At 39.1% G+C, this 144,179-nt stretch overlaps 9 protein-coding genes and 2 non-coding genes across 13 annotated transcripts in view; 6 read left to right on the top strand and 5 right to left on the bottom strand.

The window, feature by feature from the left end:
- The window catches only part of LOC108682840 (PAXIP1-associated glutamate-rich protein 1-like), an 8,523-nt gene extending 4,829 nt beyond the window's left edge, over positions 1 to 3,694 (bottom strand). Inside the window, exon 1 of the mRNA XM_018172081.2 lies at positions 3,376 to 3,694. The gene's annotated coding sequence lies outside the window, so the exon portion shown is untranslated. The remainder of the gene's footprint in view (positions 1 to 3,375) is intronic.
- On the top strand, positions 3,398 to 5,877 carry LOC108682839 (cytosolic Fe-S cluster assembly factor NUBP2 homolog). The gene is made up of 6 exons (XM_018172080.2): positions 3,398 to 3,561; positions 4,071 to 4,269; positions 4,510 to 4,622; positions 4,896 to 5,004; positions 5,133 to 5,286; positions 5,603 to 5,877. Exons 1-6 carry the CDS (start codon positions 3,546 to 3,548, stop codon positions 5,837 to 5,839), a joined length of 828 nt encoding a protein of 275 aa, XP_018027569.1. The 5' UTR covers positions 3,398 to 3,545; the 3' UTR covers positions 5,840 to 5,877.
- Positions 5,878 to 6,357: 480 nt separating this feature from the next.
- Positions 6,358 to 22,992, bottom strand: LOC108682838. The gene is made up of 15 exons (XM_018172078.2): positions 22,814 to 22,992; positions 22,074 to 22,302; positions 21,367 to 21,625; positions 20,379 to 20,561; positions 19,086 to 19,200; positions 18,326 to 18,450; positions 16,594 to 16,743; positions 16,046 to 16,147; positions 15,224 to 15,382; positions 14,546 to 14,728; positions 14,006 to 14,124; positions 13,496 to 13,681; positions 10,053 to 13,151; positions 8,931 to 9,054; positions 6,358 to 8,693 (listed from the first exon to the last, which is right to left on the bottom strand). Exons 1-15 carry the CDS (start codon positions 22,833 to 22,835, stop codon positions 8,448 to 8,450), a joined length of 5,301 nt encoding a protein of 1,766 aa, XP_018027567.1. The 5' UTR covers positions 22,836 to 22,992; the 3' UTR covers positions 6,358 to 8,447.
- A 30,113-nt stretch (positions 22,993 to 53,105) lies between these two features.
- LOC108682830 (exocyst complex component 2) lies at positions 53,106 to 70,957 on the top strand. Its single transcript, XM_047882330.1, has 19 exons — positions 53,106 to 53,334; positions 54,334 to 54,486; positions 55,035 to 55,185; positions 56,331 to 56,644; positions 56,976 to 57,069; positions 57,753 to 57,989; positions 58,805 to 58,956; positions 59,819 to 59,901; positions 61,518 to 61,673; positions 62,028 to 62,186; positions 62,369 to 62,466; positions 62,758 to 62,878; positions 63,783 to 63,938; positions 64,280 to 64,504; positions 66,746 to 66,842; positions 67,921 to 68,042; positions 69,023 to 69,207; positions 69,596 to 69,652; positions 70,147 to 70,957. The coding sequence occupies exons 1-19, from the start codon at positions 53,220 to 53,222 to the stop codon at positions 70,235 to 70,237; spliced, it is 2,766 nt and encodes a 921-aa protein (XP_047738286.1). The 5' UTR covers positions 53,106 to 53,219; the 3' UTR covers positions 70,238 to 70,957.
- A 4,246-nt stretch (positions 70,958 to 75,203) lies between these two features.
- Positions 75,204 to 89,453, bottom strand: LOC108682842 (telomere attrition and p53 response 1 protein). The gene is made up of 5 exons (XM_018172083.2): positions 88,925 to 89,453; positions 81,732 to 81,815; positions 80,300 to 80,474; positions 79,110 to 79,240; positions 75,204 to 78,846 (listed from the first exon to the last, which is right to left on the bottom strand). The coding sequence occupies exons 1-5, from the start codon at positions 89,106 to 89,108 to the stop codon at positions 78,677 to 78,679; spliced, it is 744 nt and encodes a 247-aa protein (XP_018027572.1). The 5' UTR covers positions 89,109 to 89,453; the 3' UTR covers positions 75,204 to 78,676.
- Positions 89,449 to 96,555, top strand: LOC108682841 (UPF0489 protein C5orf22 homolog). Its single transcript, XM_018172082.2, has 2 exons — positions 89,449 to 89,502; positions 95,348 to 96,555. The coding sequence occupies exon 2, from the start codon at positions 95,351 to 95,353 to the stop codon at positions 96,536 to 96,538; it is 1,188 nt and encodes a 395-aa protein (XP_018027571.1). The 5' UTR covers positions 89,449 to 89,502; positions 95,348 to 95,350; the 3' UTR covers positions 96,539 to 96,555.
- LOC125178472 (putative nuclease HARBI1) lies at positions 90,599 to 93,521 on the top strand. Its single transcript, XM_047882247.1, has 2 exons — positions 90,599 to 91,029; positions 92,697 to 93,521. The coding sequence occupies exons 1-2, from the start codon at positions 90,601 to 90,603 to the stop codon at positions 93,519 to 93,521; spliced, it is 1,254 nt and encodes a 417-aa protein (XP_047738203.1). The 5' UTR covers positions 90,599 to 90,600.
- Positions 96,556 to 97,612: 1,057 nt separating the features above from the next.
- LOC108682843 (UTP--glucose-1-phosphate uridylyltransferase) lies at positions 97,613 to 116,997 on the top strand. Of its 3 annotated transcripts, none has more exons than XM_018172084.2 (10): positions 97,613 to 97,712; positions 109,760 to 109,993; positions 110,639 to 110,821; positions 111,740 to 111,911; positions 112,653 to 112,762; positions 113,227 to 113,518; positions 114,062 to 114,199; positions 114,771 to 114,943; positions 116,051 to 116,149; positions 116,439 to 116,997. In XM_018172084.2, the coding sequence occupies exons 1-10, from the start codon at positions 97,695 to 97,697 to the stop codon at positions 116,544 to 116,546; spliced, it is 1,527 nt and encodes a 508-aa protein (XP_018027573.1). In that variant the 5' UTR covers positions 97,613 to 97,694; the 3' UTR covers positions 116,547 to 116,997. The 3 variants fall into 3 exon arrangements, with proteins under 3 accessions (XP_018027573.1, XP_018027575.1, XP_018027574.1); XM_018172086.2 differs by lacking the exon at positions 97,613 to 97,712 and adding an exon at positions 103,576 to 103,780; XM_018172085.2 differs by lacking the exon at positions 97,613 to 97,712 and adding an exon at positions 108,140 to 108,327.
- A 4,477-nt stretch (positions 116,998 to 121,474) lies between these two features.
- On the bottom strand, positions 121,475 to 121,558 carry Trnal-cag. The gene has a single exon. It is a non-coding gene; the product is annotated as a tRNA-Leu (tRNA).
- Positions 121,559 to 124,180: 2,622 nt separating this feature from the next.
- On the bottom strand, positions 124,181 to 124,264 carry Trnal-cag. The gene has a single exon. It is a non-coding gene; the product is annotated as a tRNA-Leu (tRNA).
- Positions 124,265 to 127,556: 3,292 nt separating this feature from the next.
- Positions 127,557 to 133,304, top strand: LOC108682856 (Krueppel-like factor 12). The gene is made up of 2 exons (XM_018172101.2): positions 127,557 to 127,927; positions 129,963 to 133,304. Exons 1-2 carry the CDS (start codon positions 127,859 to 127,861, stop codon positions 131,520 to 131,522), a joined length of 1,629 nt encoding a protein of 542 aa, XP_018027590.1. The 5' UTR covers positions 127,557 to 127,858; the 3' UTR covers positions 131,523 to 133,304.
- Positions 133,305 to 144,179: the final 10,875 nt, after the last annotated feature.

The following is a 144,179-nucleotide window of genomic DNA, read 5'->3' as shown; positions in this document are numbered from 1 at the left end:
TCTAGATGTGTATAAGAGACAGCAATAGATCCCGTTAGAATGCAATAGATCGCGTTAGAATGCAATAGATCGCGTTAGAATGCAATAGATGGCGTTAGAACGCAATAGATCGCGTTAGAACGCAATAGATCGCATTAGAATGCAATAGATCGCGTTAGAACGCAATAGATCGCGTTAGAACGCAATAGATCGCGTTAGAATGCAATAGATCGTGTTAGAATGCAATAGATCGCGTTAGAACGCAATAGATCGCGTTAGAACTCAATAGATCGCGTTTGAATGCAATAGATCGCGTTTGAATGCAATAGATCGCGTTAGAACGCAATAAATCCCATTAGAACACAATAGATTGTGTTAGAACACAATAGATTGCATTAGAACGCTATAGATTGCGTTAGAACGATATAGATTGCGTTAGAACGCTATAGATCGCGTTAGAACGCTATAGATCGCGTTAAAACGCAATAGATTGCGTTAGAACGCAATAGATCGCGTTAGAACGCTAGTATAGATCGTGGTAGAATGCAATAGATCACGTTAGAACACAATAGATCGAGTTAGAACACGATAGATCGAGTTAGAACACGATAGATCGAGTTAGAATACAATAGATTGAGTTAGAACACGATAGATCGCGTTAGAACACAATAGATCGAGTTAGAACACAATAGATTGACAAGTTTTTCCAGCAATAGCATTGGGCGCGCCAGACGTTTGCACATTGTGATCAGGTGACAGATACAAGCAATCAAACAAGCTGAAGATGCGCGTTGTTACGGCGGGGCTGATTGAGCAATCTATAGTTTATGATCGGTCATGGCTGCCCAAGCCATAGTTTATGATCGGCCATGGACGCCGATTTAAGGTCGAGGTAGCTGATGGAGAGCTTGATAAGACGCCGATATCTCGAGCTGAAAGGCCCTACTATACAGCCTGGAATTTGGTAGCAAAATTTAGGCCTTCTGAAGATCTTGCCAACTCATTTGGACTGAAATTATTGCATATGAGAAATAACTTCAAAATTACTGGAAATTCAAAATACCGCAAGCGCACACAGTAAGGTTTCTAGTGCGCCAGAAGGATCAGGATGCAGTGAAGCTTGTCTGGAAATCAGTTGCAATGTGACTTGTGTGCAAGTGTTGCAGTGCGTGGATAGTAAAGGATATACTATTAAAGTTGCTTGCAGAACTTTCTTATTAAAAATTACCTGGCAAAGGATCTTTAAAATGGCTGGCAATGCTTTGGGCTAAAAAAACCATATCTTGGCAACACTGCTTGCACCATCTGTCCTTGGAACCCAGCCCAGGCAATCCTTTGCTCATACTCATAGTGCTCCAATCTTTGACTCAGTCTCAGTGTGATTGGACAGATTGGTGATACCAGTACCAATGATGTTCCATGGTCCCTAACCAGGACCAGCTACTGCAAGCTTGCCACTAGTTTGTTAGTTGAGTTTACCAGCAAAATAGAAAACAATTCCTAAAGTCAGTCATAGCCTAATGGTATACTGGAAAATTGAGAAAAAGCCACCTGTAAAATGGTATGAATGGTAAATGAGACAAAGCTCCTATCAGTCCCATGCTTGTAGTAAATTGCCTAAATTTCACCTGTTTCTTTTGTTTATGACTGATTTGTAATTGCTAATTTGCTATGCTATGATGACTTAACGAGTAGTCATCATTGATGAGTGATGACTAATGACTAGTGGATTACAACATAGTAAAGTGTAAACACATTTACACACAGACACAATCTAATCCAGTATTAAAATTTTCCCATTTATTATTAATATATTGTGGCCCAAAATTTACAAATCTTCAATAAGGCTACATTAAAAATCTTGCAGCACGGTTGTGCACATTTGTTATTAATAAATTCTGAGGTAATTCATGTGGCAAAAATATTGCAGCCCCTAAAATGGCAGGAAAGCTCTGCCTCTAGTCATGTCTTGAAAGGTAGATATATTCTATGCCTGATCCAATCTGTATTATTGGGAAGAATTTTATCTAAATTACTGGTAAAAACTATCATTCTTTAGATGATTTTTTTTAATTAAAGTCATGGGTGGTCAAAAATGAGCCATTATTCCTAGATTTTGTTAAATAAACTAGGCTAGGGCTGAAAACATGAAGTTGACAAGTTGCAAGGGCATTTTTGTCACATTCATAGGTGGTTCCTGACAAAATTTCATGAACTGATCACAATAAAAGAATTTAAAACAAAGTCAAACTGAACATTCAACTCCAAGATCTAATAACCATGTTATTATTCAAATAATTCAAATGTGCAATTCTGTTCAATTTTTTTACTGTAAAAATTAGATCTGATCCACATGCATATATGGCTGAAAATAAAGCACAGGCAGTTTTGGCTCATTTAGAGCAGCTCCTGATTGAGATTAGAACATTTAAATGTTTTGAAGTTTACTAAATTATTATAAATTACATTTCAGTGAATTTTCAATCTCCAAACTAAAGATATAAAATAATCTATTTTGGTTTGATCAGAAATCTTACAGCTCAATTAGGCAGATTGGGCTAATGAAGAAGTTTTAGAATCATTGGCATACCAAGATTGGAAAACTCACCATAATACTGAAATCTTTGAAAGCCTTTGTGAAAATTGAAAAGAAAGAACTCCAGGGAGCTAAACAGTGTGTTTTTACAGAACAAGATGAGGTACTGCAAAGCACAGCATTAAAAAAGTTACAAATGAAGAAATCTATTACACATTTTTAGGAATCATAATGTTTTATACATGCAATTAATTTTGTTGGCAGGACTCATAAGCCATAACTATGTATATTAGTGCTCAGATTCTATGCATACAATCACATCAATAACATTATGATTTTTCTGAAAATTTTCTACCAAATCTCCCAATTAATAATGACAATTAACGGTACGTATGATGAAAAACAATAAAGAGATGATTTCCTGGGCCTATACTTTCAAAAAAAGTTAAGCGATCGTAAGTTCATCAGCCAATCATTGACGGCCTTTCAAGCAAAATGCACCAATCATAGACAAGAAAATAGAGCGTAAGTACTTACGTTCACTTAGCGAGTTTTGAAAGTATGGCCCCTGGCCAATAGAAATAAATTGGTATACATTATCTATAAATAGCCTGAATTAAGAAGTTTAGGGCATAAGGTTTAATCAAGATTGTTCCAACAAAAGTATTTCCTGATGCATGCAGGTGATGTGTCCACATATTAACACGATTCTCAAGCCTGTGTAGAAAGAGAAGAGAGTTTCTCTAGTCACTGTTCCAATGTCTGAGGTCCAATAGACATAATATGAGCTCCAATCATTATAAGCTGCCTAAAAATAAAGAAAACTTTGTTATGAAATTTCTTTATTGGTACTAACTTACCTGAACATGGTTTAGAAAAAACTAACTAACCAAATTCTCCTTACAGATTTTCAGAAATTTTTGTTGTAGTACTGCACCTCAAAATTGTTTATGTGGTGACTTGTGATAAATCTAAAATTGCATATATTCACCAAATTTTGGATTTACAACACACCAAAATCTGACTAAAAATGTCAACAGAAACAGGTGAGAAAAACTTTGAGATCATTCTAAATTGCATTATATATAAAAAAAGTAGTTGCAGCATGTAAAATGTTTTGAATAAGATAATCCAATTAGATTTTTATTATTATATCAGCATTACGTTAGAAGAAATTATCTGAAAGCGAGAAGGAATAGTATTATTGCTTTGGGGCAACGATAATACATAGGTTTTTTATGTTATGTTGTTTCTTGTGCTGACGGCTTATATGCAGAGGGGAGGCTGCTCAGGTGATGGGCGAGGGAGCGCCACCAGAAGAGGAGGCAGTTGGGTGGAAGCAGAAAAACCCGGTTACTATTACATCTAGTTTTCATAATTTAATTGGTTTTTGAAATTCTGAAAATGAAATTTTTACAGTTTTTATCTTTCATATTGGTAAGTGGGTGATGATTGTTATCAGATCTCTATTAACTGAACCAAAGGAATTGTTGTTATTTCTTGTTGTTGAAGGTTTGATGTAATACTGTACTGTAATATATCACAACTTGTGCAGTGCTGAATGGCGTTGGGGAGACCATAGTGGTATTGTCGGGCAAAGGAGGAGTGGGCAAGAGCACAACCACCGTACAACTCGCGTTCACTCTGAGGGCGCTTGGCTACAAAGTCGGCATCCTGGATGTGGATCTTTGTGGCCCGTCTATCCCTCGCATGCTCGGTGTCGAGGATCAGGATGTGCTTACAACTCCCAATGGGTCAGTTGAACAAAACCACCCCCACTAAACTTACAGGAATAGATTCAATCGTGCCTGCTGCATGTCTAGTAATATAATCGCAATAACTCATTTTAATTATACTTAAAAAATGTGTATCAAAACAAATAGTTGCCACAAATATATTTGGGCATCTTTGATGTACAAGTATGTAAATGAGTACCTATTTGCAAGGTTTGCCTGTTACAAAAATTAAAACTATCGTGTTTTGGTGGACGACAGTAAATGGATTCCTGTGATGGTGGATTCCGAAAAAAAACTGAGCGTTGTATCCATAGCATTCTTTCTCAACTCAAAAAAAGATGCAGTTATTTGGAGAGGACCAAAAAAGAATGGTAAGTGATTGCCAATTGACTTGAACAAATTGATGCAGCTGATGTTTGGATCCATTATGTTGGTTGAGTTTACTCGTATGTCACATTAATTTAATGTTATTATTCAGTGAAAATTTATGCAGAAATATTGTAGTATCAAAGGCATTGCTTGAGCCACTGCTCAATAATTTGCGAATTTCATTAATATTTTTTAGTTATAAAGACATTTTTTATCATTTTAAACAAAAGCTTTCTCATCTCATACATAAAGTAAGCATGTATTCTTTCTTCTAGCCATGATTAAACAGTTACTGACAACCGTGGCTTGGGATGTGGACTACCTATTGATCGACACACCACCGGGCACGTCTGATGAGCATCTCTCAGTTATGGAAAATATCAGGTAAGCGAAGACCAAAATGTCTCTCTTTTGAGCTGATGCAATTCTGAACATGTATGCATCCAGAATGAAATAAGAATATTAAAGTACTTCTTACTGTAACTAAGACACTGAAATTTCGTTGCGGCTAGAGGTGCGCGAGTGAGAGGAGCTGTGTTGGTGACGACCCCTCAGCTGCTGTCCGTGGATGACGTCACGCGGGAGCTCACTTTCTGTCAGAAGACGCAGCTCAACGTCCTGGGCGTCCTGGAGAACATGGCGGGCTACGTGTGTCCGCACTGTTCGGTCTGCGCAAAATGAGGCTCTGGCGTGCATTTACTGAACCACTTATACGTAGTTGCAAGAATTTAATTATATTTTAGATGGTGTGCGAAACTATGAGCTGCTCCCATGCTTTGATAACATTAGTTTGGTAAAATAGAAGATAATGAATGGTCTCTTGAATTATGTTATGAAAATGAAAAAATAATAGACTAGTCTGTCATTCACTTGTACAAGCATCGAAAGTGATTACGTGTGTACCTTCTTTCTCCGACAATGCCCTGCACCCGCTCACATGAAGTTTAGCTCCCAATTAACGCCTAGTTTCTCACGTGTGCAGGAGTGTAGCAATATCCTGGCGTGGGGAGGAGGTGAATCTTTTGCCGCCAAGTCGTCCTTGCCTTTCCTCGGCCGAGTTCCCATCGAGCCAAATCTGTGTCAGTGCGCCGAGACGGGCCAAAACTTCATGGAGAAATTTGCAAGTTCTCCAATTGCCGACATCTACAAGAGCATTGCCACCAAACTAATAGCAACTTCATCCGTTCCTGAAGCGATGGAGCCTCAGGAAGGACGTTAAAAGTGGCCTTTATTTGTAATAAATATTTCTTCTGGAAACGTGTTATGCCATTGCTTCACAGTGTGTCACTTGGAATTAAATGTGAATAGTTATTTATAACTTGAAAAATAGAAAAAATAGCTTCCGCTCAGGAATCCCAAGGAGCGCGGCAGTCCCTTGAGCGATGGATTCACTGAATCTATCGCCCCCTGAAGGTTTTCACTTTGCTTATTCCTGATTTAATTATTAGATCCCCTGAATGTGCATTTTTTGATCATACAGAAAGTATAACATTCTTTATGTTGGCCTTAGAAAATTCCGACGAGGAAACTGATTAAGTACTAACAACAAAATAGAAAATATTTATTTGGACATATATACCAGAATTACATTTAAAATACAGAATACACAGACATCCGTAGGTTCGAACAGACAGTAAACTAAGATTCATCCGAGTTTTACGTGAAGAGCAACGCTGCCAGCGAAAGTGCAGAACCGCGCGCGTATCTAGCTGGCATCTTCGCACAAATCTTGTTGAGAAAAAAAAAAGTACCACATGTTCTTTACCCAACATATTGAGGGACAATTCAAGTCCTGTAATCAAACGTGAAATATTAAAAGAAGGCCCTGACTCGCTAAGGCGGATGGAGAGAAAATTTCTATCAAAAAATATTCCTTACAAATTCCTTCAAAGATCGCAGAGCATTTTTATCACAAGCATGCTAAGAGTTCATGACACCCACTCGACACGACAAAAAAAAAATACCGAACGAAATAAAGCTAAATGTGTTCCGATTACAAGTAATTAATCCTAAGAAAAATATCACAATGACTCCACTATCCCGCTACGATTGTGAACACAAGCAGCGGTTCCAGGCAGACGAGACCTGACGACTGGGCGCCCCAGATATTAAGAAACAGACTTCCGCACTGCCGAACATTCCAAAATTCCTAACGTGCTAAGCCCGTAGTTTGTGAGACTTAAAATAGATTCATCGCGAAGGAAGACATTTATGCAAAGAAAAACAACCATATAAGAATATGAACCCAGAAAATGTCTAATTGTAATTAACAAAACGCATGGTCTAGCTAGCCCGCCCCTAGGTGAGCCCGTTGTCACATGGGCCTTGTCGTAAGTGGACTTCTTAAACACGGCGAAGAAGATGTGGCAACTCAAGCTCAGTTCTTATCAGTAACTCACATGAGCACCTCCTATGTTAAGGCAACATTAAATTAAACTCACGATCGGGCCACCAACGACAAGTTGGCTGCATTAAATGAAAATATTTTATACACGATCAATTTGTATGAGCTTGCTAACCGGAGTTAAGCTTCATTTACAACCAGGACTGACAAGATACTGCGACCAATAGGTGGACGGAGAACACTACAGAGCAACGGCGATGACTACAGGCATTAAAGTGTAGCTGAAAATATTCATAAGGTGGTCTAATAAACTATGTTATGGCTCACTAGAATCGAACGTGTCCGTCATTTAATTACGATTTTAAATTTTGTATTAGGTTAAGATGAATATTTCTGTCAGTGGCGCGTGATAGAACGTGTATTAAGCTCGGGCACAGTGAGAGGACGGAGAGTCAAGTCAAACCAGCAGACAAGAACTGAGGTCAAGCTGGCATGAAAGATGGTCGATCTTGGGTAGAATGTGCGATGGTTTTTCGCAACATTATCAAATAAGTACCAGAGAACAAATACAACTTCAGATTAAAGTTCGCAAGGAAATGGAAATTCAAATTAAAGTTCACTGCCGTATGAAACTTTCAATGAATATTCAAAAACCCATGAAACTTCGAATTGATAAGTGGCGCCTGAAACTTTCAATAATTATTAAACGAAGCGTGAAAATTTGAATAATTTTTCACTGATGCTTGGCAGCTAGAAGTAATTATCAGCAACGCAAGAACTTCCAATGACGTCGCAAATATTGATCTACTTGACGTTCACTGCCAGAGACTCGTTAATGTTGCTAGAGAACTGCAATACAGACCAGGACCTGGATTGGCCAATGACAAGTTTTCAGTCAGAACCGTCCGCAAATTACTATGTTTATTAAATTTATTACGTTTATTTCTCATTGGTTTATTCATAAAGTATATTCGAACGTGATATCAATGACCTTCCGGGAATCTTTATGAATAATAAGTAAATACATACAAATATTGGTCAAGAGTTCAAGCAGTCAAAAGACGCCCAGCAATGAGGTTGGTTCTACAACGAGTCAAAGCGCGAGATTAATAGAAATTAACTTTAACGGCTTTCAAGAAACACAAGCGACCAAGCGACAGCAAGAGCATGGACACCCTGTCTCAAAACCTTAGATACGACGGCTTTGAATGCCAGGTCCGAGTACATGCTACGGGCGCGCTTGTTGCTATATTAATTACCTGAATTCCCTGCTTCAGTAAGAAACTCAAACTTGCACCGAGTTTTGACCAGGAAATAAATGACTTAGTTTTTCTATGAACTAACAAATTAGAAAGAAGTAAAAAATCTAAGTTAGAAAATAGAAGATGAGCTCAATATACAAAGAAAATATCGAGTCTCTTATAACAAAAGGCACTTGAAACTCACTGACAGCAGCTTCATGTTCGTCCTAAAGCAGACCGCGTTAATAAATAAACCTAACGACATCCAAAGCCGAGCCTCCTCCACAGCCAGTGGTTTTACCACCACCTCTTGGGGAACCTCCTCCGGCGCTGCCGTCGGTGTTGTGGCTGCTGTTGAGGCGGCGTGTGTGACTGTCCTTCTGGCGGTGGCGGTGCACGTGGCGCCGCACCACCTCCTGAAGGTGCTGTGGAAGGCTCTTCAGGTCTTCCTCTACTCGAGTTGGTGCCGTAACCGCGCTGTCAGATACCTTTATACGAAAAAAAAAAACAATCATTCATATTGAAATTATCAATAGAAGTCAGTGCCAACAAGCTCAGCCACACAGAAAACGCGCGAACTAAACATGACACATAAATTAATAACATCAAAATATCACTGAACACATAAATGGATGTATATGAACGGTAAAATAGTTGGTCACTAAATTCTCATTGACATCGCCATGAGTTTAAGCAATACAGAGACGGACTCGGCCACTCCTCACCTTCTGATAGAACATAAGGTATGGGGCGCAGTCTCTAGCACTGCCAGTGAGGGAAGACTTGATCTCCCTGAAACTCGTCGAGTATGATTTGCTGTCGTTGAGCTCCGCCCAACCACAACCGCGTCTGCAAGTACATCATTGCAATGATCAGCGAATTGATGCTAAAGATCGAAGGCATATTCAACTCCAGGAAAACCCGCCGTAAAGGATTTATGCTAATTATTGCTGCAATTCAAAGTTGTATTATACATATCGATTAGAAAAACGCTACATATAGCTTCAACCATGGCCATACATTGTATCATTAAAGACATTGAGTCGCCGGCTCAATAGGACAAGTTGCTGGCTGGAATGGATATTGAACAATTATAAAACAAAATTTAATAAGTAAATCCTAATAATTCCTAGTAGAAACCAAACAGTGTAGAAATACCTTAAAAACAAATCAAAAGCATTTTCGACAGAAATACATCGTTCTACCGCAATTTAATAAGTTGATTGTAGTGCGGTAAAATGCGTCATTTACTGTAGTCTGCTTAGAAACTATGCTGTTACATGACACGTATTTGGTGCTTAATATAAGACAGAGATGACGGCTGGATAAGTGGGGAAGTGAGGGGAAGAGCACGCGAGAAGTGGTCTGTATAAGTGGGGAAGAGCACGCGAGAAGTGGTCTGTATAAGTGGGGAAGAGCACGCGAGAAATGGTCTGTATAAGTGGGGAAGAGCACGCGAGAAGTGGTCTATAAGTGGGGAAGAGCACACGAGAAGGTGGCGAACTGTGCAAACAGTTAACCCTTCGCTCGCCGGGAGGAGCGTCTATGATGGCAATAATGACATACGAGGTATCCAACCTGCCAGGAACACAGCGGCAGAGCAACACATGAATATGATGTTATCCCCGATTACAAGGTAATAATAGGAATTAAGCATCCCAGACTTCTGCAGCAATGCTGACTCGACTTATCCAGGGATATTAAAAATAAAAAAGGAAAAAAATTAACGTTAACATCTCCCGTACCGCGCAAAAGGATATTGAAGTAGTAATAATTTGTGAAAAGAACAGGGTCTCTGATTTAACAGGTGTATCAGCAGTGCACAAAAAGTGATAAGAGATTCTTACGTGAGAGATGCAGATTCAGTTCCAATACTTGAAGCCACGGCTGCAGATGAGCTTCTGACGTAGGAATAGTAATGACCAGCACGACTGATCTTGCCGGAGTGGACGACGATGGCGTAAAGAACGTAGCGCTCCTTGACAAATCCGGGGTGCTCGCAGCTGTTTGCCGGCTCTGCAGCTAAGGATTTGAACGCTTGAGATACAGAATCTTCCCTGGGGCTCGATTCTGGTCCCGGGGCGGTAGCTTGGTCTGGAGATTCTAACGAGTCCATTTCACTTTCATGACACGGCTTAAGAACAGAACCGTTCTCAACTGAACTATTTCTCTCATCCGGACTTACTGATGGCCTTTCGATGACTTGCGAGTCAAAGTCGCGGAACATATTATCGTAGTTATTTTTGCATGCTGCAGAACCATTACATTCACTGGATACATTCTTCACCTCACTAGAGGCTGCAACAACGTTTGAAATCTTGACATTCAAAGTTGCTTCTCTTTCAATGGAGTTCGTCGTGGTCTCGTGATTGTTTTCGGTAGTAAGGCGCTCGACAACGTCGGAGGACGTATTTTTTAACGGTAAATCATTATCATTCAAGCCATTGGGTTCGTGTAAGGTATCAAATTTACTATCGTAGTCAAGAACATTTTGATCACAAGAATGTTCCCCTGAATCGTTGTCGACTTCCATTGGCAACGAAGCGGGGTCGGGGAGAGAAACGTCCGATAAGTTAAGAGAAAGTTTCTCTGTTCGGTCATGCAGTGACGACGTAATAATTGTATCAGGATGAGACGAACTCACAAGACTGCTCTCGTCGTCAGACGTACTAGTTGTCGGTCCATCAATGGGCGGTAACAAAATCGAATGATTGTCGCCCAGAGATTGTTGAGGCGCGGACCTGATGCATTCTTTGAGACTCGCTACGTCCCAAACAGGCACTTCGAGGTGATCCTCAAAATCCACTCGCGTTAGAATTTTACTTTCTTCATTCGTCGAACTGTTGTAAATGAACCTATTTTGAGCTAAAATAAGAAACTCAGGGGCTTTAACTATGGCCGTGTGAATTTCGGCGTCTTGCTTACTATCACAGGTCTCGCAGAAATATTGTTCAGAACCTGATAGTTCTTGTTTCTTCAACGAATGACTGATTAATATATCAAGTGACACAATACTATTCCTTTTTTCGGGGCAATCTTCGAAAGACACTTTCAAATCTAATGAATCATCATAATTTTCTGAAATACAATGACATTTAAGACAGTGAGTTAGACGCACTGTCCGGCCTCCAAAAATGTTCTCGACCAAAGTTTGCAGGGCGTCCGAGGAATGCTCGTCGACTGAATCAACCTCCTCACAGAGAGGTCCAGGTGCAGCCTCGTCTTCGGCGGAGGGCAAAGTTTCCATCAACTCTTCATCAACGTCGACTTCTTCCTCAGTGACACCACCGACAGTGGACGCAGTATCCAGGCCGCTGTTGGCTAAATCATCCTGAATGCTGATGCCACTGTCGGAATTGTCATCTGAGGCTCCGTCACCAGTAACCGCATTAGAAGTTTCGTCTACTGGCGCTGAAACGTCGCTCATAAACACGTCGTTAATACTGTTGGATTCACTTGGCTCTCTGTGCTGGCTACGTATGAGGGCGGACTCTTCATTTCCCATGAGGAATAAGCTGGGGTCTTGATGACCATCAGCATCACATGTCGCTTCAGCAGCGCAGCGTCGTTCGGCGTCATCAGGAAGACTTATTGGATGGTCGTCACCTATTGAAATTCTTAACTTCCCAGTACTCCTGAGTGTACGACCATCTTCATTAACGAGGTTCAAGTTATCATTGGCGAGCTCAAGACTATCGTGGCAGTATTCCGGTACAAAATCAGGGAGCGAGGTGCAATTTTTCTCAACCTCTACACTCACACCGAGGCTGGAGCAAGTTTCGGCACTCGCATTGTAACCAGAAGAAGTCTCGTCGTGCCCTCCACTGCTGGAGGAAGAAAAAATAATACTGTTTTGGGAGTCTTTAGCTTCCGCTTCGTCAGAAGTATTCAAATGTACATGACCGGAGCTGCTTGAATCTTTACGCAACACAGAAACATCAAGCACACTTGAATGATCCATCCATAAACTTTCTCCACTCGAGGCTTCCATTGAACACGTAAGGTTCGCTTTAACTTTCTTCGCAGCTTGCACCTCCGGACTGCTGTACTTTTCCTCAATATCGGAGGAGTCGCAGCGTCTTTCACGCACCCCTCGTTTGGGACTTGAGTGGCGGCGACCGCCATGTCTACGAGAAGCCGCGCGTGAACTTGACGCACACTTCACTGCCGCCGTGCTCTTCTCGTCAGCTTGTTCTACGTCAGGAGTCAACAGCGCGGCAACACACGTCTCATTGAAGCTGCGGGCAAGTATGTTTTCGCCGGTTTCATTTATTTGCACATTCTTGATTTTACTGCCCCTACGAAAGCCGTTATTGGGGCTACTTTCAAGCCAAGTCTCTACTGAACCCATTTCAATTTCATGACCAATTTTTATACTTTCTGCGTGGCCTCCACTGTTGCTGCTAACTACATCATGAATATCATCACTGCCCTCTAAAAATTCGGTAAAACTCGAGCCGTCCTTCTGAGTATTTTGTTTCACGTCTGTAAATCGGAAAACCTCAGCACAATTTCGACTACTCTCGCTGTCACCTCGACTAGTTAGGTCGCAGTTTAGGTAACTATCAGTCTTGTAACCTTCCAATTTGCTGGAGGGCATGGAACTGTCCGGGGAGTTGGTCTCCATCGTCTCGTCGGGGTGGAATATAGCGCTGTCAATGGCGCTGTCTCGTCGCCCGTTACGAACAGAACTTGACACTGAGCTACAAAATTTGTTCTGATTCTCATCTGCATTGTCGGGATCACGATTGTCCACTTCAACAGAGTTGCTCTCCTCTCCAAAATGATCACCAGAGCGACTGATGCTGTTGTCATCTCTTGATGTGATAGAATTCGAGGCGTCCTTTGAAATGTTGTTTTGTTGACTGACATCCATCCGTAGATGTCGCTCATACGATTTTTTTAAACACTCTTTCTCGCTTTCTTTCAAAGAATCCAGCAAGTGCCTGAAAAAAGCAAAACAAATTGACAAAAAAATCTAATATATTTTACCTGCAGGAATGTTGTAAATCAGTATTCGTAGACAAGACCATCAAATAATTTAATCCAACAATGTCATAAACTTGCGATACATATTCAGGCAATGAATTATATAAGAGCTATTGTGGCAGGCGACATTCCTGATATATAAGCCGGGAGATGTGGCCGCTCACAAAGCTAAGTTCGAGATGAAGTCTCTAAAGATCCTCCTCAATATATTCGTTACAATGTAATATAACAGTGGCATGATTTGAGCACATAAACATACAGCCATTATTATCGTTCTAGATTGCAATAGACTGGAGCTGACCCAAGGAACTCTGAGGCGTCGTGCTGCTGGCCAGGCTCGAAGTACTCGGGCGCGACGGTGGTGACCATAGCTTTGCTGGGCTCAATGGAGGCTTGTTCTGTAAAGAGCAGCAGCGAGAACAGCTCCTGCAGCGTCTCGTGAGTGGCACACAAGGAGTCCTGCGACGTCACGACAGCGTGACGAAACCTGAATCAAACAAAGTTGAGTATAAAAATTGTAGAAATGTTTAATCCCAGTTCATTTCGAACCCTTTTTCAGGCTAATGTTTAAAAAGTATTGAACTAAAAGTAAATTGAATTCAATTTTGAAAGCATTTATAGAATTATTAGCATATTCCGAACTCATTCGGGGGAATTGCTAATTTGTTAACCCTTTGTGAACTAACGGGACCTTTTGGTCCAGGGCCTTTGCGTAAGATCAGCATTTACGTTATTTAATGTATCTGTAGACAAAGAGTTGAAGTGCAAGAGAACTCGTGGCTTGAACTGTCCTGAGACATACATCACTCACGGATCGGTGCCAAATAGCGCCTGAATGATGGCGTTGTAGTAACACGTCGAGCCTATGTTGTCAATGCCCGCCGGCAAGCGGTTCACGCGCGGCACGATGCTCTCATCGGGCAGCTCCGTCTGCAAAAATCAAACAACAAATGAGAAAAATGCAAATGGCAATAATAAAATGATTAAAGTATTTAGAGATTTCGACTCAGAGATAAATTTTACAGATGCATTCACGAGGTAATCTACTATGATTATTCAACGGAAGTTTATTGCAAGGACTGGGAAAACTAGAATTAGAATGCAATGAATAGGCGCGTAAACGGTATACTAACGATAGTCCAAACGAACTTGAGATACCCGACATCGAACCACATGATAATAATAATACTGAGAACGCCAAAAGGATAACTGCGGTAGGGCGTTACTATCAACAGGGACATCTCTGCTGAGTGAAGCTATGTGTGGCCATGACAGCAATACAGCAGCAATGAGACAGCAATGAGACAGCAATGAGACAGCAATGAGACAGCAATGCAGCAGGTGCAGCGACCTGCGAGGGCGAATAGGCGTGATGCTGGTCCTCCTGAGCGGCAGCGACGCTGAGGTCGGCCAGGCTGCTGGTGCGGGCGTCGAGTCCCTTGGTAGCGTTGACGCCAGCGGTGGGCGCGTGACGTGCCCAGTCGTGGTCCTCAATGAACTGCAGCACGGCGCTGTGGTCGTGCACTGGGAATTCCTGTAAAAAAGGAATATCTCAATGATAAACATTCAAGAATATATTGCAATCATACATATTGACAGTTTACATAGATATTGCAGTTTACATACTTACCCAACAATGTTCGCATGGAATAAAAAAATTTAGTGTTATGAGTAGAATATGAACAAGTAAGATTTAAGGAGAAGATCCATTCTTGCGCGACGGGAGCCGGAGAGCACTTGCATGGAATTTACAAGTTCAACTCTTCATCAACTGCTAGTAATTCACGTTACCAGGACTTTGGATACGAATAGCATTGTCATGGTTCATGAATCTCAGACAAGAGTTTCATATGAATCTCACCGCTATCAGGTCCAGCAGTTTGTCATTGAGGTAAGAGTTAAGTAGAGGCAACTCACCGCTATGAGGTCCAGCAGTTTGTGTAACTCCATTCTCAATTCATCTGGCAACTCACCGCTATGAGGTCCAGCAGCTTGTCATTGAGGTAAGAGTTAAGTAGAGGCAACTCACCGCTATCAGGTCCAGCAGCTTGTCATTGAGGTCGTGGCAGTCAGGAAACAGGTTGACCAGCGCCAGGCACATCATGGAAAACTTGACGTGCAATGGCTTAGGATGAGCCAGGTCCTCAGCCTTCAGCATGTCGCCCCACAGCAACAGCCACTTGAAACACTGCACAATCACATTAGATCTATAGGATTAGATTGGAAACAATAGTCAAATGGAAACAAATACTAAAAATTCAACTTTTATTTCTCTCTCACGCTGGTCATACGTCTTCAGCAAACGATCACAAGTAATCATGAAAACCACGCAACTGAACAAAAGTTTGGTAAATCAGTGAAACTTTAGCAGCAGCTCAATTACAACAGTGACCACGTATTTAACTGAGTCACATGAAGAACTCCGTAGTCTAGTGGAGAGCCTTGTAACAAAAATGCTGCATTGGACAGGTAACGAACGTGTTAACGCAACTAATACAACTCAAGGATAATGGATGAGGTAATAAACGAATATTCATAACGAACTTAGTAAGATGTAATTATCAGAAATAAATGACACATGAAATATTTGAATTGCACAATCAAAATGCTTGGAAAGATGACCGTAGCAAACCCAATTAGACCAACGAAGATGAAAAAAGGATCATAAATCCCCAACCACATTTCATAGGATTATATTGAATTTTCACAGTTCAGGCATGCTAAATAATCAGCGTACAAGAAAAAGCGTAGACCCAATATATTATAGGTCTATTGATGTCATTTAGTGTCAGATAATTTGTTTGAATATAAGCTTAGGTCTGAAGTGGGATATCAAAAGCAATGGACGAACCTTGCGGTAAGCATCGGAGTTACTCTGGCACGAGACGAGCAGCAACGCGATGGCGTCCAGCAGATTATCTCTGATCGCAGGCAACCGCATGAGGTTCATCAGCTGCACGATACAAAATAACATTACAGCCGCATCTTTTGCTCTGATACAACAACATGAGTTGAGGTAATGGCTAATATTCTAATATATTGTTCTCACTTCATTTCAGGTTTTTGAGGGAATCGCTGAGAATAATAGATATTGAGGAGTTCAGTCCCTTTTATATTCAGCCACACATTCACAAATAATCTATCGGTGATCTTTAATATCGATTACAATGGCACACATAACAACTGATTTAAGAATTTCAAACCTACAAATTGACCAAGTTTTATACTAGATCCAGACTAAGTACATGAATAAATGACCCAACCAAATAAACACAATCAAAACGTTAGGATTTCTAAAATTCAATATTTGGAGCTGAATAAATTTTGGAAATTCTAATACTTGGAACATGGATGAAAAGTGATAACTATTTAGAATAGGTTACGAATATGTCTGCTAACCTTAGGGACAACTTCGATGGCGACCTCCTGGACGATGTGCATCATGCCGTTCTGGGTCATGATTTGGACGATAGTGCGTTGCCACAAGACCAGCGTCTCGCGCGCCGCAGGCCAACCACCCATCCAGATACAGAGGCGGAACAGCGTGTTCTGCACCACACATAACAAGACTTAGCGTGTTCTGCAGCACACGGAACAAGACTTAGCGTGTTCTGCAGCACACGGAACAAGTGAATCACACAAGACGTCGTGTGCCTTCAAGACTTAGCGTGTTCTGCAGCACACGGAAGAAGACTTAGCATGTTCTGTGGCACACGGAACAAGACTTAGCATGTTCTGCAGCACACGTAACAAGACTTAGCGTGTTCTGTGGCACATGGAACAACACTTAGCGTGTTCTGCAGCACACGGAACAAGACTTAGCGTGTTCTGCAACACACGGAAGAAGACTTAGCGTGTTCTGCAGCACACGGAACAAGACTTAGCATGTTCTGCAGCACACGGAACAAGACTTAGCATGTTCTGTAGCACATAGAACAAGACTTAACGTGTTCTGCAGCACACGGAACAAGACTTAGCATGTTCTGCAGCACACAGAACAAGAGTTAGCGTGTTTTGCAGCACACGGAACAAGAGTTAGCGTGTTCTGCAGCACACGGAACAAGAGTTAGCATGTTCTGCGGCACACGGAACAAGACTTAGCATGTTCTGCAGCACACGTAACAAGACTTAGCGTGTTCTGTGACACATTGAATAAGACTTAGCGTGTTCTGCAGCACATGGAACAAGATTTAGCATGTTCTGCAGCACACGGAACAAGACTTAGCGTTTTCTGCAGCACACTGAACAATAGTTAGCGCGTTTTGCGGCACAGGGAACAAGACTTAGCATGTTCTGCAGCACACGAAACAAGAGTTAGCGTGTTCTGCAGCACACGAAACAAGAGTTAGCGTGTTCTGCAGCACGCGGAACGAGAGTTAGCATGTTCTGCAGCACAGGGAACAAGAGTTAGCGTGTTCTGCAGCACACGGAACAAGACTTAGCGTGTTCTGCAGCACAGGGAACAAGACTTAGCGTGTTCTGCAGCACACGGAACAAGACTTAGCGTGTTCTGCAGCACAGGGAACAAGAGTTAGCGTGTTCTGCAGCACATGGAACAAGACTTAGCGTGTTCTGCAGCACAGGGAACAAGACTTAGCGTATGGAACAAGACTTAGAGATAGAAATGAGAACTACAAGCCATTCCATCAGTCTGATAACCTGATTGCTTCATTTTTCATTCACAGGTCACCAAATTGGGCCTCGTTGAGAGATGAAAGCAAAGATTCATCGAGTTCCTAATGCCATGTCAGGAGGTATCATATTTGGTCCCACAAACAATAGGCCTTGAGACCTTAATATCCCTCCATGTAACATGTACCGAGGGCTCGTTTCTGGGCACCACCCAAGGCCATGCTGAAGCATCAGCCTAGAAGTTTATCAAGCATCATTCACCATCGACACTGAGAATTAAACTTAGATTCCCAAGGCTTGAACTCACGGTTAGCATCCCTCATCTTGGTACACCTACCACTGTGCTTCAGTGTAACAATAAATAAAAAAAGCGCATCACTTGAGCACCCACCCCGTCAATTGCTAGAAGATTCACGAGTCACTCTACGAGACTTGATGACGATGTCAATTACTAGAATATTCATGAGTCACTCTACGAGACTTGACGACAATGACTCACCTTGAAGTTTTGGTGTGAGTTACAGCTTGGCATGACCAGGATATGCGGCGCGAGGGTGCGCACAATCTTCTCCGGGACAAATGTTAGCACATGAGCCAGCGCGGGACTCAGGTGCGACGTGGGGCCTGAGCAAGATAACTCTTCAAATAACAAGTAGCGCAATTATCCACAATAATCACTTTAGTGGGTGCACCTGAGCTGGAGAACTCTAGAAAATAAAAGGTGGTGAAAGTATTAAATAAATTACTAAGATTGATGTGTGGACACTGGACATTATATATAAATACTTCAAGTTCAGCACGGCGACAGCAATACATGTTCTACTTGGTCTGAAGATCAGCCCGGTGGCAGAAATATATGTTCTACTTGGTCTGAAGATCAGCACGGCAACAGCAATACATGTTCTACTTGATCTGAAGTTCAGCACGGCAACAGCAATACATGTTCTATGGTCCAATACATGTTCTATATGGCAGCAATACATGTTCTATGGTCCAGCAATACAATTTACAGTCCATTGAAGCCAACAAATAAAATGGGAGTTAAGAATGTTTTTAAAATACATGCATGGCTCAAGGTAGACAATTGTGTGAAAATCTAACGAGTAAAATTCAAAAGTTGTTGAAATAATAACTAATCAAGATGAGTAATGATTGAACAAATATCGAGTAAATTATGAATCAAGTATGAATATGTAGTGACTATACAGTTTAGATCCAATAGTAAATAATTACAAAAAATATATACCGTGTATACTTACTGCGGTTGGCAATAATAGCATAAATTGATTTTAGTGACATGAATATGTGCTGGAGGGAGGAGTAGTTCCATATGTAGTAGATGAGGTTGCAGATGTTGGTCATGTGGTCGATGGTCTGTAGAGATAAGGACAATCAGTTAAGATATAAAACCTTTCATGCATGACAAACTTAAATTCATAAAATTACTAGATTGCTTAAATCGCAAGTTAATCAGGAATTTAAAAGCAAAGAAAACAGCCAGAATATTAACCATTTCTTAAGAATGAAAACGTTTCGGAGTCCAGCTCCATTGTCAGTTCAAACGTTCAAAACCTATAAGAAAAGCAGAATCAATTTGAAAACTAAATTCAAGTAATTTTAAGGCGCTTAAGAAACTCCATTGAGGGAGATTACCTTATGACCTCTCAGCAGTTATGTAGTCTTTGTAATCTGAATTGTTTGCTTTTGTTGATAACATTACGCAAAAAAAATTTTTAAAAGTCAAGAACAGCTGGTGAAGGCAAATTCTAATTGAGTGGCAACAAATTCTTTAACAACTCTTTAAAACAGCTTGATTACAGCAAATGCAAATGTATTCCGCGAATGGAGTGAGAAATCAATGTCAATGGTCATAAATTATGTAAGATTTCCGAGTTCATGAGACAATAAGACAGCTCTTCTAATTCATTAAAAATTCAATTTATGAAAATGAAAATTTAGACCCATGAAAGCATATCAGGTTTGTAGAATGCAAAAGAAAATTAGTGAGAAAATTAGCAATTCAAACAGTTTCAACACATCAGTATCAACATAGTAACACATCAGTATCAACATAACACATCAGAAATTGCAGACTACACATTTATTTTTGTACTATTCAAAGAAGATATTTACACCAGCCTGCATCAATAATTATACATATATACTACAATGAAGCACATTTTGAAGTATTTATGAAGTACTTGCATTATTAATAGATTTGTTATGAAGATAAGTGTTGAATCTTGAATTGCTATGCAGGATCTACCCGACCTCAGTTCGCAATTCCGGTGTTCACGAGTTAAAAACTCTTCTGCTGTGATCTGACTCCAAAAGATCTTGTTATAATAATTAGTCAGTCGTCAATGATACAAAACTGATTTACACTAATTATTTACTTTATTTCACTCTCTGTCTACGAAACGCGCTGCACTCGAAAAAACTAGAGCTTACAAATAAATATTGGGCTATCAAAATATTAAACATAAATTAGACACTACAAACTCTAACAACATCGAAATCAAATCTCACAATAAGTGTGAGGTTATATGAACCTTGACATGTATGCGGGTGAGGTTAGCAACGGCTTCAATAAGGAGGAGATCAAGCCTCTCCCCCTCGCCAGGGTCGGTGGGGATGAAGGCAGGGCACTGCAGCAGGAGGGCGCTGAGGCGCGACAAGATCAAGCTGGAGGAGCCGAACTGTAGGACGCACCGGCACACGGCTGCCTGTACACGCTGTCACCATATGGGGACAATGAAGATCTATGTTACTGTAGTGACATGTACACCATATTGCTGCACACAGTACAGTCGACTTCTGCTCCACTGATATCCTAGTCAATAATAGTAAGAGTATTACGGTATTCACGTTTAAGTATCCCAAGTAATTAAATCAAAAAATCAAAATAGATGAGGTAGAAAGGATTAGGATACTACAAGATGACCGAGGCAGACACAGAATTTGCTTCAATGTTTTGATCAGAGAACAACAATGTTATCAATGAGAGTGTGGTTTTAATTCATGCCTGAATAAGTGAGTAACCATGATACTTTCTCAGCCATTCCAACTGCCATCATCATTTCATTAAACCTTGCCACAAATAAATAAGAAAAATTGCTTGTTTCGGACAGTCATTCCTGACGTGTACAAACTTGCAGAGCTTGTAGAAATGGGGGCTCAGGTAGATGATCTATATTCTATTTTAGTTTGTATAGTTTGTTCAATTAAATGTTAACTTTAATAACAAATTTAATCTTAGTTGAATACATGAAGGTACTCACTCAACTAAATAGTAATTCCCATTTTGATTTTATTTCAAGGTAAAACAACTGTAAGTGACAACATATCAGATTATTTGGATATAAATCATCCCCAGTACTATTTTACAGCCATACAACATGCATAGACCAACAGGTAAAGTACTATTATCTAATTACACAATATTTAAACAACTTTCTGTTTGGTTCACATAATAATCTTTTCCATGCTCAGATTAATAAGAACACACAAATTAGTCCATCAACAAATCACTTCACTCACCGGGGCAAGCTCAGACACATTGGAGGCATTTTTCTCCTTAGAAAAGTTTAAAGTCACTTTAAAAGTGGCCAGCACAGCAGCCAAGGTCGACACTGCCTCAGATGAAGCTTTACTTTGAGCGGCACCACTTGACGCATCTTCATCCAGCAAAATTATGAATTTTGAATACAAACTTATGGCATATTCACTAGCAAAATTTCTGAGGTGGCTGATGCATGCTTCAAAGCCAAGCAGGTTGAAGCACCAGTGAGAGTCAGCCCTACAAAGATAACTTTATTTTAGTGGTTTTATCTTAGGCATCCAACAGTCTACCTTAATGAGATATGACAGCTGATAAATGACCAATTATTTTGCTCTTAAAATAGGGAAAATAATAATGTCATATAAAGTAAACCAATAATTATGAAATTATTGCCTGAAGTTATGTTCAAAGTTATCAGAATAATAATAGATAAAGGTCCAATTAGTGTATTGTCAACCAGTCAATGTCTATTATCAAAATTTATCATCAATGATCAATGGATGAATTGAAACAAAATATTCAAGACTGAGCATATTTCATGATATTATTTATAATAATCAGGCATTAATAATTTCTTCTCAATCAACATGCATTAGGCTGCACTGATATGAAATGCATGAAATTATATGAGCTCTCAACTAATCTGAGATGAACAACTGAGTAAAAATCTACTTAGACCACTCACTCATCTGCAACTTTCTTCAACCAGGCTTCTAACACAAGTCTCTTGTAAGCATCACTTATTTCATCCTCGGAAGGCAAGGTGGACGACACCAGCTTAATTGCAAGGCTCCGAGACTGGTCAATCTTAAGCTGAACCTCAGCATTGCTGCGACCACGGGGCAGCTGTTCCACCTCAGCCTTGCACGTCTCCACAACCTCAATCAGCTGCTTCATGAATGTCTGCAGCATCTCTGTCAATGTATTATTATTATTATTACCTATATGCATCTCTTGTGGAAACAAAACAAGAAAAACTTTTCAGGTTCTAAAATTGAACACTTCCCCCTATAAGTTTAATATCTCACAGTGCAAGTGTCATGAGAAATAAAATAATTTGCACTATTAGCTTGCTCTTGTACCAAGTTATTTTAGTGCTTCACTGGATGCAAGGTGTAATGAGAAAATCCAGATGAATTATAGTACAAGACTAGCCATAGCAGTTCTGTCACTCCAAAAGTCAGCAACATGGAAATGGTTCACTGTTACATGACACTGAACTTAAAATTTTGTTTCATGATTGAGAAATACCTATTTGATAGGTACCCAGAGAAAATTCCATAGGCATCTACTTATAATACAGTTTGAAATTTTAGCTAAAATGTAAGTTTCACTGAATATGCAATGGTTACACTAATGCAGCAAAAATTTTTTAAATTCTATTGGAATAACTTTGAAGGATGATAATTTATCAATTAAACTTACTTTCAATTTTTTCTGCATCCATTGAAGGAAATTCAAGTAACAGGAACTGTAGAACAAATCATCAGGCACAACACGATACAAGTTGAGTGCAACTGTTAAACTTGCAAATATCAGGCCATGGCACACTGTCAGGCATTTTTGAATTCTCAACTTGTAGCCATTTGCAAGGTACCTGTAACAGTCACTATTAAATTATTTTTCATTTCTAAAGATTTACCTTCTTAAAATACTGTCTTCTCCTAAAACTCCTTTGAAATGAGACCTTGCTATATAAATGGGACCTTGCTATATACAAAATAAGTTTTTGAACCATCAGGTAAGAGCTGAACTTACATCAGTGGTTGACAACCTGCACCTACAAGCCAAATCCCATAATTCTCAGTGGACATTTAATTGAACAGCTGAGCCTCAGCCACTCCCTCGCTCAACATACAAGTTCTGTTAAGCAAACTCTTGTTGAGGTCTTTGTTTTTAGAGCTATTTGGACATGTATGTTAAGTTGACCACAGCTCCTCAAATATTACAAGATTTGGAAAGGCAGTTTAAAAAGATTGAGCTATGTTGGAAGAACAAAATTAAACACTAAAAGACAATTAATACAAATTCGAGTTAAGCCCAATAGAAACTTTTATTTAACAGGGCACATGGCTTTATAGCCACTTGTGGAGCAAAAGAAAAAACCCTGCTAATTTTCCCTGTAACATAATGTGAAAGAGCTTCATGACACTTAACCCTTTCACAGTCTGTCATGAACACATTAAATCAAATTACAGAGATGATTTTGGTAGCGTTGGATAGGTCAGAATGTCAGCTTTGTGATGATCATAAAAACACAAAAAATCAAAATTTGCAATTTTTGACCCAGATGCTCCCCATAACTGGCAATAAGTCAGGCAGTAAAGAGTTAATACTTCACTTAAACTTAATCATTACATACAAAGAGACATGGAATATATCTACTTTGTGAGCTGCAACTGGATTCTTCAAGCCATGGTCTTAAGGATTTGCTAGCCATGATTCCATATCTCTACCATCATTGGCCATGATAAGCCATTTACAAGCCATGAACTTGTTTACAAATCTTGTGCACGTGTTATCCAAAATCTCAAATTTTACCCTTAAAACAGTCAACCAGCTACAATAACGTTTATCCTTACTTCAGTGGAACTTAACATGTGATAATGCAGTCTGACTGCTTTGACGTTGTTACCGGAGGTTGAATTAGGCTAATGTGTAGCCCAACCTTCATGTCTTTCTTTACTAATTATCATACTTATTCAGTGCTCAATCCAACTCAATTTAAATTATATTCAATATTTATATTTTTTACAGTGTAGATGACTAAAATACAATTTCCAGACTTGAAGTATTTCTACTCAGCCTAGGCAGTCAGTTGCACTGGTGAGTGGCATAGGAATTCATTTCATTAATTCATTGATAATTTAGGTTAAATTTTGTCCTTGTTATTTTTTCAATTTTATTGATGTTGATCAGCTAATTGCTTATGAGTTAAATTTCATTTGCTTATGTTCCCTTGTATTTTACTTTTATTCAAACCTTATCTAAAGATTTCCATATGTTAATAGTTACAGCATGGACAGAAGCTGCTATCCCTTAAGGGAGTTAATGGTTCTTGAATTTCTAATATTTTGCTCAGGTTATCAGTCATTTATGATTTGCATTTTTATTCTGTTGTCTGGTTGCAGTTAAATCTACTCATCTCCACCTGTCCATGCTCCTTATATGCAACTAATTAGCACATTTTCATTACACTTTACAAATTAAACAACCATTTCATTTGCAATTTTATCAAGTTATGTGTTTATTTACTGTCCCATATTTTAATTCATTTTTCATTAGAATCAGTCTTTCATTTTCCTTCATTCAGAGTAGGCTTGTTGCCATTTAGTCAAATAAGGTTTATCTCACCTAGAGCACGAGACACTCTAGACCCGGCAGCAACGTAACCACAACTATGTGATCTTCAAAAAAATGTTCTGAGTTGACTTCTGAGTTCTGCACTCTGCAGGATATTTTGGCAAGAGCGTTGAAGTACTGCAGATTGCAGACAGGATGGAATTCTTAGAATTACGGTTCATATATTATTTTCAATCCACCAGCATAACTTTTTTATATAAAAATTTCAGTTAAAATTGAGAAGATAAAAATAGGAGGAATTAAAGTTACCGTAAAATGGGATAACTTAGACCACTTTTTTTTATAAATGATGCAATTTTTTACTAGCTAAATTAAACTTGAATTGAAACATGCAAAATACAGGTCTATACTCTAGCTTCACTCACCATAAATTGCCGGCTCCTGCCTCACATAGTCTTTATGTAATTTCAAAAAAAGTGATGGTCTTTGTTACCCCAGCTCTTGGGGTATCTTAGACAGGGTGGTATAATCAATTATACTTTTTGGTAAAATAACTCCAAATTACTCCAGGTTTTGGTGCATTGTAGTAGAACTCTTCTAGTTACATATGCAAATGACAAACTTGAGAAAAGTGTCATAGTTTGCAAATGGGGGGCACTGCCCCATAATGGGGGAAATGTGACTACCTAATGGCAACCCTGATGGGTAAATATTGACTAGCTTGGAAATTAAGTTAAAATTACCATATATAAGACTCTGTAGAGTCTGAAACAGGAAGAAAAACATAAATAGGCTGTCAAACATAAAATATGTTATATATGGTAATTTTATATTAACTTCCAAGCCGGTCTCTGTTACCCCATCAGGGCTGACATTAGGTGGTCTAAGTTCCCCCATTTGGGGGCGGCGCCCCCCATTTGCAAACTATGACACTTTCCTAAAATTTGTCATTTGCATATGTAACTAGAAGAGTCTTACTACAATGCATCAAAACCTGGAGTTATTTAACCAAAAAATAAAAAAATTGGAGGGGGTACTCTGACAGGCTTTAAATAATAGGTTTTTTTGTGGGTCACATTTTTAATTTTTTAACCTATTAGATATGCAGACTTTTTAAATATTTCTATTGTGTTATGTAGCCTCAGTATTAGGCCTTTAATGCCCATTGACAAAATTTTTCTATGTCAAATAGTTTTTGAGTTTTGGGGGTATTTGTTAACCCTTTATGCCCTGGCTTGACGAATTCGTCACACCAGCGACTAGCTACCTTTTCCAACAATTTCACGTTTTCTGTCATTTTTTCGAAAAATTCACACGAATAAAAAAAGTCTTAGATTTATTTTTTACATATGTGTACCAAGTTTCAAAGTTATCTGTCAGTAAATAACCGGAATATAATTTCCAATTTCCAATGGCAATGTCCAATTTCTTATGGAAATTCTATTTTGGTTATTTACTAACAGATAACTTTGAAACTTGGTACACATATGTAAAAGATAAATCTAAGACTTTTTTGTTCATAGGGATTTTTCAAAAAAAGTGAATGAAAATGTGAAATTCTTAGAAAACCGCCAAAAAGGGGGTACTGTAGAAATCTATCTCCTCCTATGATTTTCAAGCTACAACATCGAGACGCATATCATTTGATGCGTAAGGACCATATCTATCGATTGGTCCTTGCTGTTTTTTGAAATTCTAATTTTTGTGGGTGGGGTGGGCATTTTTCAAAAAAAAAATTATTTCTCCCCCCACCCTATCAAATTTCCCCTTCCCTTCTTTCAAAATATTTTCAAAACTTCAACGAAATTGAAAAAAAAAGCTTTGACCAATCTCTAGATCTTTTATTTGCGAATTGAACAGTTAATTACTCATTGCTGTAGCTTGAAAACTCTGGGAGGAAATAGGTTTGCAGTGACAATAAGTGTGAATGTTCAGTAGAGCGCGACAAAGTCCCGAGCGCCTCGAAATAGGCATTCAAGGTGACATGGATGCAAGACTAGACATTACTGGAGCCGAAATTCAGTCGGATAGTGGGAACGACTGCATGAGCACCATCCCACACGACAGCATCCGGGTAACTAAAGATCAGCATCTTCAGGTTGCATATTTATGTGCCAAACCAGTAATTTTCACCTAAAATTAAATGTGAAAGAACTCCCCCACCCCTAACACTTTCACGAACTGTTGTCAAGGCATAAATCAACGTACAGAGATGATTTTGGTACCATTGGATAGGTCAGAATGTCAGCTTCGAAGTGAGACTTAAAACCGAAAAAGTGAATTTTACGATTTTTGTCCCAGAAATTCAGGGCGTAAAGGGTTAAAAAAACGAAAAGTGGTCTAAGTTACCCTGCCGGTCTAAGTTACCCCATTTTACGGTACACTTGAAAGAATCAAGAATGAAGATTGCAACACTAAGATTTATATTAAACTTTATATTAATTCATTAGCAATTTGTCTCTCAGTCAAACACAAATAGTTAACATTTATGAATTAATAACAAATCCTGCCACAAATGAGAGTTGAAACTGATGCACCATGAAATCTATTTCATGGGAGTGAAAGTGCTGGCAATACCAGTAGTCGCTAGTTGCTGGTCCCGCAGCAACTAGCGACTACTTGGTAATGCCAATGCTGCTTACAGAAGTACGGCATTGCCAAACATATATTAGTATTATGGTAGGCAAGTACTGTAGCACTACGGTACAGTTTTGGTCTTTTTGTGGTTTGTTGTGACCGTCATGCTCGCCGGGGGGGAGGCTCTGGTGGTGGCCGGGGGGAAGGCACCAGAAAAGGGGGGAGATGGGCAAAGGCAGGGAGGGTGGACAGGAATGCCGCAGCCTCGCAGCCTCCATGGGCCTGTCCCACAATGAGGAGATGCTGAGAGACGTGGGCAAGGCAGGGCAGGCAAAGAGGTGCTGGTTGGGCTGAAGGGGATGCCTGCACTCCGGACAGACGGAGCTAGGGGAGCGTCCGATCCTAGCGGAGTAGGACGCCAGGAAGCTGCAGTATACCAAGCAGAGCTGGGATAGCGCCAAGCAGTAGAGGCAAGGGAGTGAGGCCTCCATTGATACAATCGGTGGTGGCAGGGCTGCAAGGATGGCGTTTATGGCGTCAGTCACAGCAATGCGGGAGGCAATTTCCCAGCAGAAGGACAGCCTGGCCTATCCATAGGCACCAGCAGGCATTATACCATTAGCCAAGAATGGTGTGACCAGGTGGCTGAGCCTCAACTGGATGTAGGCTTTCATGGGGCAGTCCCCGAGGGGAGCAGAAGCGTTGCAGAATGAGATATGGGAGAGCTGGAGGGCGCTGGCGAGGAACTAGGCACAAGCAAGGTCCAGGTGCGTGGATAATGAGAGGACGCCAGTCTCATGGTGAAGATAGGCAATCGGGGCCATTTTGAGGCAGCCGGTGGCTAGTTTCAATGCAGTGTCTTGTATTGTTTGCAGGCTGGCAATTGCTGTGCACAAGGCAACAGGGTACCAGATAGGAGCTTCGTAGTTGAGGATTAGGTGCTTGATGGTTCAGTAGGTGGCAGTAATGTCCTCATTGGAGAGGCCCCAGTTGGTGCCGGCAAGGGCTTTTAGGATGCGAAGGGATCACGTTTCTCTTGTGGCTATGGCTCAAACATGAGGGGAGAATGTGAAATGCATATCCCAGGTAATGCAAAGGATTTTGGGGGTTTTATCCATGAGGATGATGCTGTTGCAGATTGTGGCAGCAGGTGGAATTGAAATTGATGGTCTGGGGTGAGGCGAGTGACCGAGGACTTGCCAGGAGCCACACCCAGTTTCTTGACAGCTGACCAATCCAAGGCATTCTGAAGGAGCACGGTGAGCTCAGCCTCAGCAGCATCGAGCCTCGTGGACGACACAAAGATGGTAAGGTCCGCATATGAGGCAATGTTGGGGGTTGGCACTGGGATGTCAGAGGTGAAGTGGTTAAAGAGGGCTGGCAAGATGACTGAGCCCTGGGGCACTCCCAAGTGAATAGCTCTGAAAGGTGATTGAGTTCTGAGGTGGAGGCAGGATGCCTGCCTGCCTCTAAGATAGCAGCACAGTTATCGGACCAGGTTATAATGTAAGTCTGAGGATGCGATCATGCTCAGAAGGAAAGGGTGGTCAACACTGACAAAGGCCTTTGAGAGGTTGACTGCAGCGGCGATTGTGCGGGCTGGAGTGTGCCAAAAGTTAAAACCCGTCGTGATCTGTTGCATGAGCGGGAGGAGGGCAGCGACTGTGGAGTGTCCCAGCTTGAAACCATGTTGCGAGGGGACGGTGGTGAGAGATCTGAAGTTGTAAGGGAGCACAAGACGCTCTAGGATCTTGGCTGCAGGGCAGAGGAGGGAGATAGGGTGGTCTGAGGAGCCCTGATTTTCAAGTTTGCCCAGTTTGAGGATTGGAATAATTATTGAATTTTTCCAAATGGATGGGATAGAGGCTGTGGAGACGGAGATGTTGAAAATACTGGTAAGGAACTGGAGGCCACACGGGCCAAGGTGCTTAAGATGAAGAACCGTGAGGCCGTCAGGACCCCCGAGCAGAAGAGTTGTTGGCGGCTGCAATGGCAAGCTTCACCATGTCAGGGGTGAAAGGGAAGAAGTCCCTGTTGAGGGACGTTTGGCTTGGATTCGACGTATGAGGTGGCGGGTGGAGGGGCTCTGAGAATGAGAAGCGCTTGAAGTGAAAAGCTTGCAGAAAGCGGAAGAGATCTTGCGCTGGTAGGAGAGGAAATTAAGACCAAATTGGATTGGCTGATTAGGGGGAGGGCAGTTACGCTTTCTGGCTAGGGAGTGGAGGAGATTCCACTGTTTGCATTGGTTGGTACGTCTGCTGCAAGACAAAAAATGCGTTTGCCAGGTGTTCCTGGCATGGGCCTGTATGGAGATGCCATTTCCAGGTTGAGTTCTGGGAGCCAGGGGTTGGTTGGATTGCGCGCCCTGATGTCATCCCATTGCTCAATGAGCAACCGGGTGCCAGGGTTGACTGATGGGGAGAAGTCCTTCCAGAATCTGGCAGGGATATGCTGTCTGGCAGTGGTCGTCAGGACTTCTCTCAAGGTCAACTCTCTGCCACACAAGGTGTGGGGAGGGACCATATTGAGAGTTGCTTTGATGGCTGCCATGTAGGCAGGCCAGTCAGCTTTTTTTAAAGTTGAGGTAAGAGTGGGCACCCTGGGGGGGTTTGGGAATCAACAGAAGTAGGGAGATGGATCAGGATGGGCAGGTGGTCCGAGTTGAGGGCAATGACCTGCCAGCGAGGAGTCCTGGAGGTGCTGAGGAGTAAATTTTGTCAAGGTGGATTGGTCAAGGGAGGGAGGCAGGTATGGGAGTCCTCATTGAGGTAGGTGAGGGAGGAACCAGCATCGGCATCAATAAAATGCTGGTTCCCGTATAAACGGGATTAATATTAATATATAATTAATAATATAATTAATGGTTCCCGTATAACAGGATTAAGTACTCCTGTATAAACAGGATTAACAAAATGCATACCTACCAGCTAGCAGCTGCTACTAGATAATACGGTTGCCAAAGGCTAATTCTAGCTGCAGAATTAAATTAAATTATATTAAAAAATATTAATTAAAAATGTAATTAAATTTTTAATTTAACATTTTTTAATATAACTTAATTCTACAGCATGTACCATGTGGTGTATTAAGTAATTAATTTAACTTTAATACAATATAATTATTATGTTTTTATATTTAATTCTAGATTGCATAAATAGATTTAAAATAATATTCAATTACAAAAAAAATCTAATATATATTTTTAAATTAAAAGTAAAATTTTATTGAATTAAATTGAAATATTTTATACACCTCATGGTCTATGCCTAAGCACTCAATGCTTTATATAATACAATAATTCTCACTTTTAAACAACAAAAATTTTCTAAAAGACAAGAGACGTTCAAAAACTTGCGATGGGAGACAAAATCATTCAGAATATGAAGTAAAGTTATTTAAACAATATTGACAAAATAGGGCAAAAACATGAATAAAATTCATATCTGGACACATATCAATAGACGTTTAAATTTTGAAACAACTTTCCATCATTTAAATCTCAGTGTGGAATGTGGATTAATTCTATTTATTGTGAAATCAAACTTGACAAGACCAAAACAAAGTGTGTGACACCGTCTTGTCAAATGTTTACATAGCAGCACCATGTTCCCATATGCTGTGAAAGATTAGTAGTTTATCCCATCATTTTCATTTTGTTTGGTTTCAAGAACTTTGTTGGTACCGGTGAAGTTGCAAAAACACTAATGAATGTATTCGAGGGAGGCGTCGCCGACACGGTATTGGATTTTGAACCATACGAGATATTGGAAGAGCAGCAGTGTGCAGTGTATCTGATGAGCTCAGTGAATCAATTGACACTGCGGTGGTAGGTGTTATGACTTACGTGGTAGGTTTTTTTCCAGGTTTCATAGTGTGGCATAAGAGTCAGTGTAATAGTATCTCAGGGGTCATCTGGTCGTTGAAAATCCACATGTCACTCGTTGGTCGGTATGTTTTCCAGTCGTTGGTCGGTAGGATTATAGTCGTTGGACGGTAGGTTTCTTAGTCGCTAGTTTGGTCACAGGTCATTTAACAACAAAAAAAATCATCGTTAATAAGATTAGTAGATAACCTCAAGTTTTTGTACATTGGATTCTTAATATGCAACAAACCACACATATAATGCATTAATGGTTTAATTTCTTCACACCAGGCACCGTGCCTTCTTTACTCCTGAACACTGACGTCTGACCGCTTCTGTGATACATAAATATTGCGCATAATCAAACGAAAGCTATCCCTAAAATACGGAGGGCACAGCTTTCTCGGAATGGCAAACTCATTTTTAAATACAAAAACTAAGATATTAATTTTGTTTCATTTTCAACTTTATCCTATGCAGATTGCATTGAATTTATTCATTAGAATTTATTCATTTTCAGCGTTGTCAGCTGCACCTGACAATAAAATAAAAGACATCAATGCAGCACATCCCAATATGTTAGAGTAATCGGCAATACTTGAAATTAAAAAGAAGCACAGATAAAATACTTTAAAAAAACTTTTTGAAAAATGTTTTTCTTGTGGACTAAAAAGTAGAAAATAAATTATGGCTCGCCCCAAAAAACGTGGGTCCGGCAGATTTATGATTAAAGCGAAAAGCACACAACACACGAATTTTGGGAATTTGATGGTGAACGTACAGCCTACATTTCATTGAATAAATACGCCTGGAAACGTGCAACAAATTATTGATTGTATTGTCATCGGGAGCTGAGCTTCCCTAAAAGTTTCAGAGCGCAAGCTAGCGGGAAAGTTGGTGAAATATCGATTGCAAGATTTGATCATCACAGACAGACAGACAGACACGAAAGCGAGCTAAGAAAAACGTGGTAAAAAGGCAAATGAAGCTTGTGCAATGTATAACAAGCCACGACACACTTCTTTGGCTATTAAAAGGGCTTTCTTTAGTCAAGAAGTTTAGTTAACTTTAGTTTAGGGTCCAGTAGGTCGTGGTCCAGACTGACCAGTTATCAACTTATCAGCAACAGTTACTATAACAAATTTAAGAATTTTTATTTTAATTTCATAACCAGTAGCACTTCTTGGGTTCTTGCACAATTAGAGTTACAATGAACATCCAATTCAAAATCACGTATCCAAAGCTAAGCATGTCGCATCGAATGGGTTTGCATCTTCCGATGATGACGATGAAATAAATTGCAAATGTTGCCTTGATCTACAGGTTGAAAATGCTTGGAAAACTAAATACATGAATTATTCGATTGTTGCGTTAGAAATATTTGAAAATGTTTTCCATGTAAACAGAACTTGATATATACAGTAAAATGAAATCTTTATTTTTAATAATGAATGAACGAATTAATTTATGACTTCCCTGGTCAATCGTATATCAAAACAATACATTTCTTTCCAATGCTGGTGCTGCTTTATTTGGTTTGGTCAACATGGTTTTGTGATCTCGATACTTATCTGGTTGAAAAAAATTGCACTTCGTAGCTTTTTACTGATCATTTAAAAGCATTTGCTAGTGCTTTCCTTCTAGCAAAATGACACTTCAAACATTTTTGCAGCAGGTAACATGGCATGGTTGTAGTGACCAGATCAATTTTATCCCCATCTACTGATCATATTTCAATGAAAATTTATGCATGAAATGAAATAATTATTCTGGTGTGTTTAGCTTGCGACAAATTTTATAATTTAGACTCCAATCACATGTCACACAGCAATACATGCAAGAATTTCCTGTGGCCAACAAATTCTTCCGAATTACTTAACAAATCTTAATAAACTCAAGAACACGGAGGTCTCGGACAAATTTACGGCCAGACCCACGGCTGGTCTTGCGGCCGGAAAGGTTTACTTAGCGTTTTTATGGGTTTTCTAGGTTTTTTTGCGCTTTTTAATGGAACCTGTTCCTAACTGGACCTAACCTGCAAGGTTTTTGTTGATTGGCTAGGTTTTTTCTATGTTTGGAGTCCAGCAGTCGCAAGACCGGCCACAGGTTTGGCCGTAAATTTGTCCGAGACGTAGAACACGGACTCACTACAGCTTTTTCGCATGTGTTAAGATCGCAATATTTTTTCCGATTACCGCTGCATTCTCAAGTTATATGGCTGATCTTTAGACATTCATACAAGAAGAGCTATAAACTATAGGGAAGGAATGAATTTTTAATAGAACATCGACTTAAAGCCTAAGTTTGAGGTCTAGAAATTTATTACCTGCTACATACAGTCAGCATGTTACGAATGTAATAGTTTAAATTTTTCTCTGAGTATTGTTGTGATCGGTTGATATTGGTTATAATTGTGCAATTAATTTTGCCCTTTGTGCAAAAACTATCACCATTTGTACAAATGGTATGGTGGTTACAGAAGAGGCACACAGAAAATTTTATTGTAGTCAAGTATCAACTTGAAAAGAAGTCAACAACCAGTGCCATCTGTCGGATTTTTCTTCCAAGCTTGAACACATACAACAGAAAGAATCAGAATTTTGTAAACTTGTGACTGATAATCGCGGATGCTGCCTTGTACATTTCTGTTTCCAGCAGTGGCATGACTGGCATCTGAAACCAAAAAAATGCATGAGTGATAGCAGTCGGTGTATTATTTTTTAAAAAATATTGTGTATTAGATTACAGCAATCCCTTGATTAACGCGGGTAATAAATCCCCGAGTTTTACCGTGTTAAGCAAAACTGCGCTAATCAACCTAAGAATATGTGGGAATAATTATAATGAATCCTCAAAAACTGGAAAAAGCTACATAATAATTTTTTTTTCCACTCATATTTTGCTTAGTTCAATTCATCATTCAAGCTTAGTCTCCAAAGTGATATTTTTACGTTTAAGCGTTCCCTTTTTGTCCATAATTATGACGGTAATTTATCAAGGAAAATTATGTAGTTTGATAAAAGTGAGCAGTAGATATGGCAGCGATCTTGACCAGTTGAAGGCTAACGAGTAACTAGAGCACCGGCATGGCGCACTTACTGGCGAACGTTGCCGAACTCGACCATTCGAGTTATGAACAAGACAAGGCGCGGTTAAACCGACTCTGTAGTCAGCACGAGTGCCTACGGAACGGGACCTTATTTAAAGAATTATTCGCTGAAATTCATAAAGTAACAACATTTGGCAAATTTTTCCAAAAGTCGTAACAAAAGTAACAACATAAGATCTAATAAGCAAAAAGTAACACTTTTGTTACGAACGTAACACCTCTGGCTAAAGGCGGGAAAATGATGCATTGTGAAAAAAAAAGTCGCGCTAATCAAAACTGGCACCGCATAGATTAAGGGTAGGTCGCAAATTTTTTTTCCGCATTAATCAAAACAGCGGTATTCAAAACCGTGCTAATCAAGGGATTGCTGTATTCATACTTCATAGTCGTTGAAATATAAAAAATAAATATTAATCCAGGTTTGGAGTCGTTTTAATGATCAAAACAATGGTCGTTAACTTTACAAAAAGTCGTTGAAATTCCAACGACTCTTGCCACTTTATGAAACCTGGGATTTTTTGATACGTACATTTTTTATGTTAGCATGAGAATATATTACCTTTACAGAATTCCAAACTGATTGTTTGCAGAAGTTGAAAATTTTGTAAATTAACATGTTTGTTAAGTGAAAACCACAATTTCTTCAATCAAACAAAAATGCATAACTTTAAAGCTGCAAGATTTCATACCTACCAAAATTATATGATTATTAGAGCTGCAATATTTCAGAAAAAAGTACTGTCAAGTGAGGTGACTTTGGCCACAGGGGTGACTTTGGCCATGGCCAATGTTTATTATTTTGTTTTGCTGCCATTTGTTGCTGTTGTAACTTGGTAGTGGTGGCCAACCACCAAAGTCACCCCCACCCCAGTGGCCAAAGTCACTCCATTTGATGCCGACAGTAGCAGGGCTGGAAAAGTTCAATTTTTTCTGAAATACTATCACTATGACTATCATATAATTTCATTAGGAATGAAATCTTGAGACACTAATATCATAAATTTTTGTTTGATTAAAAAATTATGGTTTGCCTTTCTCAAACATGTTGTTTCATAAAATTTTCAACTTTGGCAATCCGCAGTATATATACTTCAATGCTCTGCCTTCTGTCAAAATAACATGCAGAACGTAATACCTAACTAACAAGTCTAGTCAAAACGTTTCCGATTCAGACTGCATTATCAATTGTTTAGTTTCTGCTTAAGTGAAGACAAATGCAAGTGACTGTTTTTAGGATAAAATTAGAGATGTGGGGTAACAGGTGCATGGGACTTTGTAAATAACAAGTTCACAGCATCTGGCTCCTAAATGGCCTTTCACAGCATAGATATAGAATTCACGGCTTGAAGAAATGGAATCATGGCTGGCAAATCCATGAAGCCATCATAGCCATAGCTCAAAAAATCCAGTCACACTGTCACAGCTTGCCAAGTAGATATATTCCATGCCTGTTAAAAGGCTGTACAGTAGGTCTTTTTCCAACCTGCATACAAACCGTCTAAAAAATTTGCAAAAATTCATTAAATAAAATAAAAACAATAAAAAAAGCAATTGATCAAGAGACAACTAAACAATTCTATAACAAATCTGAGGTACTACACAATGAATTCGATTGAATTAACAATGAAGCAGTTTGTCCACTACCACTTTTGATCCCTCTTTTCCTTTATGGTCAGTCACCTTAGCCAGGTGAGCCACCTGGGCCCTGGCTGAGTCATGACTCATGAGTGAGTGCACATTTTTACGGAGTTCAAATTTTTTATGTCTAAAAGTAACTTTGAGTTTGAACCAAGGCTCCCGTTCACAAATACAATAAGTAACTATCGAATGCCCGCTTCTTTCAGTTGTCGGAGTATATGAACGGATGGTGTCAAATAGCTTTTTTTCTGAACCCAAAACGCACGTGCGTCGTCGTGCAATAGCAAACACTGCAACGGCCTCCTAGGTAGCTCAAACGGTGTGATTGATTTGATGCCGGGTTGAAGGTGAAGAAGTAGTCATGCGCAGACCGCCTGTAACACCTGGACTCAGCAATTATTGTTTAATTTAGTGCAAGTCTTCATCCTCTCACTCTCAGCTTCTCTTCTTCCTCTCTCAGCTGGTACTTGTTCTCCAGGTTGTCAGCAGTCTCACGATGTGTAGCAAATTTCATTAGATCCAGTGCTCTTTACTAGCTATAAGGTAGCTAGACGACCAGTTTGTGTGAGATACATAGCAGATGCTCGCACTATGGAGTGCTGAACTCTTCTGGGGTAATTGCCACCCCCAAGAAGCACACGCACAGAGATGAGAGGGATTCCCAGGGCATTGATGCTTGATACCATCACATGTCTCTCACGGACATATTGGGCACAGATCAGGAGGTAGTGTTCAACTGTTTCTTCAACCCTACAATGCAGACACATGGGAGTGTCAGCCATTCCAAATCGGTGAAGGTAAGAGCGAACTCCAACATGTCCCAGCGGAAGGCAAGTTAAAACAACTGAAACACGGCAAGAATGACAAGCAATCCATGGGACAGGAGACAATCCTGAACGTATGGAAGCAAGATGATGACCCCGTCCATCAGTAGCCACCGCAGAAACCCAATCCAACTCCCAAAAATTAAGGAAGCCTGTCCGAAGCATAGCAAGGGCATCCGAGCAAGGTAGAGGGAACAAGGCAGAGTGATGCAGATGATGTCCCAGTTTGGCAGCAGCATCAGCGCGTTCATTACCAGCAATGCCGCTGTGGGCCTTGACCCACTGCAGATGCACAGACTTTGCATCATTCAGCCGTAATAGCAGCTCACGGATGCCATAGACAAGATTACAGCAAGTGCCAGTAGGTGATAATAATAGCTGCAAAGCTACAAGAGAGTCAGAACAGATGACCCATTGAGGGAAAGAATCAATTTCAATGAGCCTCAGGGCCTGCAAAATTGCAATCAGTTCAGCAGACAACACACTATGGTATGGATTCAACCTCCAAGCAATGGCTTGTTTCATGGATGGAACATAAAGTCCACATGAAGTGGATGGGCCATCAACTAATTTTGAGCCATCACAATAAATTGCTTTGTAGTTTGGATATTTTTCATCCAGATGAGCAGCAAAGAGGCTTGGTGTGGCAACCTCAGAATTTGCTTGGAAGTCAAGACAAATGAGAGAAGACAGACAGCGCCAAGGTGGGACTGGATCAAACACAGGAGTGGGATGACCACAACAAGGAGGAAGGCCCAGATCATTTAAAATCTGTGAGCCACATCGGAGAGCTGAGGGTGTAGCACCGAGTACAACTACAGAGGTTCTATCACCGTTTGGACGATATTTAAGGCGGATGTACATACTGGCAGCCAGATATATGCGTCTCAAACTCAGAGAAGGAACATGAGCCTCCACATGAAGGGACACTAGGGGTGTGGTCCATCGAGCTCCAAGTACTAGTTGCAGACAGGCATTCTGCAGGATTTCAAGCCGCTTTAGTTGGGAGGAAGAAGCTGTTTCAGTGTATACTACCATAATCTATCTTGGCCCTAATAAATGCACAATAAAATAGGCACAAGAAACGGGAACTTGCACCCCAGTTAGGGGAAGCCATATGCTTGGGCAAATCCATACGCCGCATCACATCAACCCGCAGGTAAGTGAGGTGAGGAACCCACTTGAGGTGTGGGGCATCAAGCATCATTCCCAGTAGCTTATGCTGGCGCCGGTATGTGATGGCTTGGTGGTGATACCGCAGTACCGGTACTTTAACTCGTTTAGTAGTAAAGTACTGGAAAACAGTTTTTTGGATGTTCACAACAAACCCCCATGTATTACAGTAAGAATGGAATTCATCCAAGTATCTCTGCACAAGAGATTTGGCAGCAAGCATAGTTGGGCCTCGGCAACAAATGGTGATATCATCAGCATACAGCAACACTTCCACACCTGCAAGCTGTGGAACATCCATTAGCATAAGGTTGAAAAGGAGAGGCCTCAATACAGCACCTTGGGGCACCCCTGCCAGCAAAGGAAGTGCATCTGATAGTACTCCATTCACTCTAACACGAGCGGAGCAAGACGTCAAGTAAGCATGGAGCCACCGTGACATAGCTCCACTTAGTCCAGCTTGTAGAGAAGTCCATCAATCCATACTTTATCAAAGGCTCCCTGCAGGTCTATATAAACAACCAGATATACCTCAGATGCTGCCTGGGCAGTACGTATGTGACTCTCCAGTCTGATGAGAACATCCATGGTACCCTGTTGTCGTCAAAATCCACACTGACTTGTTGACAGAAGTTTCTTGCGATCCACAATATGCTCCAGACGAGCAGCTATCAATCGTTCCAGCAGCTTTCCCAGGCATGACAGTAGCGTTATTGGCCGGTAAGATGAAGGGAGGGAGGGATCTTTACCAGGTTTCAGGATTGGAAGAACAACTCCCTCCTTCCAAGATGTAGGGAGGATACCAAGTTGAAAACTCTGATTAAACAAAGTCAGAATTGATCCATGGTGCTCACGTCCTAGCGCTTTCAGGAAGCTATCATGAATGTCGTCTCCACCTGGTGAGGTCGTCCTCATCTGGCTCAAGGCTCTAATCAGTTCTTCGCTGGTGAATGGGGAGTTATAATCCCCACCATCAGCCCAGCTGCTAATGATCAGATTATGCAGGTTTGCTGGAGCCCGTATTTGACCACTCTGCCCAGATTCCTGAAAAGTGTGGCAAAACAAATTGGCTTTGGCAAGTGTGGTATGTAGCAAGTTTCCACCATCTTCTGTAGGGTAGGCAGGCATGGTATAACGAGAGCGCATTAGGTGTATCTTTCTCCATGCCACTCCAATAGGAGTGGTATATGTAATCTTGGAGAGGAATTCCCACTTGTAAGAGCGTTTACGTTTCACGATAACATTACGGGCTATAGCCTGACAGCGTTTGTATTCTATTAAGTTTGCCTGTGTTGGACGTCTTTCCAGAGCTCTCCGAGCACGGCGCCTGTTCCTGATTGCCTCTCCACAAGCTTGATCCCACCAGGGAGAAGTCAGGCAGCCTGACTGCTTTCCAGTGGTTTGGGGGATGCAGCATCAATAATTCGAGTGGTCACATCAACTGTTAAGTCTTCAACAGATGTTGGTTGTAGCTGGGTGGATGGAGCAACAGCTTTGGAGAAATTCTTCAAACTTTCATTGGTTATCTTCCACCGTGGAACTGGTAGCGATGAAAGAACATGTAGGGGAATTGTTGATGATGCTGATACTGGACCACTGTGGACAAGGTGTCAGTCATGTCGCCAAGATCGCCCTTTCAAGCTCAAAATTTCGCCATTGTCATTGTAGATCTGTCGCCAGAGCATGATTAGCCACTAAAGTTTGTCGCCAAAAAAAAATCGATAAATAAGCCATAATTANTGAAAGTCTACTTCATTTAGCAGAATCAAGGATGATATTAGTAGTAATTGCTCAAGAGATTGCCCAGTGAAATCTGATCGGTGGCAAATAGAGGATAATAGCGGAGAATGGGCATAAAGTCCCCAGTTGGCAGGTACGGAGGGGTAAGCTGATTAGTGTAATGAGTGAATTCTTGTATGGTAACTGCTGCGTTCGGATTATATAGATTAAGGATGGAGAAATAATTTCCTGAAGCCAATCGTAACTTCACAGCCTGTAGTTCCAAAACGCCATCCTGGAAGCAATCCAAATTTATCTGCTGGAAGCAGAGTGACTGATGGACTAGGATACACAAGCCACCTCCCCCTATGTGCAGCTCTATTAGCCCAAAGACATTGATATCCTATAAAAGTTGGAAGGTATGCATCTTTAGCCCAAGTCTCAGTGAGACACATGATGCTTGGCTTCAAACTATATAACAAGAGCTTTACTTCTGCAAGGCGTGCATATAGACTGTTACAGTTCAATGTTACAACAGATAAGGACATCAGATCAAGTGGAATATAAGCTATTTCTGACTTCTTTGGCAGGTATTTGGTGGACCAATCTTTCTAGTTGAATTTACTGTAGCAGGCTTCTCTTTATCTTTGCTTGTTTTCTTCCCATGCCCCAGAACTGGACTTGGAATGGGCAGCAATTCTAGAGACTGGGGTTTAATCCCATTCTTTCCTCGTCCTCTGCGTTTACCTGGAGAGGCTGTTTTCTTGACTCCACCAACCACAGGATCTAATCCATCTTCTTCTGTCATGTCTGAGTCAGAAACTAATTTGAAGCTGTCATCCACACTTAGACAGCCAAGATCTTCATCATTAGAGTAAACCACATCAGGATTTGGAGATGGCATGGACACATTAGGGGCCCTCTTGATGGTTTCCAGATTAGCAGTGGTAGAGTTTGGGATGATCTTATTTATTGAAGAGGCAGTAAGGGTAACACCAAAATGCTTCTGAATGGCATGGTTTATCAAAAAGCTAGTCTTGGAAGGTGATTCCTTGTGCAATGGGAGGGAAAACAAATCTGTCAAGCAGCCCACCAGGCTGGATAGAAATTCAACAGGTGGAACAAAAGCCTTTGGCTCACAAGCCGCAACACAAGGAGCTGAGTTGAGGTTAGTAATGCCATTTGATTCTTCCACTAAGGGCTGGTTTGAGACTACTTGACTGTACATTGGAGAGCAGAATCCCTGAATGGGGCTATTCAATTGGTGGTGGACATCAGCTGACACTGTCACATTATGTTTTCCCAAAAATATCCGTCCATATCTCCTCTCAAAGCGTACTGGATCTGATGGCAGATCTGCACGTGCATTCATCAAGCTAGTCATGTGTCCAGGCATACCACCTTGAGAGGGGCAGTGAACCAATTCACTGTTCCCATGTATAAAATTGGTACTCACATTATTAGTGTTGCTAGGTCTCACTTGTTGTGCACGCCCTGGGGCCCTAGGACACTGTGAAGTTGGCTTTATGTGCTCCACCACAGTTGGCACATTTTGGCTGCTTGCTTGTGCATTCCTTGCCACACTCAGAATGATGTATGTTTTCCGTGAATTTTCCCGCGCATTTTTCACTTTTTTTAAGCTATTGCTGTGCACAGTTGGCGCAATGTAATGAAAATTGATTATCTTTGCGCATGTGTTTGCGCAATCCTGGCCATCTTTATTTTAGAAGAAATTTTCTCCAAAGTCATATGGCAACACTGAACACTGTCTGTTTACATTTCGTATGTATAACAGCCGCAGTTTACGATTACCGTACGTTCTGTATCCGACAAGGCGGACAACTGGAAGAGTCAGAAGTAACCCGGCATAGTGACAAACCAGAAATTTTTTAGAATCAGTTCATTTTAAATTTCCTCATTTACTCAGGATTTAAACCAATTTCTTATGTATGATAATGCTGGTATCCATGATACTTTACTGGTCTACTTATAAGACTCAAAAATGAACTTGAGGAAGAGTCTAAAAAACTCTCTGCTTTGCCACTATGTAACCCGGACATGTCTTACATTTTATTATTGTCAGTCCGACTCGCGTAGTCAATATACTCGCGTATATTGTCGACTAAAATAGTAGAACTATTTTAGCTTTCTAAAGTACGGGGCACAGCGCATTTTTTTACCAACGTAGTACGGCGCACCGCGCAGGGCAGGAAAAGTCCTATTTTTGTCTGAAATATTGGGGCTCTAATATCATATAATTTCAGTAGGTATGAAATCTCGCGGCTCGAATGTCATAAATTTTTGTTTTATTGAAAAATTGCGGTTTGCACTTAGCAAACATGTCACTTCATAAAATTTTCAACTTCCGCGATCCGCATTGCTTTACCGTTCCCGCCAAATATTCTGCAGAAAAAACATAAACATCGTAATGTAAACAAATCAACTAAACGTTTTGCTGAAGATCGTGCATAGTTGCGGTCATGTCAAAGTGGTCAGACTGCATTAACATGTGCTCAACTTACAGTAAAGACAAATTTTATTGTTGACATTTGACTGTTTTAGGGTAAAATTAGAGATTTGGGTAACCCGTGCGGCCGTGCATGGACTTTGTAAATAAATTTGCGCCTCATAAATGGCTTTTCATGGCCAAGATATGGAATTCACGGCTTGGTGAAATAGAATCACGGCTCGAAGAAATGTAATTACGGCTGGCAAATCCATAAAACCACGGCTCAAAAAATTCAATCGCGGCTCACCAAGCAGATATATTCCATGCCTGGCACCGCGCAGGTCGTTAAAATGACAAAATAAATTCCCGCGCACCTGGCACATCTTCCTGACCATGGATTCCTTGTAATGGTGTTCTTCAGCACACACAAGACACCTCTTCTTACTATTGCAGCCATCTGCCAAGTGACCATATCGTTGGCAACGGTAGCATTGCAATGGAAGGAAGATGTAGGGGCGGATGGAGTAGGCAATGTAGCCAATTTTCATTCTATTAGTATTAGGGAGCTGCCCACCCTCAAAAACCACCCTAATTGAGGTAGAGGGCACACGCTTACCTTCTAGGTTTCTGCTTAACCTCTCCATTTTCACAAATTTATTGGAAGGAGTCGCATCATTTTCACCGGCGATCTCACTTTCACAGAAATGTCTGACTTGAGAGTCTGTCATCGTGAAATCTAGACCTGATGCGTCTGGTGAAGCACCCGGGTCAATCAGATCTTGGCTCTCAGATGTATTGATCATTGAGAGATCGTTAACACTGACACAGTATACAAGAAAACAGAGAGGTTTGCTGACACGTCTCCTCTCGACAACGGTTCAAGCTTCCGTCTGTGGTCATGATTTAGATGTGCGCGTAGAGTTTGATCGTGACGAGGTCTTGCATATGTAGCAAATTCTGTTGTGTAGGGATTTCGCGTTTCATTTCGTCAGCAGTGTGGCTTCTAACATCCCTGTCTATAGTTGCCGTACAAAAATGGTACGTTTAGGTCTGGGGGTATAATGAGGGTCAGGTTGATAATCAGGCAGGCTTCGGTCACTTTTTTGAAGTCAGTTTGTCAATTGTAATAGCGTCATCACTTACGGTGTAAGAGCCGGTAGCAGTTTCGGTCAGTCGGATGAGTGGAGCGTAGAGTTCTTGGAAGGTTGTTTGGAATATTTTGGGCCAGTCCGTCCGTATTCGTGGGTCAATTTTTCTAGTTGGATGCGGCAAGTCTGGGGTCTCGAACGTTCTGACAAGTTTGATGGTAGGTTTGAGGAGGATTAAGATGAGGGAGGGTGAGTGAGACGAGAGTCTAGGTCGTGTAGACGATGGTGTGGGGTTAAGGCCTCTCGCCTTCTCAGACAAGCCCGTCGGATTCGAGGCCGAAGTACCTCCTGGAGGAGGGGGCATTAGGGTATGGGGGACGGGAAGCAAAAACATGGGTATATAATGGGGGCGCAGTCGTATGTACAAAAGAGGAGTGGAAACGGAGGCAAAAAATTAGTCCCTAGATCATAATGACGCGCACCTGGCGTGCGAAGTCTGTTTGATCCAAGTGGATCAAAATCATAACAACCAATAATGATCAAGGTGAGCTCCTGCTAGAGCCGATATTCTGCAAGACTGAAGTTTTGGAAATCCCAATACAGGCTCCTAAAGACGCTGTCACGTCGGTAACAATAGATAGGCCAAGATTTGTTAACGGACATCACAACGATCCCAGGCTCCAGTCACATAACGACGTTCGTCTCCTCCACTTTGGAACTGTTGTGCAGTGCAAGTTCTAGTCAAGCTGCCCAGCCCCGTTCTGCGATGAATACGGGTGGATAGCTAGAGGTCAGCATAGCCCAAGTCCACAGTGCGATTCATGTACCTTCCCGAGCGTAACGCAGCCGGGCATCTTCACGGCTTTTGACACAAAGCGCCCACATCAACAGCGCCGTTCAGTCACAGGCCGCAGCGCATACAGACCGGAGCACAACTGGCAGGAGCGCAACAGGCCCTACCGCAACAGCTACTCCTAACCTAACCTGCGCCGCCTGTTGAGGTAGGGCCTGTTGCGCTCCGGCCAGTTGGGCTCTGGCGCTGTGAAGCAGTGGCTGCGTTGTGCACAGCGGATTTACTGTTAGCCGGAGTTACCCACAGCTCATTGATCTGAGGCTATGTGCAGATATTGCATGCTGATGGTTGGCGTTAGGCCCAGGGCCTGTTTACGAGTCAATTTTGTTACCCACGGCTGCGCTCCCGATGAATACCATGCGCAAGACATCCTGTGCCCGGCGCTTCAGGCGCAGTCCGCCACCAGCGTGCATACAAGTCACTGGCCTGTTAAGAGACTGGCATCAAGCCAGCTGCCAGCCGCTCAAACTCGTGATCTCGTCTGCTACACGAGCACCTCGTGTGCAAAATCTCGGACCTCGCGTGGTCCGAGATTTTAAAGCTCGTGCATGATGGATCCACCCGAGTTGGATCTTCGTCACCGGGGTTCACGATGAAGCGGAGGAAGAAGACGTTCGGAAGAAATTTGAAGAATTCGGCGTTATCAAAAATCTTCACCTAAACCGTGACCGACGATCAGGGTACATGAAAGTAAGGCTGAAATTTTGTTAGTATTTTATACACCATTAATAATAGTGCCTGAAAGGCCCTAGTATTAATTGTACAAATCTATGTTCGTCTTTGCCAACAATATTCTGTGTACAGATCTAAATCTTTGCTAAATTGCCATAGCTCCAAATTCGCCGAAAGTCAGTAAAATGATTATTGTGCTTCTCAAATCATCGAACCAACAGACATTGTAGGATAAAATTGAAATATATGAAACTTCTTTTACGTGCAACTTAGGCTTGAACTACCAAACCTAACAGACTTCGATTTAAAATTCAATTTAAGATGAGAGACCTCGACATTCCAATGTTGGTTTCAGTAAGGGAAACGCAAAGATACTACGCGACGCACAACGTGCGCCGGCTAGTTGGAGGGTGTTACCAGGGGCCGGATTATCAAAACATGCTAAGTATACGTAGCCGCTAACGTTTAACGTAAGTACAGCTAAGTAGACGTGACTCTACTGAGTGTTATTATCGAAACATTTGCGCGGGAAGCTACGTACAAAAATTTGTGCATAACTGTACGCCTGCTCGGAGGTGTCGTAAGCGGAGTTACGTACATATTTACTAGCAGCAAGTTGAATTGTAATAGAATTTTGTCAATAATGAGACTTAGGTATAATATGGGATCGTGCTAGTGCTTTTAGGAAAAAATATATGATTGAGTTTATACCAGAAGCTAATTTGTTTTCCTCTTGTGTTTCAATTTACAAGCAAATGTTGATATTCATGTTCAAGAGTTTTATGCCTTTTGATTCAAAATATCTTCATGCCTTTTTGATTCAAAATTATGTGGAGGTTGACAAGCCAACCATTTTTTTTAGCTCCGTACACATATTTCTTTTTTCTCTGACAGTCACAACTCCAACTCATAAAATTTTCTAAATTCTAGGTCTCTCTAAAAAGTCTTCTAGTTTTGAATGGGAATAGTGCAATTTTTTGCCCTGATTGCAAGAAATTTTGATGAATGATCACAAGAACAAGTGCATTGCTATTTGGATAACGTCACACTTATTTCTCCATATGCACCCCAGTCAGTCTACGCTGATGCCGCTGACACGACACAACCTCCTTCCATCCACGCGCTCTGCGCACTGAGTCAACAGAAGCTAGGAACAGCAAATCCAAAGCCTCTGATTGGTCAGTTAGTTGGATGGTTTCGATAATACCTTTTCAGATGAGTCATGCGTAAGACAGTTTTGTTAATGCCAAATTTTGACTGACTTACGCCATACGCAACTTTTTGAACGTAAGTACGATTGTACGAAAAGTTACGGGAACTTAGCGAAGTTTCGTTAATCTCTGCCTTGATCGGTGATAGCATCGTTGACGCTCCGACTCAGCCTCCGAGTATGAACATCTTCAAAAACAGACTAGACGAAGCTATGCAGGAGCATATTTTCAGTCTTAAAAAGCCTAGCAAATTACGGAACAGGCAATAAGTCCAGCAGCTATCTCAATCAATCGTCAGCTATGGAAAGATCGGGTTCCAAAGGCCGGATCCCTTGTGAATCAAGTCACGAAAAGTTCAAGAATCTGCAACAGGCCATGGTCTTATTTCTTCAACGCCGACACTTCTATTCTATTCTAAATGCATGTTCCCTACCAGTTTGTATAAAAAAATTATCGTTTACGAACGCCGCTGAAACGAACTGAACGATTCATTTTCCGTGATAATGGAAATTTACCTGCAGTTCCCGGAATAATGCCGGTTGCGGTGTGGATTCTATGAGGCACTAGTCCATTTGAGAACAAGGTTGGGGAAGCCCCTATTCAATTACCATTCAAAAATTAATTTTTATTGCATTAGTCAATGGCCACCGGTCTAATCTTAACCAATATGCTCTATGTAATTTATGTGTGTAGGTACCTAGACAGTCACAGTGTAGTGACAGTAGTGTTGTAGAATCATAGAATGTAGTGTAGACTCAATAAGTCAATACAAATATCACATGTCAATGATGTCATCATTGTGTACATGTTGGAATTACAAAGTAAGATTGAAACTTTCCCTGACAGGCTGACACTAATGTGTCATCTTTGAATGTAATGGAAAAAAACACTAGGTATGAGACTTACTATAACTGTCGGTCTGTGAATATAATATAGGTATTAGGAATCCTTTGTATACTTGTATTTGCTGATTCCAAGTGGTAAATAAATTAATAGATGATTAAGTTAAGAAACGGATTTAAACACATAAAAACTAATTCCAACACAACTTGAATTGGACATACACAGCTCGTTCCAAGCTGTGTGCAAAAATTGAAATTTTCTTAATTTAAAGCTTAATAGCTGTTAATTAAAAGCCTAATTAACCCATTAATGCCGAGCGGTTCCATTTGGAACCAGCGGAAAAAAATGGACTCATAATAAAATGGTATGATCAAATCAAGATACTAGTGGATGCGTAGGTTTGATACACATCTTGTGCATGTTCTTGCTACGTTTGGTTCTGCTGCGCCGAATACTCCCTGCTCAGTTAACATTAAAATATTGTAAGTACCGGGTGTCAGACAGGAGGGCTTGACATCATTGCAGAGAAAGGTAAGTAGTTCGTTCTAAGAATATATTTTTTATAAGTTAGATGCAGAATTTTATTGATAAAGAGAGTACTTTTAATTCTGTATATGGTATTACGTGATATAATGTTTCTACAGTCTTTTAGCTCATAAAATATTTTGTCTGGTTCCATATGGAACCGCTCGGCAGTAGTGTAAGCATTCCAGTCATCTCACTTTCCCAGTAGATTTTTTTGTGATATAGTTATGCATTGTATTTCAAAAACTTGTTTGTACTTAGAAATTATTTATTTAGATCTTAGATCAACAGTTATTCTGTTATTTGTTAGTGAACTATTATCTTTAGAGCTGTTGGGAATATATATCCCGAAAGTTGAAATATTTGGAAGTAGGTACGTTGAACACTATACGATTGTTCATCCCGAGTCACTTTTTTCTAAGTGTATTTTGGCAGATCTTCACATGAAATAATCGAGGTTTCGAGAGAAGAATAACACGAAGATCAAATATTTGCTGCTGAACCTTCCACAGAAGCAGCAACAAACGAAACAGACTGAGATTCAGATAACTCAGATGACGCAGCCACTAGCAATTTTACTTGCCTATCGAGAATAGTCATTGCAGCAAAAGTAATCACCAAATGTGAAAACAATGACTTTCGATAGAGAAGAAAGTCAACTGTGGTCATATATTACGACATATACGTGGCTAGCCCGTGAGATTTAGTTATAAACTTTGGGAAGCAGATAAATCAGATGATATTTTTATGCAATTGAAGCCAATCGGAGGATCTAACAGAAAAAGAAACTTATTCATGGGCTGGAACATGGATTGGTCCCATAAACATGATACAATTGGTCCCAAGCCAACATATTTTATGTGATATCTATTCTGGTTTCATTTGGCTTCTCAAAAAACATTTGAAAAAAAGAATGGCTAGTGCAATAAATTTTCAAAAAGATCGGTTAGGAAATGCAATAATGCAGGAGACCCTAAATAAAACATTCAGGGTCTATAGTGCACCCTTCTACTTCGATCCTTGATGAAGTGCAATACAACAATCAACAACATTGGCCCGCAAAGAGACATCAGAAGCACTGCAAATGCAGTGCTTTGTAAACAATGTTGACAAAGCACCCACAAACATTCGTAAAATGGGCAATGTTGCCGCGTGTCTCCCGCGGGTGAGGCAAACACGTTGCCTACTTCTACTTGATAGGTTGGCAACAACCTACTTAGGAAGTGGATAATGAGGAGACTAAAATTGATCTTTTATTACTGACAAATAGAACAGAATTTGAATAACAGTTCAAGAAAATGGCTCTTGGTTATGGAATGAATACAAGTGTGGTCCATAAGTGAATGAAGAATGTCGATATATACCTAAAGAGTTTTGGAGCATAGGACTAACGAGCATAGGAGCTAAGGAACTAAGAAGCATGGAACTAAGGAGAGTAGGGGCATGGAAGTTAAGGAACTAACTAGAACAGGAGCATGTACTAACATACATAGGGGCATGGACTAACTAGAACAGGAGCTAAGGAATAGGAGCATGGACAAGATGCATATGTGATCTGCCATAAAAGAAAGTAAAACTTATTAATTTTATGCATCACAGCCCTAGGACTATAAGATAAAGAATTGAATTAAATATGAACAAGCATTAATTAACAAGCAGAAAAACAGTAATAATCAAGAACCTTAATAATGACTTCTTAAAGCAACTGTGGTGCTTATGGATGCAGAAAATGTAATCAAGCAAACTTATATCACAGCAAACAGCTTAATGAAGAATTAATGAACACCAAAATATTTAGCTTGCAGAATTAAAACACACTGAACACAATTAATAGAAAATCAAAAACAAAGTGAAATCACAAAAATATAAGCAATTTGTAATACAACATCAATTGAGTAATAAAATGAATATATGCAATAAATAATCACTCACTTCCTCTCAAGTGGTGAGTTAGCTTAGGTTCCCATACTGGTGCAGTTATTAGTTATTCATTGGAATTTTGCATTAGGATTATGCTTTAGTATTGGAATTTACTTTACATTAATGATTTTACTTCCTTGTCTGGACTAGAGAAGAAAAACAGAAAAATTACATAATGAGAAAAACACAGCACAGACATTAAATAAACGAGGATGATAGCCAAAGGGTTGGGCTAAAAAGCAATATAGCTCTCCCTGCAACATCATTTCAGACTCCATTGATTACAGAACTTTAGTATTTGGAAGTGTATTCAAGAAAAGTTTCTGAAATAGTAGGAACATTTCCATTATCATTCTGAAATAGAAGCGTCATTTCCATTCTTATACTGTCAAACTGGGTAAAAAGGGACGGGCGGGGTAAATCGGGACATGCATCCCACATTTCGTAGAAATGTAGCAGCTAAACTAATCAAAATATTGCAAAACTAAATATAGTGGTGTAAACTTCAACATTTTTACTATCTATTATGAATAAAGCTAGTCAAGAAATCAAACATTTACTATCTCTAAAAAATTGCTGAAAAAAAGTGTGAAAAGTGTGATTTTGGAAAAGTACCTCTACTAAGGTCTGGAGCAAAAAAATATTTGCCATATTAAAAAATTTTAGTTACATAAAAGTTGCACCCAGAAAGTCGGCTTTTAAACGTAATTGACGGAATTTGCCTATCTCATGCCAAAAAAAATGGCTGCCATTTCCGCATGGCGGGGCTACTCAGGACACCCCCCTGGGGTAATTAGGGACACCCTTAAAAATGCATTTACAGTAGAATCTCAGCAAAGGTTCCAGTTAACAAAAAAATTGACTAACAACAAAGAATTTTGATTATATATACCTCGCTCAGCAAAAAAAATTCACTTATTGAAAAATTAGTGCATCATCGGTCGTCACAAAATTGCACATAGAATGCTATACAGCAATCCCTTGATTAACGCGGTTAATAAATCCCCGAGTTTTACCGTGTTAAGCAAAACCGCGCTAATCAAACTTAAGAATATATGGGAATAATTATAATGAATCCTCAAAAATAGCAAAGGAAAGGAAAATTATGTAGTTTGATAAAAGTGAGCAGTATATATGGCAGCGATCTTGACCAGTTAAAGGCTAACGAGTAACTAGCCCTTTACGCACTGAATTATGTTTCGAAAGTGAAAAAACAATCTGAATTACTTCTCAGATCACGCGCAGTCTTTGTGTTAAACTGGCAGTAGCGACGCGCCTACTCCATCGAACGTCGTTCGAACGAGTTCATAACATGTGACGCTACCGTCACACTCGCGGCTAGACTCCAAACATGTAATTACTCTCGGTAGAAGCTTTTATTTTCTGTGTGACGAATTTGTCGCACCAGGGCTTAAAGGGCTAGAGCACCGGCATGGCGCACTTATCGGCGAACGTTGCCGAACTCGATCATTCGAGTTATGAACGAGACAAGGCGCAGTTAAACTGACTCTGTAGTCAGCACGAGTGCCTACGGAACGGGACCTTATTTAAAGAATTATTGGCTGAAATTCATAAAGTAACAACATTTGGCAAATTTTTCCAAAAGTCGTAACAAAAGTAACAACATAAGATCTAATAAGCAAAAAGTAACACTTTTGTTACGAACGTAACACCTCTGGCTAGAGGCGGGAAAATGATGCATTGTGAAAAAAAAAGTTGCGCTAATCAAAACTGGCACCGCGTAGATTAAGGGTAGGTCGCAATTTTTTTTTCCGCGTTAATCAAAACCGCGGTATTCAAAACCGTGCTAATCAAGGGATTGCTGTATATAGAATTGTGCACCGGGCATCATAGAATTAAAAGTAATTGACCTAAACTATGATTCGTTTCTCTAAAACATATGGTTGTCACTAAAACATTATTTCCTGTTTCAGGTATGTTTTTCACAATCTTTTTTGTTATAGTGAAATCACTTGACTTGATTAAAATTGTGTGAAATTACAAACCATCCCGTAAGCTTACAGATACAGAAGAAATGCTACATGGCTGCTGATATGAAGCTTGCAGTGATTAAAGTCGTTGTCAATGCTCAATGGCATGTCCATGGATACAGTAATAGCACATTAATAATACGGTAATTAATGAATATGGTAATATAATATCAATAAAATAAAAACAAGTAAAAATCACAGAAAATGTCATTTATTTTACATCTACATCATCTACAATAAAAGAAGAGGACTTCAGAGTACTGTTAGTAATGGATGAGTACACTCTGCATGCTTCAAACCTTTTAAATTTAACTTTTATTGCAAGTGTCCCAGATTACCCCATTCCCAGGGGTAAATCGGGACGGTTTTATTTTGCGTCTGGCACCTTACAAATAGCATATGGATTTTCTGAAGATGCCATTGAATAGCCCTCACAAAGAGCTATAAAATGAGCCTAAACTTGTTTCTGAAATATTTCATGGTAAGAAGTTATTAACAAAAAAAGCTCAAAACTCTCCCTTTTTACCCCGTTTGATGGTGTTCATAACTTTGAAATTTTGAGAATTAGTCATTTATTTTGGTTGATAATTATATAGGAGATCATTTTTCCAGCAGGAATTTTCAATCTTTCGAACTCCTGTGATAATTGACATAATGTCCTAGCACCTAGCCCAGGGTAGTGAGGGTGCAGAAAGTGGGTGAATATCAAAAGATATTTGGCAACGCATCAGCAGCAAAATATACGCCTTCTGAAGATCTTTCTGGCACATTTTGATTGAAATTAATGCATTTTAGAAATGACTGCAAAATTGCAAATCTTAAAAGACAGCAAGTGCACGCAGTAAGGTTCCCAGTACGCTGGATGGATCAGGATGCAGTGAAGCTTGTCCGGAAATCAGTTGCAATGTGTGTAAGTGTTGCGGTGCCTGGAGAGTAAGGGATATACAATCAAAGTGGCTTGCAGCCCTTTCTTATTAAGAATTACCCAGCAACGGATCTAGAAAATGGCTGGCAATGCTTTGGGCTAAAAATCCGTATCTTGGCAATGCTGCTTGCACCCTCTTCACCCTGGGTCATAGCTCAGGAAATCAGGATATCACAAATATTCCTTGCCAGGATCTGCTTGATGCCAATTAACTGTTAAAGTGTAGATTAATATATGTGGCTTAACCTAAACTGGGACAAAGGTTGACTTCAGCTGCTCAGTGCTCAGCACATATACATAGTAGAGAGTAGAGTGAATACAATAAGTATATACAGTAAAATAATTCATATATATAAGATTGGGCAATTATATCTTAGTACTGAAATTTCACAGCTGCAAAGTTGCATATTTTCAATAATTTTATAATCTTACTGAGTCACTGTTTGACTGTGTGCATTTGTTAAGAAGTAGTTTGGAGGTAATTCATCTACCATCAATGCTACTAACTTTGTCGTGTTGCTTATGTTCCAGCTTTCAAAGGATACCTAATATTTTGCTAACAAAACTGAGCCTCAACTTTCTAACATAACCAAGAAACCTTCTTAGTGATTGTGTGGCAATCAAACACTAAAAATTATAATTGTGTCCAAGAATATATGGTTTTTACTGAAGAGTAGCAAGGTATGTGAAGTAGATGCTCAGTGGCAACTTTTGTGTCATTGATGTTAGCAGATATTGCAGCTCAAAAATCGTCTGGAGAGATCTGGTTATAGCTTGGAAAATATATTTATTCCACAGCTGCATAGTGCATACAATTCTATTTTGCATAACGAGATAAGCTGCTAATGGGAGCTATGAATAAAATCATTGTCTACTATTGCTATTTAGTGTTGTCTTTACACTCTTTAGGTCCATTCAAGAATCCTGCTGCAACTTAGATGAAAATTTTTTCTAGTATATGATTATTTTCTGTGGACAAAATCTTTCAATGTTTTAGTTATTATTCCTTATTGAACAGCTGATAATCCTATTTTTATCCTAGTGTTTGTGAAATTTTAGATGTTTTGTCACTGTTTAGATTCTCAGCCAAATGTAGTGTGAAGAAGCATCTAATCTTTTGACTAAAGGATCTATTGCAAGACAAGTGAAATGGTTGGTGGAGGAGTACCCACTGTCACTGGCTTGTCTCCTATAGAAGGAGTTCCAGGCACCAAAGTCACCATCAGAGGGGAAAATTTGGGAACACATCCAGAAGACCTAATTGGTAAGTTTTGAGCATTTTGATGAAGAGGCTTTGTCTAATTTAATCTGTGAAATTTTATTCAACTTTGAGTAAAAGCTGATGATGATCATGAATTTCCACTTGACATGTTGGAAGATTCAGATAAATATTGATGTTTTACATTGCTCATGCCCCGCAGCCCCATTATTATGAATTTTTAGGCTTTTATAAAATTTACTATCAAATTTTGCCAGCAACACTCGTTTCCCTTTCATCAATGACCAATTTTTGAGCAATATCTCTTGAATGGAAAGAATTTGGCTTTTATTCAGTATAACCATATTTTTAATATGTGTATATATAAATCAATTTGTAAGATTTCAAAGATATTGTTTAAAGTAAAAGCTAGATTAATTTAATATGTATTTGAAGAATTTGTAATCATATTACAACTATTCAGTCAATGCCTCTATATATATAAACTTCTAAAAAATTTAACTAGATTGAGCTAGGCAACTTAATGGCTCATGGTTTTTAGCTTGTTCACAGTGACTGTTATAATAGTGACATAATTTAGTAGTAAGATTTTCTCATCACCATGAAATTGTTGGTCAATTTTCATTTGTGTTCATGGAAGGCTTCATTGCTATCCATGTTACAGATTAATGTGCAGCATACTTTTGCCTTGAATTATAGGGCTCATTGAATATAAGATTGGTTGCATTGAAATTGCAAAGTTTATTGACATTAATCTCAGCATAACATAGAATTTATGGAGTACCTCTTTTACATCTGAAAACTATTCAATTTTCTATGAAAAGTCATTCCGTTTGAGTGTAAAATGCTCAGAAACATCTCCAATTAAATTAGCCATTAAAGCCTTAAATGTAATCAACCAATTGAATTGTAGAATTCATGTAGGTAAACATAATTTCTTAGTCGTTTTTCATCTGCATGATACTATGCCTTCATTGCATCTAGCTTGAACTCTGCAGTTAGATAATATGTGATAATAACTTGATTTTTTTTTATATTTCAAAGGTGTGATCATCTGTGGAGTGGACTGCTTGCTCACAGCAGAATGGAAGTCAACCACAAAAGTTATAGCTCGAAGTGGTGGAGGCATTGGCAAAGGAGATGTTATCATCATAACCTCATCTGGAGGAAGAGGGTCTTCCACTGTTCAGTTTAGAGGTACATGTTTGTTTATTTCTTATGTATTATTTATCTAGTATAAAATTGAAGTCATTCCAAATAAAGTGTTTAGAAATTTATAAACATATGTCAATAATTGCCTTGGGGTGTGAGCTGCATCTTATAACCAAGAATGCAAAAATTTCAGGACACTTTAAAACTAAAGGTTTCTTAGCTATCTCTCATCTCATGTTAGCTGTGGTAGTTTGCTGGGTATTAAAATATATTGTTGTCTATCATATTTTGTCTTCAAATGCTCAGCTGAACTTAATAACTTTGCAAAATTTTATTATATAGGTAATCTAATAGTGCACATTCAATAATTCACCCATGCAAATTTCACTGTAGGAATTTGAGATTTGTTAGGATCTCAAGTAGGAAACTGGCTATTCATTGCACAATAAATGGAAATATTTCCCACAGCATTAATACCGTAATTCATGAAATTATTAATGTATTCATCACCCAAGGTAACACGATGAATGGAAATATTTTCCCACAGCATTGATACCGTAATTCATGAAATTATTAATGTATTCATCACCCAGGGTACCAAGAGGTGCTGAGTGCTGTGAAAGAGTCAGCAGTGTGGGTGGATGAATCTATAATCCTACAGCTGTCTTTTGGTCGGCAGCGCCCCTTGTCCCCTGGCCCCATCCTGCACGAGGATCCTCTTGGACTCTCTGTTGAAGGCAACACGTGAGTCCTGTTGTTCAGTTCTGCTTGAATTGGGGATAATGATCAAATTTCAACAGTATTAAAAGAGAAAATTGAGCTTTTTGTTAAGACAATCTAAAAATTTCACTGATTCTTAACCACTTAGCAACAAGGTTGAATAAACATTCAAGTCTACATTTAATTAGACTTGGTGTATGAAAAATTAAAAAAATGTACTTCTTATTATTATTCAATTTCTATATTGTATCCATTTATTTGTGTCATTGTTATATCACACATTTACTTCTCTGTGTACATTTACAACTCATTTAAAACTCCTGCTAGTCAGTCACTGTAACCTGGAAATAATAAAAAAGCCATTGGTGATCCTGGCGGTAGATTGCCTGTGCACTTGATTGCAAGTTCCATATGAAATTCTATTCTGACATTGAGCATTGGTCTTGCAGTAGGCTTTGGGCTGGATAAATCTTGTGGTGCAGTTTTGTATTTGTGTTCCTCAATTTTATGTTGCTAAGTTTTTTTTTGTTTGCCTGGTGTCTTATCCATGTTTGCAATTATTTTGGCTGTGTGTTTTCATAATATTTTCGTTCAAGTACACAACTTTTCAACTAAGTTGATCAATGAGGTTATATCAACCCTCAATAGATAACATGATTATTTGACTACCTATCTACCTATCCGGCCTTAATAGGCAAGTAGGCTGCTTGTAGTCAAAGAATTTTAAAACAGGTTTAAATCTTCATCATTGTACATGCATTTTCTGAATTAAGATATTTGAATTTAGCTACTTAGCTAATAAATTCACCATGTTATTTTACACAATGAATTATGAATTTCCAAGCATCTCTGTGTTATTTTGGTAAATACGTGTCATTTCATTTTTCATGTACTTTGCTATCTCTAAGCTGATCTTTGAATTCTTCTATAAATTTGAATTATACACCGTTATTTGAGTTTGCAGCTACGCTTGCAAGCTCTGTGTTGCTCGAGTAATATCAGTGGGTACAAATTTCCATTTCATTTATAGTTCATTGTAGTCTAACTACAATCATTCGCAACATTTCATTAGTTATCAGAACTAAACAAATTATTCTGTAATGTAACCTGAACTTTGCTCTCATGGTTACAGAATTTAAGTCTAGAACGTGAATTTTCCGTTTTCTCAGGTCAACAGAACTGGATGCGGACCTGCCTTCTCTTTTTCCTGGCCAGAATGGCGACCTCTCCTCCAGCTCCTTCAATCCTGCCTGGTTCCTACTGGAGCATCACCGCGCCACGGGCTTCCTTGATCTCAAGGCGGGCCTGCAGCACCTAGAACGTAAAGTCAATTCCCAAAAAGAAGGTCAAATTTCTTTCCTGAAGGCCAATGTCGGGTCTGTGCTTGAGCAGCTCGACACCCTACTCGAGCTCAAGACCCTGGTTGAGAGTGACGCCGCTGATATGCGCGTCAGCATCGACACCCTCAATTCTGCTATTGCTAGTGAGTGTTAATATTACCTGTTATTTCATTATTGTATACAAGCATAGCCCATTATTTGCATGACAAGAGACATTAATAATAGTGTCTTCAAGGTTGTTTTACTGTTAATTGGCATAATTAAGATATCTTGCTGTTATTCAATGTTTCAGGCGGTAAAATTATCTTATATTTTGCAACGGAATGCTGTGATGCAGTTGCGACACATGGGTATTTAAGGACATGAACTTTGATAATTCATAGGTTTAGTTTTTGCTAATATATTCCATCCATAATTACTAACTTCATTATTGATCATTAAATATTTTTATTGAGAAGTTTTTGTTGATTGCAGACTGCAAGAAGGAAGCAGACCAGCTGTTTGAAGACGTTTTGCAACGAAAAGATAAGGCGGACAGCACGCGCAATGCGCTCAATGTTCTCCACAGGTCAGCTGTAGAATAATTGATATTGCTTTTGATATTGGATTTACATATTATATTTTTTAATCTTTTCCTATCTTCAAGCATGTAGCTACAAAAATTCCTGCTTTGTTGTTGTTTTTGCAGATAATTTTTATCAGTGTTTATATCCTTTGAGTTAATTGGGGTGCTGGTAAATATCATGCTGACACAAACCCTACTTCATTCTGTTAACCCCTGAGGTGTTCACCGAGTATCATTGTTCTAACTTCTACTTTCTGCTAATCTCTTCTGTTGTAGTAATACAGTATTGTTCACAGACCCAATTTTGTATGTTCTCGCCCCTTGTGTTCACCCAGTATTGTTGTTCACAGGTTCCGCTTCCTTCTTTTCTCGCCCCATGTATTCACCAGGTTTTTGTTGTTCACAGAACCCACCTACTGCTGTTTTTGCCTCCATGTGTTCACCGAGGTTTTGTTGTTGACAGTACCCATTTCCTGCTGTTCTCGCCCCTTGTGTTCACTGAGTTTTGTTGTTCACAGTACCCATTTCCTGCTGTTTTTGCCTCCTTGTGTTCACCAAGTTTTGTTGTTCACAGTACCCATTTCCTGCTGTTTTTGCCTCCATGTGTTCACCGAGTTTTCTTGTACACAGATCCCATTTCCTGCTATTCTCGCCCCATGTGTTCACCGAGGTTTTGTTGTTCACAGATTCCGCTTCCTGCTGTACCTGCCAGTGTCAATCGAGCGCAACATGGCAGAAGGGAATTACGACGTCATCATCAACGACTACGCGCGCGCCAAAAGCCTCTTTGGCGACACTCACGTGCCGCTGTTCCAGCAGTTCAGCGCCGAGGTTGAGCGTCGCATTGACCAGTTGCGCGAGGTGCTATGGCAGCAGCTGCGTAAACTACCCGCACCTCTCGAGCATCACAAGAAAATAATCAGGTAGGAGTATATTCTTTAATTGGGAGCTAAATTAGTAAAGCCTTTACATATGCAACTCTCTGCGCCCTTCAATCATCGCAAGAAATCAGGTGAGGCTCACATCCTTTTACTAGAAGCCAAATTATTACAGCTTCCACATACGCTAAGTACCCGCGCCCCTCGAGTATCATAAGACGATAATCAGGTTGGCATACATTCTACAAACAATCTTCGTGCAAAGTTATTCAACTTGTACAATGCTAATAACCTATTATGATTAGTACAGATACCACGAGCAGCACCTGCTTAGTTTTGTCTAATTATTTTTACAACACTTCTCTTTAATTTCACTTCTTCTTGTTTGTTTGTCTGTCTGCTACAAATCTTATAATCGATATTTAAAACACTTCTACCTGTCCAATCGATCTGAAATGTACCACATTTGCGTAAAGTTGGAGGCAATACATGAATCACTTAACAGAATAAATCATTTTGAAATTTTTTTTTAATTTAAAAATAAAATTTGAAAATTAATTTTTGGTAAAATTTGATAATAAAATTATAAATCCATTGTACATGTGTAACATTGGAGACGCTGGGTTCTTAAGAAGTGTTGTCTCTAAAAAGTAATTTTTAAACGCATAGGTATTATTTTTATCTTTGTTTTGAAGTGAACTGTAATTAATATAATTAATAATGACTATTAATACTCAATCCACTTGTGAGTCGGAGCATTTGCCTATAAATAAATATTTCATAAATCTTTACAATATTATTATCCCGAAGTGAAGTTTTGAAGACTGAATGTGAGTTTTAAAGCAGATTTGACTTTGCAGGAACCTTCAACATCTTGAAAGCAGCGGGGACCCCGCGTGGGAGTCGCTGCTGAGTCGGCAGTCACACCTGCTGTCTCAGCTGCACGCCACGCGGGACGTTAACCTCGCCCGCGAGCTCGCAGACCGCGACCACGGCAGCGTCGGGGACCACGGTGCGCTCATCTTGTCGCTCCTGCCGCTCCCTTATCCTACACTTGTGCCAGCCATACTTGTCCTATACTTGTCCCTGTAACCATTTCGTCCACGACATCATTTTGTTCCTGCAACCATTCTTTCCCAGTCGATTTCTAGTCCCTGCAACCATTCTTTCCCAGTCGATTTCTAGTCCCTGCAACCATTTGTCCCAGCAAACAGTTTGTCCCAGATACCATTTTGTCCTTGCAAGCATTAACCTCAGCAACCATTTTGTCCCTGCAAACCTTTTATCCTAGCAACATTTTTCCAGTTAACATTTTGTTTAAGCGGTGACGAGACAATTTTTCCTCGTTGCATACTACCTGTTTTTTTTTTTTTTTTTTTGCTGCAGTTTAAATTAAAAAAAAAGTTCATTTGCATGGTTTTGTTGCTATTGTTTTTGATGATTTAGGGAGTTTAAATTTTTCATTAAAAATCGTAAATCAATTATTAAGTGTCAATAAATACACTTGGCAAAGTACCTGATTGCAAAGCAAGTTCTAGATCATCTGTGGAATCTCACAGATTCATGGATTGTCGTGTATGCTTAAAATATCATTTAGTTTTATTGCAGCTGATTTTACCAGAAAGTTAATGCTGCTTCTTTCTTTCACGTTGCTGTCTTGAAAATAAGGTATAGTTCTGTTTTTCGATGTATTACGCAATCAAAATGGCGTGACCGTTAGTAAATCCTTGCTTTGCAAAGCCTGCAAAAAGTTATAAGGTTTTTGAATTACGATTGAATTTAATAGGCCATAGAATGCGTTTCACAGAAATGTTTGTTGCTCGTTTCATACGCCTTAGATCACAGTAAATCTAATGACATGTGATGGCCAACAGGAGGCAGTGCAACGACTGCTGGAGGTTCGACTCCCGCTGCCAAGTACAACAGGATTATGACGTCTACGTTGGGCGACTATCAGGTGACTTGTGCTGCAGCTTGACGCCATTAACTAACTGGCTTTTGAGCCTCTCTTGTGCTAGATGACTTGTGCTGCAGCTTGACGCCATTAACTAACTGGCTTTTGAGCCTCTCTTGTGCTAGGTGACTTTTGCTGCAGCTTGACGCCATTAACTACCTGTCTCTTGTGCTAGGTGACTTTTGCTGCAGCTTGATGCCATTAACTACCAGGCTTATGAGCCTCTCTTGTGCTAGGTGACTTGTGCTGCAGCTTGTTGCCATTAACTACCAGGCTTATGAGCCTCTCTTGTGCTAGGTGACTTGTGCTGCAGCTTGTTGCCATTAACTAACTGGCTTTTGAGCCGCCCTTAACTGGAAATTTTTTGCATCAATAATTTTTTAAAGCGAGAGCTCAACAATTTAATTATTCTAACGCATTGCAGTATCTTACAACACTTCTCTTTAACTTCACTTCTTGTTTGTTTGATTGTTTGTTTGTCTGTCTGCTACAAATCTTATAATCTATATTAAACACACTTTACCTGTCTAATCGATCTCAAATTTTGCACACTTGCGTAAAGTCGGAGACAATGCTTGAATCAATTGACAGAATAGATGATTCTTGAAAATTCAATTTTTTTTAATTTTAATTTAAAAAAATTAATTTAAAAATTGATCTTTAATATTCGAAAATAAAATTAGAAATTCATTTTCCATGTGTAACATTGGAGACACTGGATTCTTCAAAAGTGTTGTCTTTAAAAAATAATTTTTTAACACATTTTTAGCACATTTTTTCATTTATGGAAAAAATGCACTATTGTACTCGCCATGTCCGTCTGTCCGTCCGTCCGTGACCTCAAGTTTTCGTCGACGAGAAAATGCGCTCTCTGTCACTCACTGCAGTGAGTACCTACTGAGTTATATTTTTTACTTTGTCATGCGTGTTGCATTTGTATTCAATGAAATTATGAGCCTAAACATAGATCACTATATATAGATCACTTACTATTTAGTCTGTTTAACATGGCCTGTCATTAAACAAGTCGTTGTTAATCCAGGACCACAAGCTTTTGATATATTAAATAAATTAGGTTGGAACCCAGCATTGTAACTTTGTGCGTCTGGACATAATCTTGGTGCAGCTTTCAATAAAGAAAATGAGGCGCTTAATGTGCCGTTAGAACTCGAGAGTTGCTCGCAGTAGCACTCGTCTTGAAACCTTTATTTCAAATTCTTGTTATGATTTAACTCAATTGATGATTTGAAACATAGTGCCAGCATGCTTTCAGACTGATAATTATATAATCATCATGAGACTAATAATTATATAATCATCAGGTTAGCTGCTAGTTCTGAGCCGATAAGGAGTCGAGTAACATCAACATATTTGTCTGAAATATTATCATAGGATTGTCATAGGACGCTCATTTTGGAGTAGAAACAAGTTATGAATAAAATCTGGTGAATGACTACTGGTGCTCTGCGTTAGTTCAATAGCAATTGGGATAGATATAGTAATTGCGATGGTTTTAGTAATTGTTATAGTTATTGTGATTGTTATAGTAAATGTAATAGATGTAGCAACTCTAATAGTTGATTTATTTGTGATAGTTAGAGTAATTTTAATATTTGTAGAGCAGTGCGCCGGTGCGCGTGCTGTTTGTAGAGGCTCTGTGCGACGTGCTGAGCGAAAACTTCCCTGACCTCTGGCGCCTCAGTCAGGCGTACTTTGGAGGGGAACTGCTGCCTCATGAAGCTGTGTTGGACCCTACCAGACAGCCTCACTGTAAGGTGAGAGCCTCATGAGGCTGTGCTGGACCCTACTAGACAGCCTCACTGCAAGGTAAGAGCCTCATGAGGCTGTGTTGGACCCTACCAGACAGCCTCACTGCAAGGTGAGAGCCTCATGAGGCTCTGTTGGACCCTACTAGACAGCCTCACTGCAAGGTGAGAGCCTCATGAGGCTCTGTTGGACCCTACTAGACAGCCTCACTGCAAGGTGAGAGCCTCATGAGGTTTAACAACATCATCTCAACTGACATCATCATCACCGTTAACATCATCACCGTAATCATCATCTCAATCAGTTACATCATGTCACGAGTGCAGACTGCCTCACTAATGCTGCACGCGATGTCTGCGCAGTCGCTGCTGCTGGAGGTGATCAGCGTCTACGGGCACCTGGTGCGCGGCGCCATCTTGGGCCTGACGGTGCCTCTTGAGGCCAGAGATGGCGACCTCTCGCAGTACTACAGAACCTGGCCCGACACGCCCATCACCCTCATCACCCCCTGGATGCCCCAGGTACGCTAGCTCTTGGCCAGAAATTAGACCAAAAGAAAATTCATTGGTTTGACTTACACCAGAGCATTGCAGGTGACTGATTATTCAAATATAAGTGTATCAAATGATGTTTTGTATAATTTTATCGTAGTAACAATGTTTTTACGTTGATCTTGCAGCCTGAGATATTTCTTGTATTGCAGGTGATTAGACTTGTACGCGGTTGTTACTCGTCGCTGCTGACGCTGGATCTGCCTAACGACGCGCTTGACATCGTGTCAGGACTGCTGCTCGAGCTCAGGTGATTTACAGTGCATTTCTTCCTTATTCATTATGCTTGAATTTCACTTATAAATCACTCATTCATTCATCAGGCTATCCTACTAAATACGTCAGCTACACTAAAGAGATGAATATTTCTGTCTTATTTTAACTAAAGTAATGGAGATCGATATCAGCAACATCTAAAGAAAAAAATGTCGGTGTTTTGTTATAACAAATGGATATTTGGGAATACCTTATTTATATTTGTCATTCAGTTGAGTAATTTTTTTCTGATTGATGTAAGCCAATACCATGTACTGTATTTCAGAGTGCAATGCCTGCAGTGGCTATTTCAGCAAACTGTGGAGCACGTGAGGAAGCTCCACTGGCGGGAAAAGTGGGTGTTGGAGGAGCCTGATGACCCTTCGGCCCCTGGGTACACGCAGCTCGTGAGTCCATTGCATCATACACAGGTCCATGTTGAGTTCATATGTCACTTTTTTTGACAAACCACCCAACGGATTTCCTCTCCCAGCGTCAATCTTGTTCATTATTGTTGCTCTCTTTATTCTACGAAGCGATTTTCGTATTCATATTCATTCGATTCATACTTGAATCAAACGAATTGAATCTTGAAAGGGCGTTCTCTGATGTATCTTGTAGCTCTTGCGATGTTCTGTCAAGTTACAGATTACAGCGAAAATGTTCTTGAGCAACGCACTTCAGAGCTCGTGGTACCTGTTGTGACTGCGAATTTCCGTTTCGGCGTTAAGCTGTTTTGCAAGTGAGATTACATACACTTTCGTTCTCATTGCCTATCGTTCGAAGGACTGAGACACCAAGCAAGCGACCTACTGTCTTGGAGACTTACATTTCACATTTTCCATCGCTGTTCATTTCTCTGTGCTTCTCTATCTATCCATACAAAATTATTTGTTTCACTCAAACTAACATTGCTAGTCGGCTGGAACTTGCCATTCGAAATCTTCCACCACTTGCCATTCGAAATCTTCCACTGGAACTTGCACAATCCACTTCCACTGTACTGTCAGATTTTCAATGTAGGAAACTTTTTGGTGATCGAGAAATTTTTCATTCATTGCGAAAAATTATTTTTGGCCTTGAATGCATGATAGCTCGGTAGCTGAAGCACTAGTAAATTTTGTATCAAGTAATTATTTTTGTGATGAATCGTGGTTTTTGTCGCGCGAGGTGACGGAAGCATTCAGTAGACTTTGTCTCCTTGGTGTGTTTGATACACTAATGAATCATGTGTGTTCATTTTGCTTGTGTAACACGTTTGTTTTTTTAAGAATTACGAGAATTGCACGTTTCGTTGTGTTGCCGTTGCAGCCCAGCGTGTTCGAGAGTGTAGTGCTGGAGGCGGGCCAGGTGGTGAAGGAGGTGGTGGTGGAGTGTGGGGCACACGAGGCGCCCATACTGCACCTGGAGGAGGTCCAAAGGAACCTCAGCACGCTCCTGCATAACGTCGTGGTTGCCTTTGCACAGGTAGGTAGGGATCTGTTTACCAGTGTTAAACACTCACAATAGTACACTTCTATGGCTCGTCGTACTGGACCAGCTGATCTTTTGAACTGTCTTACGCAGTGGAACTCTCGGCTGTTCATTTACTGTTTTAATAAAATGACTTCGACTGTTGAACCCCATGCAGCATTCATAAATCCAAGCAAGATTTTTTTGAAATAATAATAACAGCCATTTTTTCGAATTGCAACAATGTATTTCTGTTCGTCATTACATGTTAGGAAGAAATCTTTCGCTTTAACAGACACAACGCACACGATAATGATATATTCGAATTCTTGTATTACCTCTGTATTGTTCCACAGTCCCTGGAGCAGTTGTGCCTCAGTGACCCCGACGATGACGTGGCCCCAGCACCCAATCCCCACCCCTCCAGTGCTGCAGGAGGCGCTGCAGAAGAGGAAGCTACGGTGCCTCCCGGCTACGAGAAACAGATCCTCGTGACGCTCAGCAACTGCGCCTACATGAGGCAGACGGTCCTCAGGAGGCTCACTGACTCCCTCGTCAGGATAGGATATCCTCACGACCAGGTGAGGGAGGGGCGCTTAGCGTTGCTACCCTCACGACCAGGTGAGGGAGGGGTGCTTAGCGTTGCTAACCCCACAACCTGTTGTTGTTGTTGTAGCAACGTCAACCACTAGTCCGTCCCGAGGCCGATGAAGCGCGCCACATCGATTGGCTGCGTCCAAAGATCGAGTGTTGAAAGTTGTGTCGGCTTGGCCGGGCAGTTGAACAAATGTTGTACGTCGTGTGGGCCGATTCTACAATTCGGACATACGTTGTTGACGTTGGTGTCGATTCGGCTCATATAGCTGTTGAGCAGGTGGCACCATCCCGACCGTAGCTGGGCCGAAGTGGTCCTGGTTGCGCGCGGTAACCGATGTTCCTCCGCGGCGAAGGGTGGTGGGTAGCCTCCGAGCACCACGTTCGGCTTGTAACCGGCTATTCCGTCTGCTACTGCCCGTCTGTGTATGTTCATCAGGCATTGTTTGTATTGTGTGTGGTCGGCGTTTAGTACTTGTATGTATTGACCAATTTCGTACAAGTAGGATGTTACATCTTTCCTGATATTTCTTGGCGGTCGCGGTTGTGTGACGATGTTCCGATTTGGGTGTTGGGGTTGATGGCACGCTAATAGGTATTGACGGGACAGGAGGTCGTTGTGTTGTTTGACGGGTAGTAGTTTCGTTTCCGCATGCAGGTGATCTATGTCGGACATGAGGTGACAACCGGTGACGACTCGCAACGCGGTGTTCTACGCTGATTGTAGAGTTGCCCAATTCGACGAGCTCAACTGTGGCGTCCAAATGGGTGCAGCATAGTTGGTGACACTGCGTCCGATGGCTCTGTACGTGGTCAGCAATGTTTCTTTATCTTTGCCCCTTGTGCTTCTGGCCAGCGATTTCAGTACTTTGTTGCGGGATCGCAGTCGGTTACGTACGTACGTGGTTGGCGTGGGCGGAAAACGTCATCATGTTGTCGAAAATGACGCCAAGTATTTTGGGGTTTTTGACAGTTGGGATTAGGCGTCCGGCGACGGATACGTTCAGTTCTTGTCTGACTTCAGCCGTCCACGCCATGAAAAGTGTGGCGGTCGATTTTTCGGTTGAGAGTTGTAGGTTTCTAGTGGTGAAAAAGTCGTGGAGTATTGTCAAATAGCCTTCGATTTTGGTGCATAACTCCGCAACGTCTGGCCCAGTCGCCAAGATCGTGCAATCGTCGGCGTACGATATAATGTTGATACCGGCTGGCGGCGGTGGCAGTTTCGAAAGGTAGTGGTTGAACAGAGTGGGCGCCTTGTTTGATTTTTCGGGCTTTCGATTTGACGCCCCGAAATTCGACGAACGATTGACGACCTCGCAGATAGTTGCACAGCCAGCGTCTTATCAACGATAGTAGCGTTGAATCGAAAACGTCTTGCAGTAGGATGGCGTGATCTACCGTGTCGAAGGCTTTCGACAAGTCGAGTGCGACTAAGACGGTGCGGTGGGCGGGTTTGCGCTGATTCAGTCCTTTCGTGATTTGGTGTGTAATCAAGTGTAGTGCGGTGGTTGTGCTGTGATTTTTCCGAAAGCCATGCTGGTGTTGTTTTGGCTGGAAATGTTCGTTAATCACGGGTAGGATCACCGATTCGTGGATCTTGGCAACGGGCGAAAGTAGAGTGATCGGCCAATAAGACGTGCCTTGATCGGTGGGCTTGCCTGGTTTGGGTATTGGGATGACGCGTCCGGCTTTCCAGGTATCCGGGATGACCGACGATGTGAGTGAAAGCTAGAACACTTCCGTGAGGTATCGAAGGCCTTTCGCGCCAACGTGCTTGAGCCCGAACCATCGGGACAACCTGTTGGCTGTTGTGTAATGCGGTTACCCCCACGGTGATGCGAGCGCTTATCTCTACCTCTATAGCTACGTTTGTTTGCTTAGTATTACAGTCCACAGCACCAAAAGGGTGTCACTTAATTTGCAGTTACTTTTACTGATCTAACCTAGACAAATTTTAGATGAACATAGTCTTAAGGAAAAGATTATTTAATAACCATTCTACTGCGAGTGTCAAGATAGCGTCGCAGAAATGGGATTTAATAATAAATACATGGTGAAAACATTAAAATACTTACTTATTTAAATATAGGAGTTGAAAAAATTGTAGGTCCGTGCGACAATAAGATGTTCTAAAATGCGAACATATAATGGCTGTTCAAATTTCAACATGGGTTTTGTTGACGTTTTGTCAGCGATCTGGCGAAATAAATTGAATGTTTGTGCTGCAGGTGCAGCAGGGCATCGACAGGGCGGCCGGCAGCTACGTGGAGCTCCAGGAGCGCCTGCTGGAGGCCTACCTGGAGGAGCGCTCCGACCCTGTCATTGGTGCGTGGATACTGTTTCGGCATGGTGGAAATAGGTTCGTCGTGGTGGATATTGTTGTGTCATGGTGGATATTGTTGCGTTGTGGTGGATATTGTTGCGTTGTGGTGGATATTGTTGCGTCGCGGTGGATATTGTTGCGTCGTGGTGGATACTGTTGCGGCATGGTGGATACTGTTGCGGCATGGTGGATACTGTTGCGTCATGGTGGATATTGTTGCATGTGGTGGATATTGTTGCGTCGTGGTGGATATTGCTGCGTCGTGGTGGTTATTGTTGCGTCGTGGTGGTTATTGTTGCGTCGTGGTGGATATTGTTGCGTTGTGGTGGATATTGTTGCGTTGTGGTGGATATTGTTGCGTTGTGGTGGATATTGTTGCATTGTGGTGGATATTGTTGCGTCATGGTGGATATTGTTGCGTCGTGATGGATATTCTTGCATCATGGTGGATATTGTTGCATTGTGGTGGTTATTGTTGCGTCGTGGTGGTTATTGTTGCAGCATGGTGGATATTGTTGCGTCGTGGTGGATATTGCTGCATCGTGGTGGATATTGTTACATTGTAGTGGATATTGTTGCATTGTGGTGGATATTGTTGTGGCGTAGTGGATATTGTTACAGCATGGTGGATAGTGTAATTGCATGGTGAATATTGTTGCGTCATGGTGTATATTGCTATGGCATGGTGGATATTGTAATGCCACGGTGAATAATTTTATGGCATGTTGAATGTTGTTGCATCATGGTGGATATTGTTGCATCATGGTGGATATTGTTGCATTGTGGTGGATATTGTTGAATCGTGATGGATGTTCCTATCTCTTGCTGGACACTCTCATTTTCCCTGCTATTGCAAATAGTACCTGCTACTGGCAAATGGCGGCAAATCTCAAAATATTTTGGTGCTACTGAGGGCTGAGCGAGTTTCCTTGTTTTCCTTCAGTTCCTAGCGAACCAATTAAATGAAGAAACATATGTTCTGAATTACAATATAGACATTAGTTTCTTGAGTCACACTTGGCTAAAATATTTTAGCTTCATTTTAGATAGTTGCATTGAACATATTCTTTATTTTGACAGGTATCATCGAACGCTCAATGTATCTGGGCGGCTTTGACTGGTCCAAGGTGTACCATCCTCCCAGCGACGCCAGGGCCTACGTCAAGGAAATCCTACTCAACATCACACATGTTCAGGCCGAGGTGCTGTAATCCTACTCAACATCACACATGTTCAGGCCGAGGTGCTGTAATCCTACTCAACATCACACATGTTCAGGCCGAGGTGCTGTAATCCTACTCAACATCACACATGTTCAGGCCGAGGTGCTGTAATCCTACTCAACATCACACATGTTCAGGCCGAGGTCCAATCATGTTTCTTATTTCTACGAAGACGACTCGTGCAGCTGTGATTTAGATTTTCAATGCCGGTCTTAGAATAGGTAATTTTGTTTCTGGTTTGATTGCCGTAGAAGTGTATGGAGAGAAACATGTTAATTGATCATCGATAATTTTGTATGTCCTTAAAGTGAGTTGCACTCAATGTTAGCAATTACATTCATTGCCCTTTGTTCTCATGACGGCATTTGTTCCATCTGATCTCACGACAAATATTACTGTTTCATCTGGTCTTGATTCGAATATTTTATCAGAACTGAGCTCTTTGGCCTTGTTGGCATACAATTATTCTAAAATTATTTTCAGCCCAACAGACCTATTATGTAAACATACGGGTGTGGTAAACATGGTTCTAAAACTCGGAAAAATTTCCGTGTAAGGTGCTTTTACCTGGCCACAACTTGTGTATGTTGTTGGGCCAGGTTTACTTCTGCCCGGGTTTATAGCTACTGTATTTGTTCGTAGTACTAAATGACTGTTTTTAAAAAATATCTGTCCATATTGATCTGCTATGGCATGCCTATTACTAAAAGTCCTCGTGACCGTTTAGGCAACCAAATGTGTTGGAACTAAAAAAATTCCAATAATTTTCCAAACCTACTGCATGAACCCATTTCTACAAACTCGTATAAAAGTGTTTTCAGTCCTGTGCTTGAATTTCAATTCAGATAAGTCTTGAACAAATATCGAAATCTAAGTAAAGCTTTTAGAATTTGTACAGAATTTATGGTTGAATGGCCTATCCTCCTATGCATCTGTTAGAAATGATATATCATAAACAGGTGGTGAGCGTGTGGAGTGGTGAGGTGGCACTGTTGGTGGGCCGTGTACTGGAGGGCGTGGGGGAGGAGGTATGCCGGCTGCTGAGCTGCGTGCCGGAGTACAGCACACACGGCACCACGCAAGCCGTCGTCGACATCGAGGCGTTGCTGCTGCCGCTCACGCCCTACATGACTGAGCCAGCCAGGTGCGCGATGCTTGTGATTAACGCCCTACATGACAGAGGCTGCCAGGTGCGCGATGCTTGTCATTAACGCCCCTACATGACAGAGGCTGCCAGGTGCGCGATGCTTGTGCTTAGCGCTGCTGCCGCTCACGTTCTAATCTATAAGACCGTGGCTGCCAGATGCGCGATGTTTGGCTTTAATTCTGCTTGGTTAAAACATTTTAACGTTGAAATTCGAATACACGAAACTGATGAATACCTGATTTTCACTTTGTAATTAACTGTGAATCCTTTGGTAGGCAGCCTGCTTCGATTACTATATCGATTTATAATTTATACGCTGCGCAATAGGCTTATATTCTTAGTACTTGTCATGGTTTTCGAAGTCTAAATTGACAATTTGTTGCAGGGCGTCGTTTGCTGAAGCCAAGGAGCTCTTCCCACCCCTCACCCCCGAACAGCTCAAGTCAGTGCCTCGCTGGTCTCTTTAAATTCGCCAAGGAGACTAATTCTAATAACTTGATTGCCTCTAGACAAAATTCTTGCCTAACAACTCCCCAAAAATCGAATTTCCTGAAATTCTGATTAGATATGACGTTAATTAAGTAGTAACCTGTAGATGTATTGTTGCGATACTACTTTACATCGATGAAATATTTTCCATGTATATGAGTTAATCACGTAGTCAAAAGGGCCGGATTATTTTAACGCCGTTGCTTCACAAATCTATGATACTTTTGCGTCAGTTAGTTGAATGCTCTTTTTTCCAACTGTTTGGCCCATTTTCGTTAACAGTAACCATATGAAAATCGTGTCTGAAATTTAAATTAGAGAACAATATTTGAATTAGAAAACAATTGATGAACTACCGTAAGTGGTTGCCCAAGCATTACTCTCAAATCATCTTGGATTCACGATGTTTTTTTGTTTTAAATTACAATTAATAACAACCGTGAGCAGACACAAGGCGAAGGCGCTGGCGAACTTCCGCGAGAACTCGTCGATGTTGCTGGAGTGCTTCGCGCTGCCGTCCTCCACGCCCTCCTCCTGACCGCCCTTCGTCACACTCAGACGTCTGCAGGCCAAATGATCCCTCGAGGTGCACTTTAATGGCACAAGTAATGCGATTTCACCAAGAAAATCCGAGTTGCCGAGTTCAAATCAGTGAAGAGCATCGACTGGAAACTTGGTTGCTAGCGGGTAATATCTTGCATATTTGAATGGGACAATACCTGTACCGGCAATCACAAATGAGACGACACTACAGATATTCCACTTAACTCGCTACGCGTAAATACAAATCGTATAGTGCTGGTCATAAATACAATTGTAAATTTTGATTAACAACTAATAGTGTGAAACTATTACTAGAAAGTTCACGTTCAATTCGGTTGATTAAATAGATCGTTTAGATCGGAGGCGGCGACTTGTGTCTCATTAACGTTAAGGCAACTGGATTATCTAACTACAACTATAAAAATGTTTCTTAGAATGTTAGTGAACTTGTTGCCATGCTCATCCTCAACAATCAATCTATGATTACGTAACAGGATTGGTCACAAGTTTTGATTATGCAGCGGCAGAAGCGAGACTCGTCCCTGGAGCACATAGCAGCCAGTTTCCATCATAATGTTGATATACAATATTGGGGACAATTCATGTGTCAAATCATTGTCGTGTGGAAGTGTTCCTGAATTAGGACTTGTTAGTTTCTGCGCAGTTTTAACTTGTGCTTTATGCGTGGGACCCCTCAGGGGGGACTTCTGACGCTTCTGACGCGTGTCTGTGCTCGTCAGAAGTCCTATGGGATTTCGCGTTCCTAGGAGGATTGTTCCTGAGCGCCCCAACGTTGGGCTCGCGGTGTCTGACTGTAGGTCTCAGTTGTAGGGTTAAGTTGTTATGTAGGTAGGATTCCTTGCATTTCCCTTCTCTGTCTCTCTCGTGCGGGTGGCCGACGTCCCGTGTAAGCGACCTCTTGTTCAAGTGTCTTCGTTTCTGTTGCTTTTCACCTGTCCCTCCTTGTCACTTCGTCTCTTTGAGATGCTAACGCTGCTTCCTTCGAGCCAGCTTCAGCGGGCTGGACAATTGAGACCTTCCGCCCCTTGTGGGTGATGAATAATTGAGACCTTCCACCTCGATGGTGATGTTCATCTTGACTTTCGGTGCGAGATAGCTAAATAGTTGAAGCGCTATTAAACATTTGGCCACTAAACTAACTTATGCGTGGGATCCTTCGTTTTTCATTTTTAAAGCAATTCATCAAGAGGGTGAGTAAACTTGCTGTGTTTATTTTTTTGTAAAAAAAAATTTTTGACGAGCGACTGCCAGTGCAGTAGTTATGTAATTTTGATGTGTATTCATCCGCTACCACGTCATTTCATTGATGACGTGGCAGTGAAGGAAAAAACAAAATCTCCCATTTCTCACAGGCTTAAACCATAAATTGGACTTCGCTGTCTCTTCTCTTGCATTCAACTAAATATGAGGGAGCAGATTTCGCGTGAAAACGAATAGCCGTTCTGGGACATATAATGTGCAGCAAGAGGAAGTGGAGAGGATAACTAGAACGAATCGACGGTAACATTTTGTATCTTTTGAGTAGAAAGATAATTAATATTCAATTGACTTCTTGCAACCATCGCCAATAGACGTGGAATTGGCATTATTGTTTCTCTATCTTGTAAGTTTTAGGCCGGTATAAATCGTACTAGCTATTTGATCGAGGTGAATTTATTTAACTTTATCTATCTGATTATCACGAAAGATCTTTCTTAGTTTAATTTATATTGTTTATAGCAACAGACGAAACTTTTATTATACTATACTTAGTCCTAAGCTTTAATTACATCTAAACATATATTTTTTGATGGTAGTAATGTTAAAACTTGTATTTTACATGCATAAGTTTAGTGGCATTATGTGTTCTTCTGTATATTGAAATTATCGAGCACATGCCTAATTATCACATTATTTCGTATGATCTTTTTGTCCTTATTATATCTTTAATCCCCACCAACTCTGTAGGTTCTGAAAGAGGTTCCTTCCTGTGATGCTCCCTATGAACTGGTTTGAAACTGTACAAGTTTTTCACTTTATAGTATAGAATTTGTCAACTAAAAACTTCCTTAACTTCTGATGCATTGTTTCTCATTGACACCCAATGGTAACGAGACGTGCTTTCCTAACCAAGCTTGAACAAATTTACGAGTTATTGTCGAAAACTGTGATAATTTTCCACGCACCGCAGGGAGTAAACAGCGGCTGTAATACTGAAATACTCTTTTTCTGGGCTCATCTGGGTCAGGATGACCCACATAACGAGTAACAGTGCATCGATATTTGGACAAAATGTCACGAATTTATCTATGTATGCATCCTTCCATGTATACCTAGAACATCAATTCTTTTGCAGCCTTCGACGGCTGAAGTACGGGAAAACTTGGCTCCTTGGGGGAACCTTTAACCCGTTTCATCAGTCCACGGCTCGTTTAAGATATTTACACAACAATATAATTTTGGTTCTAACCCCCTGCACTCCATGAATTTGCACAATTTATAATTTAAACATTTCCAGTTTTAGTTGATGAACAGTACACGAGAATCATTAGTAAAGCTAGTCTAATAACCTATTCCATTTATCTCATAACCCATGTTTTATTGTGTAAATTTTGGAGTCACTGATAAATATTTCAAGGAAGCGGGACTCTTATTCACAATTCATCCTTCTTATTCACTTCCCCACGTTCAACAGTTATTAATGATTTAATAAACGAACATTTGGCTGAAAGTTTATTTCATCGATAGTTGAACCTGCTGCTTCAGGAGATACGTCACTAAGCCTTTAATATTCTGAAGTTAAGGACAATATTTAAGTGACAGTTTTTACACACGCCCTCCAAACCTATCGAAGGAAAAAATGTATGGAGGACTCTATGACCTCAAGCGGACAGTATCTCAAAATATGTCTCTTTGGATGCACGCAACTAAAACAACACTAAAATGCTAATTACAAGTCTACATTTATACAGGATATTCACGTCTCTTACAATGGTGCAAAATCATATTGTGGTCCAAATACAAATTCAATCCTGCCAATCATTCCCATATAATCTAGTACAATGCATGGGGATAGTTTATAACGAACGAAAGTCTTAAACATTATTGATATTCCAACAGAAAATTCCGCTTTTTATAACTAAGTCCTGGAATACAGAATTTCTACTGCAGCCGACGGTGGGCTACTCATAGCAGAGAACCTGCATGCAGCTCGCCTCACTTACCTCACAAAACTTGTTTTAGATTGTGATGCAGTTAGCGCTCAGAAGCCTTTACGGGACTCAGACCAATGAATTACATGCCAAATGTAGAATTTTTTTACGCTCCAATCTGGAATGAGTCTTCACTACGCCTTTTAGAACGCCGTGTTCACCAGCAGCAGAGACCAGTGAAAATTTATTCAAAAACATCCCTACATTCCACGTAATTTTGTTTGCATCACAATACAGTTAAATCATGCTCACAATCGGAGAAGATTGGTCGACTGCAGAGGAAAATATAGAGGAAACGGACGTTAATTTACGTATGTCATTACGATTGTTGCGGTTCAATTTTATTGGTACGGTATTCACTGAGCGTCTTAAGAGCATTTTTGTTAAGCTTCACATAGCACCGTAGACAGAGTTTGCTGCAACACGTGTTTCAAAAGTTCAATGGTAAATTTTTGCATTAATAGATTCCTTTTTTCATTAATAAAGATTCCCTACATTAGCTCAGTCAGAAATGTGGGTGTAATGCCGCTCTGTAATCTAGCAGGGAAAATCTTTTAGAATAGAAAAAAGCTACAAGGGAATAAATGAGCCCTGAAAAGAAGCTACACAAGTTAATTAAGTGAAGCTGAAGTCAGCTTAGATTCGCATTACATTTACACATTGTAATGAATATAGACTAAAAATCAGTATCATTTGCAGCGATTTGTTCTTAAAAATACAGAGATAGGGCAACCAAATCAAAATATATCATACAATACTGAACCCAACTTCAACTACTCAGGAGTATCGCAATTGCTGAAAAAAGGCGAGGTTACATTCAATTGTTGAATGAGATGCGTACATATTTTATGTGCAGGAATTATTGATGACTTTAGCCAGAATCTATCGAGCATTAAAAAAATCTACTTATATTATTCAAGAGGCTGAGCAGAACGGTTATGTTAGCCCTGCGAAGCGTACATGCAGTTTTTGGTGTCATTCACACTTGAGAATGAGTTGCTTATGAATTATACGCAGTAGTAATGCATTATAGAAAAATTATTATTCAAAAGTTATTCATCAAGCACGAGAAAAAGTGAAAATCGCATTGACTCTAAAAGAATCCTTTTAATAAAAAATACACTTCAAATAAAAAATAGCGGAAATTAGAATAAATAAAATTCATCAAAAAAAATCGTTTCCAATCAACGCAATTGCGCTTCCCTAAATTTATCAAAGTTAATATTCTAAACAAAAACACACAACTGACTACGGGTTTATAAGGGAATAAAGGGATTCATTTACCATCAGGATTTCCTATTACAAGCATCACAGCATGAATACGCCACTAGGTTATGTGATTTTACAACTTTTACACGTCTTTACAGTTTTACAACTTTTATTCCCGTCACGAACAGAATGTAACAAACCGGGCTCGTTGCATGATCATACCGAGCTCGCAAGCTGCCCAGAGGCTGCCTTTCGAACTCTGGGCTGAGGCGGACATAGAGAAGCTGATTTACGTGCTCCCAGAGTCCTAGGCGGCCCTAATGCAGGCTCGCTCACGCCTCTACATTTTGCGCGATATGTCGCGCAAAATGTCAATGATATTTGCAGCTTAAAATGTCCGTCATGAAAAGCAGCTCAAAAACAATTATTTTGCGTCCTTGCCGTTAAGAAAACAACCAATGTAATTTGGAAACGGTTGCCGTTCAACTATTTTGATGATTTTAAACTCAAGACTCGTCTATAAAATATAACTTTTATTCCCAATACACTAGCAGTTCTAGACCCATTAAAGATAGAATTTGAAATGAATTGAGAGGCTACGGCTTCACATGATCAATGCCACTAGCGCAATTGGGTCCTTCTGATGCTCGAGGTCGGCAAACAAAACGGATGAAATTTGGAACAACAACGAGTTTCAAATTAAGATCATCGTCACGCTTCGAACTGTGCATCACCTCAAAATGCAAATAGAAAAATAAATGAGAAATTCGTTTGGATTCAAGTGAACGCAACTAGACAATAAATGATTAGAGTCTAGGTTCAGGAAACATCGCGATGTTTTCTGCCTTGCAATTATACACACTGGATTTTCACTATCGAAACATTGGTTCGTTAAAAATCGAGGCATCCGCGCACTCGAAACCAACCAAAACGTAAAATGGGATCCGCACTCCAGAAGCAAACAAAAGTTCTAACCTTTTCAAATCTATGTAAAATAAACTTTGTTCGTATAAGAATACGTTTCAATTAACGAGACAGCAAAACAAAAGGTCAGCTTATTTCAACGTAATTTAATCTGCAAATTACCGAAAGTTCATCCAAGTCTCAACTTGAAGACTGTTCTGACAGCGTCGTTAGGAAGCTTCACAATCCAGCAGCTGCATAAAAATCTTACCGTAGCTTATGAGTGAACAAAAATTTTTCAACACGGCCAAGCCTTACAAACCATTCGGTCTCTGAGGTGTGTTAAACCATTCCATTACATCAACGTGAGCCAGCAGCTTCCTATGCACGAACGATAATACTAATTCAATTTTATTGCTCAACAAAATTAACACTGCACGCTATCAATAAATTATCCAAAGCAAGTCTTGGCAGCAAAATTTCAACGAAGCGGCAAAAAAATGCAAACAATGTGGCAGCAAATGTCGTAGGTGTGGCAAGAGGCCATTGAATGAGTCTGAAAATTGTCATCAAAGTGGCAGCAAGAAGCCGTCTAAGTGGCAGCAAGCCATTGATTACTATGTGGCAGTGGCAGAAATGTCATCGTGGCAGCAAAATGCCATAGCCCAACTGAAGTTATTATTCACAAAGGAGATAAAAGAGAATTGAAGCAAAAGATGATAAAACAATAGCGCCTTTTTACCATAAATGAGAAAATGCGCTAAAAAGAGATGACATGAATTTTGGCGTGAGATGAACACAATTTAGCGGTCTTTTTCGGGGCAAGAGAAGCAAAAAAATAATAATAATAAATAAAATCATTTTTTCTTTGTTACCATACATGATGAGATGTGTGTTACTATAAGTACGAAGATACGGTATCATTCAGACACAAAAGTTGCAGTATCAGGAGCAAGATACTTTAATAGCTAAGATTTGAAACCCAAGAAACTGTACCCGCTTACATTTTGTCATATCATTAAGTGCTGAATTTAAATTTAAAATAATAAAATTTACAACTTTAGGCAAAACAACAAAGTAACTAATTCAAAGTGAACTAATCAACCATGTATATAAATATGTAAATATTCAAGATAAATTTTACCATTCATAACAGAAACCTTATGAAAAATAGGGAATTTTGAACAAGCTATGGTCATGACAACAGTTTTAGTCTTTTAGATCAAACATAACGTAGGCATTTGATTAATGCTTGCAATGAAGATTATACACAGCAACGCATAGGCTTAATAATTCGACTCTCAGAGCTGCCTGCATGAGATTCACTAATTCTTAACTCAATTTGAACATCGCAAGAACCGTAGGTTTTACTGTTTCCATATTTGAATAATTTCACAGTTCCACTGTTTGAATAAATTATCTGAACAGGTTAGGATTCAAGATGAGAAAGTAATGATTGCTGCAAAACATAGACTATGTACACTGTTCGTGGATTGATCAATAACTTTCACATTTCTCTCAAATTGTGAATCGTCTGCGATGCGAAGTTTAATTGACTTCCACACCACTTCCCTTGTATTGACAGCTGCACACGAGTAACAATGCAGAACTCGTTACATAGGCTACATAATGCAGAAGTCACATAATACAGTACTCGGTTTGGTGAATAGAATTATCCCAAAACATCTTTTTCCATCTATCCATAGATTTCAGAAGCTCAGAGTTAGCAACTAAATAAGAGTTATGCAAGTCACGCAATTTGCATATCATAAGCAAGTCCATTCGGGGATTGAGGTCCGGACATTCGAAGTTTTATTAACGACTCAATCCGCAACATCACTGAAATTTTAGCCTTAGGTGCTCCCAATGAATATTTTTCGCATGGTAATCCTTACATTAAAGTTCTTGTTCTAATAATTAACCAATATAGTTAGAACTTCAGAGCCAGCAGTATTATTAATAAAACTTATTTCCTGTAAAGCGAGCAATTGTTCACAGAAACTGATGACGAGGTAGAAAGAAAATAAAGCTTCCTGGAAATACTGTACTGATCAAAGTAATAATATTCAATAGAATCCTTGAGGCGATTTAACATAAAAATCAACTGGCAAACAATGGACTCGGTACATCAGTGATGGACAAATCCAACTTCTACGTGCAAGTACAAAGTGGAACTCAAACTCATTCCACAATCAGCGAAATTCATACCCAATAATTAAACGGACAATATGTAGGAAGACAAATGTTGAGAGGGAAATATATATTTTCTTTTATATTGTGAAATCAAAAATTGCCGTTACCCGCCAAGTGCACCTGAGTGCAACCACGACCATGCCACTCGGACTAACAGACTGAAGAAGGTACACGCAACCTGCACATTATTCATCTGACGAGATACTACGGCATTACTGACAATTTGGGCTACAGAGTTTCAGAAAATTTCCATTTTGTTACAGCAGAGTGAATTAAAGAAAGAAACGGGAGCAGAACGCAATGCTTCACGAGTAATAAGGAATATCTCTTTTAACATTAGAAAGTTTACTTCATCCTCTTCTAGTTATGAGCTGAGTCAAATTTGAAAGCAAAGCTCAAAGTCGAACACGAAAATGTACTCAACAAAAGAATTTTTGGCACTCCGAAGCTGAAAGTTGTTCATACGCAATAAGCAACAGCTTGCTGACTCCAAAAGCTCGCAAGAGAGATACAGCAAAAACACCACCAAGAAGGAGACAAGAAGAAGTAGGCAAGAGGAGAAATGCAGACACTAATACCACTTATAATCATCATACATTACCGTTTCGCTTAAAAAGATCCTTAATCAATCTCCCGTAATTTCTGACAGGCACTGCAGGCTTCCCAAAACGATAATCAACGGCTGATTGTTGGCCAAATTAATGAACACCACAATTTCATAATTTGGTAGTCGAGGAGAGTATGAATTTATATAGTTCCAGTGTTTCGTAAAAAGAACAAGTTAAATGGAACAAAAACGAAGTTGCGTGATGCCCACCACGCGTCACTGAGCGCGTATCATCGAAGTCTCTCACGAGTGAAGGGGGAGGAGGAGCCATCATAAATATTACAAAACGTACACGTGGGGCGCCTCTGTACTAAGTGTACTTGAAGCGTTTGTGCTGAGGAGAGTCCATGCAGACATCATGTGAGGCGTTGGGGGGTGACGGGGAGGGCGCAGGGCGCTTGTTTCTGGTGAACTCGTCTGCTAGGAAGCTCTGCAGCTCATGCAAGTGGCTGCGACGGCGGTGCAGCGTCGTCGGTGACCCTGAAAAACAAAAGCTTTAGTCATCCTTTCTTCAGAAATACATCATTCGCCGTCACTGATATCCGTATCTGAAGTCCTGGTAACTAGAGTGACTGTTAGTAGTCATCACGATGTCCAGGCATTGTTCACAAATACTTTACCTGTACGTCGTCAATGATATCAATCATATCACCCAATAATTTCTGACATTTGAAGGCTGCCTAACGGACATGATTACTCCAGTAATCTGATCACTGCCAACGGAAATGATTACTTGAACTGACCAGCAATACCGAGGGCTTCCCTGAAGGTGTTGAGGTCCTGTTCCTGGGAGTGCGGCAGGGAAGAGTGTGGCGAAGGAGGAAGGCGGGGCCGCGGCCGCTGGTGGTCAGGTACGCGAGCTCGACAGCTTCCTCTGTCAGGAGACCAGGCAGACGTAAGAACATTGTGCAAAATCAATAATTCAGAATTTTGCAACCTAAATCCATAAATTACAAAAAGTCTTAAGGAAAGAGCATTCCACTAGGAAAAATGCCTCATAAAGATATGCGCATAACAATTAATGTAAGGAATAATTGAAATGGAGATCCGCCACATAATGAATTTCAGGTAATTGCCAAAATTGAAACAACCAATCTCAATTCATGAGGTTAGGCTAGACCGCTAGGTGAACAAACCTAAAAAGTAGTAAAATGCTCTTAAAAATAATTCACGCTAATTTTATGTATAACCAGAACTTAAATGCGTATATCTAAAATAATCATCTCGAAATTCTTAAGTAATGCACACAATGGCAAGACCATCTACTGCTTTTCATGAAATGCCCTATAGAAGAATAACCCTAAAAATAAAAATGAATCATAGCTGTTTTGCACAATGGCTGCCTTGTCAGATATTAAAAAAGAGCTATCATACACACAAAAAATTGACAATATTTCTTAGGTAGGAAAATATACTCTGTAACAGCAAATCACCAAGTAAAGGATGACACTGATTATTGACATTTTTCATCAGTTGAAGCATGTTTTGTCAAGTGAACATGTACAAACTTGAGCTAGTACCGGTAATAACTCTAGCTGAATTAGGCTTTAATGTTAACAACAATGATACCATGATGATATAAATGAACATTCAGGGATTATTTATGTTGTAGAGCATTTCTAGTTGGGTGAGAATAACTCTAGATTCAAGGACATTTATGGAGTTATTATAGAGCTATCATATTTATGAATAGGAATTCTGTGATTTAGCAGCAACTGTTGAGAACATATTTTGCTTTATTTGATTTTGTGACAAGATTAACACAAATTCAAGCAATTATGGCAAATAAAATAATCATGGCACTCAACACATAGATAGATTTTTCATGTCCTTATCATCAAAAGATTATGTAAGATATTGCATAACTAAATAATCATTTTGTGGACCTTGGAATAAAGAATTTTTCTATGGTAATGGCAGAATATTAGCTGACCTGTAACTATTATGGTGGGCTTTAGGAGGAGGACTTTTTCCAGCAAGAAAAGCAATGAGTTCTTCCCTGCGTATGATTCTTCTTCTCTTGGACCACGTGAGCAAGTCTCGAGTGCGCCGATGAGATCCTGCCTCTAGTGCAATCTGCTCGCAGTTCCTGATGTACTCCACGCAGGCTGCACATTAATTAGAACATGTTAACAAGTCCTGATATTGTTGGGGGTCAGAAACCTCTAAAGGTCGACGGTCCGGCCAGTGTATTATATAAGTACCAGCTCATGCAACAAAACAAACTCAGGAGAATAAACAAGAGGAAGAACCAAACGAAAATATATTTAATAAAACTCAATGGTACATGCAGATGAAAAGTGAAAATTAGTGGGTTAGTGATGAGACGGCCCAGGGCCATGAGTGACGGGGTGAACCTAGCACGAGAACTGAAATTACCAGTAGCCAAACTGGATATAACAATACCGTACTAAATGATCCACTCTTTCTAAACAGAATCATTTATAAATACAAGATTATATTAACGGTATCTTTATTATCAATACCTACATACTCAAAACTAATAAATCTTCATGTGCACCACAATGTTGCATTGAAAATTAATGGTGTGAATGTATTTAGAAGAAAGTCATTACTAGCTTTAATACAGTAAAAATAGTTCCATGAGCTCGTGTTTTATTAAATAAGATATTAACAAACAAGAATATAACTACTTCAGACATGAAGTAATCAGTCAATAGAAGTTTACATGTTGACAATATTGACATTATGGTTTCATATATTGTAAAATAATGGTTACCGGTATACTAGGCATTTAACTCATAGCCTGGCCTTGTGCAATATGTTTTCAAAGAATAGTTACAAATAGATGTTGGAGTTACAGAATCAAAAGAATAAACTCATTTCATTTCACTAACTAGCTTCCATTTTTATGCAGTCAGCAATCAAAAGTGGCTAGAATATATAGTTCCAGTAGTATTTGATCAATAGTAATTTGCAAAGGCTGGAAATTTGATTTATTATGTTAACATTTGCTAGTGCAGGAAGATCACTATAGTGGACCACTTTTATGGACATCAATGAGTAAACTAGTAATGGTAAAATGGGCATTTAGTTTACTAACACAACAGTTATGACGTTTTCATGTAATGGAATATGCAAAGTGCCCAAATTGTGATAATTTTCTCAGATAAAAATCAATTACCAAAAGGGCAACCAACATTCGATGAAACAGCCAATGACATAAGCTATATTCAATAACAAATTAATATAAAATATTGACCTCTTTTTGATGAAAATATTTGTAGAAATGTAGTATATAATAAAACAACATTTTGCCAGTGCACAAAAAAAATTTAATAGCAGTTATTAAATATAGTTCTACTGGGCCTGGGGTGATGTTCCTTAATAATCAAGGTGCAGACCTTTATGATGTGAAGTAATGGTGCTGGCGGCTGTTTGAAATGATGGCCATAGAGCTGGATTACTGGGCCGCGTGTCTGAGGCAACTGAAAAGAAATAAGGATTGTTGAGATGTGAACATAACATCAATTATAAAAAATTAAGCATTGATTTTGAAATATATCTAGTAACAAGTGATTTCTAGAGAGATTATTCAAAAACTTTGCATCCAACAGAAAAAAGGCTCACTTACAAGACATTAATCTGATAGGTGTTTCAAGCTGCAGGGGTGGATTTGTCTTATCTTTCAATATACCATCAAACAGGGTAATAAGGGACGGGCAGGGTAAATTGGGACAGGCGTCCCACATTTCGTAAAAATGCTGTAGCAAAGTGGTTCCCAAAGTGGGTAATATCACCGCCCCCCTAGGGGCAGTGGAAAGATTTTAGGGGGCGGTGGAAAGACTTTGGGGGGCGGTGGGAAGATTTTGGGGGATGGTAAGGAAGAAGAAGGTGGTAGTCCAAAGTTCCAACATTTGTTTGATGACTTGTACACAACACGTGCAACAAATGACTCCCAACAATGTTTTTGTCACCCAGATCTGTTTTTAGCGCATTTTCTCATTTATGAAAAAAAGCACTATTGTGCTCGCCCTGTCCATCTGTCCGTCCGTGATTTCATGTTTTTGTCAACGAGAAAATGAGCTCTCTGTCACTCACTGCAGTGAGTACTGAGTTATATTTTATTAACCTCTCCTGAGTTTACATCTAGGACATTGTGGCCAGTCTCACGGCCTGTTTCCAAATTCAATGATCAAGGAATATCTCTCACACTAATGAACTTAAGTTGATTAATCTTAGTACACATATTCATTAGGACCTAACAATAATGTTTAGCTCTTGAAAATTGTTTAAATCTTGCCATCATTTGTTTTTGCCATATTTATATGGCAATACGTGACAAAATTCACAGTGATCAAGTTATTTCTTCTAAACTCCTGAACAGACTCAAACAAAATTTTGAATTTTCAGTCCTAACTTCCGAATGGTCATGTTTAGCTTGTGAAAATTTTTTCAATTGTGCCTTCGTTTGCAAGTTTTTTTTTTTCATCTTCATTCGTGATTTAAACAGATATACGCGTTTAAATTCGCAGTAATCAAGAAATTTCCTAACTGCTGAAGAGATTTGAATGAAACTTACTATTTAAATACTCAACCTCAGCAACGGTGAGGTTTACCTCATTACAATTTTTTTCATTTTGCCTTTGTTTGCCAGTTATACGGCTCTTGGTTAAACCGGCCGGTAGAAAAGCTGGTCGTTCCTCCTATATCTGTATAGGTAACTCGTGAACGAAGAGCAAAATAGAAATCTAATAGGTAAAAAATTAAAAATGTGACCCACAAAAAAGAGCTATTATTTAAAGCCTGTCAGAGTACCTCTCCAATTTTTTTATTTTTCGGTAAAATAACTCCAGGTTTTGATGCATTGTAGTAGAACTATTCTAGTTACATATGCAAATGACAAATTTTAGGAAAGTGTCATAGTTTGCAAATGGGGGGCACTGTCCCCCCAATGGGGAACTCTGACCATCTAATGGCAGCCGTTACAGGGTAACATTGACCGGCTTGGAAATTAAGTTAAAATTACCATATGTACCTATATAACATATTTTATGTTTGATACACCGATTAATGTTTTTCTTCATGTTTCAGACTCTACAGTCTTATATATGGTAATTTTAACTTAATTTCCAAGCCAGTCAATGTTGCCCCATCACGGCTGCCATTAGGTGGTCACATTTTGCCCATTGGGGGGCGGCACCCCCAATTTGCAAACTATGACACTTTCCTAAAATTTGTCATTTGCATATGTAACTAGAAGAGTTCTACTACAATGCACTAAAACCTGGAGTTATTTTACCAAAAAATAAAATTGATTTTACCACCCAGTCAAAGAAACCCCAAAGTGGGGGTAACAAAACACATCGCTTTTTTTGAAATTACATCAAAACTATGAGAGGCAGGAGCCAGCAATTTATGGTGAGTGAAGCTAGAGTATAGACCTGTATTTTGCACGTTTCAATTTAAGTTTAACTTATCTAGTAAAAAAATGTCATCATTTTGAAAAAAAGTGATCAAAGTTACCCCATTTTAAGGTACTAGTTCGTCTGATATCCTGTTTTTCCCAGTTGGGCTAGTAACCAACATACTTGCTAGTTTACTTATAAGACTCAAGAATGAACTCAAGGAAGGGCAAAAAAAAAAAGTTCTCCTTTGCCACTAGGCACTAAGAATTGCCTTCTCCCATTTTTTTTCCAGTAAAAAATAAAAAAATAACCTATTTTAACACGTTTTTAACACGTTTTTCTTAGCTTAGCTTCGCGTTTGTTTGTTTATTTGTTTGTTGTTAACATTGACAACAAAAATTAGCCCGCTTCTGATTGTTCTAGAGATCTGAAATTCGGCATGCAGGCTATTTTCGCCTAACAATTTCAGATACAATCATAAAAACTAGTAATTAAAGACCGAAATTAGTTTAATTGAGTAAAGTATATATATAGCATGACGTGCGGGCGCTCACGTTATAGACAAGCAGGCACTGACGTTGCGCATCATCGATACGTACGTCAAGTCATACTTACTCAAGTCTTAATCGTTTTTCTTGTGGACTAAAAAGTAGAAATAAAATACTTAAAAAAACTTTTTAAAAAAACACGTTTTTCTTGTGGAATAAAAATTAGAAAATAAATTATGGTTCGCCCCAAAAAAAACGTGGGTCGGGCTGTACGTTCACCATCAAATTTCCAAAATTTAAGTGTTGTGTGCTTTTCGCTTTAATCATAAATCTGCCAGACACACGTTTTTTTGGGCGAACCATAATTTATTTTCTACTTTTTAGTCCACAAGAAAAACGTGTTTTTTTAAAAAGTTTTTTCAAGTATTTAACACGTTTTTCTTAGCTTAGCTTCGCGTTTGTTTGTTTGTTTGTTTGTTGTTAACATTGACAACGAAAATTATCCCACTTCTGATTGTTCTAGAGATCTGAAATTCGGCATGCAGGCTATTTTCGCCTAACAATTTCAGATACAATCATAAAAACTAGTAATTAGAGACCAAAATTAGTTTAATTGAGTAAAGTATATACTGTATATATAGTATGACATGCGGGCGCTCACGTTATAGACAAGCAGGCGCTGACGCTGCGTATCATCAATACCGGTACGTACGTCAAGTCATACTTAATCAAGTTTTAATCGTTTTTCTTGTGGACTAAAAAGTAGAAAATAAAATACTTGAAAAAACTTTTTAAAAAACCACGTTTTTCTTGTGGACTAAAAAGTAGAAAATAAAATACTTAAAAAAAACTTTTTAAAAAAACCATGTTTTTCTTGTGCACTAAAAAGTAGAAAATAAATTATGGTTCGCCCCAAAAAAACGTGGGTCGGGCTGTACGTTCACCATCAAATTTCCAAAATTCAAGTGTTGTGTGCTTTTCGCTTTAATCATAAATCTGCCAGACACACGTTTTTTGGGGCGAACCATAATTTATTTTCTACTTTTTAGTGCGCAAGAAAAACGTGTTTTTTTTAAAGTTTTTTTAAGTATTTTATTTATTCTTTACTCAGCTTCGTGTTTGTTTGTTGTTAACATTGACAACATAAATTAGCCCACTTCTGATTGCTCTAGAGATCTGAAATTCAGCATGCAGGCTATTTTTGCCTAACAATTTCAGATACAATCATAAAAACTAGCATTTAGAGACCTAAATTAGCTTAATTGAGCAAAGTACATATATATATATATCCATTTGCAAACTATGACACTTTCCTCAAGTTTGTCATTTGCATATGTAACTAGAAGAGTTCTACTACAATGCACCAAAACCTGGATTTATTTGGAGTTATTTTACCAAAAAATATAATTGATTTTACCACCCGGTCTAAGATACCCCAAGAGCTGGGGTAACAAAGACCATCACTTTTTTTGAAATTACATAAAAACTATGAGAGGCAGGAGCCAGCAATTTATGGTGAGTGAAGCTAGAGTATAGACCTGTATTTTTCAGATTTCAATTCAAGTTTCATTTAGCTAGTAAAAAAATGGCATCATTTATAAAAAAGTGGTCTAAGTTACTCCATTTTATGGTACAGTATGACATGCAGGTGCTGACATTATAGACGAGCAGATGCTGACGCTGCGTGTCATCTATATGTACGTCAAGTTAAGTAAATTAGCCCGCAACAACATTTTTCATGTGTAGCAACAGACTAAAAAAGAGAAAATAAAATACTTAAAAAGAAACTTTTTAAAAAAACACATTTTTCTTGCGGACTAAAAAGTAGAAAATAAATTATGGCTCGCCCCAAAAAACGTGGGTCGGGCTGTACGTTCACCATCAAATTTCCAAAATTCGTGTGTTGTGTGCTTTTCGCTTTAATCATAAATCTGCCTGACACACATACTTGCTAGTTTACTTATAGGACTCAAGAATGAACTCGAGGAAGGGCAAAAAAAAAGTTCTCCTTTGCCACTAGGCACTATGAATTGCCTTCTTCCATTTTTTTTCCAGTAAAAAATAAAAAAATAGCCTATTTTTACCCTTTTATTTTTAAAATAACAGCAAAATAATTTTTATCCATGGTTCAAAGAAACTTTGGCAGCATGGCCCTTTATTTAAATTGGTGTACAGGCATAATAGGGTAAACGCACCATATTCCGACACCTTAAGGACGTAGCAAGAAATAAATGGCTATAAATAGATCACTGTATGTGCAACTCAAGTTCTGATTCATTTACGTCACTCTCAAAACACCACACTACGCGCCAGCAATGATGATGCGTCACAAACTGTTGCTATATTTATTTAAAAGCCTTTAGAATTCAAATCTACAAAATCGCTGAATTCTGACACATGTGTGACTAAATGCAGCATATTGTGAAACTAATTCTGACAGCGCTTCAAAATTGTAATTCATAATTCTGCCACCTGTGTTGGAATTCCAACACCCTGTGTGAGCTTGTGAGCTATGTCAGAATACGACACAGCTCAGAACGAGATGCGTGTGTCTAATTCCGAGCTGTGTCAGAATTAGTTTTTATATGTCTAAAACTGTCTCTTAAATTAATCATCTATTAATTTATTTACCACTTAAAATCAGTAAATACAAGTATACTTAAAGGATTTCTAATATATTCACAGACTTATTTAAAAGTCTCAAACCATAATATTCTTATTACACAAACAGATTATCACTATTTGGTAGAGCACTTTCACACATTTTTTGATGTTCTCACTCACACTGGGTGATGTAACTTTCACTCTGCGGATCTTAACATTTTCCCGCCAGACCTAGTGTTTTGCGGAAATATTGCGCACAATAGTATGACGTCACTATTTCAACCATCTACGCATGCATGGAATTATGACAAAGCTTAATATAAAGGAAAAAGTTGGTAAGTGTCAGAATTACCCACAGTGTCGGAATATGGTGTGTTTACCCTAACTTATTTAATGTTACATTTTATCTATTTATGGCCCATGCCTAAGTTTTTATTCCAGGAAGAAAATTTAAATTCCATATTTTCACCAGCAACTAATAAAATGGCCATTTTCAACAGCAATATTTCTCATATAATGATAGTTTTGTTCTGCAATTTCTTAAAAATGGCTGGTAGTAAACAATCATGTAACAGGCTATTTTCAAAAAGCAAAGGCAAAAATGCACTGTTTTTCTTATACTTTATATAAAAAGTTAGGCTAGGCAAGGGCCTAAGAAAAATAATTGAAACTGACTGCAATCACAGACCTTTTTTGGCTTATTCATGCAAATCTTCCACCTGATTTTCCCAAATGGCAGTACCTACTAGGTTTAGGCTAGGGTAAACGCGGTATATTCCGACACTTTAAGGACATGGCAAAAAATGAATGGCTATAAAAAATACACCGTACACGCAACTCAAGTTCTGTTTGCTTTACGTCACTCTCAAAACACCGCACTACGCGCCAGCAACAATGAAACGTCACAAAATGTTGCCATATTTATTTAAAAGCCTTTAGAATGCAAACCTACCAAAACCATATATTCTGACACTGTGTGTGACTAAATTTGGCATTTTGTGAGACTAATTTTGGCCGCACTTCAAACTCTACTAATTCATAATGCCAACACTCTTGTGTTCGAATTCTTATTGCTGTGTGAGCTGTATTGGAATACAACACAGCTTGGAATTAGAACACTATTGAATATTGAACACTACTTAATTAGGCTTTTAATCAAGAGCTATAGGTATAGCTTTTAATTAAGAAAATTTTAATTTTTGCACACAGCTTGGAACGAGCTGTGTGTGTCTAATTCCAAGCTGTGTCGGAATTAGTTTTCATGTGTCTAAAACCATCTCTTAACTTAATCATCTATTCATTTTTTTACCACTTGAAATCAGCAAATACAAGTATACTTAAAGGATTCCTAATAAATTCACAGACGTATTTAAGAGTCTCAAACCATAATACCTATTCTTTCTATGCAAACAGTTTATCACTATTTGGTAGACAGGTAGAGCAAGGTCAACTATCAACTTTGACACATTTTTCAATGTTCTCGCTGGGTGATGCACATTGTCTCTCTTTGGATCTCAACAATTTCCTGCCAGACGGCCCAGACCTAGTGTTTTGGCAAGAGTAGCCTATGGCACGCAAAAGTATGACATCACAGTCATCACTATTTCAACCATCAACAAATGCATGGAACTAAGAAAAAGCTTAATATAAAGGAAAAAAGTTGAGAAGTGTCAGAATTACCCACAATGTCGGAATATACCGCATTTACCCTACTTCTTAACCATTAATGGTTACAAACTTACATTGTGTGAAGATTTTTACCATTTTCAAATTTAAAAATTAGTAGGTATAGGCCTATACCTAGAACTATAGATACTTAGATAGGCTAGTAGATACTCTGATACTAGATAGAATGTTTGAACAATTTAATTTCTAGTAAATAGTAATGAATATAGGCATAAACTTTCAGAATGTTTTCAAAAGTTAGCAAACAATATTTTATATGAATGATAGGCTGTGAAAAAATTAAGATCTATTTTTTTATCATTTATTCCAAAAATGACATTTGCAGCAGTCAGCAAGTGCAATAAGAGTTTTCTCTATCCACTGTTCCCGTAGGCCTATATTTTATTTATATACAACCTTTGATAACCTTACCTTTATATAAAACGGCTAAACATTGAGCAGCTCCCTGAAAAGAGGCGTATAACTTTTGAAGAGTTGCTTCCGAGTTAGTTACAAACACAGCCTCAACATCTCCTCGCTGGATCTCAAGCAACGTTTGTTGTTCCCAAGGGGACCATTCATTGAAATCTTCATCGTTATTTCTAGATTCACTCATTATGATCTAATTTGTTGAAGAAGTACTACTGGTTGAGCTTTATACAAGACCAGAAGCAAATACGTTGCTCACAAGGCAGCTCAGGCGACATGACCACCCATTCCTCGACAGCTCAGCTGGCAGTCTCGTGTTTTGCTTTACTCTTAATGTTCCAATATTCTCTAGCACCACAAAAAATGTAAAATGGAATTAATCAGCATAGGAATACCAATGAAATTTACCCAATTTTATAATTGTCCGTATGATAAGAGATTTCATTTTATGTCGTCCATGCTCAATGATGAAATTGGTTTAACTCCGTATTATTTAATCCTTCATTCTTGGGCTAACCGTCGACGCGAGTGCACAACGAACAGACTTCATCTACGTTTATTACTTTTGCCAGAAAAAAAACGTGAGTAAAATTGTTGTTAGTGTTTATGAGAAATTATATTCATTTCTGTGTGTGATCATAGTACTTTTTATCTATTTTGAGTATTTTGTTGTTTACTGAGCTTATTATTGGACTACTTTTCTTCAGAGAGCCTTCGACTTTCCTGTTCGTGCCGCCTCTATCCGAAAATTATTTTAACTATTTAAGTCAAATTAGTTACGCGGTATTGTCAGGTTCGTATAAAAGTAAATTTGCATGATCTGATTTGATCTCTGAATGTGCGTAAGAAGAAATTGAAGAGATTTGCTCCTATAATTTATTCACTTTAGATATAAAGTGAATACCTACACATTTAGTACTACAATACACATTTAGTATTATCCGATTTGAAAAGAGCCGCCGATCCCCTATGAGTTTAAAATCGGCAAATGGCAAAAGGAAACCCATTAATTTATAAACGTATTTTTATATGTTTCACATTGATCAAGATCTCTCATCTTATGCGGTTGAAAGTTATTTCATGATTGATTATTATTAAACAAAATCGTAAATTTGTCCGAGACGTGCTGAACATCACCGTTACTATGAAAACGTGTACCAACTACCAAGTTCCATCGATTTTGAGAGTTGTTACACTACTCCCAACACTTGAAAACTTTTAAATTAATATGCTAATGTAGTTATGTAGATATCACTGAGAATCGCATCTGAAAAGATTCCGCATTCTTTATAGCTAAGTGATATTTACTAATTTTTTCCCCCCTTGAAAGATTAGGTAACGCTGTCGTTACCTGTATATCACAATCAAGTTCTCGTCATTTTATAACACGGCTACAGTTGTGGTCCGGATGAAGTTCGGTTTGAAACTACATTTTACTTATCACTTGCGCTAAAATTCTTAAGCCCATTTACCACTACGGGACTGTGATTCAGAAGGATTGAGACTAGCCTGAAACCAATCAGCCACATGGCTGGGCCTCAAAACTGGCGTGCGCGTTTCCACTACCGGTAGTGATACGTGCATCTGCGCATGCGCTGTGATTGAGACTGAGTTCCGTCTGGGCTACCGCTCTGCCTCGCGCTACATTTCAGAATTCAGTTACTCGTTGGCCGTTGAAGATGGATCGTACTGCTGCTCTTGCTTTACTAGTAGTTGTCACTATGCGCAGACAAAGGCGCAGGAGGAAAAAAAGAACGATTTGGTGCAAAGAATGGCTGTTGAAAAGGTCTTCAAGAGCAAGTTACGGACAACTGTTTCAAGAGTTATCATCGAGAGAGAGCGATTTCTTCAGTTACTTACGAATGCCTACGAATATTTTTTATTACATCCTTGATAAAGTAACACCATTGATTTCTCGCGAAGATACTCACCTTCGTAGGAGTATTTCTGCTGGCGAAAGACTTGAAGCAACTTTAATTTATTTGGCTACAGGTGCTTCATATTCCAAACTGGAGTTCCATACGAGAATTTCAAAAACATCACTCTGTCGTATAATCCCAGATACCTGCAAGGCAATTTACAGCGTGCTCAAGGATGAGTACTTGAAGGTGAGTAACAAATGGAATAGCTAGCTATGTGTTCTTCATATCTGATAACTTTCTGTAGGACTTTACTTTTCGCACGATAATAGGGGGAAATAATTATTTAATGATTCTAACATTTTTATTGCAATAAATGACAATTAATTGTGTAATTCCTTTTCAAATATATATGAATGTTTATACATGAAATATATATATCACCGTAGAGAACTAGAACTTTCAAGAAAAGTACTTTTTCCACTAAGAACTACCTAATAAAACTGGCATCATTTTTACCCAAACATGTAGAGAACAATGTAAACAAAAAGTTTATATCGAGATTGCATCCAATAACAAATAGAGACAATTTCATTCATAAACATACGTCGAAGACCATTCTATTGCAAATGCATTGTTATGCCAATGCTACGCACTTGAAACAAGCCAAGCATAATTAATTATATGTGAAAATGCTCCAATGAACTTGTGGAAACTATATCGGTCATATACCTACTACGTAAATAACTACAAACTGACAAGTATATGACTTGATGTAGGGAATTTGTTTTGCTCGTTGATTAGGATGTTTCTAGATCGTTTAATCCTGTATTAGGTTGAAGCACATTTAAGCAAGCATAGCAAATAGTTTCGCTGTAGTTTCTTTGCTATTATGCATTGGTCTCTATTAGCTTTTGCTAATTCGTTGGCCATTGCTCTGCCCCAGATCGAAAATTCATCTTCCTCATCTTCTTTGAGTGATGTTGCAACCATTTACAGTATTTCAGCTTCATTATCTTCCACGCGCTTTCGTTTCTGAACTTTATTTAATTAATTAAAGAGGGCCTTCGGCTGAACGCAACAGACTTTGTGCATTTGGCTGAAACATGGATGAGTCACTTGTTGGTGTAGGGCTTCTCGTCAGTCGTTTGGGTTATACTGCTGGCGTTATTATAGCTTGTCCTGCTGTTCCTAATGAATCGAACTGCCCTGTTGGGGCAGAAGTGTTTCCTACGACATGTTCCAGGTCTGGCAAATGCACTCGCAGAAATGTTGAGTCATCACTTGGAACTTCCAATGTATCAGAGAACATTAGTGAAGTTTCGTTCGCATATGAAGTAGTGGGAGTGCTGGCCTGAAACAAAAATAAGAAAGTAATCGATTAAATAGTAAATACTAATATTTTATTAATTCACGGAGGTAATTCAGCAACACTGAGACCTGTATAACTTGGACGTATTTCGAGTGTCTCGAAAGCAAGGCAGCTGCCTCAGTTCGAATAGCTATAAATATTTCAACATATTTATAGACAGGATGTACTCATTCATTTACTTTGTTGCTTAAGTTCATAATTTATTCATTTTTAATCACTTGTATTATGGTAGGTATATTTTTTAGTGTATATAGTAAGGCAAAATTTGAAATGATTCTCCACATTGAATACTTAACAAGATAGATAAATAAATGAGTAAACCCTTCCTATAAATATGTTTTGCAATACACATTATGCATGAATACCAAAATAAAAATCGGCAGGGTTTGTATAGAGGTATGTATAGACCTAATAATATGTATAAATATATATAAAGGCGTGGCCTAACGAGTCGCTTCGTTAAAATCTCAGTTGTAGGGCTGCAAAAATACTATAATGAAAGTCAATTAAACAAAGTTCAATTATTTATATTTTCTACCCACAGACACCCCGCACGCCAGCAGAATGGACTGCAATTGCTGTTGAATTTGAGGAAAAATGGAATTTTCCCAACTGCGTCGGAGCCATCGACGGGAAACACGTCCAGATAAAGCCTCCTCTAAACAGCGGAAGTTACTATTTTAATTATAAACAAACGCACAGTATCGTGCTAATGGGAGTGGCAGATGCCAATTATGAAATAATATATGCAGATGTTGGAACCAATGGCAGGGTGTGCGACGGAGGCTCGTGGTCTGAGTGCTCGTTGAGTAAAAATCTAGCTAATGGCTCAATTCAATTACCAACAAATGAAGTTCTTCCAAAGAGCGCTACGATCGCACCATACGTCTTTGTCGCAGACGACGCTTTCCCGCTGAAGCCCTACCTCCTCAAGCCATACCCAATCAGAAATCAAAACGAGGAACAAAGAATATTCTCGTACCGTCTGTCTCGAGCAAGGCGAATAGTTGAAAATACATTTGGAATAATGAACAATAAATTCCGTGTTTTGCAGACGTCAATTGCCTTGACCCCTGACAAGGCAGAGCACGTAGTACTAGCAACAATTGTGCTACACAACCTGCTAAGACGTGAGTACTCAAGTGAACACACGCCGCAAGGCAGCATGGACATCGAAGATATCAACAGAGGCGAGATAGTGCAAGGGTCTTGGCGGCAAGACGCGGCGCAGTTGCTGGAGCTTGAACGACGACGTGGTGGTCGAATTTCGGAAGAAGCGAGGGCAGTTCGCGAAGCTTTCTGCAAGTATTTCAATAACGAAGGACAAGTTCCCTGGCAGCGCCGAATGGCAGGGCTCAGGCCTGAATAATCCATATATGCCTCTACTAAGTTGATAGAACCTAATAATAAAAATGAAATAGAAAAGATTTTGGCTATCCATTAACCTAATAACATTTATGAAACGCAAGAATGGTTTCAAAATTCTCATTAACATAGGTTATCTGTATTATAACATGCATTCGCCTAGGGGATTAAAGAACAATATTATATTTTTATAACTTTAATGTATCGCGAAAAAGTAATTCCAATAAATACGTCACAATGTTTAACGATTTCTGGTCTTTGGTCTTTGGATTTAGATAGGTATCATAGCGTATATCACAAATGCTACCACTATTCATTACTGTGTTTATTTACTCATTACTGAGTATACATACACTAAAAGTATAATAAGATAATTACGATTTTTTAATTGACGGACGAGCGAATAAACATCAAATCTGTTAAAAAGAAATTAGGAAGTATAATTTTAATTTGAATCAATGTTTTTGTATTGCGAATCGAATTAAAATAAGAGCTTATTTCTAATTCATAATAAATTTATGAAAACCACTTGCCGAGCTTTCCATTTCATCCAGAGATGAAAGGGATGGTCGTTTCTCATCTCTATCTGTGAGAAATGATAGAAGATTGAAACATCACAACCGCGGTGTAAATGTATTACTGCTCCATATTTCAGGTTATCTTACTTTTTTTCATCTCTGTTCTAAATTGAGATCGCAGAGTGTGATTTTTTTTTAAAGTTTTTTTTCGATCTTCATGGATGGATCTGATTTCTTCATTTCTTTACTTATTTTGTCTAATTCTTGATTTCTTAAGATTTTGTCATTGTAAACTAAACCTTTTACTTGCCATAGGCAAGATGTCTCTCTATATAAATCAATAAGCCTTTCAGTCGCATCTCTGCTCCACTCTCCGTCGTGTGACATGGTCAAACAGAAAGCAAAGAGGCAGGCAATAGTGCGTCTATATTGGAGCGTCAGCCCAACACGTACACAACCTACTAACGGAAGTGACAGCATAGCGACACTGCCGCATGCAAGCGACGTGTCAGTCGCGCAGTCTCATTATAGTGGAAAAGGGCCTTTAGGCTATGTATCGGGTACACTCTGATGCTTTACTCAGTCAGTGAAACAAAATCGTTTTATATTAATGTCGTATATAAACGTCGTTGCCCGTGATTTGCCAGACCTTCGGCAAAAAATTCATTATCCCTATATATTTGCCTAATCAAATATATAAACTGAACACAGTCCGAGGTTTATTCGACCTTAGTACAATTGATGTTTGGAGCTTCCCGACCTTTGTTTGAGATTAGTGTTGTAAGATGTCTTCCGAAAAGAATTCCGACATCTCAAACCTCGTCTTTTCGAGTATTGCATAATCCCGACATTCATAATCCTGTCATCCTGAATCCCGTCACCTCCAATGCCAGAAATGGTGCTAAAACCAATTATTTTTATTAAAAAAATAACCAGCTCAATTCCACATTCAAGCATCGAACTCCCTATTCAGCTATTGAGTCCCATTTTGAAATTTCAAATGTAAATTTGAAGCTACAAATTTGCATTTTAATTTTGATCTGACACTCCCTCTTCACGTTTTACTCAGCCATTCTCGTCCCACAAAAAATAAAATTTCAGGCCCAGCATCTAATTTTACGGACGATAATATAAGAATTTTACGCGTCGAACAGCCCTATGTGGCCATGTACTCGTATTAACGGTGTCAGGTTTCCAAAACACAAACTCCAAGTTCATTTTTAAACAACACACAAAATTGCTATCGATGTAAAAGTTTTTTATGCCAATTATAATAAATATAGTATGTTAATTATTGTTGCTTGGCCTGCAGGTGATGACGGAACGTAACACGACTGCGGTCGCTGTGCACATCGTTGAAGACCACAATGATGCACTATGCCACATCTATGCCGCCATCGCCAAGAAACGCATCCCGTTCTCGAATAACTTTCTTATTCATTTCGATTCACATCCGGACTTACTACTTCCTGAAAACTTAGTGAAATCTCAAGTTTATGATAAAAACGTTTTATTCGATCGTCTGAGCATAGAAAACTGGATAATGCCTGCAGTGTTCGCTGGCCACGTTGACACCATCCTGTGGATCAAGCCTCCATGGTCGAATCAGATTCCAAATGGCGTTTATCATTTCAAAATTGGACTCGAGTCATCATCTGGTCATGTGAAGGTCTCATGCCCTGAACTATATTTCATTAGTGAGATGTTATACTGTGATGAAGAGGACCTAGAAGAAATCCGAAACGTGACGTTGCACGTGGCAACACTCGGCGACACCATGAAGAATGCACTGCTGGCAGACATTGAGTCGTCTGCAGGAACGACTCGACCGAACAACGACGATGATTCAGGCGTCGCATCAACTGTAGATTTAGCAGAAAAAATCATTAGGGAACACAATGATCGTTTTATTCTTGACATAGATCTCGACTTCTTTTCAACTTTGAACCCGTTCCTGAGCACCTACAAGAGTGTTGATCTGTACCAGAGGCTAAAAAGTATTTATCAATTCAAGTTGAAAGAAGGTGAGACGCCAAATGATAGTCAGGCTAGACGGAAGCTGCAAATGGAGCCATTGTCACAACTCTTCAAAGCTCTCCAAGATATAAAGAATCCGGATATTATAATGGAAAGACTTCCGTCTATGATGGAGTCAATAACCAACTCTAACAATCGAGAACAATTACGTCTTCTCATCGTAGACCTGCTGGAGAAAGAAGACTTGACTGAACTTGACTGGACATTGGTTCACGATGCTGGGTGCACATGGGACAGTCCTAAGCAGGTTTTGCCTCACCACGAATCTACTGAAGAAGAAATCAAAAGTCTTATGAGGGAAGTCAACTGTTTTCTCAGCGGGATCGCCTCGCCTTCCTTAGTTACTATCGCCAGGTCTAGTTTAGATGATTACTGCCCGCCCCATCAAGTAGGCATGATTCAAGAGATGATGTGTTCTACTTTGAAAACTTTGTTGAAAACTCCAAATATTTTCCAACATTATTGATACAAGGTATCCAACAAACCAGGGTTAGTAAATTGTTAATGTGCAAAATGAAGCAGTAAAATTTTACATATCTCAACTATAACTTGGGCCTTCAGATCAAATTAAAGTTGAATCTTATCGATATCATGAGCATTATTCATACCTTTCACTACTATCAGCATGCCTCAGTATAGCATGATAAATCTAAAATAACAACCCGCAGGGCTTTGTGATAAAAATGCTATTAATGTTTCTTCATTTCCTTCAGAGAGTATATTGATACATGGAAAATTTCTGTGTTATTTCTATTCAGCCAATATAACCCTGATATAAAATGTGAAGTTTAAAATTTCTTTGGTATAACCATATTTATTTATTCAAAAAGGTTTTGTGTGACATCAGAATTTTGCAAGTAACAGGGCTTTGTCTAACTTCTACTTCTAGCGTAGCGAGAGTGTTTATCACGCCTGTTTGTGTGTCATGGAGGACACACACTTGTATCCTGGACTTGTGTTGATGGAAGAGGAGATAAATGAATCATTCTAAGAGTGAAGTAAAAGAATTTTCGCCTTGAACTCTTCCACTGAAATAGTTCCAGGTCCTATTCTCTTCCTAATAATATTGAATGACACTCGTTTGTTCGAAAACATTTCATGGAGAATTAAATCCTGTTAAAAATACGAACAACACTAGAATGTTAATTCTACATTCTTTATTGCTTATACAAAGTCCTTGGTTTATAAAATTGCAGCTGGGCTGGCCGCATTGCTGTATGTATATCGAACGTCTTTCGAGGCCGCATTGCTATATAGCGAGCGTCATTCGAGGTTTCATGTTTGTGAATGAAAATCTACATAGGAGGACTGAGATCATATATTCCAGCAAGAATTAAATTTTTGTGCAAGGATCTAGATAGCTTACATGGAAAACGTACAACCCAGCTGATTCAAATAAAGTAAATGCAATCGTAATTAATTCTTTAGGATCCAGCTGATACATGAGCTCGTATTATTATTAGCGTACGACAGCTTGAGCCTCACACACGCTGCCAGTTCCTGGCAACGATCGAAATTCACATCCCGGCTCCCGCGCGGCCGCGCCAACGACAACAGTGTGCTGGTGTGCAGTGTTGGTGTGGTGTGTTGTGCTTGTTTCTCTACAATTAAAGCTCTCCACCATGTCTTCTGGAAATAAGGTATGCATACTGGTAGTTATATGTTATTTCAATCGAAATATCACGAGCTGGTGCACTCTTAGACAGTTCTCCAATCAATGTGTAAACTAGGGAAATGACTTGATCAGCTGTAAGCTCTGTAAACCCAGACGTACGATATATTTTCTTATCGAAGCAATTGTTTCAAATTTGTTTATAAGAACTCGTCCAACATCACTTACTTATTTCTGATTTTCATGCTGAAAATAATGACGTGGAGTATTTTATCATTGTATATAGAAAAATGTATGGCGTAATTTAAACAAGTTGTCCAGACGGCTCCATCGTCTGCCACTGTGCTCAAGGTCGAGCTTGGCGACTAGACTCCTCGTTAAAGGCTTATTGAGCTAATTTATTCTGCGGCAAAGATCGAATCTAATACCGGTTGATGCGGGTCAGTATTTTTGGGACTTCTCATCACGTTTCTTCTCGACAATTTTGAAAGTCCCCTACACACTGAACCTGTTAATGTCTACACCGATGCTACAACGTAAGCGTGACCCTCATTTTATGACCCTGAAGCACCTTGACACCCGGCAAGGATTTCCATGAAAAGAATGCAATTTGTAGCAATAATTATGAATGATTATTTCGAAATTGTCTGTTCTAATAATTCAGTAATATTAATTTGACAACCGTTCTCAAAATATTGATTAATATTTTTTGGAAAATTTACACTTCGGTTGAAAGACTTTAAAACGGAAAGCCCAATTTTTGTGCAAGATTTACACGCACATCAATCTCCCGTGTAATTAAAAGAAAACAGAAGTATTTTTAACATGAAAAAAAAAAGTTTCTCACCAATGACATGACTATCACTTACAAACGCTAACGAATTGATTATTAAAAATTCATGTGAAGCTGATGCGGAGAAGATTTTCTTCAACAGTCTATTTTGCCCGCATGCCGTGTCTTTGTCGAATTGAAATACTCTAATCCCCGAATCTAGATTTGAATTTCAAAGAAGCTTTATTAGTATTGAATAAAAGGGAATGTTCATCTTATATGATACGTAAATTTGCAGTCAAGATGGTGGACACTAGAGGTGCTGGTGGACGCTTACCATGTCCAACTAAATTTAATGGTCTCTTACCTAACCATAGTCGTGTAAAATCGATCTATTTACACAACTATGTTTTATTATTTTACTATGCTGTGGGATTTACGGGTACGAAGAACTACCGTAAGCGTCACATTAAAGTTATTTATAATATTCCCTGGTCTTGAGCGCGACAGAAATCTAACCAACCGTGCAAGTTTTCTCTCTTAATTGGCTGTGTGCTACGGGTGGCCTTGTAGCGAACCTAGAATTCTGACGTTGAACAGAGAGGTTCAGGTTGCAGGTTACAAATTTGAATGCCTTGTGTGGCATTTCGTTTTTCTTCAATTTGAATAACTGTACCTATACTTTTTGTACCGCACTTTTATTGCACGCAATCTTCTGCTTTGCATTGAACGCTTTCTAGATTTCTAAGTTATTTTAAATCAAAATACCAGGTACTTGTTCACACCACTAAAAATGTATACGTTGTGTGTAAACTTTAAATACGATACATTCTAAAAAACGCCAACGCTCGCCCGCCTGATGTGGTTGAGAGAACTTGTGCGTTTGAGATCAGATAATTTCTCCAAAAAGCTCCAGGAGCTGGTGACTTATGTTCGAGCACACGAATGGAATATACAGAAACTCGTGCGCGTTTGATATTACGGCAAATTTGAATGTTATTGATATTCATGTCGTAGCTTCGAACCTGAACCCCTAACGCCATGCCATGCAGTTTGTGAATTGTATTACAGTTTGAGAAACTTTATTAATTTTCGTGCAAACTTGCGTAGACGTGATAGTTTATCTTAAAGTTAGTCTAGCATTAAACATTTACATAGTTTTTTTCTGCTGCGTCGTACAACTTATATAGCTTTACTGTCGTTGAAATCAGTAGGTTTAAACTACAGTAAAATTAGCAGGTTTCGCGTCATTGAAGTTGGCAAACTCGATGATATTTTACGGTAGTAATAATTACGAAAAATTATCGGTGACATATGAGGGAACGGTAGTGATAAATCGAAACAAATTGAGTTGTTATAATGAGTTACGTTGGAAAACAAGCATCCCTGTAGAATTTTCATCGTTTCCAGTTAGAGAATGCAAGAGACATAATTGATAAATCAGTCGGTTAACTGTTTACAGTAATAACTGCAATAGGTGGAAAACATAAAACTTGATGTTCTATATAATGTTATAGTCCAAATATTCTATGCCTGATTAATAATTTATTTTTCATCCACAGATCTTATTTAAGAGACTTTACTCCGCCTGAATTTATTATCCCAATGATCTATTTAAAATGAATATGGGGACCTGAATTACAATCTTATTTAAGAGACTTCACTCCGCCTGAATTTATTATCCCAATAATCTTTTTAAAATGAATACGGAGACCTGAATTACAATCTTATTTAAGAGACTTCACTCCGCCTGAATTTATTATCCCAATGATCTTTTTAAAATGAATATGGGGACCTGAATTACTATAGGTATCTCTCTGACCGTATTCCCTATCTCGTGCCAGGACAGCTGTGGGCCACATCTGTCCTCGACATCTGTTCGTCTGAACCTCTGCTCATTACACATTATAGTATATCTAACATCACACCTTCGATAACTCGTCAGTTTGTTCTGATTTGCACTTGCTGGAACTAAGGCCTTCAGTAACGTGGCCATTCTGAATTATTTTGTTTGTGCGATTTTAACAGAATCGGCAACCTTTGAAGCCAGCCACAAGTTGGTGGACAAGCGATATTGAAAATAAGTTGCAGCACGAAGCACGGAAGACAAAGCTAGGGCAACGAAGTGTATCAAAATTTGAGTAAATATTTTAATGTAGAGCATATATAAACTGGTTCATTTGGCGATAACGTAAGAAACATCGTCTATTTTCCATGAAGGAAACCAATACATCAAAATTTCCTAAACCATGAAATTACGTTGCTCTAAATGGCTTCAATCGAATTTTTTTATGAAGAAAGCTTGCGTAAAAATAAACGCTTACTGGATAATATCCCGCTTGTGATATTGGGACAAACAGACGAGTTTTCTAAACTAGTTTTCTCGTTCTGACTCATCATCATCCTAACTAATTTTCCTTGTATCGAGTGCAGAATGTTTTTGTGGGAACGAGTGCTCACCCAAATCGATGTCTAATCCTTGCTTTATAGTTAAATAAAATGCAGCAGGTATCTACAAATAACTTGTGTTGAAGAGTGTGTGCAAAACGTTTAAGCGTATAATTCAATTTATGATGGAAAAATGAATGTACCGTTAACTCTGAAGTGGGAAACATCATTTAATAGATAAAAAAAAAATCCTAAAATAAGTTAGTTTTTTAAACGTTGGCATTTCAAACATTTCGCAACCGTCATTTTCAGTAATATAGCCGCTGCCTACTATTTTTCCGTTATTAATTGCTTAGTATATGACTAGGCCAAGGCCAAAATATGCGTTTTTTCCTGCTTCAATTTCCTTCATTTTTTTTTTGTTTTATCAGCATGCTGATTCGCGTAGTAAATTCCAGCATTAATTAAGTAGTGTAATAGAAGTAATTCGAGAATCTTTATGATTCTAGACCGCTTGCCTTCGTCACGATTCATTAGTGCCGCTGTTTTTATGACATTTTGCTTTGGTTGAAATAATTAATAATTATTGTGTATAACAGTATAATATGATTAATAATAAATTTAGAATAATTGTAGTTGCATACCCGTTTCTGTAATGCGCGGTTACAGCAAGTGTACTGTGAGACATCAAATGAGCTCGTGTTAATAGACCTCATGATTTATTTTGTTAATTAATATTCACATACACCTCTGAACCTTATACGACCCCTTCGCTAGCGTGGCACACCGCGGTACTTTTCAGTTGTTAATCTAATTATATTTATTGCCGTGTTCTCATACTATGTTAATTCTAGTGTCCAGACTGGCCTAACTAGAGAAAACATTATAATGGTTAATTGCATTTCATTTCATATTTGATTGCTCTTAATTTTTCAACCAGACCACTATTGCACGTGTTAAAATTTAATTTAACAATGAATCAGAATCAATGAGAAAGACGATCAAATTTAAAACCAATTTGACGCTGATAGTGCTGGCGTTATCATTGATTAATACGTGCTGATATCGAGGGACATCTTTCGAGTGGAGCTAATTAGTAGATGGTGTGCGGCTTACGTATGTGTCAAAGATTGCATTAAATTAATTTTTATTGAATGATATGCAGAATTTCCTGCGAACATTGCACAGTTCCTTGCACACACAGTGTAGTGTTCAGTTCTCTTCAGAAAGTTCAGTACATAATTTCGTGCACACAGTGCATTTTTCCCTCACATAGTGCCTTGCAACGTTCCATGCCCTCAGTTCAGTGTTCAGTATACAATCCACACACAGCACTCAGCACTGTGCGCAGTTCCCTGCAAGCGCTGCAGTGCCCAGTTCCCTGGACGCGTTGCGGTTCTCCGCTCTGTAGATAATACGTAGTTGGAGTTCTGTACAGTGTAGATGCAGTGCTTTTCGTAGCTCCCAGCATGCACACAGTACTGTCAGTGCTGAGACCTGTACCCACTATGAACTGCATAGTTATTCATAAGATCTACACACAGTGCAGAACACACATTTCTGCTCAAGAAGTCAGTGTCTGTTACACCGTCACCAGGTTGGGTTGTGTTTCATCTGGCGGGAAGTTCGGCTCACTGAGAACTACACGTCTTGACTCTGTGCAGAGACTATCAATACCTGGTGTAATTGTCATGCAGACGCGGTGTCAGACATGGACGTTCCTTGTTCGTAATTTCGTCAATTTATTTGAAATATTTCTCAAAATTAAAGTGAATTCCAATGAAAAATTCGATCTCATATTGATATCGAGGATTAGCTTGCCAATATTAATTAATTTATCTAATTTTGTTTGATGAAAGTACCTACCATGTAATAAAATACAATACTAATATTTTCGAGGACACAGTGAAAGGCGGGCAATTCAAACGGCTTCTTAATTGCGCTATGTGAAAGTCAAATCTGTTGCTTGCGTTAATGAAATATATCATGAAAATCTGAGCCATGCATTAAATTTGTGACAGCCTCAAAAGTTCCGTTTTATTCAGCCATTGGAAGGTGACGAGTTCAATTCATATGTAAGAAGTGTTCATATTTGTCGGCGCTGAACAGGTGCATGCGTGTGCCTTCTCTTTCATACTATTTTGTTAAATTTGATGAATCAGAAAGAAAAGAATATAAACCGAATTTACTTTGCGTATCAAAAAGTACCTTGCGTACTTGACTAACCGAACTGTTATTGAACTGTCCACCGACTGTGCAAAGAATTTTTTCTTAATCTGAAACTCGTACAATAACTAGCTACCAATTGCATGGTCTGTTGTGACGTAACGAGCGACAATCGCGGAAGCGATTGTAAACGGAACCAATTATTCATGGCGCTCAAGTTCGGTTCTCATGTCCCAAAATTTTCCGACAGCAGCAGTCAGACCACATTACATTTGCTTTTCGTTTCTTGATTGTGAAAAGAGTAACGCATAACGCCAAACCGGTAGAATTAATAGATATCTTACTAACCTAGTCTAGAAGAAGTGTTATACTCGTGTAATTCAATAGATGTATTGAGAATTTCTGTAGATACTGCATTTACCTGCCAATGCTAACGCTTTCCACATTCAAATGATCTAGAACTCTTCTTGTAGTTACTAGCTTAGTTTGCCGTGTTTTTTCTAATTAAAAGACTGACAAATTTACCAGTTATTCTAAATAATTACATAGGTACTTTCCCTAGAATCCATAGTAATTTTATAATTATCCGAGAAAATAATTTAATTACTTTTTCTTCTGTTTGTTGCCGTAGAAAAATCTCCCCTTACAGAATAAACCACAATCTTTCCGCTTTGGAACTATCCGAGCTGAAATAACGTGCAGGCGATTTAATCTTCTGCGACGATCATACGTTCAGCCCTGCCTTTCGTGCAGCCTATACTTCTATATAGGTAAGATTACTTGTTATTGTTAGAGTATGATCCTGATGTGTTTCTAGTTTTGCCTCATCATTTGCTTCTGACGCAGGACTTGAAATGTTTTTGTATGTTGAATTTAAGGCGTGTGTAGGGTGACATGAAATTGGAAACCTGGTGCTGAGCTCCAGCAGCCTGTATACCATAGCTTCCTTAATTAATTAACGGCTTGAATACGAAATATCTGACTATCCCACTATCGTCTATAGCTACTTTTGAGGCTTGACTACGAAAAGGGACTGTAGGAGTCCTGACCCTCGCTTTTTAATGCTCCAATTCAAACCTCTACCAGGTTGAGGGGTATAGAGTTTTCGCTAATATCTACTATAGTTGAGAGTTTAGATTCCCAACCGCTGCCGTCGTCCTGAACACCGCTATTCCAAGCAGATAACAGGAATTCATCATTTTGATTTGACGATTTGCCCATCAAGATGGCACGACACCGACTTAGCGCTGGCTTAGGTTAATCTTGTAGAAAGACTAGCATTCCATTTAAGAGTAACCTTACATTGAATTATCTCGGGAGAGGAATTTGTAAGGCTTGATCACAGTAAACGACGATGAGACAATATTGAATAACAGAAAAGGCGCGGTCTTTAATCGATCATCATGATGACATCCGGAAAATGGAATTTTCTTTAGGGTGCAGAGCACTCGAACTTTAGAGTTACTCACATTCGTTAGCTTCTCATTGGCGAGGCTGTATTCCGCCAACCTTATGACATAAATTGTTTAGCTTCTTTTCAAAGTCATGCGCTGCAGCTGGACTGGTCAACACCGATCAAGCACGACGGAATGATTTTGAGATGCAATTTCGGACTTTACTGATAATGTTTAAGTAAACTAGAAACGTTTAATTTCTTTTTGTTGAATTGATTATATTGTAGTTGACTAAAAATTAGTAATATTCAAATGTGATCCATTGTTTATTTTCTAATTAAATTTCTTTTGAAAGCATTCTTCTGCTTGTTCATAAGTATTGCATTTATGTTCTTAATTGTAGCCGCTTTTCGTAAATGTTGAATGTAGTGTAGAAACGTTTACGGTGTGGTGATAACAGAAGCGATTCCATTCTGCTGCGAGTTTGTTGAAGTGCACGATTTTACTATCAAGGATTGATTTAGATAAGAATTATGGATTATATCTGTGATGTATTATATAGAAATATGATTATTTCGATAATTTTTAATTAGCTGAAAAGTAGCGTAAATGCGGAGTTTTTGATAAATATTAGATTTCATGTATTTCTAACTACACGAAGTTTGATCATGAAAAAATGGATAAATTTTATATGCTGGTAGAAAACAATTGAAAAACTTTTACTAGCAATGTTAACGTGCGAGGGAATGTCGCCAAATTATGCCAATTTTCATACCCCACAACGTAACTGTGGGGTACACATAAACTATTTAGACTCGAGTTGGTTTTATTTAGGTCGGATTGGAACTCCATTAGTGTAAATTCATATAGTTGAGTTACCATAGCAACAGAACGACAAGAAGTGCACTCGGCGTTGGAGGACATGCACAGTCGTTTCGAAGTAAATGTTACTAAATAATAGCGTAATGCTGTGTTCATCCGATTTTCTTATAATGAACTAACATTTGACCAGTTTTCAATATTAATTGTTGAGACAAATTTAATGTGTAGGTAAAGCAACGTAGCTTTTTCGCGAAAAACCTGTACTATGATTATTAATTGCCAAATATTTCTAGGGGCATTAGATTATTTTGTTGTCGTTTATTCAGTACAGCGTACGAGTTACTGCGTTGTCGCTCAACGATACAGCCAAGACCTTGGCTTGGACGAGAACCAGAGGTGTGCTAATGCATTTGTTTGTATAGGACATTGGCACGCTATCTCATGGCCATTCATGCCCTGGCGTCGCAGCATAGCTGTGCCATTGAACTGATGTAACGTTTGGTCGGACAACGGCGCTCTGAAACTCACCGGTATACGTATATGTGATACGACCACGCTCAGAAAAACGAATATGTCTTATTTTCCAAATTATGACACTTTTTATTATCGAAAGCACGAGCATGCATAGAGCGGATGCAGTGCTGATACGCCACTTTTGTCGGGCCAAATTCAGTCAGAATGACGCAAACGGTGAAGATTGCATGTGCATCGAAGGATTTTCATCACATTTGCCGGCTTGTGCTTGCTGGCTTGACAATCGTATATTTTCCGTAGATTCGGAATTCTTTACAATATTCTGATGGAGCGTCAATACAGGCACTGAATATTTGCAAATCGTATGGCTTTCCTAAGATTTTTTTTTAACTACCTGTCCAAATTATTTTCCGATCTTTCGAAAACATGAAGCAATATTGATTTACAGTTTAATTATATACATACACAATTGCAATGTTACACAACAGCAAAAATGGACATTTAGCCTATACGTGGTGGAGCATTCGTTGACGCAAATCTCCGCCTTGTTATTGGGCCTATATACTTAAATAGTGCCCTATAATTCATCTCAGAATAGTTTTTATAATTACAATATAATTCTTTGTTGTAGTTGCGTACTTTTGAGCAACACAATTAAGAATTCATGCGACAGACTGGAAGCGACGTTACGAATGATGAACTTCACTGCTAAATATTTGAAGATGCACCCTGTCCTGCTTCACGCATGCATGGATCAAAAGTGGCGAAATGATTATCATGGAAATCATTGAATTTACATACGCGCGTGTCGGCGCGCTATTCTTCTTGCTGAGCGAATTTCATGACCAGCAACCCTTTGGAGTTCAGCGCAAGTTGCTCTAGTTTAAATATTTTAACACTTTACCTTGGTGCATTTCTCAGTGAGAATGTTTCCGCGAGCGTTCGCGCCTGTGAAATTCATTTAATGATAAGAATTATCTGTGATAACCAGCTCTCGTCAGAACGTGTAAATTAAACGAATTTTTGGTATTTCCATTGAAATGTTTATAGGCCCTTTATGTATCTACCTTGTAAATAATTTGGTAAAATAAGTTATCTATTACATCATTTACATGTACTGACCACTAAGTTATTTACTGAAGTATTCACGTCTAAATTAATTTTTGATCAGCAGAATCTCACTTACCCCCGAAAATATCTCAGAAATCTCACCCGTGGGACTATTCTTTATTCATAAACTTGTACATTTCTCATCGAGTGCACATCTAAAGCAATGTTTTATTTATGTATCTTATCTAACACAAACGGCAGCAACGCCGAGCGCTGTATCATATCTAATGCAAGTCCTCATCATACTGATAAGATGGCCATGTATCATCACACGCTGCAATCCATCAAAGTCAACATCGCAACTCTTCACTTCCCTTAATTGCGCGGCCCTGGCCGGCAGCATATGCGTGCGCCTGTATCACGTATACCCTCACAGTTTAATAGAAAAAACATCTCTATGTGGCAATATCATCTGTGCGTGTTTGTGAAGCAAAATATGTGTTGTTTATTGTGAGGAGTGTCCACTGCCAGGTTCTCTGGTGACGCGGAAATGTACATACGAATATAAAGATTGATATAAAGTTCTCCCTTTGTGCAAGTTTGATTGAAAACCAGAGAATGGTTTTTATTGATAATCTCTTGTTTGTTTTCTTAACGAGTCGAACAATATTTCTTGCTGGCGCAGGCAGATAAAAAAGCGGATTACTAAAAGACATTTTGATAGAATACGACGTTTCGAATATACAATATTCATTTTCTAGTAATTAGAGCTTTTACAATAGAAAAAATCAAAAAATAATTCTCTAGTCATCAATTAAACTTGCATCAATACAAATATAGCTCAAGTCTTTAGCTGTAAAACGGCGAGCTGTTACTCAGCTAATAGCTGTTACTACGGCGAGCTGTTACTCAGTTAATAGCTTTTACTACGGCGAGCTGTTACTCAGTTAATAGCTTTTACTACGGCGAGCTGTTACTCAGCTAGTAGCTGTTACTACGACGAGCTGTTACTCAGCTAATAGCTGTTACTACGGCGAGCTGTTACTCAGCTAATAGCTGTTACTACGGCGACCCTAATCTTTGTACTCCATTCACCTGCTGTCGTATAGAAGGCACCGGCATCAGTTCTATGTAAAGTTCGCGCAATTTCAAACTTGTGAAATGAATGTCATTTAGGCTGCGAATTGGTGCAGTTAGTCGAGCTGATTGAAGAAGCTTGATTTAGTTTCTCATGCTTAATCGTTTAGAAGGTTAATACCGCGAATTTCAACGGAAGTTGTAGTTTTTGTTGAGAAAGAACAGATTGTGGGTTGTTTTCAAAATATTTCATGACAATTGTTTTATTAAAGACATGATGATTATTACCGAAATATTAAATTTAATTCTTCTTTAGACGTATGTTGCCCGAAAGTTTTTCTTAAATTTGAACTTGGGAGATTCGGTGGTGCAAAGATCACACTTGTAACTACTATTGACCTCTTCTTCGGAACGCGGATCCTTTTGAAGGAAAATATTGGTCTAAATTCTTCTATTTGAACTTAGGTTTATTGCTTTGCATCATGGCCTACAACTTCAAAGTAAGTTTATGAACAAAATTATGTTGATTTTATTGTCGTTTTACTATATTTTAAACGTTTTACTTTCAATTATACATTGGATGAATCCAAATACTTAATTACATGTATATATAATGGTGATCGGAAGTGTTTTCACAAGTATTTTGTGTGTTCTCATGATTGTCTGGACTTTAATTCTAAGCCAAAGAGATTTTGGTATTAACCTGTAATTAAATCCCACTTCTTATAGATAACAAATGATAACAATAATTATATAGATATAGATAACAATAATTTTAAAGTTTCGTGCCGGAAATGATCCTGTATTCGAGCAGCGTCTGTTCACTAATTAGGTGGAATAAAGATATGCGCCTGATTAATTGTGCCATAAGCATTACCATATCATGCGTTATTGTTACATGAATGATTTTTGAACGATAGCGCGTCCAGTGTTGTTTTGCCGACGTACGCATTTAGAGCAAATTGACTTGCAACGTCTATAATTGTAGGAAAATCGAAAAAATTAGTCCTAATTTTACCATTGTTTTATATGCCTTGTTTTAAACGGGTGTGGGAGTTATTGTTAAACTTCAATTTGCTTATAATGTTCATACGAGATGTAGCTGTTCTATTCAAGATTTCAATGCTAATATAATGCTTTGTGCCTCGAATTGATGGGCCAGAAATCTCCATGCCACTTCCACCAATGTTGGTCACTTAATATTTTACTGAATCAAGAGTTTCAAAATATTCTATAAATGTACTAGTTTCATGATTATCACTGTTATTTGGTCTGAAAAATAAGTAGTTTAGTCCGGAAGTGATTATTTTAACCTACTTTACTTATTGTGTCTCTTTTCTTTTTTTAAGTCAATTAAATTGTACGATTTAATTATAAAGGTTATTTAAACCGAAAATATGTGTGCTCGATGATATAGGTAGGACTTTTCAATTTATTTTTGAAGCTTTTTATGCTCTGGCTCATGTCGATATGCCTTAATTGAAGTAGAGTTTGCCATCGATGGCTGTGATTCTGAGAGCTACTATGCTTACACATAGCGTTTCATGCTTGTGACACTATTGATACTTGACCTGCATGTGGCAACAGCTGTTCTGACGATTTGTTTCATTGCAGCTATTTACCTCGACGCCTTTTTCCATTTAAGCTATTTACCTCGACTACTTGTTCCATTTCAGCTATTTACCTCGACGCTTTATTTCATTGCAGCTATTTACCTCGATGCCTTATTCCATTTCAGCTATTTACCTCGACTACTTGTTCCATTTCAGCTATGTACCTCGACGCCTTATTCCATTTCAGCTATTCACCTCGACGACTTGTTCCATTTCAGCTGTTTACCTCGACGCCTTATCTCATTGCAGCTATTTAGCTATTCTCTTTGACGACCTGATCCATTTCAGCAATTTAAGTTAACGCCTTGTTTCATTACAGCTATTTACCTTGACGCGCTCGCCGTCAATGGAGTTCAAGGAGCTGACGAAGAAGGACGCGCAGACGCAGCTGTCGCACGAGATCCAGAAGCTGCTACAGACGTGCGTGTCGACCGCCGCGAGGGAGAGCGCCGCGCAGGAGCTCGAGGGCTTTGAGCGGCTCTTTGGCCGCTTCATTAATGAGGCGGGGCCTTCCGTTCACTGGGACCAGATACAGAAACTCGACGATGAGGCTGTTAGTTCTTGTCTATGTACATAATGAATCCATGTAGATTATATGATGTAATATGATATTACGTTGATATTCTTTGGCCGCTTCATTAACGAGGCGGGGCCTTCTGTACACTGGGACCAGATACAGAAACTCGACGATGAGGCTGTTAGTTCTTGCCTATGTACATAATGAATCTATGTATATTATATGATGTAATATGATATTACGTTGATATTCTTTGGCCGCTTCATTAATGAGGCGGGACCTTCTGTACACTGGGACCAGATACAGAAACTCGACGATGAGGCTGTTAGTTCTTGTCTATGTACATAATGAATCTATGTATATTATATTATGTAATATGATATTATGTTGATTTATTTAATGTGGTATTGATGATACGGTGTGTAGATTTTTTGTCGGTATATAATCGAAGTATAGTTCATCGTTTGTACATTCGATCATGTTGTTATGGTCGGTATCAGGTATGAGGTTGTCTTTGGGATGGGATTAAGACTACGTACGTGTATTATCTTATAGTTACTGATTTTATTTGACTAGTACCATGTTTTTATTGGTTGTTTCATTAAAAAATATACGAAACCCAGGATGATTTTTTTTTTGTTTTGACGATGTGAATTACTGCGAATAAGACGTGTTGTGCAGGTGCGACAATACAGCGACCTGCAGCGGCCGTCTGACGAGGAGCTGTCCAAGCTGCTCGACAAGCTCGTGGTCGTGAAGCTCAACGGTGGACTGGGCACGTCCATGGGATGTCAAGGCCCCAAGTCTGTTATCCCCGTGAGGTCTGAGCTCACTTTCTTGGACTTGACTGTGCAGCAGATCGAGGTATGGCAATCGTGCTAATTAGTTATTTATAGTGCTAATTAGTACTCTATAGTGTTGATTATTTCTCTGTTGTGAGGATTAGTTCTCAGTAGTGTTGATTAGTTCTACGTAGTGTTTAGTTCTCTATGATGTTAATTAGTCTCTATAGTGCTAATTAATTCTCCGTAGTGTTAATTAGTTCTCTATGATGTTAATTAATTCTCTATAGTGCTAATCAATTCTCTCTAGTGTTGATTAGTTCTCTGTAGTGTTAATTAGTTTTCTATGATGTTAATTAGTATTCTTTAATATTAAATACGGCAAATTTTAATTGCAGGTGCTGTCAGGACAATCTTTGAACTTACACGTGCACCTGGCTCCGAATATTAGGGCATGTAGGGTGACTTGGAAAGCCGATTTCAGTTGAATTTCATACCTTGCTTGTAATATTTATGATATCAGTTGTGTGTGAAAAGAAATCTTTCCAATTTCCGACAAAATTACGCTAGATTGAGTCTAAATTTTTTGCCAAGCTTCTGCATCCAAATTAAGTTGGCGCACTTCAAGATTTTTAGGAAACACAGTCAGTATTTATTTGTGCCTTTGTTCTCTCGTCGAATTCCCGCAAGTCGAAACCTTGTTGTTCGCACCTGTCAAAAAATATTCAAATCAGAGAGTGGTTCGCATCAAGATATACATGTGCACATCATCAAATGATTAAAAAGTTCTCTATTCTCTTCTGAAACACATGTGTATAAGTTTTCTTTGAATTGAGTAGCATATATTTTTGGCCGCTTCAAATGGGAAGCGAAGATTGAGATTCCGTCTTCTTTATATATTTATAATATGTATTTATAATAAAAATGTATAGTATATATTTATACTGAAGGAGCAAGTGTGTAAAAAGGGCACGAGTTTGATCCGTTTTTACCCTTGCAGCATCTGAACAGAACGTATAACTCGAGCGTGGCGCTGGTGCTGATGAATTCATTCAACACTGATGAGGACACCCAGAAAGTCATCAGGAAATATCAAGGCCTCAACGTCAAACTCTACACGTTCAACCAGTCCCGCTACCCCAGAATCAACAAGGAATCTCTCATGCCCATAGGTACTTCAGCTTATCATCTTGATACATTTCTACCCTTTATATTCATCTATCTTACATGTACAAGGAGACTCGCCCAACTCTTCGGTCCACACATACGCAGGAAGAGAAATTAGCTCATGCTTTTCACCTCACTTCAATCAGAAATTAATATTACACTTAGAATATGTTACTACACACTTTTAATATATTACTTTAAATATGTTATCATTACACTTTAAAATAACATAACCATTAAACTTAAGAACACTTCATTAAGTCTGCACATGGCACTCATTTACTTGTCTGCCAAGAGAATGTAGATTAGATTCGACTGGTGCCTCGGAATGTGATAGTTCTGTCGTTCATCGTGGCATCTGACGCGTCACAAATTAGTACTGGTATATATACATTTCGGAAATACGACGAAATGCGTGGCCAGTGATTCCAAACAAAAGCTGTCATTTTCGCATTGCGTTGAATTTTTTTCCTCGTTTGTCAGCCAACATTACGCTGACGCATCATGCGGCTGTCTCTAAAACCTCCTTCAGTTGAATTGTTACTTCATATCTAATTTTTTTATTTGTTTTAGCGAGCACGATAGGCTACTACGTACGCCGTACTCCAGCTATTTTATGGTGAAATTTAATGGAGTCGATACTAAAGGAGTTACTTTTTGTAAATTTGCCACGAAATTAGGCGCTTAAATTCAAGAATAAGTTTGAAGAAAGCAGCCCGTTTAAAGTATCGCGTTGTCCCTCGCAGGGCGCACGATGGGCACAGACACGGACCTGGAGGCGTGGTACCCGCCCGGCCACGGCGACTTCTATGAGGCCTTCAGCAACTCAGGCCTCCTGCAGGAGTTCATCAATCAGGTGACGTCTCGTGACTGCGCCGTAGGGCGCGAGTGAGGGGTCTTTGATCCACGTTATACATGTTAGTCAAGAACACTTCGTGGTTATGAGGATCCTGATGTGTTCATGTTACATGTATGTTCATGTTACATGTGTGTTCATGTTACACGTGTGTTCATGTTACACGTGTGTTCATGTTGCACGTGTGTTCATGTTACACGTGTGTTCATGTTACACGTGTGCGTTCAGGGCAAGGAGTACGTGTTCATGTTACACGTATGTTCAGGGCAAGGAGCAAGTGTTCATGTTGCACGTGTGTTCATGTTACACGTGTGTTCAGGGCAAGGAGTACGTGTTCATGTTACACGTATGTTCATGCTACACGTGTGTTCAGGGCAAGGAGTACGTGTTCATGCTACACGTGTGTTCATGTTGCACGTGTGTTCAGGGCAAGGAGTACGTGTTCATGTTGCACGTGTGTACAGGGCAAGGAGTACGTGTTCATCTCTAACATTGACAACCTGGGAGCGACTGTGGATCTGAACATCCTGAACTTCCTGGTGGGGGAGGAGGCACAGCAGCAGCCACCGTGCGAGTTCCTCATGGAGGTCACGGACAAGACGCGCGCCGACGTCAAGGGCGGCACGCTTATTAAGTACGACAACAAACTCAGGCTGCTCGAGATCGCGCAAGTCCCCAAGGATCATCTCGAAGACTTTAAGTCTGTCAAAACCTTCAAGATTTTCAACACCAACAACTTGTGGATCAAATTGGACGGTGAGAAATGTTGCGTTCTCTGTTCTTTGAAAAGTTTCGACATAATTAAATTATATTACTGACCTGGGTCGTTATGGTTTTTGAAAAGGAGCTGCCGCTGTCCATTCTAATTGTTATCTTCTAATTAATTTGTTGAAAGGTGTTGATTCGAGTTTATGCACTCGGGAATTTATTTTTATCTTGTTGCAATTTGGGATATATGGGATATATCTGTCACGGGTTGATTTTGCTTTTCCCCCCAAGTAATTAGATTCGAATTAAAAATGAAGATTCCAATGTTGAAACTAGTATTGAAAACGAGTATTAGAAATGATAAAATCTCGCTTAAATTATAATCAAAGTAGCCTGACTAAACTCGTGAAACGTATTCAACGGTAGAAGAATTACGATCTTTATTCTTTTCATCCTCACTGGCTGAATCAGGTGCTTTGAGGACGCCGGAATAAATGTATAAACATAAACATTTAAAAACAATTTATTCAAAGTTTCTGACGATGACACTGCGAGGTCCATTAAAAATGAACTCCCGGTACCTTAATGCAGCGATGGCGCGCGTGGTGCAGAACCAGAGCCTGGACATGGAGGTGATCATCAACCACAAGACCCTCGACAACGGCCTCAACATCATCCAGCTCGAGCAGGCCGTCGGCGCCGCCGTCAAGAGTTTCAACGGCGCTCATGGTAACTTGGGTCTCTGGGTAACCTTGGTTACATGGTAACACTGCGTCTCAGTGGGTCTCTGGGTAACCTTGGTTACATGGTAACCCTGCGTCTCAGTGGGTCTCTGGGTAAAATTGGTTACATGGTAACACTACGTCTCAGTGGGTCTCTGGGAAACCTTGGTTACATGGTAACCTTGGTAACCTCGCTACTAGATGTGCCCCTTGTTAACCATGGCGTGTGTTCAAGTGATGATTACATATGCAACTCTTATCGCAGTGGCAAAAACGTTATCGTTCATAGATGTGGTGTATATTACGGAGCATTCTATTATTGAAATGCTGTACAAAATATTCATCCTTGACTCCTTCTCTTCATTGATTTTTTTCATCAGTTTATTATTAATAAATAATAACTTAATCACAGTTTAACTTCAAACCTGTAGCCAAGTTGAAGCTGAATCTCATTAACTTCTTGAATTATTCAACTTCACCGCATCTGTATTATGGATCTGTTGCAGCAAGTGCTAATAATTCTTGACATTTTCTACTGGCTGTGACAAATTAAAGTAATAAACATCACTGGGTTGCAGGTATAAACGTGCCGAGGTCGCGGTTCCTGCCCGTCAAGAAGACTGACGACCTCCTGCTGGTCATGTCCAATCTCTACCGCCTGCAGAACGGTGCCCTCATCATGTCCCCTCTCAGGATGTTCCCCACCACGCCCCTCGTCAAGCTCGGCCCCAACCACTTCGCTAGAGTCAAGGTAACGACCACGTGATGTAATGGTCTGGATCACAGAGATTGGAGCTCTGAGTTGCGGGATCGAATACCTGCTAGATCTGAAAATACAGCGATACACGTTAAGGAAAAGCTGTGGGTCAGACGTGGGCTAATCTCCAACGTTTGACGAATATTATTATTATCTGAGATATTATTATTGTTAAATTAACAGTGAAATATTGAGCAAGTACATATCAATGACCAAGAAATAAATCGGTAAACTTGTAACTACAGTAAAAATATTACCGCAGCGAGTGACATATAATATCAACGTCATATCAGTGACACTTCTAGTTAAATCTTGCGACATTTTATTGTACCTAAGTAAATTTGGGGGGCTTTTTGGCTACTGAAATATAGATTCTTGATAACATCTAATTCAGTAAAATTCTTGAGTCAAGTTTTCTTTATTCAAAAAAGAGCTCAATACCTGGAGAAAGGCATTGCACTATTGACTCATAGACCATAGATATTGAAATGCTTAGATTATATATTGGCATTACCTTCTGAATTGTGTTAACATTTCTTTCAATTAATTTCAATTTATTGAAAGATCCATCATTTGTTGCTGTATCTCATTTTTCTGATTGGGTCCCAGTTCAATATTACATGTTCGCGATATTCTCACATTCATTGGGCAAAGTCTTCGAAACTCTTTTTAATGCCTTTTTTATGCACATTATTAAAAAACTATAAATTATTTGTTATGACAATTACTATTCATTGAATTCACAGTCTGGTTACTAGAATAGTTTTTAATGATATTAGGCGAATTAATATTAGTTCTTGTGTGTTAAAAACTTCACGCAGTGTAAGATGTGAGGTGAACATTGTGCTGTGGTATGCAGGAGTTCCTGAGGTCACTAAAATAGTTTTGAAATAATATTTGGAGAATTAATAGTACTTCTTGCGTGCTAAAAACTTCACGCAGTGTAAGATGTGAGGTTAACATTGTGCTGTGGTGTGCAGGAGTTCCTGAGGTTTCTAAAATAATTTTGTAACAATATTAGGCGAATTGACATTAGTTGTTGCGTGTTAAAAACTTCACGCAGTGTAAGATGTGAGGTTAACATTGTGCTGTGGTGTGCAGGAGTTCCTGAAGAGGTTTGCGTCGGTGCCCGACATGCTGGAGCTCGACCACCTCACCGTCTCCGGCGACGTCACCTTCGGCAAGGGCGTGTCCCTGAGGGTGAGGCGCATGCACATAATGATCTCAAAACCTTGCGAGATGATCATACTGATCATCCACGTAATCATCTGTACGATCATCCGTTCGATCATAAACGTAATCATCTGTACGATCATCCACGTAATCATCTGTACGATCATCCGTCAGACCAGCCAGTTGCTGGTCACAATAATATGTACCCCACGACATAACCTGCTCCTCTGCTCCTTGTCCCGACATATAGTTTCCTCAGCATGATGTTCTCCAGGTCACGATATTGATAATTATTAACGCAGCTTCGTTGCTCCAGGGAACCGTGATCATCATCGCAAACCACGGCGATAGGATCGACATCCCGCCCGGCGCGATCCTCGAGAACAAAATCGTCTCCGGTAACCTCAGGATCCTGGACCACTAAAGCTGGGACGAGTCCCTGCCTACTGAGCTCTTCTATTGGGACGTCGCCCCCCGGTCCTGACACAAGCGACGTGGGCGCCATCCTCTTCACAAAAGAAACTGGAAAGGTCTTACTTAACAAGGAAGGTTTCTTGTCCGCATTTAGTTCTGTTACAAAACGTCGCAAGTTTTTGCTCGTTGACATTTTTGTTTAAATCATACATGGCTTCTGATTTGTAACGTGCAGTTTTGAGGACCATTCCTCCCAAATACGTGCGTTTTATCTTATGTTGAATTTAGTTTCTCCAGAAGCAGGCCTACTTCCTCTTTCAAATGTGCGAAAAAAATGTCGTTAATTCTGAGCTTCTCACACTTTTCGCTGCATAAGGTGCAATTCGGTTGAACCATTCTAATTTCATCGCAGATATTTTAACTTGCATCAAAACTGACTAAACTTTTTTAGATTTGTTTGAGGGCTTCATGTGTTTGCGTTCTTCTTGAAGATTTTAAACATCGTACGATCAAAAGTGATTTAGGTAGCTTCTATTTTCCCGCTAGAGATTCTAGCTGTCGTTCTATGGTTCCGTTAAAGGAGCAATACTCGGGTTTCCGTTAGAGGAGCAATACTTGGGTTTCCGTTAGAGGAGCAATACTCGGGTTTCCGTTAGAGGAGCAATACTCGGGTTGCAATACTCGGGTTTCCATTAGAGGAGCAGTACTCGGGTTTCCGTTAGAGGAGCAATACTCGGGTTTCCGTTAGAGGAGCAATACTTGGGTTTCCACTAGAGGAGCTATACTCGGGTTTCCGCTAGAGGAGCTATACTCGAGTTTCCGTTAGAGAATCAATACTTGGGTAAGGTTGACTGTTTCTTTAAACATTTCAGAAGCAAGAAGCATGCGTAAGTCGCAGTTTTTAAGCTGCTGATGCCTCGACTAGTTTACGATGACAATGCCTCATAAACAAAATTATTCACATGCAATTGGTTGAGCAGCTCGTCATGGACGTAGAAAGCTTTTTCTAGCTGAGAAATCACTACTAGTAAGCAGGCAGATTCAATTTTAATATATATTAAAGAAGGTCATAAGTTTAAGAAATCGTTCCTGGTCATGTTGGTTATATTGTAGTTGATCTATCAAAAGTACACTTCCACTCTTCTTTTCACGCTGTAAATTTAACTGATCACTGTCTCTGAAATGCGGGAAAATATCTCCTGATATCCATGTCAACATTACTCTCAATGTTTAGTTTACGAACCATGATACTCATCAGTTTGATGAACTGATTGACTGCAATGGTTTAAGATTTGCAATGGTTAGTGCCATTAATCGCTGGAAGCAGTTGTTTATTAGTGTACGGTATTAATTGACGTAATCGACCAGCAGGTCTTGTCGATATTTGATGTTATCTGGTCAGCGAAACGCAGTGCCATATCTTGTGTGGTCAACGACTCTAATTTGCGCGCCTGTGTTCTGTTGGTTCAAGAGTTAGCGTCCGTACTTCCTTTCGTGCCATTGCTTGAGGTCTCGCTTGAGATAAGCCTAAACTCGCCGTGAATTTGTGCCATTTGCTTATGACCATTTTGCTTGTTGCGAGCGCTCGAGTCCTTTGAAATGAAGGCAGAAGAAATTCATTTGTTGCTTGTCTACTTATTTGTAGTGCGTTGACATTTATTTATCAACATGTTTTTTCTTTTTTGGGGAATTTTTTAAGCCTACATAAATTGTTTACCCCAAAAGACAGCTATTTATGTTTATTCATGAATGAGATTATTTATAAAAGATTGAACTATGATCCAGATACTATAATATGCTTTAACGAAGTTTTTATTGTGTATGTTATTTAAGTTTTCATTTAAAGTATGTAAAAGTTTTTCGTGCGGCCATACATTTCTGACTATCAAACTTTTTATTTAACTTGATGGTCGGTCATAAGTTATCATTTTTTCAAATTTCCATTTCTGGAGTTGTTATCGGCATGAAAAGTTCTATTTCTAACCGTCATAAGCTATATGAAATAATTGTCAGTAAATCTGTTAACACTTAATTGAAACAGCGTGAACTATTGCTTGATTATGTCCTCTCGTCCTGCCTCAAATATGTCAGTTGTTAGTGAATATTAACAGTAAACTCTTCTGGTGCTCATTATCTAGATATCCATTACATCCAGATAGAAGTTTTTTTATTTTTAATTAATTTTATGTTCGCATTCGATAACATCGACGACAATGTAAACAACGTTTAAAATGTTATTTTAAACTTTTCTTCTTAATATGCCTGGCATATCAGGTCTGCTTTCCCCACTAGCCATTTGTTACCTCATGGCCTTTGTTGCCGAGAAAGGAATGGATGGCTGAAGCGTTGCTAGTTGAGAGCCAACCAATGCCGTTGATACTTCTGCTTTGCAATCAATTACAGCTTGATGCTCTAGGTTACGGTATCGAGGTTGTTTGATAACAAATCCCGTAATTCTTCCAAAACTTGTTGCATTTAGCATCAGGTTTAATTATTTTTGAATCAATGTTAAAGTTTAGACCGTGACTGGTGGATGGTATTGCAGTATTGGTAATCATGCATCCGAGGCATGGGTGACCGCTTGCTGTTCAAAACGTTCTCACGGAGCGCGAGTGTTGCTATATTAGCTTAGATTAAATTGAAGCGTGTAAATAAAAGTTACTTTTCATCGTGTTTTATTGCCCAAAATTGTATGTGAACGCAAAGATGAAGAACCCCGAAACTTGTTTACTCTTGCCCGAAAATTTTATTTTGAAAGTCATCTGTGAGCTAAAATAGTGAACGGCTTTAGGCTACTTACAGCTTTCCTCTCAAACGTTAATTATTTGTTACATTGGTGAAATTTTGTACACATTATAAAAATTATGTGTATTTTGAGTACAGTACCTAAAATGAAATTAGAAATCTAGCAGTGATGATATTTTCCTAATCAGAGGAGAGAGCGATTATTTATTCAAGGTGCAGTGGTTTTTCCTGTTGCAATGATCTAATCTATAAAGTAACTTCATAGTTTGAAATTGAACGCGAATTTTTTATATTGAAATTGGCAAATAATTTCTGAGGTCTTCGAAATTTTTCCTCAATTTATTTCATTATTTTCTGTTGTTAGTGTCTAGCAGCCTGCGTAAAGAAAATTCCCTGCAGTCTTGAATGCTTTGACTAAGGATCCAATTGATGATTTGAATGTCAAATGATACGAGTTATTTAATTATTGTTAATTATTGGCCACTTGCATTCGCATACACAATATTTTATAGCCCCTTTTCGAATTCAGAATATAATATTTTCTCTCGCACAACCGCTTATTCTCATTTCAGATATTGGCACTTCAAGCCTAAGTGCTTCAACAGAGCTACCAGCTACTCTAAATTGAATTTATATATTCAACTTTTAATCTTGTAATAAACTTTTTTGGCTTGTATTCCTGCATTTAAATTTCATTAAAAATATTTTCAGTGTAAGCTTGAAATTGAAACAAATTATCTCCTGATACATTTTTCTTTATTTGCATTTTTACTTTAAACATTTTAACAAATATAAAAGTTATACATCTGTCGATGCATTGGCAATTCTACATGCACCCAAAAGCAACGAAATCAATCAAATTTTTATCCTAGTTAAAATAACTACGTGATGATTTAATAATTACGAACCATTAGAGACAAACTTCATTCTTTTTAGCCTTCAGCCTCCTCATTTGACGTGACTGCTCTCTATAATCCATCATCTCTAAGTCTCTTGTATCCCCAAATATACGAGTATAATTAAAACTTCCCTGTCCTCTACTCTTCGCCATTGCTTCCAATGCTCGAAACCTAATCCTTTATCTTCAAGCTTCCATTATTCATCAATCTGGAAAATCTTCCCCATCTACAACTCGCTGCCATTGCTTCTTGTGCCGGGCACTACAATCATCCTGCTGCACATCCATGTCTTCCTTGCGTTCTTGCGCCACTTTTTTCAATTTACCATTTGCCTCTTTTTGTTTAGCCCGACTCAGTGCGCTCTCGGCCACGAATATTTTGTGTTGCATCTGCAACCTCCTCTCAGTCTTACGCTTCTTCACTTCCTCGTCTTCGAGAGCTTTCATTTCTTGACGGCGCTTTTATTCCTCCATATTTTGCTTCAGTTCATTTACGTTCTCTTGACACAATTTTTTATATTTCTTAGCTGCGTTGCTGACGCTGGTCTCGGCCTGCGTATCTCGGTCTTTTCCGCTGTCTTCAATTCCGACTTCAATAAAAATGACATCCTCGCCGCGTACGCTCGTTGACCGCTATATATGACAGTGGTGGTCACAAGTCAGAGCGTGTCTATTGCTCTGTTATACTCTGTAGTTATCACTTCGCTATTCTTCGTCGAATTGTAGATTTCGGATATGCTTACTAAGAAGCGCGGCAATATTTACTGAGATACGCAAAAATATTTACTGAGATACGCGACAATATTTATTGAGATACTCGACAATATTTGCTGAGATACGCGACAATATTTATTGAGATACGCGACAATATTTGCTGAGATGAGCGACAAGGTTTATTAAGAAGCAAGACAATATTTACTAAGAAGTGCGACAATATTTACTAAGAAGAAAAATATCAAATAATTTCACTTACTTAGGGTGCGTGTACACACTTGTGGTTAAATATATATAATAGAAATACATAAAATAAAATTCCACTACACCTCTAAAATATTGTCCGCCACTATACTTACCAAGCTATTTCCCAAGCAAGAACCTTCAGGCACAAAGTATATTTCTCAATTTATTCAGGATATTTTTCGATCGCTCAAGAAGATTCTGATATTATCCTCACTCAAATTTTGCATTTTGTTTAATTCATTTTACGAGCTTGGATATTTAGAGTTATAGTGTGTTCAAAAAGTTCCGCTCTCAGGAGATTCCTTCAATGAGACGAATAGTCCAATAAAAATATTTGTCAGAAGTGGGATTCGAACCCACGCCTGGAGAACCAGACTGCGACCTGAACGCAGCGCCTTAGACCGCTCGGCCATCCTGACGATGCCACTGAAGGTGAGATCGATGATATAGAAACTTTTTAGGAGTTAATAACATTACCATTTTTCTTGTTGGAATGATATTTTTCGTCCATATTAGTGAAGACGAATTATAGCTACCTGTAGAGCAAGATGTAGCTGTGCTCAAGGTACTAAATTCTGAAGCACGAAGCTCTTCACGAAACATATACGATTTTGTTTAGTTGTGCGAAACAAAATCTTTATCGCCCTAAGTTATCGAACCTGCTGGCTCGGTAGGTTCACCTTGCACTTGTTCACTTAGTAGGCTCGCCATGAATGTCGTCATGAATTTGATTAATGAATTAATTTGATAGATGCACGTTAAATAATGCACGCTAAGCTAAAATTAAACTTTCGTGAATCAAATGGAATTGCAAAGGAACACATTTTGATCGTACTGTTCATGAGGAGTGACCGCAATACATATTTCTTCGGCGTGAATCTGTTTTTGCACATTTCTTTGTCGTAGATATTTCTGATAAACGATTGATTAATTAAAAAACAGTCAATCCAAACGTGGCGTGCGAACTCCTGCGACTAACGAGAGTTTGTGCCTAAGATTGGAAAGTTGCCAAAATTCTATCCGGCCTGAAACAATCCGAAAAAGGCGTTTATTTCTCATTAACTATTTGCATTTCTTGTAACTCATTATTTTATTTAACTGTTTGCATGAATGAGACGGCTAATGACCATAAAGCTTACTGAATGGCGGACCTAAGGCTATTCTTAGGTTTGACGGTTTTAAGGCTAGCCACCTTAAAACCATCATTCGCCTTTAAATATAACCGAAATAAATATTTGGGTTATGAGATAGCACGATCAGGTATAGGTCTTACAGACATCGAGATTCGTTCATGACGATTTTTAACGTGCCTTAATCGCCTCCGGTGTGCCAGAAAATTGACTTCATATCAAATAATTTATTTCAAAAACTGCATGGAAAGTTTCCCATGAAGTCACTTAAAATGCTCCGCAGCATGCATGAGGTCTGTTCTCCGGTTTTAATCAATAATAGGCTGATTTAATTCCAATAGGCCCTTTATTGAATTTGATAAATTCGCAGAAGCAAATCGGTTGAGGATGAAGCCGTAGCTCCTGGCCCCTTGCAGACACAGCTGTGTCAGCGTCGTAACGCTCTGATTGACTGTGGTCAAGACGTACGAGACGCACAAAAGTTGCTTTCTCTATCGTGTTTTTCACGATGGTCAGAAATTTTGGGATTGAGAACAGATTTGGAAAGCATAAATTCTGTCTAAATGTCTTGCGAAAATGTCTGCGGTAATTACAGACTAGCTCCCGGGATCTCGGGGCAATTAAGGACGACTTGCCTGCGGGGAGCTGACGACGGAGGAATACAGAGGCGGCACTCATTCCCAGCGTAGCATGGGTCTGCTTCTTCCGATAGGGTGGTTGCATGTTGGAGGCCAGCATTTCCCAATACCGTCATCACTTTCATATTCCTACCTGTGAGCAAGCATGCTACTGAGTAGATAAGCCTATGAACTTACGTGCATGGAGCCATAGGTGCCGTAAGCCAGCAGTCGCTGTTCCTCCACAAGTGCCCCACCTCTCCACCGAAACAAACCTTCCCGCACCTAACCTAACCTCTAGAATTCATATAGAAAGTAACAAATTAATATAATTGAACGCACAGAACGCAATTAAAAACTTAAATTTACAAATAAAATAGAGCACAAAAAAACAATCTATTCACAATTTCAAGAGGATAGGAGCTAACAGTTGAATTCAAACTAGGCCTAAGTTTAAAGATGTACAATGATTCTAAAATACGCAAATCTGAAGTACCGGAGGTGGAAGCTAACACCTTAAAGTCACTGCCAGAAACAGGGACATCACACTGCTCGGCATGAGTGCGCACAGCCGAATGAGGTGGGCGCGATAGCAACTGTCCGGTCCTACAACTCCTGCCCTTATGCTCAGCGACCCTGGAATAAAAATTGCGTGACGTCATCCCAACGTACGCAGATGCACATCGTGCACAATAATATTGATTAACTTTTAACTTTTTTGATTAACTTTTAACTTTTTTAACTAGGAACTGGACTCCGAAACTTTTTCTATAAAGATATGAATTTTTGTGGGCTATTCTTTGCTTTTAAATTTTATTTAAACTTGCGATTTAAGAAAACATGTGACATCAATTCTTTAACCTAACCTCATTGGCTGCAGCAAGGTGGATAAACGGGGCATGTGGGGGACTGGATCCGATCATTGGCTTTAGCGAGGTGGGGAGGCAGGGTAAGTGTAGAGGTAGGCGTATGTTGGGGTGTAGATGCAGTGGAGACTAGACTGGCTGGAGAAGTGGCTGTAGGCACACAGCGCCTTTGGTTTCGAGCCGTCGCGGAACTGCATGGTGTGGCTTGAAGTGTTTCAAGCGTGGTCTGCGGCATTGTAGTTCTGAGGCTGAGTTTAGCTGAGAATTTTTGTACTGAGCGTTTGCTTCTTTGCTTTTTAAGAGTTAAATTTGTAGGCGACGGCTGCGTACCCGTCCGCTACACATACTAAGAGTACTCCTGTAGTTCTACAATCACGAAATCAGGATGGTATTACACCTGTATGTTTTAAATTTGTAAAATATTTTCATGTCAGAAGTGGGATTCGAACCCACGCCTGGAGAACCAGACTGCGACCTGAACGCAGCGCCTTAGACCGCTCGGCCATCCTGACCTCATCGCTATGGTTGAGATTGATGATATAAAAACTTATGACGACCCAGGCAAGAAGAGATTTTCTGCTTAAAATGTATAAGAGTCAACACTTGCCTTGAGTGTTGAAAAGCTGATTGATTTCTAGGGATAGATATTTCAGTAATTCATTAAAGTCGTTATAGTAGCAGCTTTCGTTCGTAACTGAAATTTGCTCGCTAGTCAAAACAAGAAATGGAAATGCCAGTCAAAAGCTCTAATTTATATAGGCATGTCAAATATCAGGAGCTCTGGATAAAGATAGACTGTAATTTAATGTTAAATAAGAAATAGTTGCTGATGGAAAGTGTCGAATTTGAATCAATAACATTTAAATGGCGTTTGAGACCAAAGCCTATCAGCTAATGCACAGCCAATCAGCTAATGCACAGCCTATCAGCTAATGCACGGTCTATCAGCTAATGCACAGCCTATCAGCTAATGCACAGCCTATCAGCTAATGCACAGCCTATCAGCTAGTGCACAGCCTATCAGCTAATGCACAGCCTATCAGCTAATGTCACAGCCTATCAGCTAATGCACAGCCTATCAGCTAATGCACAGCCTATCAGCTAGTGCACAGCCTATCAGCTAATGCACAGCCTATCAGCTAATGTACAGCCTATCAGCTAATGCTCAGCCTATCAGCTAATGCACAGCCTATCAGCTAATGTACAGCCTATCAGCTAATGTACAGCCTATCAGCTAATGTACAGCCTATCAGCTAATGCACAGTCTATTAGCTTTTAAACGTGGGATAAAATCCCGTAGATTTCATGCAGTGTCTCGCGCTTGTGAAAGTTGCGACTTATTTACGTTGAAATAACAAATGGAAAATACCTTCGAGCCCTGTACTTAATTCTTGAATGCAAATGATTTTTTTTGTCTAAATATCATGCATTAATCGCATGACATATTATATAATGAATAAATGAATGGCGAATGCGGATATACTCAATTTATTAGAATTATGATAATAATATGCTATTTTATTGATGGGAATTACAAATATCCCATCAAGAAGAAATGTTTTTTTTTATTAAGAATTTAAGCAACATGAGCCCGGCCATTCTATAGTATTTTGTACTGCTCGGGCTATAGTTGAGTTAGGTAATATTTATTCATAGTAAACTTAATTAATGACTGAATAAATCTCGTACCTCAAACTTCCGGCCAATTTTCAGACTGAATATTTTCTGTTAATTTTAAGCACGGCGAGGATATTATTCCAATATAACTAGCGCTATAATAATGACTTTAAACTGAGCAGTCGAATTTAAGTGAAACGTACAGAACAAAGTAGTCCACCGCGTATATATAGATCAGTTAATTTGTATCGAGTTAATTGAAAATTTTCTTCTCTGGGTTTATTCGAAATTAAAATTTTCAATTATCAGAAGTATTGTTGTAGGTATATAACTGTTATATATTCATTTGCATTAAGTTTAATTATCTTGCACTGATTAGGCATTTACTGACAAACTTACTGAGATTCAGAGAACATCATTCCACTGTTCCTATGCGAACAAATTCTGTTACGAAATTCATTCACTGAATTCAGTGAATAATTCACCATCGTCAGGCTAAACATTAAGAATGTCATTGAAATGCGCCGCAGCTCACGCATTCCTGAAGCAAAGAACGGCCGCTTTTTAGCTGCTTTATTGCAGGAAATTGTGGTGAAAAACAACACTTCAGCCATTATACGGAGCAGCGCTCGTATTGGTCAGACCCCTGGTGGAGGGGGGCCTTTGGGGGGGCACACCTAGCGACGACCCCCAGGTGGGGCGGGGGAGGGGGAGACGCTAAACGCGCTCTAGTTGCTCCAAAGACGTCGTCGTTCTTGACCTCAAATCCAGGCGCAACTAGGGAAAAACTAGGAGGAAATTTTGCCACTAAAAGAGAAATAGAATAAAATTTTAACCCTAAAAGATAATTAAAACGATATTCTTGCACTATAGGAGGAAACTAGACGAGAATTTTTGCACTATGATAGAACTAGGATAAAATTATAACACTAGGAGAAAAATAGAATAAAATTCAAACACTTTTTCTAGGCACTGTTTCCCAGCTCATAATCAACTAAATAACTTAGACGAACTTTAGCACTGATTGTTGAAGTGTTAACGAACGAATGAAGTTCGTAAAATAGACCTTCCGAATATTTAATACTTAATTTAACGTCCATGTTCTTCGAATCCAGAACAAACTTGACTGAAGGAAACTTCGATGATTGTTGAGATTTTTATTCCGAGTATTTGGAGGTTGACGAATAAGAAAATAATTTTCAATAAACTTATCAATTGCACAAGAAACGCCGATTGCAAATAATAATTTTGATTAATGCATCTTCCATCAGCTCGTTGAACACACATAATAACAAACTAAAGGCACACCATTGCAATAGTCACTAAATATAACGAAGCTCTAATAGGAGCACTTCCCCTTCTGAACAACAGCAATTTTAAAGTCGTCTACGTTTACAGAAGAGGAAGAAAACAAAGCGAGATGCAATGGTTTCCCCAGACAGCTTTGCTATTCCAATCGTTTCCAAGAGCTGCAATCGTTTCCGTTGCTGTTTCCAATTTCTAAGTTTCTATAAGCGTTGAAATGGTGGTTTGACGTTGCTGCTTCTATATTCAAGAGGTGCAACAGTTGTCTAGCATTACGGCATGGAGGAGCAAACATACAATAATGGTCTGGAGTTGTCGTTTCCATATTCATGAGGTATAATTATTTCCAAAAGTTGCGTTGCTGTTCTCATATTCAAGAGGTACAATTGTTTCCAAAAACTGCCTTCCAGTCCCCATATTCAAGAGGTACAATTGTTTCCAAAAGCTGCCTTCCCGCCCACATATTCAAGAGGTGCAATTGTTTCCAAAAGCTGCTTTGCCGTTCTCATATTCAAGAGGTACACTTGTTTCCAAAAGCTGCCTTCCCGTCCCCATATTCCAGAGGTAAAATGTTTTTCGGAGACAACGCTGTCGTTCTCATATTCAAGAGGTACAGTTGTTTCCAAAAGCTGCCTCACTATCTCTATATTCCAGAGGTACAATTGTATCCAAAAGCTGCCTCATTATCCCCATATTCCAGAGGTACAGCAGTTGTTTCCAAAAGCTGCCTCACCGTCCCCATATTCAAGAGTTAAAATGTTTCCCGGAGACAACGCTGCCGTTTCCAGAGCCTGGCTGGATGGCGACGTGTGGCAGCGTTTCACCTGTCGGCCGTGAGGGCGGCGCTGCAGTGCTCTGGAGTTCCAGTCCCTGCAAGTGCTCAGTCCGCTTCCAGTCCCGTGAAGTAAAGGCAAACGTCGATACTTCTGTCCCGCAGTACACGTGCTCGGTGTTTTTCACTCATTATTTATCCGAAAAATTTATAATATTTCTGTTGTTAACGCGACACGATAGCACCGCAGAATTTATTATCATTTGGCTGATTGAGCGAGTCACAGAAATTTGGCTTTAAAATTGTCTGAGCCGTGTTCTTGATAGGAAATTTCGTTCGTTATTTTACGGGAGCTGTGACCCCTGTCGAGCCCTGCGGCTCTTCACTAATGGACGCTTGACATTCTAGCAAAATGGAGGTTCTGCGTCCGTCACTAACTCCATCCACGTCACTCACGTCTGCTCTTGCCGACTTTAACGAGGTCAGTAACTTGAACTTCAAGGCTATCGTCGTAAATGAACATCACTGTAAGATTATTTTAGTGTAAAAAGTTGTTCGACGAATAATCAATACGTTCCACTTTAATTGAAAATTGATCACTCGTCATGCACTTCTTATAGATCGATCGCGTTTCATATACGTACGAGGTGTAGCATTAAACATATAAAATATACCCAGGAGCCTTATGCGACTATACTGGCAAATTTTCACACGGTGTTAAAAATTATTGTTTCTCTTATCCAAGAAAAGTATCGAGCATTAGAATAATTCTCAATCATGATTTGTCAGCCTTTGTCTACGCTGTGGGTTTGCATACATTCACGAAACGTGTATGGGTAGAACTGCAATTCTGATGAAAATTTATTGTTGTGTGTAACAATTCTTCTCTATTGATGTTCTGATATCCGCGATGTGATCTGATGGCTCTGTTATAGATGTATGTTATATATATAAATTGAAACATCAAAATATGTTTATGTGTTACAAGGATTGGTTTTAAAACGGTACACTGAGAAACATCGTTCATTTTTTAGTACGATGTGGGAGGCGGGGAATAATATATTAATAATGCTAAATAATAATTAAAATAATAAATAATAATAAATAAAGACATATTATATCTCCGAGCCGAATATCTGAGAGAAACTCATGCCTGTTTATTTTATTAGCAATTCTTTACGAAAAATTCCTTGTGACCGTTCCTGGCATAACGCATTAAAAAACTGCAAAAAAAAAAACAATTGAATAGCAAGACTAAACACTGATATTGCCGCGCAATACATTTAGTGTTTATCTTATTAGAGAACTGATGTGTGTAGAGAATATAGTATTGCGTTACTTTCTTCCATGGATACTCTTTCAAATTCAAGTCAGGATAACATAAAGCCTCACTCCACACCTGCATAAATTCTTCTGCTGTTCCCGATTCCCCACGAACAACCCATTCATTGAAAACGTGCCTTCCGAAAAATACAATCATTTAAAGAGATTATTCATTTCAAAGTGATTTTACAATTTAACTCCCTTAATTTTTTATGTAGGAAGGTCACATTGAAAATTTTTCTTCAGTAGTTGAGAGCCATGATCGAGGGACATGAACGAATAGAAAGATCTTTCCTTCATATACTGTAATAAGTGGGTAGTGAAATATTGATTGTGAGTTCCGTGGAGTTATTATAGATTTGCCCTGACTAGCCTGCGGGCTTAGTGTAGATGATGTCTATATAAGAGCACTGCCAGTCAATATTATATCAATACGACCTCATTTAAAAGAAATTCTTCGATTGCAATCGTATATGTAGCTAAATATAATCTTTGTATTATGGAATTTGATGTACCGTGGTAAACAGATAGGTTATATGACTTGTATCACAAATTTATTTTTCCAAAAGTACAGATTATTCTTAGCGTAAACTTTTATTGTTCTAATCTAACTCGTTATTGAGCCTAATGAGCGAAATTATCATCAAGATGCTTCTTAAAGCAAGTTCTATACCATCTAACTTCTATAATGCGTTTACTTATCCTCGTTTATGACACTCATTGTTTGGCAGTACGATGTTGAGGCAAGTCTTATTTGAATAACGGTAACAATACGGAATTGAGATGTGAAAAATATATGTAAACATTAACGGGCGAGGTCTTTGTTGAAATCATTATATACGTTGAAGAAGAGTAAGTGATCATCAAATTAATAGTAAGTCTCGTTTCTTGACTTTCATTTATTCTGCTGCTGACGCCGATATTTAATGATTTATGCTGAACTAAATCTTTAAGTTAATTTACATGTTCTGTTCACTTAATAAAAAGCTGATGCATTAGAAATTAATATGGAATTGATAAATATGATTTTCCCACATCTATTAAATTGTCTATCGGATTTTATGTTTGTAATGGTATTTTATTTGAGCAAGAAATGGTGTGCCTGAATTGCTCCGCTTTCTTGCTATCTGTGAAAACATTGTTGACAAAATATGAAAAAATTAGTAATTTTTTTGTTTTGTTTGTATGTGCAGATGTGGCAAGACTTGGAGTCTGTACTGCTCCACGACGATGGCAATCTCTGCGAGTCCTTAGCCCCCAGCCAGTCCCCAACCTGTTCAGGATCCCCCACCCCCCTCCACCATCTCACCCCCGAGAAACACGTCCATCACAAGCAAGATATTCACGACCCCCACAACTTATTACAGTTTGAACCAACACCGTTCCCTCTGTCACCGTCCTCTCCACAGCACAGTTACCATCCACCCTCCGTGGGAGGTCATGCGCAGCAGCACCTGTCACATCAGATGAGCGTTTCCCCCATCAGACTACCACCTACTCCTCCAGACCAACACCTAGAGGGGCCTTTGCCTCCAGTGTCAACTCTGGTGTCCACCCACAGCAGCGTCTCTCAGGTGCCTGGTCAGAATCTTAATTGTCATTTGTACCAATTGCAAGACAGGCCAACTGCTGCACACCACAATACTTACCAAAGTCCTCCTCTAAACGAGTCCACTGCCGTCCACACGCCCACCCCTAGCGATGTGGTGAAACAGGCACAGCAGATGAACGCGCAAGAGCATCTGGAAAATATCCAACAGAGACGATACGGAGCGGCAGAGTCAGCCGTGCTTGACAATAACGAATTCGCGCTATCGCCCGAACAATTTTACACTTTAGCAAACCTTTCATCACCTTACGTTGGTTCTGCGTACCTACACCCGGCAACCTCCAGCCCTCACTGCAGTACATCGACATCCATGCATGCGACTACTTCGGTTGGCAATCATGATCCAAGCGTAGGACCAATAATGGCCGATAAAAATATCGCACATTTACACTCATCTATGTACGAGAGCAACTCGGGTGTTCCAGGTGCGCTACCGACAATCAGCGTCAACGAGATTACCTCTACGCTAGGGCAGGTCTCTGCCTCTAGTCTATCTCCGCCTGGGCTTCCTTTGAATTCAAACGATTCATCAAGTCACGCCGCTGTCAATGGAACATTTAATTCCATAACAATTCATTCAGGTACTTTCAGTATCACTCGGTCACCGTCATCAAACAAAGGTGGTTTTTCAAATCTCCCGAGGATTCCTTTTCATCCTGGGAACGCAACTCTTGGCTCAGCACCACATCAGATGCAGGCGAGACCAGGCTTCGCAGGGGCCATGTACGAGTACTGGGGCAACAGCGGCATGGTGCTCACGCCCCCTTCTTCCCCCCATCAGTCTGGAATTGTGACCGCGCAGGTTGCAAGACCTCCTCCCGGGTCCGTGAACAACCAGCCTGCGCCCCGTAGACGACGAAGAGCTCGACGGAAGGTCATTATCCACACTTGCCCTAACGCAGGCTGCGGCAAAACTTACACTAAATCGTCTCACCTGAAAGCTCATCAGCGCACTCATACCGGCGAGAAACCGTACATCTGTCGGTGGAAAGGCTGTGGCTGGAAATTCGCAAGATCTGACGAACTAACGAGGCATTACCGCAAGCACACAGGGGACCGACCCTTCCAATGCAGGCTGTGTGACAGATCTTTCTCGAGATCTGATCATCTAAGCCTTCACATGAAGAGACACATTTCCATTTGATGAGTCTATTTAAGCGGGCACGATAGCTATGAGTAATATGACATTAAACTTTCAGTCATCTGTATTTTGACTCACGTGTTTGTCTTCATCATTTGTATAGAATCTTCAACCGACTCTTCTATTTTAAAATAAACTCCCTGTAATAAACTGACGGCCAGTATAGAAGTATTGTATTACCCGACCCATTAGGCATCAGACGTTGAAATAACGTAGTATAAACGCTGTTTTAACGCAATCAGCTTGTAATAAATGTTGTTTCAACGTCATTTATCTTAGGGGAGCTACTCGTTGTGGATGACATAAATACTCCTTCAAGAAATGCTCTTTTTCCAACAAAATTTAGGCAATAAGAACGCCTAATTTTTCGCATGCAAACCTCTACTCATTCTCACTGATGTTCTCATGTATACTCGTTTCCTTTTTTCATGTATCGTTCATTGTCAACAGTGCGCAATGTTGGTGCAATCATGTCTCCGCGTAATGTGTACAAAACTGTACAGATTTTAAATACAGAAGGATATTCCCGAGGCGGCTGGATCCAGCAATAATAAATATTTAAATTAATTTTAAGCTAGGTAAGCGGTCATTTATCCTGTTAGTTTTATATAAACGTTGGTTTCCCGTGCAAACTGTCGCTGGTTTGTGCCTACGGCGAGACCAAAAATTTTTGCTTTCTTGGCGATTTGAGAATAAAAATTTGCTGAAGGTTGCTGCCACAACGATGACTAAAACTTCTGGATTGCTTGATAATAACATTTCAGAATTGAAGACAGTATGTATTGTGAACATAAAAATTAAACAGAATTGATTGTACAAAAGTAATTTTGCTCTATGGTGAATATTATTTCTTCAGTTGCACTATCCACGGATTATCTTACGAATAAATATTGGCATGTTTCAGTCTCATGGCTATAAATTTCTATGTGTTCTTAATAACTACAAACCGATGAAAATTACAAGACTGGCATTTACATCTCGATTATATCACATGAAAGGCAAAGTGATTGGTGAGTTGCGCAGAATCGTGCGTCGTTTCATTAACGTAGTGTATTTGATTCTACGAAAGGATGATTGACCGGTACATTTGTACATGAGGACTATCCATAATGCTTGAGTACCATGAATATTATTGGTGCAATGACTCATCGAAGCATAAAAATGACACTACAACATTTAGGACTTTGTACGTTATTATTTTTTCTCAACCAACTTCCAGGTATTTAAAATATCGAGAAGGACTTCATACACGCACAAATGTTTTTCATACACTTCATACACTTCATACGTCCCCTGAAATGTTTTGACTCTCTACTTTTGTATGGACATCACTTAATTGTAAATGTAACGGGATCACAATGTCAATATTATGTATATTTAGAAATAAAATGTGAATTTTATCAATGGGTTATATGTGTTAGTATTTTCTTCCGATTTGCATTTTAGGCAAATGAAATAAATACATATCGAAATGAGTTCCATTCTCATTTTAGGCATGTATAAAATGTACGTAATCGAAATAGAATTGATGTTTTAACAACGCAATGCCCATTCGTGTCTCAAAATAATTATTATTAGTGGAGATGTTTTTAACTATAATTAGTTTGTATAGAGACATGTTTATTAGCATTTTTTCACCTATTTCTTTTGCGAACTCATAGGCTTCCATGTTCAATTGAATAATTTGTAAATGATAAGGATATTTAATTCTAAGGGATGAAGGTCATTAAGTGATTCTTTATATTTTTATGATTGTTTTACATAAAGCTTGATGTGAAAATAAAGTTTTTTATCCAGGAGTTTATTATTCTGATTATTTTCCTGTGTGACGACAATGAAAAACTAACTTTCGCATAGCGCCCTTACATTTATATCAAAGCTGAAGCGTTAGGGCGTATAAAACGAATTAATAATTAACTATATCAAATATATTGACATTTAATTCTTTTTAACATTGAATTTAGCTAATTTAATTTTTTAATTTAACAAATCACAAGTGCACACCACCTTAACAAAATTATTTGATAAAGCCGAAAGCTTATATACTATAGGCAAATAAGTAGAAGCACTTCTACAAATATTCTTCTCATGAAAGACATGCTCAGCTGTTGTATCTTGGCATGGATTATGAATGAAATCGTGGATAAAAAACTAAATAACCTTTAATAAGTTTGAGTTGGGAGTAAAATGGTCAATAAAGTATTGGACACGCTTATTTATTAATGTACATTTGAAGCGATAACTGCGGAAAAAACTGCAGAGAAAGTCAATGCATTAGATTAAATTTGAATATGTTAGTGCTTGGCGAACATGAGTTCGTGAGATATTGTATTGAAAACGACCAATTGTACAGAAAATTGTTCTAAATAAATTATTTGTGAAATATTTTAGTTAGACTATCATGAAATGATTTCAATGAATTCAGAAAACTCCTTTTACACTAATCTTTTGTTTGCGTGAATCGATACTAACTCCAGTTTAAAATAATACTGTGCACTATAAACAAAAAAAAAAGTCCTATAAAGCTGCTAAGGTCCTTGCTAGAGGCGCCTTTGAATACTTGAATTAATCTTTTTACTAGAGTATAGAAAAAGCTATGATGAACTCAACCTACAGATGAACTTAACTTGTAAGGAATTTACACGAATTTAATCGCTGATAAACTTTATTTGAGAATCCGCAGGATAAATCTTCGAAGGTTTTCGAAGGCAAAAAAAATCAGAATTGAAGAAGCAGTGGAGCAACTGCAATCAGAGATAAAAACAGTCTGATTAACTGACAAACTTAGTTCAAGGATGCTTTATGTGATCATATTCTGTATTCCAATTTATCGGCAAATGATTTAACAGTGACCTTGATTCCCAGCATTAACCTTGCGAAGTTGCGACACTAAATACGGCAGCACGCAGCAGCAAACAGAAGAGGCGTTCCGTACGACAAAGTTCCCGCAGAATGGGAGACGTGTGATGCGAGTCGTTATCTGTAACGTAACAAAGATGGCTTGAATTACAGTAAAATATAAAGGGCAATTTAATTGAACAATATGATGTCATATATTTTATCAAATAAATATCGATCAAATATTAATTTAACCAACCTTCTAAATTATTGCCGATGGCTCCATTTAGAAGTGGCATAGATGCCAATCAGAGGTTTGATTTAAGTAAAATGTGCAACGGTTAGTTATAGGTTGGCCCAACTCAGCTAATTTAGTAAATAAGTTAATTAGTAATATGGTTAAGGTTAAGATTTTAGGCCGGCAATACGGCCAAAGTTATTAATGCGTCCAAGCAAAGAAGTGAATTTGCATGCATTCGCAGGACTAGGTGCCCATTCCATGCATTAAATCAAGTTAATATAGAGGAAAAAGGAACATTTTATACTTTACATTACACAGCAACCTAAAATACACCATTTGTCACCTCCTTCAAGCTCTTAACTGTTAATTCCTTATCCTAGACGTTAACAACTATTCAAACTTAATCTTCATAGTCTTCCTTAAATTAAAACGGAACAGAATTTCTTATAAACTCTACTATGTAAGAACAGAACTTGAAAGATATAAGTTATTTTTGAGCAAGTCACTCTTTTTTAATCGAAACTATTCATTCATAAAAAACATAAAAGTATTATTTGTAATCTGAAAATATTCTGAATTTTCTAACAACGGTTAATTAAAATTTGAAATTATTTTTAAAATTTTATTTCCATTTAATTAATTAGTAATTAATTTATATTTAACTTTTCTTTCTATCATCAATTTATGAGAACATCATCACATTCATTGAATCCCATTTAAAAAATTTTAGGCTCTCCAGTTAGCTCATTCAAGAACTAATTTAGGTTCAAATGTGAGGGTAGTGAGTTGCGAGTTCGAGACCGCGAAATGCTGTTAATGTTCTGCGATGTTATGACAGGCCTACGGCCTAATAAACGCTGAAACCGCTATTATTATTATTATTATTTTGCTGTTGAACATTTATAAATATCACGGCTGTCAAATATTCTCTTACGGTTTGTCAATCGGAAGGTATTTGGTACGATGTGGAGAAAATAATTTAACCTCATGATGAATGCCTAGGAAAATTTTCATAACTCATTCAAATCTCCATAATACAGGATGACCCCCAAAAAAAACTTGCTAAAAGTAAAGGTTTATAACTCGAAAAGTATTAAACGTAGAAAAATTAAATAAAAAACACATGAAAGAGTATAACTTCAAGTTTTATTTGGTATGCATGTTACTAAAGTTCTCTATATATTTCATAGTTAAAACTCATTATTTTTTAAAATCAAGATTCCCCCTACAATGTAGCTAAATTCTGAGCAACGAATTTTCATTGTCGAACAATTTTACCTGAAAAATTCACCAACCAAAATAAAGAGAGGTTATTCCACCAAATACAGACAAGAAGTTAGTCGCAACACAATCAAGAAGTGGATACGTCAGTGGAAAGATAAAGGAACGATCCTGAATCAAAACAAAGGTCATTCTGGACGGCGAAGATCTGGAAGATCAGAAGAAAACAATGCCATGATTGAAGAAAGAATTAATGAATCGCCTTTGGATTTCTTCCTATGGAGAAAAGTGAAAGAAAAAGTATTCAGTACAAGACACAGCATAGACAATCTGAAGATAGCAATTCGTGAAGCTTTCGCACTTATTTACCAGGATACCTTGTCTGCAGTTACCGCAAATTTTGAGAACGTATCGAGCTGTGTATTCAACAGCGAGGAGGTCATTTTGAACATTTATTGTAATCTGAATAAAACTTGAAGTTATACTCTTTAATGCGGTTTTTATTTCATCTTTCTACGTTTAATTTCGAGTTATAAGCCTTTACTTTTAGCAACTTTTTTTGGGTCACCCTGTATTACTCGATTCCTACGGTGATTCCAATCTGGATGAGATGATCAAATTCACCGCAGATTTTTTCTTTTCGCCAATTGATCGAACACTTGTTAATAAATTGGCCAGTAAAAAATCTTACGAGTACTCTCACGAAAATTGAGCATCATTTACTTTCACCCTCAACTGTGTCGACAAAGTATACAAGAAAAAATTTTAATGTTTTATGTCACTTAATTACTTTTGCACATTTAAACGTAATGATACAAGAATTTTACAATAGTCTCCACATTCAACAAAGTTAATATTTTTAAATGGGCGATTGCATCCACTATATACGAGTACATGAGCACGTTATGATCTATCTACATGAAACTTATTTAAACGAGAAACGCATTTCACACTCTCAATTATTGACGAAGTGCCCACTATAAGTCCAAAGGGATGATTTAAATATTAAATTTCCTTATACCTATCACGGTTCTCATGGTAAGGCGTAATGCATTAGAAATCGAATTTTGAAATCACCGTTTCTCATATGGAAAATAAATCAACACCGGGTTGAGCAAAATTGTTCCTAGTTCGAAATTTTCTCTATAATTTTTTTTTTGTCTGAAATAAAATTCACAATCGTGAGCCCAAATTGACCGGCTTCGTAAATAATTGTGGTATTCACCTTCAGCAATTCAAAAGTAAATTTAAAACTACCTCGGAGTGCTAACACGCTATTATCTAAATTAAAATAATCAATTCTGTAAGTAACGTCTCACAATATTACTTTATATTTGGACGTCGCAAACGACGGTTAGTTCGTTGGCTCCGGAGGATCTCAGCAGCCGGACACCTGCCACCCTCTGAAGCATCCGGAAAAAGACGCCGTGCATTAACCTCGCCGGGCGAATCCTAACTTTGTGGCAGAGCCATCGTTTCCTGTTCTTCTACTACAAACTTTTAAGAATAATTTCTTCCACATTTTTTATCATTATGATAGAAATCGATATGCAAATTTTCGTTCAATGTTTTTAATAATGATGATGCACTCTTCGTCATTTGCATCATTAGATTTTCAACAGGATGGAATTTACGTTGACATTTCAGAATGCAACAAGCATTTTCAGAATTGGAATAAAGATTGAATATTTACATCAAGTTAGTCTTAACATGAAGCTACAAATATAAGGCAAATATATCAGATTAGCAATTGAAAGTTCCTTGAACTTTATAAAAAATTTCTCTCACGGTCAAATATAGGATAAATATCTTCAGTTTGTTTATTTCATATATCATTTACATGATTCAGCCACTAGAGAAAACCTCCTGCCGAGAATTTTTACCAAATTTTGTTGCGTCTATAATGGATGAAAATGCGCAAAGTTGATATAATTGTCGGACATAACAGTCGTCGCTGTTGCAGGCGTGTCCGCAGAAAAATGTTAGGATTTCGAAAGTAGAGCGTGTTGTTCTTGTGCCCCCAGAAATTCGTTACGACGTCGGAAGTTACGCGCGTCGTTCTTGTGCCCCCAGAAATTCGTTACGACGTCGGAAGTTACGCGCGTCGTTCTTGTGCCCACAGAAATTCGTTACGACGTCGGAAGTTCCGCGCGTCGTTCTTGTGCCCCCAGAAATTCGTTACGACGTCGGAAGTTACGCGCGTCGTTCTTGTGCCCCCAGAAATTCGTTACGACATCGGAAGTTCCGCGGGTCGTTCTTGTGCCCCCAGAAATTCGTTACGACGTCGGAAGTTCCGCGCGTCGTTCTTGTGCCCCAAGAAATTCGTTACGACGTCGGAAGTTACGCGCGTCGTTCTTGTGCCCACAGAAATTCGTAACGGCGTCGGAAGTTACGTACGCGCGTCGCCGCGGTGCCCGCGTAGGAAGTGCGTGGGCCGCCGGAACTGCGCGAGGAGGCGAAGCGTGAGACGAGAACGTGACTTGCAGCGCCGCCGCTCTCGTCTTGTCCGCGACTCGCGAAGTTACACAGAAATTTGTGGAAAATCTAATTAAAATTTTTATAATTAGAATTAGGATTACTATAATTTAATTAGATGTATTGAAATTATAATTAGAAATATAGTGTACTCAAATTAATGCATGAAATCAAGTGCAATCGTCAGCTATTTGTTCAATAGATTTTATTGGCAAGAAATGAATTTCGAACGTGAAGTTGATAACGCAAGTCTTGTTTTGACTGAGTGGGCCGACGCAAAAAAAAAAAAAAAAATGAGTGGGCGCCAGAGTGGGTCTTCCTGGTGAGATCAGAAGTAATGACTCTTTTATTAATAACTGAGAAGAAAAAATAGTTTGGACAGCTTCAAGGTTAAGTATAAAGTCTGGACACCATATATAATGTAAATTGATCAATGTAAATGCTTGCTGCACATATCACTTAGCAGAGAAACTCCTTAGGTTCTTAATTCAATGTAATCGTTTGGTGTAGGACTTTAATTGCTATACGTTCTAAATCATAACGTCGATTAGAATATTTTGACGCTATTTTATGTGCCAAAATGTGTGCCTGAGCTTTATTAAAGCTTACATAATTTTATCTGTATAGATAAGTAGTGGACAGCTTGCCCGAATTACTAACATTCTAGCAGCAATTCGGAACCTGAAATATCCAGCGATCCGTGAATAATCCATATTAAAGATTCCCTAAAATTAAGAGTTAATATGTTCAAATCTTGCAGTAACTAAAATGATTTAAGTAATAAAACTTTTAATACACACAACACTCACAGCAACAGCGTGTATCTCCAACCCAGCCACGGATGTGGCGTGTGGCCCGAACTGATGTGGCATGTGGCCCGAACTGATGTGGCGTGTGGCCCGAACTGATGTGGCGTGTGGCCCGAACTGATGTGGCGTGTGGCCCGAACTGTTGTGGCGTGTGGCCCGAACTGATGTGGCGTGTGGCCCTAACCGATGTGGCGTGTGGCCCGAACTGAGCCGAAAGTGCGGCATGCTACGTTAAAAAAATCCACACATTTAATTGGCTTCACAACTGTTGTTATTTGACGACAGCGCAATGATTTGTAGCATGCATAATATGAAGCTTTGGTTCTGGTGCAAGTATTGAACTATCTGCCATACAATTGCTGAACAAAAAATCATCTCATATCCCAATTATGAAATGGGGAATTAATTTTGTTCATCGCCTGATAATAAAATCGGATTTCTGACTAATGAGTTACAATGAGTACAAAATGACAAAAAACTAACACGTCTTATAATAATAATAATAATAATAATAATAATAATAATAATAATAATAATAATAATAATAATAATAATAATAATAATAGGTAATATAGTCCCTATAATAGTTCTTTGCAAGGATAGTATGGATACTGTAATTATGGGAGCTTAAATTCATTCCGGACCTTTCATATTGTCTAACATTTATGGGATAGGAAATAATAGGATCAAGAATGATGGGTTATAATTCTCTTTCTCAATCATTTTTGCCTAAAGTTTAAATTTTTCTCGTATTGTACTCTGTGGAAGAAGGTTGCTTTTGAATGGCTGATTTTTAGCGCATTTTCTCATTTATGAAAAAAAATGCACTATTGTGCTCGCCATGTCCGTCCGTCCATCTGTCCGTCCGTCTGTCCGTGACTTCACGTTTTCGTCGACAAGAAAATGGGCTCTCTGTCACTCACTGCAGTGAGTACTGAGTTATATATTTTCACGTTTTCGTCCAATTGGGTTTGAAGTTCCCGTAAATACAACAGGTAAAGAGGATTGTAATGGAAAAACTTTTAGAACAGTAACAAGGATAAAAAAACATCTTTGTAAAATTGAACGATATTAAAAAACTTATAACGTACTTCACTTTATACTTCAACAGATGGTCAAGTAAAACTTCAAAAACGTTGCACCAGCTGACAATAATGGGAATTTCAGCACAACCTAGAACAAAAAAATTTGAATTTCAGAATGAGAATTATTACACAGAATGAATAGGAATTATGACAGCCATAATAATTAGCATAATTAAGTACATTTAGAATTTGACAGCACCTGACCATAGGCTACTGCACAACATGTTTTTGCAGTGACACAAAACGCCAACACAAAATAGAATGAATTTCGTGTTGCACGGCGGAAGTGCTGATGACGCAGCTAGTGATGACTTCCGGTGGCTGAATTGTGGTGAGTGATAATGAGTGATGGTGAGTGACAGTGAGAGATTCTGACTGCTCCAGTTTGTGTTATTCGTGATATCGTGAGTGGGTGGTCATGAATGGTGACCACATGAGTGGTTTGAGTTGTGGTGAGTGATGGTGAATGATGGGGAATCCCGGTTGGTAGTATTTATGATGAGTAACAATGAGTGGTGGTGATTGTGCTCCTTTAAGATATAGAGTATCAACTAATTGTGATGAGGGTTATGATGATTCGTTGGCAAATGCAAGCAGCGCACCCCTATAGATATAGTGATGTGGTCATCACCCCAGGAGGTAGCTATGCAGTCATCACCCCTGCAGGCAGCTATGCAGTCATCACCCCTGGAGGCAGCTATATGCAGTCATCACCCCTGGAGGCAGCTATCCATTCATCACCCCTGGAGGCAGCTATGCAGTCATCACCCCTGGAGGCAGTTATTCAGTCATCACCCCTGGAGGCAGTTATTCAGTCATCACCCCTGGAGGCAGTTATTCAGTCATCACCCCTGAAGGTAATTATACAGAGCACTGCACGGTCGTAGCAGTTATGTGTAGCGGTGTCTCCTGTACCGCTACTCCGCGCAGGTCGACGATGGCGTCTCTGGCCGAGGTCTCTTCATTAATAATTCCTTTGTTTATTCATCAGTCGCTCATCGCTGCCTTTAGGAACTGCATTATCCTGTTTTTCCGATCTAGCAATTACTTACATACTTGATTTTACAATATCCAATTTACTCGATCTATACTAAACTTACCTATTTACTTTAATTGCCAGTTTACTCGATCTTAAATTTACTTACGTACCTGAATTTACAGCATCTAAATTACTTGAATTAGAATTTACAATCGATATATTAAGTGATAAGAAGCTAAGTCTCGTCGACAGCCGAAATTCGCTCACAAGTTTAATCTTCCTGAAGAAGAACGACCCAAGATTTCTAGTGTTTTAGTATTGTCCTATCAGTGTTCTATCAGCTCAATTTTCTATAATGCTATTAAATTAACCTTATTGCTTAGTTTTTATCGCTGAGCGTGAATTGAATAATGGCTAATTGATTTATGTCGCAGAAATTCATCTTTTCTTGGGATGATCGTTTCTTAATAATATTTCTATATCGTTCCCTATATTATCAGTCTGCATTATATTGCAAGTTCACAAGGAATTCAAAAAAAAAAAAAAAAAAAACGCAAAGCAAATTCACCATGTCGATATTGAAAACGTTTCGGAGTACTGCTCCATCAGTTCGACACTGTAAAGATGAATACAATCATTCTATAATTCAAAATTCTTAGTTATATATTAAAACCAATAAAGACCAGAAACAAAATAACCTTAAATCAAAAACCAGTACACGCGGAAAACCAGTACTCAATCCCGAGAGTACTGGTTTTCGATTGAAGGTTGTTTTGTTGTAAGTCTTTTTAGGTTTCAATGTCTGACTTAGAATTTTGAATTATAAAATGATTGTACTCATTTTTAGATTGTCGAGCTGATGATGGAGCTGGACTCAGAAACGTTTTCAATATCGATATGATGAATTTGCTTTGCGTTTTCTTTGCTTTTAAATTCCTTCTAAATCGTTTATTCGCAACTTGAATAGAATTTTACTCAGTCGAAAGCAAATGGAAGGCTTAGATGTTTGATTCAGTTTTTGTAAGATCGTTCAACCATGAATTGCTTCCATACTTGTTTGTACCTATATATTCATTGGCTTAAAGCTTTTTCGCTTCTCATGCACTGCAGCTTGCTTAGACCTACTCATAAAATATTCATCTTTCAATTAATAGTATAAAACATTATATGTGAATTTTTGGTCATTTTTTGATTTTAATAATATCCATATGCCATGATTATTTATGCCCATATGTTGACATAATTCAAAGATTTATTCCGAAGTACCGTATATTTGCATGACCCTCGGTTTTCTGCCTCCGGAAGTCAATAATGATTTCGGACGAAATGTTCTCGAATTCAGTTCGTTTTTCCTGCGTCCTCGAATTTTTTCGGGTCACTATTTATCTTTTATATTCTGTGTTCTTTCTGCGGAGTGTGAGGCCATAGTCGCAGCGACGACATTTCAAAGATATTTACTAGCAATTCTGAATGGACGAAACGCACATCCATTTTGCCGAGACCGAAGTCTGGATTGAATGACGGAAGCCATTTTTATTAGCTTGGCCTGGACGTTCTAGAAACTCGGCAGGCGCGGAAGCAACTTGAACAGAAACTCAACAAAGTTATTCCGGCATCTACTTCAAAGGACAGCTACAATTTTTTTTATTCTAGGAACAAATGCCTGGAGAACTTGAATGTTTTGTCTAAATTTTGGAAAAATGTGAATTGCAAATAAGTTTTCATACGAGATATTTCGTTATAATATGTCATATATTCCAATTAATTTTCAATAATGCAATTAAATATTTCTAGAAGATAGACCTTGATTTTATTTAGCACGCAACACATTTTCTTAAAACTTCGAACATTGGCGTGAGACGAAACTTTAACAATGGGAATTTCACCTCCAAGCGAAAGAATTTTCCTACCCCAGCTCCTCGCCATCGGCGAAGGAAGGCCGCGGCCCCGATACAAATTATCATAAAATCAGAGGCGTACGGGGGGAGGCTATCCTCCAATTGATCAAAAATCCAATTAGAATTTCTATTTCCAGTTACATTTTTACTAATACTAATGAGTTTGAATATCAGCGCGATCTAAAAACAGAAAATGAGTCTGAATTATGCGTGTGCCTTATATAACGTGCCTGTTACGCTACTGTGATGCTTTCGTATACACGACGAATATTTCAGAGTAAATAACAACCAAATTATCGCAGGCACAGCAGAGGCCAACCATAAATCGCGAGATATCGAAATAACGATTATAAGTTTTATTTAGATTTGCCATGTTATAATTATTTGTCTTTTTTCATCGGATAAGTCTCAGAATTTTATATTGTAAATCGCAGGAATATATAGTTTGCTTTAATTTTTACAATTATAATTATTTTTCTCAACATGTTGCACGTAAATTTCAGGAAAATTAATGATCCAGCCATCTTCGAATATGATGAACTTTTTACAAATGCGTGGCCCAGAAATCGCACTACCGCCCAATTAGTTACGTATTCAATGCATAGCTGAAATTTGACTAACTCATGTCAAAAAAGCGAGTAACATTCAGTCACTTATATCTCACTCGAGTTATTTGTTTTTCAAATTCGCAGTCAGATCATCGATTAATGCGGTGTAGGACGAAGCCGCAATAATCGATCCTTGAAGTTGATCCAGTTATTAGTACGATTTCTCGGTCGGATCGTTGTATATTCCACGACACTACACATCTTTCGATCATTGAAGCCGTGCAGTTGTTAGGACGATCCCCGCAGTCAGATCGTTGTACATATTCCACGCTGCTGCCTCATCGATCGATCGTTGGAGTCACGCAGTTATTACGATGGCTCTGCGATCGATCGCCTGTACGAGTCGAGGAATGTGCCGGTCGAGCAGGTGTCCTCAGCAGTTTTTTTAGTTCGTTTTCCAGTGCTTCATCGTGCGGGAATTCGTGAGAACAATGACGTGCTGAGAGGATGGAGAGCGTCAGGTGCAGTGCCAAGTTTCCTTTTGTGTCAATGATGACGAGGAAAAT

The sequence above is a fragment of the Hyalella azteca genome, unplaced genomic scaffold, assembly GCF_000764305.2.
Source record: "Hyalella azteca isolate HAZT.00-mixed unplaced genomic scaffold, Hazt_2.0.2 contig1316, whole genome shotgun sequence".
In the NCBI taxonomy this organism is placed as follows: domain Eukaryota; kingdom Metazoa; phylum Arthropoda; class Malacostraca; order Amphipoda; family Hyalellidae; genus Hyalella; species Hyalella azteca.
Note: the sequence above shows the minus strand (reverse complement) of the source record. Positions and strands in the feature narration are given on the sequence as shown.

Bases quoted from the DNA above. Each gene is read 5' to 3' on its own strand.
- LOC108682839 (XM_018172080.2), top strand. The intron at 4,270-4,509 runs GTCAGTTGAACA...GGTGGACGACAG, and splicing joins GTGCTTACAACTCCCAATGG to TAAATGGATTCCTGTGATGG. The intron at 5,005-5,132 runs GTAAGCGAAGAC...CGTTGCGGCTAG, and splicing joins TCAGTTATGGAAAATATCAG to AGGTGCGCGAGTGAGAGGAG.
- LOC108682856 (XM_018172101.2), top strand. From the start codon at position 127,859: ATGGAGGTTCTGCGTCCGTCACTAACTCCATCCACGTCACTCACGTCT. The intron at 127,928-129,962 runs GTCAGTAACTTG...TTGTATGTGCAG, and splicing joins CTCTTGCCGACTTTAACGAG to ATGTGGCAAGACTTGGAGTC.
- LOC108682841 (XM_018172082.2), top strand. From the start codon at position 95,351: ATGACGGAACGTAACACGACTGCGGTCGCTGTGCACATCGTTGAAGAC.
- LOC108682838 (XM_018172078.2), bottom strand. From the start codon at position 22,835: ATGGATGCAGAAAAAATTGAAA. The intron at 19,201-20,378 runs GTTCATATAACC...TTATCTCTACAG, and splicing joins TCACCCGCATACATGTCAAG to ACCATCGACCACATGACCAA. The intron at 9,055-10,052 runs GTAAGAATCTCT...ATGTACTTGCAG, and splicing joins ACTGAATCTGCATCTCTCAC to ACGCGGTTGTGGTTGGGCGG.
- LOC108682843 (XM_018172084.2), top strand. The intron at 112,763-113,226 runs GTGACGTCTCGT...ACGTGTGTACAG, and splicing joins TGCAGGAGTTCATCAATCAG to GGCAAGGAGTACGTGTTCAT. The intron at 114,200-114,770 runs GTAACTTGGGTC...ACTGGGTTGCAG, and splicing joins GAGTTTCAACGGCGCTCATG to GTATAAACGTGCCGAGGTCG.
- LOC108682842 (XM_018172083.2), bottom strand. From the start codon at position 89,108: ATGAGTGAATCTAGAAATAACGATGAAGATTTCAATGAATGGTCCCCT. The intron at 81,816-88,924 runs GTAAGGTTATCA...ATTTCTTTTCAG, and splicing joins TTTAGCCGTTTTATATAAAG to TTGCCTCAGACACGCGGCCC. The intron at 79,241-80,299 runs GTCAGCTAATAT...GTCTCCTGACAG, and splicing joins GCCCACCATAATAGTTACAG to AGGAAGCTGTCGAGCTCGCG.
- LOC125178472 (XM_047882247.1), top strand. From the start codon at position 90,601: ATGGATCGTACTGCTGCTCTTGCTTTACTAGTAGTTGTCACTATGCGC. The intron at 91,030-92,696 runs GTGAGTAACAAA...TTCTACCCACAG, and splicing joins TCAAGGATGAGTACTTGAAG to ACACCCCGCACGCCAGCAGA.
- LOC108682830 (XM_047882330.1), top strand. From the start codon at position 53,220: ATGGTTGGTGGAGGAGTACCCACTGTCACTGGCTTGTCTCCTATAGAA. The intron at 62,187-62,368 runs GTACGCTAGCTC...CTTGTATTGCAG, and splicing joins TCACCCCCTGGATGCCCCAG to GTGATTAGACTTGTACGCGG. The intron at 63,939-64,279 runs GTAGGTAGGGAT...ATTGTTCCACAG, and splicing joins TCGTGGTTGCCTTTGCACAG to TCCCTGGAGCAGTTGTGCCT.